Source organism: Natrix helvetica (assembly GCF_964273705.1).
Source record: "Natrix helvetica genome assembly, chromosome: 7".
Taxonomy (NCBI): domain Eukaryota; kingdom Metazoa; phylum Chordata; class Lepidosauria; order Squamata; family Natricidae; genus Natrix; species Natrix helvetica.
Window position 1 is genome coordinate 64,162,300 of NC_138558.1, and position 144,179 is coordinate 64,306,478.

At 42.8% G+C, this 144,179-nt stretch overlaps 1 protein-coding gene across 2 annotated transcripts; it reads left to right on the forward strand.

Moving 5' to 3' along the window:
• Positions 1–40,206: 40,206 nt before the first annotated feature.
• On the forward strand, positions 40,207–116,695 carry KDR (kinase insert domain receptor). 2 transcript variants are annotated; one of them, XR_014175871.1, is made up of 31 exons: positions 40,207–40,420; positions 54,823–54,913; positions 57,846–58,042; positions 60,530–60,651; positions 62,159–62,327; positions 64,796–64,935; positions 67,119–67,290; positions 68,511–68,622; positions 69,807–69,970; positions 73,536–73,692; positions 77,300–77,423; positions 78,953–79,061; positions 81,302–81,646; positions 85,045–85,191; positions 87,661–87,792; positions 92,240–92,346; positions 93,433–93,568; positions 96,452–96,556; positions 98,692–98,805; positions 99,144–99,232; positions 100,862–101,006; positions 102,194–102,294; positions 103,508–103,630; positions 104,600–104,711; positions 107,505–107,604; positions 107,881–107,986; positions 108,820–108,971; positions 110,014–110,110; positions 110,239–110,327; positions 112,985–113,618; positions 116,580–116,695. XR_014175871.1 is itself a non-coding variant. In XM_081959287.1 (30 exons), exons 1-30 carry the CDS (start codon positions 40,348–40,350, stop codon positions 113,193–113,195), a joined length of 4,041 nt encoding a protein of 1,346 aa, XP_081815413.1. In that variant the 5' UTR covers positions 40,207–40,347; the 3' UTR covers positions 113,196–114,651. The 2 variants fall into 2 exon arrangements, 1 of the variants encoding a protein (XP_081815413.1); XM_081959287.1 differs by lacking the exon at positions 116,580–116,695 and having other exon boundaries at positions 112,985–114,651.
• The last annotated feature ends 27,484 nt before the right edge of the window (positions 116,696–144,179 follow it).

Here is a 144,179-nt window from a genome sequence, read left to right on the forward strand (position 1 = left end):
TTCTAAAGAAATTATTAACAACATCATTCAGTGGACCAATGTAAAAATTAGAGAAGGAAGATTGAAGTTCAAGGACGGAGAAACAAAAAGTGACCTGAGCAAGGTAGCTTTGATAGAAAGCAATACATTTTTTGGTTCTAGACATCAATTTTTAGATCGAACCATGAAAACATCAAATGTCTTTTTGCTACTGAGGTCATTACGACCTCATATCTGCAATAGCATAGCCGAAATAGTACATCTGGTTAAGGGTTAAAGTAATTCATGGTATGGTTATACACCTCCTTTCACTGGATGGAATTCTTCTGGGTTTAGGTATTCAAATCATGCACTTTGCATGTACTAAAACACACGAAGAAAAGGTTTGGCATTTCCTCAGAAAGCTTTCCTTTCTCTCGCCACACCCCATCAAGATCCCTGAGATAACGGTCATCGAAAAGATGAGAGAGTATTGGGTTTGGTTACAAAATGTGGCATCTTCCAAATGTGTTGATCTCCTGTTGTCAATATAGATTTGCTTGAGAAAACTACACTCTATACCAGGGGTGTCCAAACTTGGGAACTTTAAGACTTGTGGACTTCAACTCCCAGAATTCTGGGAGTTGAAGTCCACAAGTCTTAAAGTTCCCAAGTTTGGACACCCCTGCTCTATACTGAGTCAATGTTAATTTCGGATTATTTATTACTGAAGTTTGTTTTAGGTATTTCCTATTTCCTGAATGATTTCTTGTCATCATTTTTTAAATGCTGACCCTAAACAGAGTTTGACCTAGTTGCGATTTCAAAGAAAAATAACTAGAACTATTAGAGGACTGAAAAACCTCCGGAAAAAAGGCAATATCTCCACTATTACCAAAAACTATTTGTCTTTGTACCAGGAATTGAGCCCAACTTGAGGGAATGCTACCTCTTTGTATGTTCAGATAATCTCTTAGCATGTTGGAAATCATACACTATTTTATGCCAGTCTATTTAGTCTGAGTTTTGGGGGCATATATAGATAGCCCTTGTATCACACCCAAGAAGAATCTGTCAATCGGAGGCAAATTTATATAAGATACCCACTTATTTGAATCCATTTTTAAGTCTTAGAAATTCAGAACAACGTCTTAATCTCATTGCTGACCAGTGCAAAACATGCTCCTGCCTCCTTTGAATTACGGCTTTGTTCTTTTATTTGTGCAACTCACATTTGCCTTTTTCTAATCTCAGACTTGAATGATCCTTCGGCTTCATTTTCTGAGATGGAAACATAAATATCTCATTAACGCATTATGGCTGGGGTTTTTTGGGGGGTGGGAAGGGAGGTGCTTGGTCTGTTCTAAAAGAGAAGAGGTCAAGGGTCAGTTGTAAGCAACAGTGTTGGGAAAGCATGTTTTCTTTTAGAAAGTGGAGTTTTGACTTCATCCTCCCTTGCTAATTTCACTCATTGGCCTCTGAAGTGGCTTTGGTTTCAGGGTCAAAGAAGGCCCCACTTAGAGACAGCTATTAAAATAAGATAGGGAAGCCAACAAGGACAGAACTGTTTTGAAAATAGAGGGGCAAATAAAGTCTTGTGCCCTATCAGAGCTAAAGACAACTGTAATCCATTCTCAGCCCATGAAGAAGCTGGGTAAAATATTTTTGACTGAGGAGAAACAACAAGAAGGGGAAAAAAACAACAAGCCATTTTCATTGGAAAAGTGGAGGGACTTCATTCTTAACCCTATCATCTTCCCCTGTTTATCTAGTTAACCACTTCCACATGGGCAAACAACTGCAGTAATTGTTCTCCTTTAGGGTATCTGCATTAGGTGTTATGTTTTCCCTTAAAGTACGCTGAGAAGATGCTAATGAATGCTTGAACCAAAGCAAAACTTTATCTGAACCTTTTCTATGGGAAAAGAAAGAGAAGATGATAATCACTAACCTGGTCTAGTTTTGCATCTCTCCATTTGACCAATCCGAAATCTAATCCCTGTAATGAGTACCAATGTAGATATTTACCTGCTTTGAAATCCATGCTTGTTAGGTTTGGATGCGTATCCTGGATGTCAACAAGGAACCAAAGCTTTGTAGATCTCTAATAGGATAAGTCTTATCCTAACTATGTAGAATAGGGTGCAAAATATTCAGTATTCTAAGTGGAGATGCCCTGTCTGAAGTAACTTGGAGAAAGACATGCATTTATTCTATCAAAGGCTCAACTGATCTGCATTGGGTCTAATAACCCGATTCTTGCCTATGTTAAACCTTTGAAAATCTAAGGTGATAGAACATACAGTTTCCTGATGGAACCATCCATTTAATAGTTAAAGTGGGAATTAATACTTTAAACCCCAAAAAATTGTTTTTTTTTTAATGTTGTGAGATAAAAAAGAGAAACCTACAACAAATAGCAAGCAATGATGTTTCTGAGGAAGAAAAACCCAATTGGGAATAGACTATATATATATAGGGGTGTGTGTGTGTATGTATGTATGTATGTATGTATGTATGTATGTATGTATGTATGTGTGTATGTGTGTATACATCTACATCTACATCTACATATCTACATATACATCTACCTCTACCTCTACCTCTACCTCTCTATCTCTATCTCTATCTCTATCTTTATCTCTATCTACATCTATATCTATATCTACATATTAGGCAGTTGTATTAACCTCTAAGTCACAAGTTCTTCTTCTTCCATTTAATTATGTTCCATACCTATCTGGAAAAGTCCCTGTGGTTTTCTTAGCAAGTTTTTCAGAAGCGGTTTACCATCCCAACCTTTCTAGGGCTGAGAGAGAGAGAGAGAGAGACTCAAGTCACCCAGCGGGTTTTATGTGACTAGAGCTCCCAGTTTCTAGCCTTCTGGAGGCATCTAACTAGTTACTATGCTATGTAACAAATTTCAATTAAGTTTTTGTTCCTGGGTACAAAATATGTTTTTCTTATGCCTAAAATAAATAGCAAATAGCCATTATTCCACAAAAACTTTGCTTCTGTGGTCAGGACAATGGTATTTTGAAATTTATCTGTTTGCGAGAACATTCTTGACTCACATTCAATGCTCAGTAGACTTCCAGAATATTCTAGAAATTGTGAGAACCATCCAGAAGTTTCTAAAATTGGTAGAATTGATAAAAATTCACCTGTTTTGTCTCTATAAATGTAAAACTTTTGCAGGTTGTGGTCACAAAATCTAAGTTTGTGATGAATATAGCCATGTTTGCATAGGCTTTAGACATAAGCAGGTGAAATTTAATACTTAGAAGCCAGGAACAAAAATTGTGTTACATAGTGTTATCAATTCTATGCTACAAACACTAAAACTACAATACAGGAAACTCTAGACTAGACTTAAGCTTATCAGTGTAGAGATTGTAGTTACTGTTCTGACCTAGGCTTCCTCAAATAGCATAAAGCAGATTCCTGGTCCCCACAAAACCCCTTTTATTAAACGAATGTGAATTCCTCTTATTCACATTCAGCAAAGGCCTGGCAAACAGTCTTTCAAAGGTGGAGTTATGACCACAGACCTTATCTAGTTTAGAAAGCTGCCATGTAAATATTTTTCAAATGAGGTGCTATGCAAGGAAAGACTTGGCACAGAGTCTCTGAGATTCATGGACAGATCTTCACACTCCTGAAATGACTGAATGAACAAACAAATTAATTGCTTCCTGCAAAAGCCCACTCCCCTTTCACTCCTCTTTTATTTCCTATGGGAGGGGCCATTCACCATCCATCTGTGGCTTTACTCCCAAGTCGACCCTGATTTCTGAGTTGTTCTTTTCTTCTGGCAGCTTTGTGCACGTGCACACTGGGAATAGGCTCCAGCTGTTCCTCTGCCTCACTGCTGTCTAGCTCAGAAGGCAGCTGAGAACTGCCAGATGGTGTTGGCCCCATCTCTGCCTCCAACGTAGAGCCCTCGTCTGAGCCTTCCCCAGCCTCCAAGACTGGCCCATGTTCCTCCCCAACCTTCTCACTGATGCTGGTGGGCCACAATAGTTACCATAAATAGGGAAATTATCACTCCTGTCTTCAAGATGATACAGGATGAAAATAGACATTGTAGACTGTTGGACTGGATATGCTTGTCAGATCTGATTGTTGAAAAGCATCCGTTGTAGCTGGATGTTCCTCGAATACCAACACATTTCCTGTGTTTCCCTTGAAATATTCAAAGCTATGTAGGGTTGGGAAGAGAGGATTAAAATTATTTTGTACATAAACGTCCAAAAGATCATGATTGTCTAATACAATGGGTCTCAACCTTCCTAATGCCATGACCCTTTAATACAGTTCCTCATATTGTGGTGACCCCCAATCATAAAATTCTTTTATGTTCCTGTTCCGACTAGCCGGCCTGGCCCAATTGTAATCACAAGTACAACCTACTACTGACCTTCCTGGATGGCTTTTAAATTGTAAATTTTGGGGTTTTAAATTGTAAATTTTGGGGTTTTAATTTGGTTTTAGATTGTTTTTAAATATAAATTAGTTTGGGTACTATACAGACGGTATGTTTACGTTGTTTGTCTAGTGTTTTCATGTCCTGCCTTGTTGTTTTTATATATGTACTGTTTGTACACCGCCCCGAGTCCCTGCGGGGAGAGAGGGCGGTATATAAATTTAATAAACTCAAACTCAACTCAAACTCGTATTTTATACACAAATACGTGTTTTCCTATGGTTTTAGGCGACCCCTGTGGAAGGGTCATTTGACCCCCAAAGGCATCGCAACCCACAGGTTGAGAACTGCTGGTCTAATACATTTAACCTAATAAATACTTTCTAATGACCCAATTCTCTCTTTCGGTACCAACCGGAAAAGATTCTCGAAGAAGTGACAAGATGTAGTTCTCAGTTGGCTGAATTATCTGAGGGATTGGAAGTCACATAGATAAATATTCTAAAGAGAGGATAAGGTTAATTACAAGCTTAGCAGTAAATAATATGATAACCTAGAGAATGCAAGCACATCTGTAGATTCATTGCTTCAGGCTGACATTCTTTGCAATGTGTGATTAAAAATATTCTGCTCTGAATATACTGAAATTGACTAAATTAGTTGAAATTATCATTTCAATTAGTTATTGAATTGGAGCTATTGGAGTGTTCCAATATTTGAGGGGCTGCCACAAAGAAGAGGGGGTCAGCCTATTTTCCAAAGCACCAGAAACAATAGATGGAAACTGATCAAGGAGAGAAGCAACCTACAACTAAGGAGTAATTTTCTGACAGTGAGAACAATCAACCAGTGGAATAACTTGCCTTCAGAAGTTCTAGGTCTGTGATGGCTAACCTTTTTGTCTTTGTGTGCTGGAGGAGCATGTACTTTTTGGGCCTAGCAGGCCTCCCTGAAGCCTCCTGCGACCAAAAATGGGCCACCCCCCCGCACCGCGATGTGGTCGGTTTTGGTCCTAACAGGCCTCCCTGAAGCCTCCTGGGACGAAAAACAGATGGCAATGGGGGGTGTGTGCACCCCCCCCCCTGCAGACCATTTTGGGTCTAGCAGGCCTCCCCCAGGCACTCTCCCTCCCCGCATGCATGCGTGCATGTCTCCTGCATGTGCAGCAGAGAATCGAAAATCAGCTGGCCGGCAGGAGGCATGCGTGCATGCGCAGTAGAGCTGAGCTGGGTGATGGCTCGCATGCCCGAAGAGAGGACTCTGTGTGCCACTTGTGCCATAGGTTCGCCATCACAGTTCTAGGTGCTTCATCACTGGATATTTTTAAGAAGACAACAAAGAGTCAACCTATTTTCCAAAGCACCTGAAGGCAGGACAAGAAGCAATGGATGGGAATTAATCAAGGAGAGAGGCAATTTTCTGACAGAACAATCAACCAGTGGAATAACTTGCCTTCAGATGTTGTGGGTGCTTAATCACGGCAGGTTTTAATGAAAACACAGGACAGCCACCTATCTGAAATGGTGTAAGGCCTCCTGCTTGACAGAGGGTTGGACTAGAAGACATCCAAGATCCGTACCAACTCTGTTATTCTATTTTCTGTCATTGCAATGCTTTGAACCTGCAATTCTCGGATGTCAATCTCCTGCAAGTTCAGTGAGATTCCCTCTCTAGTTAGTAGGTTCAAGCATGCCCGCATAATCTATATCAGGGGTATCAAACTCAAGGCCCCGGGGCCGGATCTGGTTCGGAGGGTACTTAGATCTGGTCCATGGGGCCGCCCTGGAAACAGCAAAGGACTGGCTCGTGGTGCTTCTGCCAGTGAAAACAAGTTCCCGAGCTCCGTTTTTGGCTGCCACAACGTCTTGCAACCCTCTGCCAGTGAAAATGGAGTCTGGGCCGCTCCCTCCCGAGCGCCATTTTCTCTGGCAGGGGGTGGCAGGAGGCTGTTGCAGCTTAAAACAGAGCCCGTTTTCGCAGGTAGAGCTCTCGGGCCACCACAGGGCCTCCAACATGAGTGACGTTGAGCTGGCCATGCCCACCCTGGCCACGCCCACTCCACCCCTCCGAGGTCAAACACAACCCTGATGCGGCCCTCAATGAAATCGAGTTTGACATCCCTGATCTATATGTATAATGTAGCCTTGAAATGCAATAGTCTTAAGTGCTAAAGCTGTCCATTTCGTGACATAAAGCCTCTTGGCATAATGAATCACTTCTTTCTGATTAGTTCATGAAGAGTCTATTATTTATCTCTTACCTATTTTATGAAAAGAAGAAATTGCATCTTGCTATACAATAGATATGAAATTTCTTGGGCCATTGCCCAACTACTCCAGCATGCTTTTTATTGAATAATGAGAAATGTGTAGTGTTTTAATGAAATGTATCCAAGCCGTATGGGAACTACACAGCTGTGGCTGGCTGGAATAAAATGCTCATCTGAAGAACAAATGTTCAGGAGTACTTCTCTGCTGTCAATGCTTCTTTTCAGCCACTGCTGTCAATCAGTTTTAGTTCAGTCACTAGGGTAAAGCACAGAGGCGCAGGTTTTTTTACTTCACATATTTCATGATTGTACTTATTTGTGCAGAAAACTTTCAGTTCCTGTCTTTGATTCTGCTCTCCAAATATTAGGTTTTTTAAAAATCAGTATGTTATCATTGACAAATGTCCTTCATCTTTGACTTTCACAGCTGTTCACGGACTATTGCCTGAAGCAAACAGTAATTTATTGACTCTTCTTGCAGTCCATGGTAGTCTTCATAACATCTTTTCCTTCCTTCCTTCCTTCCTTCCTTCCTTCCTTCCTTCCTTCCTTCCTTCCTTCCTTCCTTCCTTCCTGATTTGTAAAAAGCCATAATGAACCATTTTTTTAAAGCAACAACAACAACACATGCTCTCTTAACAGGTCACAATAACTTTTGAAAGACACGGCATCACAGGTCATGGATAAAATTCTGTCTTATTGAGTAATATTCTTCCTGATTATCTTAAAGCAGCATCTACATGTGCTGTAATCTAATCAGTAAGTAAACATGGAAAAAGTTAACAAGCATAATGTCAGATCAGAGAATGATCTTATATACAAAAAGAGCACAGCATGGTGATTTCTTTCAAGCAAGCATCTGAATAAAACAATTATAACAATAATTTTTGTGCCTAAACAATTATTCAACTTAGCAGATTTTACAAACCCCATTTCTTAAGTATTAGATCCATGCAAAATACTATGTAGGCATGTGCACTTTTCCTATTTTTCCTATTTTTCTTTTCTTTAAAAAGAAAGTGACATTAATTTTCAACAACAGCAAAAAATATGGATCCATTTTGGGAAACTCAGGGAAGTTATGTCATCAACAGGAAGACATTTCGGAAGGAAGAGCTGGAACAGTTGGCTTGACTAGCATCCAACTTTGCTCTGGCACACGGCATCATCTCTCACCAGGGCCAAGTAACTTCGCTGAAGCAGATGTTCAGTGGTAAGTTGCTAGCTGTTGTTTTGTTGAGTGTTGTGTCTATTTTCTGAATGTCTACTTTGAAACTTGTTCATAAATCACATATCCATGATTATGAACTATCTGATCTGAATTTATCTTCAGGAAGAAGTTAGAGATCAACTGAGAACCAGAAGCTGTGGAGCAAATGGAAAAATGCTCACGTAAGAACATCTCAACCCGGGGGTGAGATTGAAAAAAATTAGCAACTGGTTCTCTGCCTGGTTGCTGGTGAGCATGGCCATGGGGGGGGGGGCGTAGCCTAGTTGGCTTCCTTGAGCCTTTGGGAGGGCGAAAATGGCCTCCAACGGCTCAGGAGACCCTCCAGAGGCCAGAAAGGGCCCACTTCCAATACTTCCGGTAGGCCCGTTTTATACCCTCCCGGAGCCTTCGGGTAGGCCCTTCACTTACCTGGCATCCAAAATGGGCCATGTAGAGACTTCTGGGAGGGATGGGTGGGCGGGGTCAGTCAGTCCTTCTAACTACCGGTTCGGCGAAACAGATTAAAATTAACATCTGGTTCGCTCAAACCGGTCCAAACCGGATGAATTCCACCCTTGTCTTAACCTCTTTATTTCTTCCGAGAAGTTCCCTAAATGAGGCATTGAGGGGAGAAGACCATCAACTGGGATAGATGACTTTTCTGAAGAGTCACATCAGCCCCAGTGTGAACGGTTAATTCTCGCTAAGTGAACTATTCAACTTGAGATGTTCAATGGCTACAGGTCCCACATCTTGATTTGGAGAACCACATTATGATAGGATGACAACTGAGAACAATTATTTGGAAAAGAAAGAAGAGGAACACAAGGGCATACAAGGCACTGTCTTCTTCCAGTTCCATTTTAAGATGATAAAAAGTGTAAGTACAGTACTTGTTGCTATTTGCCCTTCTCCCTGTCTCTCACACGCAGGGATACATCTCAAAACAAACTAATATTGAACAGGAGAATTAGGCTTTCTACCCTGTCCTTGACTCTATTTTCTTCCCTTTAATGTCTTCATTCTTGATGCTAGTTTACTACAGGAAATTATAGCCTAATCAGACAATAAAACCAGCCAGGAGACGGTAATTCTAGCCATAGACTGGAGCAGATAAAGGCCTGGGTTTTAAGCCCAAGAGATAAAAAGTGTGTGCATTTTCTTCCTCATTATTCTGTGAAGAGTTTTCCACACTATTTCCTGCTTGAGGTTACACACAGTATAAGCATCCTATACAAAATTAAGTGAGACGAGAGATGCTGTCAGGACCAACCTAGGAACTTCTTCATAAGTTAATCTCTCAAAGAGCATGCAGTCTTTATATAATAGATCTGTCTTTGCAAATTAGAAGTCCGTTTCCTTGTCATTAAGGCCAGGTTTCAGATGCTAAACAGATATACCAAGTCCATCCATCACGCTTCATCTGCGTTTAGCCAGGAGCTGATGAAATAAAACAAACAACAGCAACCGTTTAAAGCTAGCCTTTTTAAAAATTAGTTAAAAAAACAGCTGCAGTTACAGTAGGAACAACCAAGGCAAACTGTAAACATTAGCCTGTTCTCTCAAATAGAATACAGCTCGCCTGTCTGGAATCCACACTGTATATCGGACATTAGTACAATTAAATGAGTCCAGAGATATTTCACCAGAAGAGTCCTCCACTCCTCTGCTCGCAATAGAATCTCTTATGCCACCAGGCTTGGCATTTTGGACCTGGACAACTTAGAACTACTCCGCCTGCGATCTGACCTAAGCTTAGTACACAAAATTGTCTGCTACAATGTCCTACCTGTCAATGACTACTTCAGCTTCAACTGCAATAATACACGGGCAAACAATAGATACAAACTCAAGGTAAACTGCTCCAAACTGGATTGCAGAAAATATGACTTCAGCAACAGAGTGGTCAATGCCTGGAATGCTCTACCCCAAACTCCCAAAACTTTAACCTCAAACTGTCCAGCATGGACCTTACCCCTTTACTAAGAGGTCTCTAGGGGGTGTGCCTACTGTCCTTGTCCTATTGTTCCCATCTATTTGTACTCATTTCTTATGTATACGTATGCCTGCTTATACTTACATGTTTATATGTTATATTCATACATACTTTTTTTCTTCATACATGTTTGACAAACCAAATAATTAAAATAAAATAATAAATAAAGAATTATTTATTGGCCAAGCGTGATTGGACACACAAGTAATTTGTTTCCGGTGCATAAGCTCTCAGTGTACATAAAAGATGTAAGTGATAAATCATGATCATCGTCATCATAAAAATACATTCATCATGAATCATAAGATACAACACTTAGCGATAGTCATAGGATACTAAATAAGCGATCAACAAAAATCATACTCAGAAACTATATAAAACAATATAAATCATAAGGATACTGGTAACAAAGTTATAATCATGAGTACAAAAGGAGGTAGGTAATAGGAAGGATGAGAATAATAATAATAGTAATACAGTCTTAGTAAATAGTTTGACAGTGTTGTGGGAATCAGCTCAGGGAGCAGCACTCCACCAACTTTGGCAAACCCAAACTAAGTAGGGTTGGATTTATTTTATATTTGGATGAAGCACCATTAGGAGTTCTATAGGTTGTAGACAGGAAGCTGAAGAAAGCTCTGGAAGAACAAACACAAGGCAATACTCTGCACAGGTCGTCCTTGACTTATGATCCTTACCATCCGACATTACAATGACAATGAAAAAGGTGAGTTACAACTGGTCCTCCCACTTAGGACCATCGCAGAATCCTCATAATCACAGGATCAACATTCAGACAGTATTGGGGCTGTGAGCTGTGTCTACAGCATATCAGCTGGTTAAGAAGCAGCTTGGATTCTTAACGTTTCTCCTGTTAGCACGGGAAATGCTCTTTCGTTTCGTCGAATGAAAGAAAATACTTAAGGATGTGAGTGCTTTTTCTAATTTTGGAACTGCACGTGGGAGAGGAAGGTAAACAATGTTTTATTTTGGGCTTCATGTATTGTTTTATTGTTTCACTGTTGTGAACCAGTAAATGTCCAAGCAGACTGCAGCAATGTGTAAATTAATTAATGAAAGATAAAAAACAGATATCTTTGGGAAGCCAAATTGAGGGGGCAAAACACAAAGAAAAGGGAAATAATGGTCAAGGGATTGAAGCAGACTGGAAGATCTGTCTTGGTGGGAGGTGGGGGTGGGTGGGTTGGTGTAGGACAGGGGTGTCCAAACTTGGGAACTTTAAGACTTGTGGACTTCAACTCCCAGAATTCCCCAGCCAGCATGGCTGGCTGGGGAATTCTTGGAGTTGAAGTCCACAAGTCTTAAAGTTCCCAAGTTTGGACACACCTGGTGTAGGATATGTTCAAAAAAGTGAAGAATGTGGTTATACTGGAAGCTGTGATTGTTTTCTATGTGTGTCCACATATAACCCATATACACACACATGTGTCTGTCTGTCTGTCTATCTATCTATCTATCTATCTATCTATCTATCTATCTATCTATCTATCTATCTATCTAACTATCTATCATCTATCTATAATTTATAAGCATTTTTTAATACAGTGTATGAATATGGAGTACAGTTACACAGACAAAGACCAGGAAAAAAAACCCATGGTAAATATTAACACATGAACTCATAACAGTGATGCTAATGTGATAACACTTACATTAACTATAATCGTAATAGTATAACCAAACAGTTTAAAACTGGGTTTTCTTATATCTTGGGCTACTTACATTTTGTAGATTATCATATATATATAGTTGAAAACCATCTCTATTTTAATACAGACATTCATTGTCTTTTTTCCTTTAATTCCTACCCAATGTCTCTAGCCATTCATAAAAACTGTTCCATATCCGGTTGTATTCTTCTTTATCTTTAATTTTAAAAGTTAGCCTATCCATCTCAGCACATGCTAAAATTTTCCGAATTACTTCCTCATCTGGCAGTGCGCCTCATTGAGTCCTTGGAGCGTGGACAAAAAAGACCAACGGAGGATGGGGAGTCACCATAACTCTGTTTAAATGATGCTCAATGTGGCTAAATAAGTCTGCTTCTTTATTTGAATGCTAGAATCCAGCATCCGGCATCATGGAATCATAGGGCTGGAAGGGACTTTGGAGGTAATCTAGTCCAACCTCCTGCCAAGGCAGGAATCTTTAAACCATCCCAGGCAAGTGGTTAAGGTGTATTACGCATTGCCTTCTGTGGTTTATAGAGTGCTCCTGGGGGCTGGGGGGGCACAACTGAGCAAAGAATAACCCGTTTTTCGCTCATTTCTGCCCTCCCCAGCCCCCAAGAGCACTCTGCAAGGCTCCTAAAGGCTATGCACTGCCATTTTGGTGAAGGGGGCAGGGTTTCGGGAGGCAAAACATGCTGTATTCAGTATATAAGACGCACCCAGATTTTCAGCCTCTTTTTTGAGGGAAAAAGGTGCGTCTTATACTCTGAAAATATGGTAATTCTATTTCTAGTGATAGGAACAGTGTCCTCCTTTGTGACGAAGGCAGAAGATTACTGTAGTGGTTGTAGATCAGACTTTATGGCACACACAGTGATGTCCTCCAGTGGAAATTCAAGAGAAACTTTTGGGGGCAAGTTATCTCAAGTGAAAAGCTGTACTCTAACTCAGGGGTGTCAAACTCAAGGCCCAGGGGCTGGATCTGGCCTGTGGGGTGCTTAGATCTGGCCCACAGGGCTGCCCTGGAAACAGTGAAGCACCAGCCCGCAGTGCCGCTGCCAGTGAAAATGGAGCTTGTGAGGGTTGCAGAAGGCCGTCGCAGTGAAAATGGAGCTTGGGAGTCTGTTTTTGCTGGCAGAGTGCTTAAGTCACCACAGGTATCCCTGACGTGAGTGACGTTAAAGCTGACCACCCCCACCCTGGCCACTCCCACCCCCTCAGTATCCTTCCCCCAGGAGTGGGGAGGCAATGGGAATTTTGCAGTATCCTTCCGCCTACCAAGCCACGCCCACAGAACCAGTAGTAAAAAAAATTGATTCCCACCACTGATTTGTATAGTCACCCAACTCAACTAATATGACTTTGAGCAGAGTACAACAACATAAGCATTAAACAATACAAAACACCCCAAAAATAATCAGAAAAAAAAATCCAACATAGCAAAGTCCTATATACATTTACTCAGAAAGAGGTCTTGCTATTTTCAATAGAATCTAGTCCCAGGAAAATAAGCAAAAATTTAACTTTGAAGCTGAAGTCCTAAGCAGACTTACTAGGGAACAAATACAATTGAACTCAATATGTCTGATTTCCAAAGTACAAGTTTGGAGTAGCTGTCGATAACTGTCTAAAGAGGACATTGATATCTCAGTTCAAGCATTTCTATAATGCATTTGTTCTTGCAATATTGGTGGAATGTCCATTGCTTAGTGGCAGGGCCTAAAATTTATATAGACAAGGTCTCAGTTTCCATCTCTGGCCTTTCAAGATAAAGGACTTCGTGGAACAATGCTGGGAAATGGGTGGGAAACTCCTCTTCCTGGAAAAGTAGAGGATTGCTGCCCACCCGCAAACTCAGTGGAGTAGAGCATGCTATGAACTGTTGACAGTTGGAGACCAGATTCTAGATGAGGAGGGAGGAACCATGGCCCTTTTTATGGGACCATCTCCCAGAATTCCAGAGCCAGCTGGCTGTGGAATTCTGGGAGTTGAAGTCCACAAGTCATAAAATGGGCCGTGGTTCCCCACCTCTGATCTTACATGGATTAGTGGTCAGACTTAGCAGTTCCTGCTATAGCTCCATGTAGCAGATTCTGAATGCATGATGGAAAGAGAAGGTGGTGGGCTCAAGAAAGCTGATTATTTTTCCAAATATATGGCACACTTCTGGTTCTCAAATTCATTCTACTCTGAGGGGATGAACGATGGGACAACAGAGAATGTCCAGGATGTTGGAAAAAGTGGGAGAGGGACAGAAGGGCCTACGCCTCTATGAAAAGACCTTGGGAAAGAGGAAATGAAAATTCAGAAGGCAGGCTATCCTAAAGAAGGATTCTGGAAAATGAAAGCACCTGAACGATCATAGCTGTTCTGACCTAGGCTTCCTGAGACAGTAAAAAGCACACACTTAGTCCCAAAAACCCTCTTTTTATTTCAATGGCTGTGAATTATATTCATTCACAGCCTGTAATGAGTCACAAATAGTTTGTAAAGAGTCTGACAGAAGTCTGCCAAAGTCTTTCGGGATAAGGCTGATAAGCACCCACCTTTATCTCCCTTGAAACACTGCCAAAGACCTAATTGCCAATTAGCTTTGCAAGGCGACATGGAGCACAGAGTCAAAACCGAGCTTCAGAATTTAAACCGACCAGAATGAGCAAAGTTGCTTCCTGCAAAGGCTCGTGTGCCTTTGCTTCTCCTTCCTGTCTTATAGGATGGGCGAATCATTTCCAAGCCTTACACCCAGGTCATCCATTTGGTCTTAACTGTTCTTGTCTTCTGACAGCTCTGCGCATGTGCGCACTGGGAACAGGCTCCCCCTGTTTCTCTGCCTCGCTAATATCCGACTCTGGAGGCTCCAAAGGCAGCACATAACTCCCAGATGGTTCTGGTCCCCTCTCTGCCTCCGATGCAGAGCCCTCGTCTGAGCCTTCCCAGACTCCAGGACTGGCCAATGTTCCTTCACAACCTCCTCACTGTCCGACTGCTGCCAGCTCCACAGGCTGGTGGCCGACCACAACAATGCTAAGAGTCACTTTTGAACAGGCAAATGTAGGTTCCAATTGAAAATGGGCTTTACATACTTACACACCTCAAAAACAAAGACACAAAACTGTAGAACCATTTGGCGTTTCAATGACTATCCACAATCCAGATAAGGATCACTTTGAACAACAAATGCTAAACTTCTAACTTTCCTTGGTGACCTCTCCCTTGGAACGGAATACACAGAGCTTCTCCAATGCTCTTCCTCCCCTGCCTCCCCCCCAAAAAAGAAGGAAGAAAAAAAGAATGGTCTGCATTTGATAAAACAAGTAATGAAAGGATCATATGCTGTGATTTTTTCTGGGAAAATGTTCTATCGTACTCTAATGAAGATAACAATGAATAACTGTAAACCTCTAGAAGGGGTAGAATTAACTAAATTCCATTTTAAACCTTTTTCCTAAGTTTATGGAAACTTGAAAACCTATCTGGTTGGGGAAGGGTATAGAGCAGGGGTGTCCAAACTTGGCAACTTTAAGACTTGTGGACTTCAACTCCCAGAATTCCCCAGCCAGCTGGCTGGGGAATTCTGGGAGTTGAAGTCCACAAGTCTTAAAGTTGCCAAGTTTGGACACCCCTGGTATAGAGCATGCCAAGCAGAATTTCCACAGGGCACCTCATTGCAAAGTAGAGCCTACTGTAATGCTTGGAAACCCCATAGAAACTTCAACTGTATCAATATCAATCAGAATATCAATCAGAGCTGGAAGGAACCTTGGAGGTCTTCTAGTCCAGCCTCCTGCTCAAGCAGGGGATACCATTTCAGACAATGTTTCCAGTTTCTTCTTAAAACCTCCAGTGATGAAGCACCCACAACTTCTGAAGACAAGCTGCTCCACTGGTAAATTGTCCTCCCTTTTAGTAAGTTTCTTGTCAATTCCAGGTTGCTTCTCTCCTTGATTACTTTCCATCCATTGGTTCTTGTCTTGCCTTCTAGCGTGTTGGAAAATAACTTGACCCCCTTTTCTTTGTGGCAGCCCCTCAAACACTCGAATACTATTATTATGATGCCCCTAGTCCTTCTTTACTCTAGAGCAGGGGTGTCCAAACTTGGGAACTTTAAGACTTGTGGACTTCAACTCCCAGAATTCTGGGAGTTGAAGTCCACAAGTCTTAAAGTTCCCAAGTTTGGACACCCCTGCTCTAGACTGACCATACCAAATTCCTTTAACTGTTCTTCATATGGTTTTGTCCCCAGGATCTTAATCTTAGTTGCTGATCCAGAATGCAGCAATGCAAGTAATGATGGGTTTGCCATAGAAAGCCCACACGACAGCGTTGAAATTCAAATTTTTTTTACAATCGGTTCTGTGGTTTTGGCTTGGTGGGTGTGGCAGGGGAAGGATACTGCAAAATCTCCATTCCCACCCCACTCTGGGGCCAGCCAGAGGTGGCATTTGCCGGTTCTCCAAACTACTCAAAATTTCTGCTACCGGTTCTCCAGAACCTGTCAGAACCTGCTGAATTTCACCCCTGCCACGTTTCTATTATAATTTTGCACCAGTGAGGTTAAAACCAATTTCACTGTATTTAAGTACAATGACAATAAAGATTATACTTATACTTGTGATGCCTCTTGTTTCTGAGCTTGAATAGTTGCCAGTGTACCTCTATGTAGGATTCATGGTGCTGGTTATTACCTCTAAAGCCCTACATAGCTTACTTATTTGTTTGCAGCATTTATTGAATTTGATGCTGCCCATCTCAGCAAATGCAAATCAGCCTTTGTTATGGTCCAACTTTCACAGCCATCCATTGCAACTGGGAAAACCATAGCCTTGACTATAAGCACTTTTGTTGGCAGGGTGATGTCTCTGCTTTTTAGTTAGCTGTCTAGATTTGTCATAGCTTTCCTCCCCAGGAGCAGAAGTCTTTTAATTTCTTGGCTGCAGTCCCCATCTGCAGTGATCTTGTGGTGTCAGCATAGACTAAACAAATAAATATTTAGAAGTTTTAAAGTTTCATGTAACAGTTTCCCAGAGCACGGTTTTCAACAGTTTACCCCTTAGATGCCTCTACTTAGGATGCCGACGTTGAAAACGACAGTGGTCAAAGTGCACCTCACAGTACAGGATAACGACCCGAAAAGCAGCATTGCAGCTGTACTATCCTGTTGAAAAAATACCTCCATCAGCTCTTATAAACTTGCTGAAGTCACCAGATTTTCACTTCATAGGATAGGGAAATCGCCACATAACCCTGTCCTCTTCCTTTGTTGAAAAACTCATTCAAGACTAGCTATTAAAGCAGAACATTTAAGCTCCATTTAGAGTAAATGTGTTCATTTCTATGGATATTATTACCTGGGTACATGCAGAATTTGTAGAGAGCTACTTCTTAACCAACAAATGCTCTGTCTTACACAACACATTGGCAACAAAAATCAGAACACCAAATACAAGCTGGGCTGATTCGTAGATGACCCTCACTCTGTCAAGGACCCAGGAGTACTCATCTCAAACGATCTAAGCCCCATAACTCACTGTAACAGCATTTCCAAAAAGGCATTAAGAGTTGTGAACCTAATCTTGTGAAGCTTCTGGTAACTTTGTATTGCAAAGTAGGGCATACAAAACTTTTGCCAGACCAATCCTTGAATACAGCTCATCTGTTTGGAATCCAGACTGTATTTCGGACATTAATACAATCAAGTGAGTCCAGAGGTATTTCACAAGAAGAGTACTACACTTCTCTGCTCACAACAGAATCCCTTAAGCTACCAGGTTTGAAATTTTGGGCTTGGACAACCTAGAACTAAGCTGATTAAGGTCTGACCTAAGCATAGTACACAAAATTGTCTGCTACAACATCCTACCTGTCAATGACTACTTCAGCTTTAACTGTAATAATATGCAAGCACACAATAGATACAAACTCAAGGTAAACCTCTCCAACTCAATTGCAGAAAATACGACTTCAGCAACAGTGGTCAATGCCTGGAATGCACTACCCGACTCTGTTGTTACATCCTCTAACCCCCATATCTTTAACCTAAAACTGTCTAGTGTTGACCTCACCCCTTTCCTAAGAGGTCCATAAGGGGTGTGTGCATAAGCGCACCAGGGTGCCTTCCATCCCTGTCCTACTGTCCCCATTTATTCGTACCTATTTCCTGTGTTCATGTCCATGTTTATACTTATACCTGTTATCTCGTACATGTTTGACAAACTAACTAAGTAAATAAAATAAATAGTTTAGGGTAACAGTTAAGGGCCCCAGAGTAGAAAGTGGGAGACTGTGAATTCTAATCCAGCCTTAGGTATGTAAATGGCTTTGGATGATTCCTTCTCTCTCAGTCCTAGGAAGAAGGTTCTGGAAAGTCACTTCTGAAAGATGTCACCAAGGAAAATGCAGGGAGTCCCATGTAGTGCCCAGGAGTCAAGACTGATTTAAAGGCCCAGTTCCCGCCAAAACATACTCAACTTTTGAGTTTATTTGGAGGAATGTATTAGTGCTCCATACTTACTATCCGTGAGATATTACACCACTAGACCTGGTGGCTCAGTGGCTAAGATGCTGAGCTTGTCAATCAGAAAGGTCGGCAGTTGGGTGGTTTAAATCCTTAGTGCTGTGTAACAGAGTGAGCTCCTGTTACTTGTCCCAGCTTCTGCCAACCTAGCAGTTCGAAAGCACATAAAAAATGCGAGTAGAAAAATAGGAACCACCTTTGGTGGGAAGGTAACAGTGTTCCGTGCACCTTCGGTGTTTAGTCATGCCGGCCACATGACCACGGAGACGTCTTCAGACAACACTGGCTGTTCGGCTTTGAAACAGAGATGAGCACAACTAGAGAGGGGAACAGCTAGCACATATGTGCGAGGGGAATCTTTGCCTTTTTACAGTACAACCTCACAAATACTCAACATGGAAGGACCTTGCTGACCTTGTACCAATCACTCTCTCCCAGGATTGCTATCTATAGGATAAAATAGATGCCAATCTCTTCTAAACTGCCTTGAACAATCGTAGGAAAGAAAGGATATACAATAAAGTCTTTTTATCTATCTAAATTAATCAATTCGGGTTTGCGCTGGTCTTAAGATTCACTTTAGAGTTTGAGTTGATTCAGGCCAGTTCAGAAACCATCACCTAATCCCATCAGAGATTGTTTGATTGAACTGAGATGAACCTAAAGCAAGCGTTAGGAATCCACAGTGCGTATTAGCTACCATGAATGTAAGAATTCCTCTTCTGCTTTCTCTATTGAAGCCATCCTAAATTAATAATGCCATTCGTATCTGTGTCTACAGTGATTTCGAGTGACTCCAGGCGGGTCATACATAAGGACTAAGAAATTTTAAGACATAGAGATGAAAGGCAGGAAATAAAATTTGGCAAAAACAGTAACGTTTATTGTACTTCTCCATTCCTAATACCCTGGCAAGCTATCTTTGTTTCCACTGTCTACACGATAGGGTGATATATATCACACCTTTTGTTGTTTAGACTCCACACCTCTTTCTTTTCAAAGATTTCATGACTTTTTCATTTCCTTTTTTCTTGACTCAGTCTTCCTTCCTTCATAGATTTGCTTTGTGACGTAAGACTCTTTCATTCTTTCTATGTGACTTAATCATCTTAATATACATCTTTTGTATTAATCATTCACTTTTGACTTCATTGCATATTTTAAATCTCTTCCTGTATAGGTTAATAGTTCAGTTCAGCCCAGCAGTTCTACCTGATTCCGGTACCTCTGTTGCAACCTATGGATGCAGTATGTTAGTATGTCGCACGTCCCTTGTAATCGGTAGAAGGAGAGTAACTGTATGTTGATTAACAAGGGAGTTACTAGATTCCCTTGATCCCAACAATTCGGAGGGACATGCATAGCGCACGCACCCACACAATTTGGCCATAAGAAAAAGGTTCCCCATCACTGAACAGTTTTTTCCTGAACGCCATCACTCTGCTAAACAAATAATTATCTCAACACTGTCAAACTATTCACTAAGTCTGCATCTCCTCCCACTAAGGACTGTATGACTGTAACTTCGTTGCTTGTATCCTTACCATTTATACTGATTGTTTCAATTGCTTATTTGTGCCCTATGACTATCATTAAGTGTTGTACCTTATGATCCGTGATGAATGTATCTTTTCTTTTATGTACACCGAGAGCCTATGCACCAAAGACAAATTCCTAGTGTGTCCAATCACACTTGGCCAATAAAGAAGAATTCTATTCTTCTCTCAGGAAGCAAAAATAGAATAGGAGTTTATTAAATGAGCCGAAAGGTGTACAATCACTTTGTTACAGGTTTATTTTATCCGTGTGATTTATTTTTTTCGGCTGCCTTATTAGGTTAGGGAGCACCTGAACTGGTGTGACAAGAAGGAAATCCCAAAGGGAAAAGTCTTGCTTATATTAACAATGGTGCCTGATTTGTAGGTATAACAGAAACAGGTTATGCCCACTGCAGACAATGCATCTTATCACACAGAGAAAAACATGACAAATGCAATACAATAAAAATGCATATTTGTCAATTGACAGCTAATTATGTCTCAGATTTCCCCTGACATCTCTAGGGGAAGAACCAGAATGATAAACATTTTCCAACGGCTGTTTAGTTTTCTCAACAAGCTCTTCCTGTGCGTGGGATATCCCATCAGATGCATTTCACCCTGCTTTTTGAACTGGTCTTTTAATTGGTCAAAAGAGGATCCCAAGTCCTGTTGCATTTTGGTTCTTGTCTCTGTCTCTGAGAATGTTCATCCAAATGTTCATTCATTGCACAGAAGACTCATCATAGTAGTTTTCCAAATGAACCATCTCCCTCATTGAATGACGCTTCAATTGTAGTGAGCAGCCCCCTTGAACGTCAGGCAGGCGTTATGAACAAACAAATATGTTGTCTCTGCTGTTATGGTGGAACACACAATCAGCCAGATGTTTAGAGCAGATTTGGCATTATTATTATTATTATTATGTGGTTAATCTTTGGTGAGATTCACAACCTCATCAGCTCGAGTCCTAACCAAGGACCTAGGAACTGTTAAGGTAACGTCGGAGGATATAAGTTGTTTCAAGATGATGACGATGATGATGATGATATTATATTATACTATATTATTATTATAATTATTATACTATACTATACTATACTATACTATACTATACTATACTATACTATACTATTACACTATACTATATTATTATTATTATTATTATTATTATTATTATTATTATCAACAGTTGATTTGGCATTAATTATTAGTCGGGCCCCACCCAGGGGCCTAGGACGTCGTAACGTATTTTCGTAATATGTGTGCGGATCCAAGCAGTGCGGCCTTTTGCATTTGACTGATGGTGATTTTGTCAATTTTTAACTGTTTTAAATGTAATTCCAGTGCTTTTGGAATAGCATCCAGTGTGCCGATTACCACTGGAATTACCACTGCTGGTTTGTGCCATAATCGTTAAATTTCGATGATGATGATGATGATGATGATGATGATGATTATTTGGTGAGATTCACAGTCTTTAGGGCTGGTTGATAGCTCAACAGCTCGAGTCCTAACCAAGGACCTAGAACTGTTAAGGTAACGTTGGAGCGGAGGATATAAGTTCTACCAAGAAGGGTGGTTTTTTGTAGAATCAGAATGTTCAAGTCAGGTAAGTTTAGAATTTTCAAATAGCGAGGTAGCCCTTTAGGTATTGGGACAACAGGACAACACATGATTTCTTTTTCCACAGTCACTCAACCTCAATTCGCAAGTCCCAGTACTTTGTGATGTTTTTCTTGCTGTTCATTTTCAATTTGTGCATCACCAGGTATTGCAATGTCAATGAACCATACTTTTTTCTTTTCAATTATTGTTATGTCAGGTGTGCTGTAAGCCAAGTGCCCGTCAGTCTGAATTCCGAAGTCCCACAAGATCTTGCCTTTCTCGTTCTCTAAAACCTTCTCAACCTGATGGTCCCAGTGGTTTTTGCTGTACTCAAATCCAAACTTTTGGCACAATTTCCAGTGAATAATCTTAGCAATGTGGTCATGGCGTTGTAGGTAGTCAGTTTGTGAGATTTTGCTGCACCCACTGATCAAGTGGTCGACTGTCTCATCTTTCTCATTACAGAGGCAACATTTGCTGCTGGTGGTAATGTGTTGAAGTTTTGCCTTCATGCAGTTTGTGTCTAAGGCTTGTTCTTGAGCTGCCAAAATAAAGCCTTCTGTTTCTTTTTTCAGTACTCCTGATCTTAACCAGTTCCAAGTTAGTCTTTGGTCAGCTTTGCATTCAATACTTTTCAAGTATTGGCCATGCATAGATTTGCTTTTCCAATTTTCAGCTTGCTTCTCAATTACTTCTATTATTGTTATTATTGCGTGGTTAATCTTTGGTGAGATTCACAGCCTTTGGGCTGGTTGGTAGCTCAACAGCTCGAGTCCTAACCAAGGACCTAGGAACTGTTAAGTGAATAATCTTTTTTATTATTATTATTATTATTATTATTATTATTATTATTATTATTATTATTATTATTATCATCATCATCATCATCATCATCATCATCATATGTCCATATTTGTCCATATTTATTTCATATGTTTCATTGTACGCCGCCCCGAGTCCTTCGGGAGAGGGTGCGGCTAAGAAATAAATATTTATTATTATTATTATATACTTTATTCATTAAACATGAAACTCAGCCAACTGAACATTCAAAAATGCATTAGAAATACCAGTGACTGGTGCTAATGGTTGATACGGGTCGCTGCTAATGTCCTAGGTATCAACCAAGTAACTTCTTAAAATATAAGATGTTCCAAGTAGCACAGTTTTTTGCAGTTCCGCTGGTGTTATTGTGGGAAACTGCAATTTCTTGATGTATCTTATAAAATTCTTGGACATGGTACCAAGTGCCCCGATGAAAATTTGTATCACTGTTACACTTTTCATCCATTATCGCATAGTTTCAATTTCGTGATTTTCCCCCCAGTTTTTTTTCTTCGACTCTAGCATCTCCTAGTACCATGATATCAATAAATTGTACGTTTTGGTTTTCAACAATCGTGATATCGTGTGTATTGTGTTCCAAATGACGATCCATCTGTATTCGAAAGTCCCACAAGATCTTCACCTTCTCATTTTCGATAACTTTTTCTAATTTATGTTCCCATGACTTTTCGGATACAGGTCAGTCGTATTTTTTTACATAATGACCAGTGGATTAATTTAGCAACTCAGTCATGTCTAGCTTTGTAATCAGTTTGTACAATTTTGCTGCATTCACATATTAAATGTGAAACAGTTTCGACTTTGTCATTGCAAAGTCAGCAGTTTAGGTTGTCAGTGGATTTTTGTATCTTTGCTTTCATGGCATTAGTTTGTAGAGCTAGTTCTTGAGCAACCATTATGATTATTATTGTTGTTGTTGTTTGTTGCATATGTATCCAGATGTTTAAACTGCATTTGGCATTTTTATGAATGGAATAGTCATATGTCATGGTTTGATGGTATTAAAGGTATCCTTGATAAAGCTGCCTTTTAGTGATTTTTGTCCATGCAGATGATGTTCAAGTGGTGCTCCAGATGTTTTAGGATTGAACTCAAAACACCCATTACTATTGGTACTACAGTATCTTTTGTGTTCTTTGTTCCACTTCTATTTATGGGTCTATGTATTTTGTGATTTTCTCCAGTTCTTTCTCTTCTATTCTGCAGTCTCAAAGCACTACCATGTCCACGAACCAGACTTTTTAAAGTCTACTATTATTATTTAGAATAACAGAACTGGAAAAAATAATAATCCAGACCCTTTTAAAGTCTTTGATTACCACTGGATTCCAATGAGACTATTACTCAGGATGCTGTTTGAGTACATAGAATACAAACCCAATGGTGCTTTTTTCAAAAGAAAACTGAACTTTCTTGGGGGTTTTTTGAAGACATTTCATTTCTCATCCAAGAAGCTTCTTCAGCTCTGACTGGATAGTGGGGAATGGAAGGATTTATATTCCTTGTAGACAGCTGTTCATTTGCATTCTTTCAGAGAGTCGTTGAGGCCACTTGGAGGTTTGTCTGTGTCCTCAGAGTTACCAGAGTGGTGCAAATGGGTGTGGAGCCTTCTTGGAATTGTTGAAAGGACTGTGTTGTAGACTGGAGATGAATAATGTTGTATCACTCTCCCTCTGATGAGAGAGGACTGTTCAATGAAAGGACACAGATAAACATCCAAGTAGCCTCAATGACTCTCTAAAAGGATGCAAATGACCAGCTGTCTGCAAGGAATATAAATCCTTCCATTCCCCACCATCCAGTCAGAGCTGAAGAAGCTTCTTGGATGAAAAGCAAAACGTCATCAAAGAAAAACAAGAAAGTCCAGTTGCCTCTTGAAAAAAAGCACCTTTGGGACAACCATGACCTGTATGACTGAGAATCTCCATAGACATTGTGTACAAATCTATATATAGTATGCCTACTCAAACGTTAACCCCACCAAATTCAAGGGGTTTAAAATTAACGAATTAAATATAGAATTGCAGTTCTGAAAACTTTGACCGACGGTTTGTGTACATCTATTTGTAATGGGAAGAAGAGCTTGGATGAGTTTGCAAGCTCTGCTTATTGCATTACAATAAACAGAGAATTCGGTATCCTCCGTTGATTAAGATGTTGTCTGAATGCTTTGGTTTGTTGGTTGATTTGATGGCGGTGGTGCAGAAAGATGCACAAAAGAGTGCAGGAGGGTGTTGGACATATGTGACCAAGGAAATAAAAGAGGAAGAAGGTTAGAGTAGGCAGAGCACCCAATTTAGTAAAATAGCATCGTGGCAACAAGTTGCCATTTTATTGCCATTCAGTCACACTGCTTCCATCCAGGCTACAGTTTGCTAAAGTTTGACTGCTTTCCATTTCTGGATATTCTTTGAAGAATAGCTGGGTTATGGCTCCATGTTTTCACTTCTTTTACATTAGCAAATCATGGGGTTGTTTTTAAAAAGAGCGAGCGAGCAATGAAAGAGCACTTTTAAAAAGGATTGCCAGATGTTGTGCTCTAAAGTCAAGTCTATGGTTTGTGATCTACAGCCTTCGCTAGGCCGGCTGATTAAAACTAATCCGCTATCTGGCCTGCTTATCTTAAACCTCAACTTTCTGCTCTTGCTTCTTCTCTTTGTAAACATAATTAAGGTTCTTGAGATTAAAAAAAGGGGGGGGAGATGGGGGCACTGGGAACTGGAGAGTTTTTAAAGTGTGAGGGCATCCCTTGAAATGCAGGATGTCTGGCTGAGCTAATCATAATGAGCTCCTACCTATCACACAGCCCACATTGTGCTCTGAAAGTAATCAATCAGCGTCAGGGTTCAAACAGGGGGTTTTATTATGATTTTTTAAAGAAAGCTTTATCTGTGCCCAACCAAAGAGCCATGAGCATTTTTGGTCTCCTGGAAAGCAAAGGATGAGTTTCCTGCCAGAAATGCCCACCTCAAGTTGCTGGTACTTGGCTACTGAACACTGGTGTAACTCCAAGGTTTACATTTCTTTTATTTTATTGATTTGATTTATCAATCATTTACAAGATAATAGGTATAAGAATAAACATGAGTATGAATGAAATGGGTACAAAGAAATGGGGACAGTGGGAAAGGGATGGTTAGGCACACTGGTGCGCTTATGCACGTCCCCTTTATGGACCACTTAGGAATGGGGTGAAGTCCTGGGTAGACAGTTTGAGGTTGAAGTTGTGAGGGTTAGAGGAAGTAACAACGGAGTTGGGTAGAGCATTCCAGGCATTGACCACTCTGTTGCTGAAGTCGTATTTTCTGCAATCAAGTTTGGAGCGGTTTACATTGAGTTTGTATCTGTTGTGTGCTCTTGTATTATTGCGATTGAAGCTGAAGTAGCCATTGACCGGTAGGACATTGTAGTGGATAATTTTGTGTACTAGCCTTAAGCCCAACCGTAGGTGCCGTAGTTCTAGGTTGTCCAAGGCCAAAATTTCAAGCCTGGTGGTTGTAGGGTATTCTGTTGTGAGCAGAGAAGTGTAGTACTTGTCTTGTGAAATACCTCTGGACTCGCTCGATTGTATTAATGTCTGATATACAGTGTGAATTCCAAACAGATGAGCTGTATTCGAGAATTGGCCTAGCAAAGGTTTTGTATGCCCTAGTTAGCAGTACAATATTGCCAGAGGAGAAGCTTCCTAAGAGCAGGTTAACAACTCTTAATGCCTTTTTGGTGGTGCTGTTACAGTAAGCTCTAGCGCTTAAATTTCATATCAAATCATAAGTTCCTTGACAGAGTGAGGGTCGTCTACGAGGCTGTACCTGCCTAGCTTGTATTTGGTGTTCTGATTTTTTTACATGCACCCAGTGATGTGATAATGGCACTAATAGCACTTAGCCCATAAAAGTGTACTACCAGATGTGGAATGAATGACTACATTCTTTCCTGTTTGTAAAGTTCAAGCAGAAAGGGTGCTTCATTAAGCAAAATATTACAGAAAACAGGGAACAGGGGTAAAATAAGGAAGTCTAAAAACTGTCAGTCAATGAAGGCAGGCGTTGTGCCATCCCATGGATTCTGTAAATGTTGGCATGACCATAATCCATTTCTCTGCAGGCAAAGGGAATGGTTATTTACTTATAACGTATCTTTGCATCCCTGTTTTGTGTAAAATAACATCTGCACAAAGTATGGGCTGGACTTTCCCAAGACCAGAGGGGACGATTCCATAGAAAGTCATGGAAAATAAGAGGGCTAAGATCCAGTGGGACTTCTAGATCCAGACGGACAGGCAGATACTGGCCTAACAAGCCTGACATCTTGGAAGTAGACAAGAACCAGAAGGCTGTATTGGTGACAGATCTAGTGGTGCCAAGGGACAGAAACATCAGGAAGGAGTTATGGGTCACTGGAGAAGTACCAGGGCCTGAAGCAGGAACGAGAGAAGACGTGGAAAGGAAAGGCCAAGGTAGTCCCAGTGCTGGCAGGAATGCTCAGGGCTGTGATTCCTAAACTGGGACAGTGGCCTAATAGATCCCAGGAGCAATATCAAAGCTTTCTGTCCAAAAGAGTCCAGTGCTAGGAATACTGTGCAGAATTCTCAATCTCCAGGACCTGAGATGGAGAAAGACTCAGACCACCTATAAGGGTAACAAGGAGGTTTTTTTTTTTTGTGTTAAAGATGGCATTAATCCCGGAGTGACATAAGTAATGAAATCAAAATAATATTCAACCGGCAGTCAGAGAGCTGAATTTTATTACTTGCCAGGCCAGCCCTTTCAAAGCTGATACCCACCCTATCGTTTGAACTTCACGTTGAGTCGAATTTACAGTTTGTGTAGTTGGCAAACATACAGAGATCCTTTCCCTGGATTTCCCTCCCCATTTTCTAATCTAATCTGACAGTTCCCTATTTAAGTACAAAGCAGGTTTGACCCTGCTTTGCAAGACCTATTAGCTTTGCAAGACGAATAAGATATTATCAACTAGCTCTCCATGCTGCTATAAAGAGATTCCCACAGCTACATATAAAAGGGAAATATCAAGAATCCTATGGGAGCTTCAAAATGTGCAGAACTAAAGTGGAGAACTCATGAGATACAATTTCCAAACACGCAAAGGAAGATTGATATGTCTAATGGGGAATGAAATGTTGGCTGAATGTTGGTGCAAAGCAAAATGGGTTAACCTGGAAGAGACCACTATTAGCTGGTACATACTTACCATATGCCGTATTTTTCAGAGTATAAGATGCACCTTTTCCCCCTCAAAAAAGAGGCTGAAAAACTGGGTGCATCTTATACATTGAATACAGCATTTTTTTGTCTCCCGAAACCACCCCCCTTCACCAAAATGGCTGTGCACAGAATCTTGGAAGCTTTTAGAGAGCTCCTGGGGGCTGGGGAGGGCAGAAATGAGCAAAAAACAGCCAGTTTTTTGCTCAATTTTACCCCCCCCCCAACCCCCAGGAGCACTCTATAAGCTTCCTAAAGGCTATCCTTGCCCTTTTTGTATGAAATGCGGGCCATTTTTTGCTTGTTTTTGCCCCCCCACCCCTCCCAGAGCACTTTGCAAGCTCCCTAAAGGCTATACCTGCCTTTTGGGTGGGTGGGGGGGAAACGGGCCGTTTTGGGGAGGTTTGCAGAGTGCAAACACATTTTTTAAAATTTTCCTCTTCAAAACATTGCTGCGTCTTATACTCTGGGGCGTCTTATACTCCGAAAAATACAGTATTCATCATATACTGGGAAGGCAGAGACCACATCAGGGGCGATCACATGGTATGGTTAAAAAAAATGGCAGTCATAATGGTCCAATAGTAGCATCACCTTTTTAATGTGCAATACACATGAACATGTGTGACGGCCACTATTCTGACCATTTAGACTAGGGGTGTCAAACTCAAGGTCCTGGGGGCCAGATCCGGCCCATGTGGGTGCTTAGATCTGGCCCATAGGGCCACCCGTGACGCCTCTGCCAGTGAAAACAGAGCTCCGGAGATTTGTGGGTGGCCCTCCGGAGTTCCATTTTCATTGGCAGAGGATTGCAGGAGGCCGTCGCAGCTGAAAATGGAGCTCGGGAGCCCATGTTCACTAGCAGAGCTCTCAGGCCACCAAAGGCGCCCCTGTGATGTTGAGCTGGCCACGCCTACCTTGGCCACATCCACCCTGACCCTCTGAGATCAAACACAACCCTGATGCAGCCGTCAATGAAATTGAGTTTAATACCCCTGGTTTAGACTATACCTGCAGGACATCCTTGGTCCACACTGAGTCATTTTATTTTGAGATCCATGCAAAGATCCTAGATTACTTGGCAGCATTTGGATCAGTGGTGGGTTCCTAACTGATTTACTACCATTTTGCTGAGAGAGGAAGCTTTGCACAGACGCTGCTCACTTCACTTGCGTGCATGCCCGCCACACATTGGTGCGCATAAACCAGATTTTGAAAACAATTCTGTGCGTGTGCATAAACATGCTGGCAATGGGGGAAGAGACCAGGGAACTGTTTGGGGGCGTGGCAGGTCTGGGTCGCTGCCGGTTCCAGTGACCCAGGCCGCCAAACCACTACCGGTTTGGTCGAACCGGTCTGAACCAGTAGACCGCTGATTTGGATTTGTGTAGCCGAGTAGCTGTTGCAGTACATGTGAAGGATTTTGTTGAAAAGAACAACTTCTGAACCTGTGAAAGGGATAGGATGCAATTCTGTTGATAGATTGAAGGTGTGGGGGGGGGGGATGCTCCATCCTGGAAAAGCCCACAAGTCAGGAAACATGTGGATGGACTGGGGAAGAAGCCAAAACAGCATTCTGCACACTACAACTCATCTTCTTGGTGACATCCTTCTTCAGAGGGAAACAAATGGCATTGGAGAATGACATTCCCTGATTGTGGACTCTGCAAAATAATGGAAGTTTCTCCTGTTTTTCTCTGAAATATCCAGAAGGAACTAAGTGGCTGAGATGGTTTTGAGCGGAATTGAGCTAATCCGCTCTCCCTCCCACCCCTTTCTAAAAATCTCAGAACCTTCTGACGTGTATTAAACATACAAAACAAAATTATACTTGATAATTATGGCAGAACTAATTACTCTGAGATCTTCTTGCATGAAAAGGGCTTGCAATCTTTTTCTGTAGAGGATTACCTTCTCTAACAGCCTATTGGTGGGCAGCGCTAAATAAATTATAGGCAGGGGTAGGCTGCTACGGGTTTGCACGGGTTCGGGAGAATCTGTAGCTAACATTATGGCCAGTTCGGAGAACCTCCAAATCCCACTCCTGGCTGGCCTCGCCCATCCCACCCCACCCCTCTCAGGAGTCTCCACATGGCCCATTTTGGATGCGAGGTAAGTGTAGGGCCCTCACGGATGGTCAGGGAGTGGGAAAAACGGGCCTCTCAGAAGTTCCGGAAGGCCAGAAACGAGCCTGTTTCCAGCCTCTGGAGGGCCTCCGGTGGGCCTCCGGTGGGCCTCCAGAGTGTGGGGGAAACAGTTTTTGACCACCCAGTGGCTTGAGGAAAGCCTCCGGAGCCTGGGGAAGGTGAAAACGCCCCCTGCTATGGTGCAGGAGGCTGACTAGACCACGCCCACCATGGCCACACCCAGCAACTGGGCAGAGAACCCGTTGTTGAAATTTTTGAAGCAGACCCCTGATTATAGGTGAAGAATTGAAAGAAGGTGCAGTTATCTTTGTTCTTTCTTTCAGAAAACTCCTTTTTCTTCTCTCTCTCTCTCCTTTTCTCGCCATGTATAATCCATAGAAGCAATCCTCCAGATAACATGTGCCACAGATAATCCTTGCGAAACAACTTGCAATGGACTGAAAACCAGACTAAGGCTCTCCTCAAATAAAGCCAACTTATTCTTATGAACTGAGCCTTACAGGTTGATACGTCCACATGTTTCCTGACTTGTAGGCTTTTCCAGGATGGAGCATCCCCCCCCCCCCGCCTTCAATCTATCAACAGAATTCCATCCTATCCCTTTCACAGGCTCAGAAATTGTTCTTTTCAACAAAATCCTTCACATGTACCGCAACAGCTACTCGGCTACACAAATCCAAATCAGTGGTGGGTTCCTACTGGTTCAGACCGGTTCGACCAAACCGGTAGTGGTTTGGCGGCCTGGGTCGCTGGAACCGGCAGTGACCCTGGCCTGCCACGCCCCCAAACCAGTTCCCTGGTCTCTTCTCCCATTGCCAGCATGTTTATGCACACGCACAGAATTGTTTTCAAAAACTGGTTTCTGCGCACCAATGTGTGGCGGGCATGCACGCAAGTGAAGTGAGCCGCATGTGTGCAAAGCTTCCTCTCTCCGCATCTTGTGTCCCAGAGTCACGTAATCCCCCTTTGCGACCTTTTGACAAGCAAAGTCAGTGGGGGAAGCCAGTTTCACTTAACAACCGGGTTACTAAGCTAACAACCGCAGCGGTTCCCTTCACAAGCATGGCAAGAAAACCCGTAACATGGGGCAAAACTCATTTAGCAAATTTCTCCCTTAGCCACATGGGTTCAATCAAAGGACTACCTGTAATTAATGTTTGCTCCAGTTGATTCCACTGACTCCCTCCCCCGTAATCGCTTAAGTGGAATCGAACGAGTCACCAGATAGAAAGCACTTCAAACTGTTCCAGATGGTGCGCTTTATTATAAGGCAATGATCGATGAGAAATCCATAGGATGCAGCAGCGAAAAAGAGAATTTGAAGTGGCAGTTATGTAAAAAGTTAATTCCTGTGGAGAGCTATTAGACATGGATGGTTACCACTTTTCTATCACTGCCAGAAATGATTTTAAACATTCTGCAGGAACTGCAGGGTGAAAATTCATCTTCTGAAATCTATTTGGTAACTAAACTCAGACCTAGGTAAAATGTCACCATTTAATCATCACTTATACATAGCACTAAACTGAACCAATGTTTGTTAAATCCACAGTTAACGCTATCCAAAATTCTGGCATGATCGCCAATGTCCGATCACAGATATGGCACAAGAAGACCTAGTTATTGTACTATATGGGCATTGATTCATAACTTCTTTTTTTAATGTTGTCGGCTATTAAAAGCCCATTCTCCTTTCTATCCAGTAGCTGTAATTATTTGGGTATATTGTGCTTTTCTTTAAATGAATAATACTCAAGGATATTATCTATGAAAATAAAGATAACCATTTAATGATCAATGCAATTTAACACCTGCCAGAAGGATGTAACCCAATGGAAGCTCTTGGGCATTGAATGTCGTAGTCTCTTAAAAGGAATATATTGCAATCATTGGGAACTCAAAGGTATTTTAGAAACACACACACAGAAGTGTGATTTGTAATCAGAATGATGCAGTGCTGGATGCAACATCCTTCAGAATACTCTATTGCACTATCATTACTCCTCCAACTCAGAGTGAGTCCTACCTTGGCTATTTTAAAAGGTGTGTGTGTGTGTGTGTGTGTGTGTGTGTGTGTGTGTGTAATCTTACTAATTTTCTTTTTCCTAACGATTGTGCTCCCTTAACTAACATGAGTATTTTCCACAATCTGCAGATATTTCCTGTTTTTTATTCTGAATATTCTACTACATAGCAGAACTAATCATGACTTTGCAGCTAAGATCACTTTCGATCTATCTGATATGATAAAGCACAGAAAAAACACCAAGTATCTTAAGAGACCAACTTTCCAGCCTTTCAAGTTACTCACAGGTACAAAATTGACTAGCATGCAGTCGAAGCTCAAGAATAAGGAAGCAATTTCATTTGGAAAAAAGCCATCAACATTTTAAGCCGCGATGGCGGAGCAGTTAGAGTGCAGTACTGCAGGCTATTTCTGCTGATTACCAGCTGCCAGCAATTTGGCAGATCGAATCTCACCAGGCTCAAGGTTGATTCAGCCTTCCATCCTTCCGAGGTCGGTAAAATGAGGACCCAGATTGTTGGGGGCAAGAGGCTGACTCTGTAAACCACTTAGAGAGGGCTGGAGAACACCATGAAGCAGTATATATCAGTAAGTGCTATTGCTATTGTTATTTCTCTCTTTCTCTTTTTCATCTTGGCTGCTCTTGAAAAAGCTACACAGGATATGGTTCATATCTGGAGGGAGATTATTAGGAAATCTGAGGGCTGTTGTAAGTAGAGGATATCTTTTTTGTGACTCCAGCCAATGCCAACCAAAGGGAGAATAACAGCTTGAATTTAAAAGACTGCAATATGTATAAGAACCAGATATTCATACACTCAACACTAATTGCTGAGGTGAGCAAATTCTTTTAAGCATAGACCTTCCAGGAAATTCTTCATTTAAGTTGCTGATAACTTTCTCTTTTAGGAGAGTCAAGGAAGACATAAGAGGATCCGCTATCTTTAACTTGACCTCAATCAATAGAGAAGACCTAATTTACACGGTGTTTTCCTATAGAGAATAAGGAAGTTGACCTTGACAGAAATATGGTGGAGCAATTGTCTAGACAAAAGGGATGAAGGATTTTTTTTTTTAGTCCTGGGAATCAAAATAACATTCTGAAATGACTCAGGTTGATACATATTTCATGTTTATACTGAATTCAATAAAAGAAGGAAGAGGAACAGCACAAGATTCTGTTATTATAGCCAATATCTATTTAAAAAAGGTAATTTTAGCCTTCCTATAGAGTTGATTGCTTGGTCTGTTCTACTCAGTGGGGTGATATACCATCCCAGTTTCTGGGATGATATGAATCCTGAGCTAAATTAGTTCTGTATATAATTTATATATAATATATAAATTCTATATATAATTTGTTTTGATTATTGGAAGTCAGACAGCATACTATTTTAATTATAAATAAGTGAGAAATAAATAGAAATAAATTAAAAAGCTTAATAGTTTTTTAAAGTGACATTTTATAATTAATAAGTAACTAATCCTCTATGCAAGAAGTATTTTTTTCCTATTTACCTTTGTATTTTATAATATTGTATAACTTAATAAAAATGGTTTTAAAAAAATATTTCCCAAAACATTCTAGGTCTCTTGTAAGCTTATTGGCATTTCACACTTGAACTGTTTTTACTTGCGTTTTCACTCTCTTTTTTAATACTCTTTTTGTAATATATTTAATTTTTTAAAAATAGAAGGTTAGAGAAGGATGCAGCAGGAACATTGTACGTGTGTGTATCAGGGGTGGGTTCTGGCGGTCACTACTGCCGATTCGCTCGTGGGCGCTTCTTGCGCATGCGCAATGCAATTAAAATTGTTGTATGCGTGCGCAGAAGCAAAAAACAAGATGGTGGCACCTATTTCGCCACCCGGAGAACTGATTCAGGGGCGTGGCAGACCTGGGTCACTGCCGGTCTCAGCAACCCAGGCCGCCAAACCACTACCAGTTCAGCCGAACCAGTCCAAACCAGTAGGAACGCACCACAGATGTGCATGTGTGTGGGGAATTCCAGACAATGCTGGGTTTTACACCCTCTCTGGGCTTTGAACTTCCTGGGGCACAGGAAGAGTATCCTGATTGGTTGCTGTCAGAGGTCATAGCTAGCTTTGTAGGTTGTTTGTGTGCTAAGTTTGGTTGAAACTTGGTGGGTGGTTTAATGAAGGGCAATGAAATGGTTCTGCCTGAAGGGGTTAGATCTTTGTTATGTAGAATTGACTGGCTCAGGCCTTAATGGCCCATTGACAAAGGTGGAGGGAGGCCATTAACAGTGAGTCTGTTTCCTGCCTAAAAACACCTTCCTCCATTTCTCGTGCAGGGAAATATAATATTCTGCCTTTTTAATATTTCTTAGGACATTTCATTCTTCTAGGAGAGGGGCGGGTGCTAAGTTCCTTCAGGGCTTAATATAGATCTAAAGACAAAAAAACGGCACATAGAAGAAGAGAGATGGGTTAGAAAAGAAGAGTCTTAGAACTCTATTTCTAATATCCCAAATACAAAATCTTAGAATGAACTGATATCAGTGATGGATGTTGAGAATAATATTTTTTTATTTACAATTTTTATATTTTTGGATGTATTTGCACATATCTAAAGAAGAAAAGGGAAAAATAGCATAAAAATCAGCAAAAGTGGCATAATGAAAATGCATTAATTAACAAAGTAAATATGACAGAGTTCCCACAGGTAGCCCTTGACTTACAGTTATAGTTGAGCCCAAAATTTATGTTGCTAAATGAGACAATTGTTAAATGAGTTTTGCACATTTTACAACATTTCTTGCTGACGTTGTTACGTAAAACACTGCAGTTCTTAAGTTAGTGACAACATTGTTAAGTGAATCTGGCTTCCCCGTTGACTTTGCTCATCAGAAAAGGGGATCCTGTGACTCCGGGACACTGCAACCGTCGTAAGTACATGCCAGTTGCCAAGCATCCAAATTCTGAACACGTCAACTGAAGCAGTCGTAAATGTGAAAATGGTCATAAGGTCCCAAAGGTGCTTTTTCAAGAGGCAACTGGACTTTCTGGGTCCCCCCCCCCTTTGAAGACGTTTCATTTCTCATCCAAGAAACTGAAGCTGAAGAAGCTTCTTGGATGAGAAGCAAAACGTCTTCAAAGAAAAAACAGAAAGTCCAGTTGCCTCTTGAAAAAAAGCAACTTCGGGACAACCATGACCTGGATGACTGAGAATCTCCAGACTTGTAATATTCTGCTGTCTGGGGCATTCTGGGAGTTGAAGTCCATACCTCTTCAAATAGCTGAGAAACACTTGACACCTTCCCACTCTGTGATTCTAGGACCCGGATGTTCCGTCTTGTACTTCTGGATTCTCATTTTAGACCAGGAAACTGAGCTCAACGCTCTTTAGGATCTTCCAGGCTTCCAAGTTGATGTTCTGATTAATCAACAAACCTCGTTAGAAAAAAGTAATAATGTTATGTTCCCACCCATACACCCTCCCTTTTTTTTTGGGGGGGGGGGGAAGTTCCAAAGTTGCAAGCTGTTTGTATTGCCCACTGGCTGCAGAAGTGATAAATCTGACTGTAGGACAGAGCCTTTTGGGTCAGGAATGTCTTCTTATTTTCAACAATTAAGGAAACAAAAGGCAGCTTGTTAACAGGCCTGCTTCTTCTGGCTGTCTGTGGTGTGTGTGTGTGTGTGTTCCCCCAGCAGACCAGGAAAGAGAAATCGTGACAGAATTGGGAGCAGCAGGAGGGGACGACATGTGGTGAGACTGACTGGGAAGGGGTCAGACTCTTGTACGTTTCCTGTAGATTCCTGAGAGCATTTCCCATTCGTTTCCCTCCTCTCTCTCCTGCCTTGCTCTGAATGAGATTTCGATCACCAAGAAAACACAGCAGGTTTACACAGACGAAAGATTCTCCCCACCTCCTTCTCAAAGCCATGGTTAGACCATCTCCCCATCCTGGACCACGTCCACAAGGTATGGTCAAAACAAGTCCAGATAGTGCAGCCACAATGGTGCAATGGAAGTTCTGTGCAATTCACATAAAAATCAGGCAGAGATTTGATTGCACCATTGTGGATGCTGTCTTGGTGTGTGTGTGTGTGTGTGTTTTTAGCACTGGCAGCTTTGGTTGAAAAATAACAATTATGTTGCTTTCAGATAAAAGTGCCTTAGCAGCTTGTGAAGCTGTGTCTTTTTTTCTCTCTTCCCAACCAATGATGATATTGGTTTTATTAGAGTAATGGGTCAATTAAAGACCCCTCCAAATGAAAGATCATGTTAACTAGATACCCATCAAATGCAGTTAATGTGTTGTGGCCCGCCAGTAAGCAGCAGATTCGGACAGTGAGGAGGTTGGGGAGTCTGGAGTCTGAGGAAGGCTCTGATGAGGGCTCTGTGTCGGAGGCAGAGAGGGGGCCAGAGCCGTATGCCAGTTATCAGCTGCCTTCAGAGTCAGACATCAGTGAGGCAGACGAATAGCTGGAGCCTGTTCCCAGTGTGTGCATGCACAGAGTTGGCCAGACAAAAGGGAACAGCTAAAGAACAGGGGTCGACTTGGGAGTAAGGCCACAGGGGAACGATGAATGGCCCCTCCCAGAGAAAATAAAAGAGGAGTGAAAGGGGAGTGGAGTTTGCAAGAGACAATTAGTTCACTTAATTGGTTTGTGACTCTCCAAGACTCCTTGCGAAGTTTTGCAGATATCGGCCTGTCAGCTCTCCAAGCCAGATAAGGTCTGTGACCGTAAATCCTCCCTTGAAAGACTTTGCTGGCTGTGAATAAGCAGAATTCACAGTCAATTAATAAAATGTTTTTTTGTCGGGACAAGGAGTTTGCTTCATGCTCTTGAGAAGCCTCGGTGAGAACACAAATGCGAGGCAGGGTCATGGAAAGACAAAATCACACCTAGAAACATCTGTAGATTTTTCTCTCTATGGAACAGCAGTTTCAGTTTTATGGACCAACAGCAGTCCATAACAGCAGATATGGACCAACCTTTCTGGTCCACATCTATTGATTTCAAGAAGCTGCCACTGCACTATCCTAAATTGTAGATCATAATATATGGTCGACATGGTTTCCCTTTTTTGGAATTGAAGAACACTTTCGTTGTTTGGGGAAATGAATAAAGAAAACTGTATTACCAAGGAATTCCAGATCGAGTGAAGCATCTCCCAAACCAAAAGTAAGGAAGGAATATGGTTGATACTGTTGTTGGACACTAAAACTGAGGAGAGGTATGTTCGGAAATGGAAATTATGGGACTGGCAAGATGGAATTCTAAATGAAACACTCAAGCCAGCAAGGTTTGAATGCAAAATTTGCTACAGTCATTACCTAGAGAAACCATCAGAACTTATTAGAATACAGCCAATAACCAGACATTGCCTGGGTATTTATTTATAGGGAAAAATATCTGTAATTTCTACTGTTGGATTTTCCCCCTTACCAGAGGGAGCCCCCTTGTGGAGTACTGTGAAGCCGTTACCATGACAGTTCTACTGAGTTGTACAGTAGAAGCCATTTTAAGGCACAACAGGCTGCATCTTAATAGAATACACATCTCGATGGGTGTTAGGGGTATCTTACCCCCACAGTATTTTCCTCCAGAGAGTAAGTCATCTGTGTACCAAGTTTAGTTGAAATTGCTCAAGGCATTCCAGAGTTATGCTGGAACATACACACACACAGGCATTTTATATATATAGATTGGAACTGCTAATTTCATACTATTGATCAACTTGAATGAGTGGAATGCATACTTAATTCCATATTATTCCTGTTTAGAAAAATATTGATTTTACATTTCTTTTGTAGGATAGGCTTATGAAGGCTGAGCTCGGTTGGTTGGTTAAAATTCTTTCAAATTAGTTTGGAAAAGTTGGATATTTAGCATAGATGGTGTCCAGTCTAAGACTGATTGGACATACACACAGATAGATATATACACACACAGTTAAATGTTTGTGTATGTTACTTTTATTTAGCTGAGCCTCTTAGAAATTTTCCAAAGCCAGACAAGGAATAACGGATGGAAACTGAACAAGGAGAGCTTCAACCTGGAAATAAGGAGAATTTTTCTGACAGTGAGAACAATGGAACAGAAGTTGCCTTCAGAAATTGTGGGAGCTTCATCACTGGAAGCTTTCAAGAAGAGATTGGACTGCCATCTGTCAGAAATGGTGTAGGGTCTGCTGGGTCGGGGGTTGGACTAGATGACCTATAAGGTCCCTTCCAACATTGTTAATCTGTATCTGTAACTGTACTAATGTTAACTAGCCTTAAACTGGTGTGCCAGAAAGTTGATAAATTACAACATTAAACTTTCTGAAGGAATTTGGTCAGGAATGATGAAAGCTTTGCCAAGCGTTGGCATCAGAAGCTCCTTCGTATTGCAAAGTTTATTATTACCTACTTTTTAATATCTAATCATTTTGTGGCTGCTTGACTCTGTGAACTCTGTTTTTGATATTAAGTATTTTCTTTTTTCCTCTCTTCCTCTTCAATTTGCTTCTGGATTTAGTGCAATGTTTATTTTTTATGATGGATTTTGTGGGGTTGCTGTTGTTATGTACACAAACAGGGTGCAAAGGGCAGATGAATAAACAGAGGGTGGGAATCTTGACAAAACACTCTGTTATTATCAAGAAAACTATGTGGAAATGTCCCATCGTTTCCCCTTCCAAATATGAACAAATAACTTTAACTACTAAGCCTGATGTTAAACTTCAAAACCATCTTAGGGCAAAATAAGAAAGTGCATAAAAATGAGAAACTCCAGAACCTCTGTCTTGTTTTCTAAAAAACTTATTTTAAAATGTTGGAAAGACCAGGTCAGTTGTGACGCTAAGTGCAATTAAGTGTTTTAAGTGCTCTGTGTCTGGGGAATTCTGGGAGCAGAAGTCCACACATCTTAAACTTGCTGAGTTTGGGGAAAAAAAACAGTGCTCTAAGGCAGAGCTCCCCAAAACCTTTGGACATCAGGGACCACTAAATTCATAATTTTAAATCCCACGGACACTAATATGATCTGCCTAATGACTGGCTGGGTGGACATGACTAGGTGGTCATGTGACTGGGTGGGCGTGGCCAACTTGATGTCACTCATGTTGAGGGGCACCTTGCTGGCCTCTACTTACCCCTCCCCTCCTCGCCACTCCTTGCCTGCCCACCCGGGCTCCTTAGGACGCCAACAGGAAGCAGTTGTTGGAGCTAAGCAGCCACCACAAGAAAGAGTTGGCAAAATATCTGGCTTAGTTCAGATTGGATCTGACCAAGAAGGAGGCTCAGCAGAAGCACCTCACTGAGGACTGCAAGCATAGGCTTTCCAAGCAGAGGGAAGACCTGCGGGAGTGCAAGGCCAGGCGCCAGCACCTGGAGACTCAGTGGGCTGTGTTGGTCAGCCAGTTCCAGGCCATGATGCAGTCCCACTGGAAAAAGGCCCCCCGGCTCTTGGCCACCAGCGACTCTTCCCTCCGGCCTTCGCTCAAAGCCCCACACCAGGAGGCTGAAGCAGACCCCAAGAAAGAATTTCTGCCTCACAACTCACACAAAAAGACCCCGAAGGGGGAGACTCTCTGCAGCAACACAAGCATTCATTGCATGTATCCTGCCCAGGGGCCATAGTTTGAGGACCTCTGATTTAGTGCAATATAAAAAATGCAAATAATTTTTCTGTGGACCACCAAAATTTTCTCGCGGACCGCCGGTGGTCCACAGACCCCCAGTTGGTCTCTAAGGAGATATTCCCTTAGCTAACTTTTTGAATTTCCTATAAGACAAACCACAAGTGAGCCCAGAATTTATGTTGCTAAGTGAGAAATGTACTGAGTTTTGCATCATTTTACGACTTTTCTCGCTATAGTTAATTAAGCGAATCACAGCAGTCATTAAATGAGTAACACAGTTATTAAGTGAATCTTGACTTTGACTTTGCTCATCAGAAAATGGCAAAAGATGATCCTATAATGCAACCGTCATAAAATATGAATCAGTGACTGAGATATCCAAATGTAAATCACCCAGACCATGGTGATTCTGGAATGGTCGTAAGTGTGAAAAAAATGGTCCCGAGTCACTTTCCCCCCCAGTACTGTTGTAACTTTGAATGGTCACTAAATAAATTGGGTTTTTAAAGAAGAGACTAGATAGTCGGGTATCCAAAATAATATAGGTTCTCCTGCTTAAGCAGGGGGCTTGACTAGAAGACCTCCAGGGTCCCTTCCAGCTCGTATTCTATTCTAAAAAATAGACTAACTGTCATTGAGTTCCCAGGCTTCAGACAAAACTCAATTGCCTCAATCTGTCTTCATTTCATCAACCTATATTTCCCCACCCCACTCCTTAAGCTTGATCACTGGAGGCTTTCAAGAAGAGACTGGACGGCCATCGGTCAGAAATGGTGTAGAGTCTTCTGTTTAAGGGGGGTGATGGACTAGATGACCTATAAAGGTGCCTTCCAACTCTGTTAATCTGTTAGAAGAAATTGGACTGCTGTCTGTCGGAAATGGTGTAGGGTCTCCTGCTTGGGCGCGGGGGTTGGACTAGATGACCTACAAGGTCCCTTCCAACTCTGTTAATGTCTGTGTCTGGAGAGGATCAGAACGCCCTCCGACCTCAAGAAAATGGTTGGGGCATCTGTTGGGAAAGATTTGAGATGTCGGGACTTCAGGTAGCCTCCTTCCCCCCCCTCCCCCGAGACGATTTGGAGAAGAGGGGCGGGGGCGGGGCTTCGCCGTCGAGCTCCTCCCCCTTTCGAAACAAGAAGCGCTCGGCCGAGGCTTCGCTCCATCAAACGCTCCCCGGCTGGCCGCTGGAAGAAGGGGCACGTCGCCCGGGCTCAGCGCTCCTTGGGATCCGATCCCCCGCCTCCCGCCGCGGGAGATTCGGCTGGAAGGCTCGTCCCGTCCCTTGAGAGCCGAAACGCCATGGAGTTGACGGCGGGAGCGGGGCTGTTTCTGGCGCTGTGCTTCGCTGCCGAGCGCTGCCTGGGGGATTCGGGTAAGGGGCGCCCGCGGGGACGGGCTGTCGGGGTCCGGGGAAGGTGCGGTGTCAAGCTAGGAAAACCACCGGGAAGGGTCGGTCCGTTCCGTCCCGCTGGACCCAGGTCGGATCGATCTGGCCGGGTTGGGTGGGAATAGGCTCTCCATAACTGGATCCAGGGATCGGATCTATCCGGCTGGGTTGGGTGGGAATAGGCTCTCCATAGCTGGATCGAGGGATCGGATCGATCTGGCTGGGCTGGATTGGAATAGACTCTACATAGCTGGATCCAGGGATCGGGTCTATCCAGCTGGGTTGGGTGGGAATAGGCTCTCCATAACTGGATCGAGGGATCGGATCGATCTGGCTGGGCTGGATTGGAATAGATTGTACACAGCTGGATCCAGGGATCGGATCTATCCGGCTAGGTTGGGTGGGAATGGGCTCTCCATAACTGGATCGAGGGATCGGATCGATCGGGTGGGCTGTGTGGTAATAGGCTCTCCATAGCTGGATCCAGGAATCGGATCTATCCGGCTAGGTTGGGTGGGAATAGGCTCTCCATAACTGGATCCAGAGAGCGAATCGATCTGGCTGGGCTGGATTGGAATAGACTGTACATAGCTGGATCCAGGGATCGGATCTATCCGGCTGGGTTGGGTGGGAATAGGCTCTCCATAACTGGATCCAGAGAGCGAATCGATCTGGCTGGGCTGGATTGGAATAGACTGTACATAGCTGGATCCAGGGATCGGATATATCCGGCTGGGTTGGGTGGGAATAGGCTCTCCATAACTGGATCCAGGGATCGGATATATCCGGCTGGGTTGGGTGGGAATAGGCTCTCCATAACTGGATCCAGAGAGCGAATCGATCTGGCTGGGCTGGATTGGAATAGACTGTACATAGCTGGATCCAGGGATCGGATCTATCCGGCTGGGTTGGGTGGGAATAGGTTCTCCATAACTGGATCGAGGGATCGGATCGATCGGGTGGGCTGGGTGGGAATAGGCTCTCCATAGCTGGATCCAGGGATCGGATCTATCCGGCTGGGTTGGGTGGGAATAGGCTCTCCATAGCTGGATCAAGGGATCGGGTGGATTGGGCTGGAATAGGCTGTCCAAGAGTGGGATTCCGGGAGTGGATCGCCTGACATCCACCGGGAGAGCGATTGGAGATCCTCCCGCACTCTTGGTCCTTCTCTGTTTTTTTTTTTTTAAAAAAACCTTTATTTTATTAATGGCGATGCTGTCTTCATTGTCCCTGTGCTTTTGCACCTCCAAGAGTTCACCCCTTGTGAAATGGCCTTCTATATGAATTTGCTAGCTAGGTAAATAAATTACAGGTAAGTCCTTGGCTTACAACAATTTGCTTAGTGACCGTCCCAAGTTATAACGGCACTGGGGGGGGGGAGGCTTCTGCTTGCTTTTCACGCTGATGACCATTGCAGCATCCCGCTGGTCACGCGGTTAACGTTCAGATGCCTGGGCGTTGACTCATACTTATGACGTTGGCAGTCTTCCCTGGTCCTGGGATCCCCCTTTGCGACCTTCTGACAAGCAAAGTGAATGGGGAAGCCGGATTCGCTTAACAACCACGTTGCTAACTTCACATCTGCAGTGATTGACGTAACAACCTCAGCGAGACAGTTTGTAAAATGGGGTTAAAACTTGCTTAGCCCATGTCTCACTTAGCAAGAGAAATTGGGGGCTCAGCTGCGGTCGTAAGTCAAGGACTACCTCACTCTAAAGCAGGGGTGTCCAAACTTGGGAACTTTAAGACTTGTGGACTTCAACTCCCAGAATTCCCCAGCCAGCCATGCTGTCAGAGGAATCCAGCGGTGCAATGACCATTGGTAGTTTTCCACTGTTTGCTCCGTTTCATTTTGAAGAAATATTCAACTTATAACGGTCACAGGAATAAAATGAGCGTTTATAAGTGCATCGTTTGTCATCATATAGAATTGCTTAAGAAGAGAAGAGGTGTGTTTAGGGGAAGGGATGGGCTTCAAAAATTTTAGCATTGGGTTCTCTGCCCGATTGCTGGATGGGTGTCGCCTATTGGCCTCCTGCACTATGATGGGGGGGGGGAGCTTTTTTGCCCTCCCTGGGCGTCAGAGACCCTCTGTAGGCCAAACTTCCGGTAGGCATGTTTTTCACCCACCCGAGCCTCTGAAACAGGGATGGGTAGCTCCTGGCATTGCTGCCGGTTTGGTGCGTGTGCAAATGTGTGCACATTTGCACATAAATAGGTCTGCGCATGTGCAAAACGTTAATAAATGAAAAAAGATTAAATTTGTGCAATGAAAACCGGTAGGAACCCACCATTGCTCTGCACGCACCCTGCACTTCCCTGCTTCCAAAAGGGGCTGTGTGGAGATTCCGGGGCGGGGTAGGCACGGTGGGTGGGGCCAGCCAGGAGTGGGATTTGGGGGATCTCGGAACTGCACAGAATCTTAGCTACAGGTTCTCCCAAACTCCCAGCAGCCCCCTACTGTTTGTGGGTTGGTTGGCCTAAAGATCCACCCTGACCCTCTTATGGGCCACTTTTTGATATTCTCCTTGGGTTGCAAAAAGCCTTTTACTTCTCTGCTGCGAAAAAAAATACAGCCTGAAATTTCAGTTGTTAAGTGAGACATTTCTTGTGGAGTTTTGCCCCGTTTTACAACCTTGCTGGCCACGGTTGTTAAGTGAGTCACTGCTGTTGTTAAGTTGGTCGCCCATTGTTAAGTGAGTCTGGCTTCACCTTTGACTTCGCTGGTCAGAAGGTCTCAAAAGAGGACCCCATGACTCGGCAACGGTCATAAGGATGAATTGGTTGCCGAGCGTCTGAATTGTGATCACAACAGTTGCAACTGTGAAAAATGGTCAGATTTTTCCATTGCTGTTGTGACTTTGAACGGTCACTAAATGAACTGTTGTAAGTCGAGGACTACCTGTACTAACATGTTGGCCCTGTCCTGTTCTAGTGGGAGAAATAAGTCACAAGGGATGGTCCTCTTTTTGGATTTTTGGACACACATTGGTGTGTAACACACACAGTCCTAGAATAATGCCGAAAGTCAGGTTTTGTAGATATCAGAAATACTACAGGGAGGGAAGTGCTGGGCAAGAGACCTGCCAGGCTGGCAAAGCTTTCTCTAGGTATGGCATTTCAAAAGTTTTTAGTTTATGGCCAGGATCTCTTTTGAGGCTGACCTCTTTCCTTGTTAAGCGAGGAAACAAGGAAAATATTTCTCACCTGCAGGAAACCAGACTAGCTGGTGCTGAAAAATCCCACATAGTTTCCTGAGCTACGTCCTCCACAGCCAGATGCACAGATGACAGATTAACAGAGTTGGAAGGGTCCTTGTAGGTCATCTAGTCCAACCCCCCACCCAAAAGCAGGACATCCTACACCATTTCTGACAAATGGCAGTCCAGTCTCTTCTTAAAAGCTTCCAGTGATGAAGCTCCCACAACTTCTGAGGGCAACTTCTGTTCCATGGGTTGATTGTTCTCACTGTCAAAAAGTTCCTCCTTGTTTCTAGGTTGAATCTCTCCTTGATCAGTTTCCATCCATTATTCCTTCTCTGGCCTTTGGGTGCCTTGGAAAATAGCTTGATCCCCTCCTCCTCTCTGTGGCAGCCCTTCAAAGACTGCTATCATGTCTCCCCTGCTCCTTCTCTTCACTAGACTAGCCATGCCCAGTTCCACGTTGGAGGGAATAGATGGAAGGAGTAAGGAAAAGAGGCGTTCACTTCGGAGTTAACAAAAGAAAAGTGTAAAAATTCTGGATTGTAATCCCCGGGGGGGGGGGGGGGATTTAATCTCTCCCTTGCACAAAAGTAAAAGGTTGACAATGCTCATTTGCAGATTTTATGAGGGTCTGTAGCACTGGGAGTGAGGTGGCACATTTCGAACCCTCTGCTAGTTATTTTGGAGGCAAATGGAAGCACAGCTAACAATCGTTTAGGCCAAATATTTTTGTCCCAAATCTCATATAGCAATAGCACTTAGATTTACCGCTTCACAGTGCTTTACAACCCTCTCTAAGCAGTTTTACAGAGTCAGCCTCTTGCCCCCAACAATTTGGCTCCTCATTTTATCCACCTCCAAAGGATGGAAGGCTGAGTCAACCTTGAACCTGGTGAGATTCGAACTGCCAAATTGCAGGCGGTCAGCAGAAGCAGCCTGCAGCACTGCACTCTAATCACTGCACCACTGTGGCTCATATATATAATGATCATCGTGCTGTGAAATATGGGTGTTGTAATCCAGGGCATTTAGAGTACACCAGATAAGGGGAGGTGTACTTTTGTTTCGTACTATTTGTGGTTTCAGACCAATAAAAGCAAACCCAACATTTAAAATGCGGAAAAACCAGCCAACCAATGAACTTCAAACAATGAATAAAGACATTGGATATTTGCGTGTAGAGGTTCCTATTACAATTACTATGTAGACCGAAATGTTAGAAGTTGAAAGTGCATTACCATGTATACCTGAATAGTATTACTATTGTTATTAGTATGGTGAATAAAGTAAATTGACCCAGACAATACACTGTTCACTAAGCTCTTATGTATGTCAAAGAAAAAAAACTATTAATAAAATTATATATATCTACAGTATATCACAGAAGTGGGTACACCCGCTCACATTTTGTAAATATTTAAGTATTTGTTGCCAGCAGTTTGGACATTAATGGCTGTGTGTTGCGTTGTTTTGAGGGGACAGCACATTTACACTGTTACACAAGCTGTATACTCACTACTTTACATTGTAGCCAAGTGTCATTTCTTCAGTGCTGTCACATGAAAAGATATACTTAAATATTTACAAAATGTGAGGGGATATACTCACTTCTGTGATATACGTGTGTGTGTGTGTGTGTGTGTGTGTGTGTGTAGATAGATAGATAGATAGATAGATAGATAGATGATAGATAGATAGATAGATAGATAGATAGATAGATGATAGATAGATTGATAGATGATAGATGATAGACAGACAGACAGACAGACAGATAGAGATAGTACTATTATCCAGTTTCTATAACTCATAGGTAACACTAGAAAGTTGTCAACTTTTGATCTTGCAGAAGCAAAATTATAATCTTTTGTTCGGAAAGACGGTGAACATTTCTGATAATTGGATTTATGAACACCACATGCCATGGGAGGTACAAGGGGCATGTAACAATGTTTGTACTACTCTCTCAACCTCTGTTTTTGAGGAGGCACACTTATGTTTGCAAAAGAAAAGATTAATATACTCCATAGTAGTTGGGGTGCCAAGTGAAGTCAAGGAAAGGATCCCTTAGGTCAGGGGTGTCCAAACTTGGGAACTTTAAGACTTGTGGACTTCAACTCCCAGAATTCCCCAGCCAGAACTCCCCAAAGTTCCCAAGTTTGGACACCCCTGCCTTAGGTGAAATAAATAGGAGATTAGAGATCTAGGCAGGAAGAATAGATGGGGGCAGGGTTAGTCAGAGGTGGTATTTACCGGTTCTCCAAACTACTTAAAATTTCCGCTACTGGTTCTCCAGAACTGGTCAGAACCTGCTGAATACCATTTCTGATAATAATCCTCATCATCATAATACTAACAATTATCATATTGTTTACATCTCTATCTCAACATATTTTCTACTCTTCTTCAATCTCCTTTTATTTCCAGCTTCCATTTTTATGCTCTAACCATTGATAAAATAATTCCCATATCATATAATATTCAGTTTGTTCTTTCTCCTTAATTGCCAGCGTTGATCTGTTCATTTCTGCACATTCTAATATTTTCAACATTCATAGTCTTCACTTCCAATTAAAGAAAGGCCAATATCATAAGCAACCAGTCATTAAAATCAAAGTGAAATTTGGATCATGCCACAGGCAAAAAGGAGCAAAGGTCTTAGCTGTATCTAGTTGTCAGTTGTCAGCACTATTTTCGTATTTGGGGAGATGTGTAGGTAAAGAGAATGAAAAAAATAGCATAGGAAAGGATGAATGATCCATCAGGCACTTTTTTTTTTTTGGACTACTTGATTCTTTCTATCACAGACAGGTTATTAATTTGCCAAGGTGGTATTCTGCCAGTTTGCACCAGTTCGGGTAAACTGGTAGTGGTGGTAGTGTGAGGCTCCGCCCAACCACACACCCTGACATCATCATGGACCTGCGCATGCACAGAAGGTTCTGTGCATGCCCAGGGGTGCACACTCCAGCTACCAAACCGGTAGCAAAGATACGAGGATTTCATGCCCACTAATTGGTCTTATATAAATAGCTACAATAAACTCAATCAACCAATCAACATTTATTGATATCAACATATTTTTGCGTGTGTATATATTTGTGTGGGTGTATGTGTGGGTATAGGTATGTTATTGTCAATTCAGGATAAAGAAAGAGTGGAATTGTATGGAAATAGCAAAACTTTGATGCTGCCAAGAATGTGAAGGACTAAACATTGTTTCAAGTGCTTTCTATGCATTGTGTAGCAAGCATTGTGTAGGAAAGATACGCTTTGTTAGCTTGGTAGGTAGAGACTCAAAATGTATTTGGAGTCATTCAGACCACGGTTGTTCCAACGGTGCATTTTTCAAGAGGCAACTGGACTTTCATTGTTCTTCCTTGAAGATGTTTCGCTTCTCATCCAAGAAGCTTCTTCACTTCTTGGATAAGAAGCGAAATATCTTCAAGGAAAAGCAAAGAAAATCCAGTTGCCTCTTGAAAAATGCACCGTTGGGGTAGAGACTCAATGAATGCTTGTGTAGGGTTTCCCTGCCTAAGCAGGGGGTTGGACTAGAAGACCTCCAAGGTCCCTTCCAACTCTGTTGTTCTGTTTCCTGTTTCCTAATTTTCTCGACATGAATAATGGAGAATGTAGGCTTCTTTGTTTATTACTAGACTAAAGCCCCACCAAAAATCCACTTGTAATGACAGACAATTCTGTTAAAATTCTACCGCCAGATAAATATATAGAGATGGCATCTGCACTTGAGCCCCATTAAAATCAATCAGATCAAATCGTTACTACGGTCATAAAACAGAGTAGTGAAATCAATAAGACATGCACAGGTTCATGTATAGCAGGGGTGTCCAAACTTGGGAACTTTAAGACTTGTGGACTTCAACTCCCAGAATTCCCCAGCCAGCACACCAGGAGTTGAAGTCCACAAGTCTTAAAGTTCCCAAGTTTGGACACCCCTGATGTATAGGAATGGCTGATAATTACTTATGATGGATTCTTAGTGGGATTTGGACTGATGCATAAATATGTTGAGTTCATTGGGGCTTGTTAGGGAACATGCGTGTCTTGGACGGTAGATTGACATAAAGAAAAGCCAAGAATATTCAGCACAGGATAGATTATTTTAAATTACTCTATGTGTTTCAAATAGCCCAGAAACTCTCGAAGAAGAAATATGTCTCTTGGGGCATTTAATAATAAATGATTGGATGTTTGCTTCCAAAGAACATTTGTGACAGGAATCCATTTAGCACGAGTGGAAATGATGCTTATGGTAATTCCAGAATTAAACCTTTGCCTGAAAAACAAATTGAAACCTTTTGTAACTCTTTTCAACTTAAGTAAAATGTTGGAAAGAAATTACACAATGGTGCTTAGGAATCTCTTTGAGTCAGCAAGATAACTTCTCAAAAAATGGATTGGAATGTGACCAACTTTTAAATTGGTCATAAGTGACCATTAGCCATGGGGGGGAAATATCCAGAACATTTTCTCCCAGAGCTTCCCTATAGAAAAGGAAATTGTACAGTAGCTCAGGGTGCTGCAAAATATTTTTTTATTGATAAATTTTATTAATATTCTGTTGTTTACATTTGTTAGTGCATAATAAACATCATGTTGTCTGGATATTTAATTTGCTTAACAACACAGATCGACTCCTTTTTTCCAACCACTGCTAAAATAAGTTCCATGTTTGATAATATTATGTGCCTTCTTTCTGTTTAGTCTTCAATGTAAGTCTATCCATTTCTGCACAATCTAATATTTTCCTAATTATCTCTTCGTCTCATGGTGTTTCTTCCTTTTTCCAATATTGCGCGAATATAATCCTCGCTGCTGTTAAGACATGCAATATTAAATATAGACTTTGCTTATCAAGTTTTTCTGGTATTATGCCTAATAAAAACAGTTCAGGTTTAAAATCTATATGTTTCCCTATCATCTTTTCTTTCCACCTGTGTATTTTTGCCCATTTTCTTTGCTCTTAACACAGGTCCATCGCATATGATAAAATGTGCCTGTTTTTGGTTACATTTCCAACGTTTGCTGCCAAATATTCTTAACCCCATGCCCTCCTTCTGCCAGGTCATTGACTTGAGTGGAGCTCATGTTTTTTTTTATAAAACGTTTTTTATTTTTATTTTTATTCTCTTACATACAGTTACAGGTATACATTCACATAGTTATTATTCTTGTTTATCTTTATCACTTTTACATATTTATTTTTCCATATAAAAGGTTAAAATATACATTCTGGGTTGCTTTGCTTACCATCCCATAAACCTATTTTATGTTATTACCCCCCTATTTTCCCTTCTTTTCGCCCTCCCTCCCTTCTCTACTTCCTTCCTTCCTCCTCTCCTTTCCCTTTTCCTCTTCCCTTTCCTCTCCCCTACTCCTCTCTTCCCCCTCCCACCCTCTCTCCTTCTCTTTCTATCCCTTCCATCCTTCCTCTCCTTTCCTCTTTCTTCCTTCTCTCCCCTTTCCTCTCTTCTCCTCTCTTCCTTTCCTTTTCTGTTGTGGTTATCTCTTTTCAACTCTCAACTGGTGTATTTTTGGGGTGATAGTCAGCCAAACCCGGTTACAATTTTATGCTTATCCTTTCTGATTCTCTTTTCTTCGCTATCATGTCCTAACTATTCCCCCCCCCTCTCTATGTCACATTTTTAAACATATACTTGTATCTTAATACTTTCTGGCACTCATGTTGAAGAGAAAAAATTCCTGAGCCATATTGGGCAAGCCTTTTTTATGGACTTGCCAACATGGTTTTCTTTAGAACAATACAAAACTGATTGGCCATTGCTTTTCTCTGATTTTTTTTTAATTCTCTAGTCAAGCCTTGGAAATTGAAATGTTTCAGTGATCTCCCATTCCATCCCAACTGGGTTTGGCTCTATATAGGTTTTCGAACAGATTTGTTTGCTTATATGCTATGAGTTACCTGGACTCCACTCAAAACTGAGTGATCAGTTGAACCAAACACTTACGATCTTTCTTTGCTGTTGAGCAGTCTGCAAACTCTTCACAGATCTGGGCAAGGCTGTTTTTGCACCACTTAAAATATCTTTATACCAACAAACTTCATTGTGAGCCTCATAATTCTAGACACTTGGGTGACAAAAAAGGAAATACAATAGGAACAACAGAACTAGGTCAAAACTCCTCTTATTGTCATCCGCAACAGCAACGGTAGCCAAGAAAGTTTCATGAAACTGCTAACGGACACATAACCAACCCAGGCAGTAGCATCTGTCTGTGTCTCTGAGAGAATAACTTGATAACAAAGTCTAAAAATGTCAGTTGATACGGTTTCCTTCATTATGAAATGTCTTCAAAATAAAGGAAATAAAAAAGCGATCACTCCGAATGAATTTATTTCAGAACACAATCATTACAGTGTTGTAATGGGATGTGGGAAAATTGTCTCTCTTTAAGTCTGAAGAGAAGAGTCTCTTCTTGAACGCTTCAGGTGATGAAGCTCCCACAACATCTGAAGTCAACTTCTGTTCAATTGTTTGATTGTTCTCACTATCAGAACATTTCTCCTTATATCCAGGTTGAATCTCTCCTTGATCAGTTTCCACTCATTATCTGGCCTTCGGGTGCTTTGGATAATTGCTTGACCCCCTCCTCTCTGTGGCAACCCCTCAACTATTGGAAGACTGCTATCATGTCTCCCCTGGTCCTTCTCATCACTAGATTAGCCATGCCCAGTTCCTGCAACTGTTCATCGTATGCTTTAGCCTCCAGTCCCCTCATCATCTTGGTTGCTCTTCTCTGCACTTTTTCTAGAGTCTCAACATCTTTTTTACAGTGTGATGACCAAAGCTGGATGCAATATTCTAGGTGTGGTCTTACTAAGGCTTTATGGATTGGTATTAGTACTATACATGATCTTGATTGTATGTTAATGCAATGTAGGATTGCATTGGCTTTTTTGGCTGCTGCTGCACACAGTTGGCTCATATTTAATTGGTTTTCCACTAAGACTCCAAGATCCCTCTTACTGCTATGTGATGGATAGGTGGTGGATGGAGGAGTATGATGCCAGGCTCTGCTCTTTTGCATGTGCATTGGCATCAAACCAACAAGGCAAATGGGGTGGGTCTTGCATTGTGATGCTCTCTTTTTAACTAACCCCCATGCACCCTCTGGGAAATGCTTCTGTAGAGCATATTCCCTTTTCTTAAGTTACTGTATTTTTCGAAGTATAAGTAGCACCTTTTTCCCTCAAAAAAGAGGCTGAAAATCTGGGTGCATCTTATACATTGAATACAGCATTTTTTGCCTCCCAAAACCCTGCCCCTTCACCAAAATGGCTGTGCATAGCTTTTAGGAGGCTTTCAGAGAGCTCCTGGGAGCTGGGGAGGGCAGAAATCTTTGCTCAATTTTGCCACCTTGCCCCCAAGAGCATTCTACAAGCCTCCTAAAGGCTATCCATGCACCCCTTTTTTTAAAAAAATGGGCCATTTTTGGGAGGTTTGCAGAGTGCAAAAACTTTAAAAAAAAACTTTGCCTCTTCAAAACTTTGGTGGGTCTTATACTCCGGTGCGTCCTATACTCCGAAAAATATGGTAAATAGAAAAGACAAAGACGAGACAAAGAAAAACCACATCAGACATTGTAAAAGAAGGAAAAACAACAACTAAAACTCAAAAGCACAACTATGCGTCTAAAGTTGCACAGTGAACATTTGAATGAAAAAAGAATAAATGTTTTGGTAGTAGAGTCTTTATTGTCATTGTACAAAATAAGTGCAATTAAATTGGTTATACCAGGGGTGTCCAAACTTGGGAACTTTAAGACTTGTGGACTTCAACTCCCAGAATTCCCCAGCCAGCATGGCTGGCTGGGGAATTCCCGGGAGTTGAAGTCCACAAGTCTTAAAGTTCCCAGGTTTGGACACCCCTGGGTTATACTGATCCATAGTGATCCAATTGTTTCATGCTTTCTTGCAAAGTTCTTTCATTCCAGACTAGCTGCTTTCATTTCAATAGCCCGACCTTAGACGGACACGTTATTTGGGAGCCTTTCCAAGCAAATTTAATTAATTTGATCAGGGAGCAATTATGCTTTTCTGTTTCAACGACGGGGACATTTAAGTCACGCCTGAGAAAAATGAGATCATTATTAAAACCGAGTTCACCACATTTCAATGCGCATATCCTTTCGCTGGACCTTGAAGTTAGGAGTGCAACCAAACAGGAACTCCACCCCAGCCGTATGAATTGTAGAGTTGAGTTGCTAGTGCCTGAACATCTGCCCATTCTTCCTGTTATGATAGCACTCATGAATTTCAGTCTGATGTTTCATGCTTCACAATTTAACCCTTTCAATGGACGAATCGGCTTTTTCCCTTGGATGCTATTAGTTGGAGGTTTGGCCTGGTTCGGCTGACTAGGTAGTAACTTGGCCTGTCACGCTCACGAACAGGTTCTATCAGGGGCACCAGGGGTGGGTTCCTGCCAGTTCTAACCTCTTCTATAGAAGAGGTTCCACAAATGTACAGTGCCGTTTAGAACCGGTTCCAGCTCCCTCCCCACCGCCCATCTGCCCATCATCAAGATGAAGAGCGAGAGGAGGAATTCTGGGAGTTGAAGTCCACAAGTCTTAAAGCTGTCAACTTTGAACACCCCTGGGTTTTTTTTTCTAAAGGGTTAGGGGTGCAAGGATCTTGTAACTTGACAGCTTTAAGACTTGCACACTTCAATGCCAGAGTTCCTGAGCCAAAATGACTGGAGGAGGAATTCTGGGAGTTGAAGTCCACAAGTCTTAAAGCTGTCAAGTTTAAACACCCCTGGGTTTTTTTTTCTAAAGGGTTAGGGATGCAAAGGTCTTGTAACTTGACAGCTTTAAGACTTGCGTGCTTCAAATGCCAGAGTTTCTGAGCCAACATTTTAGTTGCTAAGCAAGAGCGTTGTTAAGTTTCACCACATTTTACAAGTTGGCCACACCCACCCAGTCACATGACTGCCAAGCTACTCCAACCCGGTCACATGGCCAGCAAGCCACTGCCACAGAGCAGGGCACACCTACAGAAGAGGTTCTAAAAATTTTTGAAACCCACCACTGGGTGGCACCTATGGTGGTGCCATTTGTATTTTGTTTCTGCGCATGCTCAGAAGCATTTTTCAGTGCTGCGCATGCACGCATAGCACACATCAAGCGCACACGTGTGGGGCGCGTCCCTGAGCAAGCTGGTTGTGGCAGAAGTCAGAACCCATCCCTGGTTAGCATCCTCCTAAATCTATTTGCTGGCTTAAATTAGACAACAGGTTAGGTAGAGAAATTAGTTTATTAAGAATAATCCATAACAGTTTCCCGTGCCTTCAGATTTTTGATTGCAATCCATTGCTGCAGTAAAAAAGCAAGAAACCCACCCCCACCCCAGCTTTCTAGGGCACTTTCCCAAACCTATGAATGTTGTTTGCAGTTTTGTAATTTTGAAAGATGCATTCATTAAAAGCAGGGGTCGGCAAACTTAAACACTCAAGGAGCCATTTAGACCCGTTTCCCACAGAAAAGAAAACACCGGGAGCAACAAAATCGTAACCGGAAACCGTTCAATTCTGGAGCTGACCGGAAGTTCAGTTCCCCCACCAGAGTCTCCTCCTAGTACGTTGTACTTTTTCCTCTACCTGTCATAACCGAAAGCCCTATCAATTGTGGAGACAACTGGAAAACCCTCTCCTTGCCATAGAGTCTTCTCCTGGTGCACTGTGCTTCTCTCTCTCCCCCCCCCATCTGAAGCTCCTCTCAAAATTGTGGCGCCGACCGGTGACGGAGCCGCAGTAGAGGGAGGAAAGAGCCACATGTGGCTCCAGAGCCGCAGTTGGCTGACCCCTGATTAAAAGCATGCAGTCTAAGAGATATAAGTATGGGAGTATGTGTGTGTGTGTGTATAATCAATTTTTAAATACATAAAAAATAATAAAACAAAGAGAAAAAGAGAGAAAAGAAAAAAAAGCATGCAAAAATAAAAGATTAAAAAAGAAACAGAAAAAAGGTGTTTCCAATTTCCTTTGCAAAGTTATCTCTTACTCTATGGTTACAAAAAAGCTTCCTTTTTTTCTATTTTTTAAATCACGGGAATCACAAATCATAAGTGCATTGATTTCTGTTTCATTGAAAAAGAGATTTCTAGCCGTACATGTATATACAGGTTTTTTCTCTAAGTAAAGAAGTTAATTTAATCATCATTCCAAGTTATATCATCTTCATTTGCCATTTGCCCCAGGGTGGGTTGTATTAAATCTTTCCACTTTTGAGCATATAATAATCTCATGACTTTTTCTAGATGCCTCTCCATTAATCCCAAGGGGAAAAAAAACTCTGGTTTCAATTGTGCTTTAGGTTATAAACAAGGAATTGCTATAGTTTAATCCATATCTTAGTTGAGGGCATGTTTCTCAACCTTTGGTAATTTTAAGATGCACAGACTTAAACTCCCAGAATTACTCAAGCCAGCATGATGGGTTGGGGAATTCTGAGAGTTAAAACACTGGTCTAGATTGCCGGTTAAAACGCTAAAAATAAAACTCAAAATTAATTGTATCCTACTGTTACGTATTTTCCCATCATTTGGAGTCCATGGAATTTTATGTATTCAATTACTGATAAGTGTGTGTGTGTATGGCAAATCTAGACAGCAGACTAAAAAGCAGAGGCATCACCCTGCCAACAAAAGTGCGTATAGTCAAGGCTGTGGTTTTCCCAGTTGCAATGGATGGCTGTGAAAGTTGGACCATAAGAAAGGCTGAGCGCCAAAGAATGGAGACCTTTGAACTCTGGTGCTGGAGAAGATTCCTGTGAGTCCCTTGGACTGTAAGGCGATCAAACCGGTCAGTCCTAGAGGAGATCAACCCTGACTGCTCTTTAGAAGGCCAGATCCTGAAGATGAAACTCAAATACTTTGGCCACCTAATAAGAAGGAAGGACTCACTGGAGAAGAGCCTGATGCTAGGAAAGATTGAGGGCAAAAGAAGAAGGGGACGACAGAAAATAATGTGGCTGGATAGAGTCACTGAAGCAGTAGGCATAAGCTTAAATGGACTCCAGAGGATGGTAGAGGACAGGAAGGCCTGGAGGAATGTTGTCCATAGGGTTGTGATGGGTCGGACACGACTTCACAACTAACAACAACTAACTAACTAACAACAATTTATATATATTTGTATTTTACAGGTTCATCTAGTTCTTCGGATCCACCATCTCTTAGTATCCAAAAACATATGATTACAATAGCTGCAAATGATACGTTACAAATTACTTGCAGGTAAGGAAAGAGGGTGATTATTCTTGGTTTTTAATGTATTGTCTTAAATTCCTTCCATGATGCATGTCTATCTTGAGGATGTGAACACACATATAAAATAGTTACATAGAGAATAAAAAGAAAGAATTTTATTATGCCCCAGCCATTTTTTTCTGTAGAGAAGTACAATTAGGGTAAAGAAATTAGGCGCAGGATTTGGTGACTATTATTTGCTGAAGTTCTGGACCAGTGATGGCGAACCTTTTTCTCCTTGGGTGCCAAAAGCACAAGAGTGCTCGCTATCGGCGTGCCCACCCCATAACAATGCCCCCCCTGCAGCATGTCCCCTGCGCATGTGCATGTGACCTCCCCCCGCTGCCCTGCACATGCACGCATGGCTTTCTAGGAGCCTGGGGAGGGCAAAAACGGCCTCCCCAGTCCCCCGAGACGAGAAATTGCCCATTTTCCGACTTCCAGTTTCTATGTTGGTCCGTTTTTCGCCCTCAAGAGGATTCAGGGAAGCCTTCTGAAGCCTCCGGAGAGCGAAAAACGGCCAAAAATGAAGGCAGAAATCAGCTGGCCAGCAAGCACATGCATGCTGCAGCTGACAGGGCAACGCCTCCCGTGCCCTAAAAAATGGCTCCGTGTGCCACCTGTGGCACGAGTGCCATAGGTTTGCCATCATGGTTCTAGACGGTTCATCCAATTCTCCCTCCCTCTAGCATCCGATGGTTATGGCATGATCAGAGTGACAGCTGGTTGCCAATTTAGGAAATTTGGCCTCTTATTTGCCAGCCTCATCCACAATTTGTAACAATTTCCCATCCAATTAGGGACTGATCATTAGCTTGTGTTTAGCATAAGTGCTGCTAATATTGAATATATCCAAGCTGGCACCCTATAAGTTTAGATATCTGTGTTTACCATCTCTTGTTCGAGTGCTAGCCTTCTTTCCTGCTGTGCATATAAAGGGAGGAGTCACTCTTTTTATTTTTGGAATATTGTTTAGCACATCCTTTTATGTGGGCTTCCTGTGTAAATAGTGCAAACATCGGCGGCGGCATCCAAGGATACGAATGGTGCCTTCTACTTTTCATAAAAAACAACAACGACAATGAGCTCATGTGAGGGAAAGGCTGAAGAACCTCATTGGTAGACCTTTCTCCCTTATTGAAGAGAATCGTCAAGTGGCAGATGATCTGAATGTGTCCTTCTGTAGGTTTGAGAGGAGATCACCACCATCTGCCACTGCCTCCCCCATCTCAGATACACCAACAGTAGAGGGAGGGAGCTGTGGGGAGGCAAGGGAGAACCCAAAAGCGATCTTCATGCCGTCCTAAGCCACGAACCTGGGAATGGAATCAGGGATGGGCTCCTGAGGGTTCGCAGGGGTTCAGGAGAACCTCTAGCTAAGATTCAGTGCAGTTTGGAGAGCCCCCAATCCCACTCCTGGCTGGCCCTGCCCACCCCACCCTTCCCAGGCATCTCCACACACCCTGTCTTGGATGCAGGTAAGTGCAGGGCGCGCACAGAGGCTTGGGAAGAGCGAAAAACGGGGCTACGGTAAGTTCGGGAAGGGCGTCTGGAGCCCGGGGAGGCCATTTTCGCCCTCCCAGAGGCTCAACGAAAGCCTCTGGAACTCGGGGAGGACTAAAACGGCCCCGCCTGCTGTGGTGCAGGAGGCCGGCTAGGCCACGCCCACCATGGCCACACCCAGCCAGCAACCGGGCAGAGAACCCCTTGCTAAGAATGTCAAAGCCCACCCCTGAATGGAATGCAATGCCTATCCATCTATCCAACCGTTCCAGGGACAGTTAACAAAACATCTTCTTCAAATATAACTGGACAGTGGGGAGATAACAGAGCGGTGGGAGGGAAAAGGGAAAGTTAAGTAGGGACTCTCCACACACAAACTTTTAGATTTGGCTTTGCAGCTGTAACCGCTTGGCTTTTAGTAAAAGTAACCTTTTTGCTACCGAAAAGAGTTGAGAGTCTTTCTTTCCTAAAATACCAACCTGGGCAAGGTGTGACTATACAGATAAAATAATGTCCCAAAGGCAACTGGACTTCCTTTGTTTTTCTTTGAAGACGTTTCGCTTCTCATCCAAGAAGCATCTTTTGCTCTGAGTGGATGGTGGGGAATGGAAGGATTTGTACTCCTTGCGGACGGCTGGCCATTTGCATCCTTTCAGTGTCAGTTGAGGCCACTTGGGAGTTTTATCTGTGTCCTCAGGGTCACCTGAGTAGTGCAAATGGGTGTGGACACAGATGAACCTTCAAGTGGCCTCAACGGACTCTCTAAAAAGAATGAAAATGACCAGATGTCTGCAAGGAGCATAAAGAAGCTTCTTGGATGAGAAGTGTCTTCGTCTTCAAAAGGAAAAACCAGAAAGTCCAGTTGCCTCTTGAAAAAAGCGCCTGTGGGACAACCATGACCTGAATGACTGAGAATCTCCATGGGTGAATCTAGGGAAAATTACATCTAGTACCTGAGCAATTAACACAGGCACCCTTTGGGCAGTGGTGGGTTCTGGGCGGTATGGCCCGGTACGGCCGTAAAGGAAGTAACCAGGAGAACTGGTGCCACCCGCCCACCCGCGTTCCATGGCCGTTTAATAACGCGACCAGCCCATTGTACACATGTGCACAGCATGCAGCACCTCCGTGACCTCTGTCGGGCAGCTGGGTGTCGCAGGGCAGTGTTGTCCGCAAGCGCATGCAGCGTGCATACCCATCTAGGACACCTGGCTCCCTGCACTGGGGTCCGGAACCCACCACTGCCCTCGAGGCTGTGTGTTCTCTCCATTGCTCTTGAAATGAATGAAAACCACTGTATTTATCGCAATTGCCTTCTGGTGGCGTTGACAGTGTTGATACAGACTATTAATGGAGAATGCCATAGGGCCTTCAAATATTCTTAAGTAGCTTATGGATTTCACTTTTTACTCCCCAGTGGTGAGAGGGCTTTGGATTGGCTTCTGCCTAGCAACCAAACCAGCATTGAAAACCGAGTCGTGCTGAGTGAGTGCGCCAGCAGCGCCTATTGTAAGATGCTCACCCTGACGGAAGCAATAGGCAATGACACCGGGTCCTACAAGTGTTTTTACCAAGACAACCACACCTCATCAAGTGTTTATGTTTATGTACAAGGTAGGTGCATATTGGGATAGTGCAATTTTTTCTGTCTAATGGGAACATGGTTTACTGTTGCATAAGGTGAAGCACATTGGATTAGAACAGAAATTCCTCTGATCCATCCTCTTGATGCCACCATGCCGGCTTACTAGCAATCAGTGCCTCCTCATTTGCGTTCTCCAGCAACTCGTGCAAAGAGGCAAGTGTGCTTCAAGTTCTGAAAATACCTAATTTTTCTAACAAATTTCCACTGATGGTTTCTCCTGAACCAATTGATCTAATACACAATTGATCTAATACACTACACAAATCGGTGGATGTCACAATCACATTTACTAGCATTGACCACATTTACTTCTGGATGCCATGAAGGAGAGTGTTCTTTTATTTCCTTATTTGTTTTATAACAAGCTGGCAGAAATAGCCAACACACCAGAAGATAGACTCAAGGTCAAGATAGATCTTGACAGATTTAAACACTGGGCCCTATCTAACAAAATTAAATTCCATGGGGAGAAAAGTAAGATTCTACACTTAGGCAAGAAAAGCCAAATGTACAGGAACAGATTCGGTGAAACTTGGCTCAATAGCAGTAACTGTGAGAGGGATTGTGGAGTCCTAGTGGACAATCACGTAAATCTGAGCCAGAAGTGTGTGGCAGCAGCTAAAAAAGTCGATGCAGTCCTAGGCTGCATTAATAGAGGGATAGACTCAAGATCACCTGCAGTATTAGTACCGCTTTATAATGCCTTGGTAAGGCCACACCTGGAATACTGCATCCAGTTCTGGTCGCCACAATGTAAAAAAGATGTGGAGACTCTGGAAAGAGTGCAGAGAAGAGCAACAGAGATTACCAGGGGGCTGAAAGCTAAAACATATGAAGAACGATTGCGGGAATTAAGTATATTTAGTCTAATGAAAAGAAGGATCAGAGGTGACATGATAGCAGTGTTCCAATATTTGAGAGGCTACCACAAAGGAGGGGTGGGGTTTTCAATCTATGAACCTTTCAATCAAAGCACCATAAGGCAAGACAAGAAACAATGGATGGAAACTAACCAAGGAGAGAAGCAACCTAGAACTAAGGAGATATTTCCAATAGTGAGAACAATTAACCAGTGGAATGTTTTGTCTTCAGAAGTTGTGAGTGTCCATCACTGGAGGCTTTTAAGGAGCCCGGACAGCCACTTGTTGGGAATGGTATAGATTAGAATCTCCTGCTTGAGCAGGGGGTTGGACTAGAAGACCTCCAAGGTCCCTTCCAACTCTGATGATGTTCTATGTTCTATGTGTCTTGAATTCCCATCTATTGATTGGGTTCCACTAATATGAGAGAAAGCAAAAATAATCTGATGCATTTTTTTTCAGTGTTCTTCTTTATCCTTTTCCAAATTTAAAAAGCGCCCAAATGTTGCAATTATTCCGAAACAGGAAGTTTTGACAGCTTCCCCCCCCCCCCTGCACATTCTTCTGCTTTGGAATATATATCTTTTGGGGAAATGAAGCAATCAGAATAGGCACACTGTGTTCCAAATGAAGTGGCATTATGGATTATTCCAGGCAGCTCTACTTTCAGTTTCCCCCCCTAATCATGAAATTAATTGGGCTATAAGAAAGTGAATTAAAAGGCCCATGGGATTTTTTTTTACATCTGTTACCTTTTAAGAAAAAAGACACTTTGCTACGGTTGCTTTTATGTTTTTGCAATACTCAGCACCAGCAAGAATGCAGCATAGTCATAGTTCTGCAGAATATGATGGTGTAAAAACACGTATAATGCCTGGCATTCGATCTGTAGTCAATTACCAGGCTATTTGGAATTCTTGCTGGTTTGATGTTATATTACTAAAACAGGTGCTGAATGTTTCAACATGCTGTTGGACTAGAGAAGTTCTGGGTAGTAAAATAGAAATAGCAACAGCATTTTGACTTTTATACCGCTCCTTAGGGCTTCCTAGCACCCTCTGAGCGGTTTTCAACATCAGCCTAGGGAGCTGACAGCAGAGTCAGACAGTGAGGAGGTTAGGGAGGAACATGGGCCAGTCCTGGAGTCTGGGGAAGGCTTGGACGAGGGCTCTGCGTTGGAGGCAGAGAGGGGGCCAGGGCCATCTGGGAGTTATGTGCTGCCTCTGTAGCCTCCGGAGTCTGACATCAATGAGGCAGAGGAACAGGGGGAGCCTGTTCCCAGTGTGCGCATGCGCAGAGCTGCCAGAAGGCAAGAACAGCTAAGACAAAAGGGGCGACTCAGGAGTAAGGCTTGGAGATGATTGGCCCCTCCCATAAGGCATAAAAGAGGAGCAAGCGGACATGAGCTTTTGCAGGAAGCAACTTTGTTCGTTCTGGTCGGTTCAAATTCTAAGAAGCTCCGTTTGACTCTGTGCTCTATTTGGCCTTGCAAAACTATTTGGAATTAGATCTCTGGCAGCGTTGTTCGTTCTGGACGGTTTAAACTCAAGTTCTGTTTTGAGTTCAATGATATTTAGAATTTTCTATATTCTTCAGATTACAGATCTCCATTTGTGATGTCAGCCAGCGAGCCTGGAGCTGTGTATATAACAGGAAACAAAACCGTAGTGATTCCATGTCTCGGATCCTCATCAAACCTGAACGTGTCACTCCATTCAGTAAGGCAAACAATCATAATTCATTTTGCCAGTGATTCTAGCACTTTTTATACATACATACATACATACATACATACATACATACATACATACTAATTCCGTCTTCAATTAATTCTGGGTACAAATATCTTTGTAAAATGATAATCAAAATTTACAACAATATTCATTACATTATCATTAATTCTATAATATTAAAATAATAATATTAAACATAATAATCATAATATTTGCTTCTCTTTCTTAACATATCTTCTTTATCGCACTAATCTTTTTCTTTTGTTACCCTGTTTCTAACTTCCATTTTTGTTATCTAACCATTGATAAAAAATAAATCCCGTGTCATATAATATTCAGTTTGTTCTTTTTCCTTAATTGCTAGTGTTACTCTATTCATTTCTGCATGTTCTAATATTTTCCCAATCACATTCCATCTGTGGGCATCTTCACTTTTCCAATTTGGGCAGATAAAATTCTAGCTGCAGTTAATATATGAATAAGTAAATATGCATTCCCCTTACTATATTTTTTGGGTAAAATCTCCAACAAAAGAATATTCCTGGCTTTAAATCAATATGCTGATTTATCATTTTTTCCCGCCACGTGTGTATTTTTGTGCAATATTTTTGATTCTAGCTCTTTTTTGTGTTCATGTTGACAACGCACATTTTACATTTGAGGCACATGGCCTGATAAAACAGCACTGTGTAAAAAATTGTAAATAGACAGGAGGAATTAGGTTGTGAAAGATACTTCCATAATTTACTAGATTCAAGGTGCATAACCTACAGTCCAGTGGTGGGATACAATTTTTTTTACAACTAGTTCTGTGGGCGGAGTTTGTTGGGCGGGGTTTGGTGGGCGTGGCTTGATGGGCATGGCAGGGGAAGGATACTGCAAAATCCCCATTCCCTCCTGATCAGCTGGGACTCAGGAGGCAGAGAATAGATGGGGTTGGGGCCAGTCAGAGGTGATATTTACCGATTCTCTGAGCTACTCAAAATTTCCGCTACCGGTTCTCCAGAACTGGTCAGAACCTGTTGAATACCAGTATTAGATCACTGTTCCCCTAAGTCTTGATGTGCCTTCCAAAACTCTTCCCCCAAAACGAAGCATTTGTAAGTTTGAATTTGGCGGAATGGAAAGGTTATTTAATATATGGGGAATAAATAATTGCAATGCATTTTCATTTAATTACTTTTTATTTTTATTCCATTTCGGTTGAAATTCAATTTAGGCTTTACTGATGTCTTATTCCAGGGGTGTCCAAACTTGAGAACTTTAAGACTTGTGGACTTCAACTCCCAGAATTCCCCAGCCAGCATGGCTGGCTGGGGAATTCTGGGAGTTGAAGTCCACAAGTCTTAAAGTTCCCAAGTTTGGACACCCCTGTCTTATTCCCTTACATGCCATTCAAATGGGGGCCTCTTAGTTCTTTACCTACCGTAGCTCCTAGACTATTTTAGAAAACATCAGAATAAAAGTTGTTGTTGATTCACTCTTCATCTAGAAATATCCAGAAAAAACGTTTGTTCCTGATGGAAAGTCGGTTACGTGGGATAATCAGAAAGGTTTCACAATTCCCACTAATATGATCAGTGATGTAGGAATGGTCTTTTGCAAAACTAAGATAGATGGTGAAAGCTATCAATCAATGATGTACGTCGTGGTCGTTTTAGGTAAGTGATGGGCTTTGTTTATTTATTTGGGTGTTTATAAAGTAACTATTTGGAAAATGAGAATTTAGACCACCACAACAGCTTGATAATTGAAAGGGGAGATGGAACTTAATGACCTGATAGCTGACATCAAATTTTTTTTCTTGGAACCCTTTTTTTTATAGTACAGCTAGTCCTCGACTTACGACCGCAATTGTATCCAAAGTTTCCATTGCTAAGCAAGGCAGTTGTTAAGTGAGGTTTGCCCCATCTTATAACCTTTATTGCCACAGTTGTTAAGTGAACCGCTGAAGTTGTTAAGGTAGCAACATGGTTATTTATTTATTTATTTATTTTACCGTGCTTCTAGACCGCCCCCTCTCCCAAAAGGGACTCGGGGCGGTGTACAGTCCATGCAAAAATACATCAAAATACAATAAATAAAGTTGAATATGTACAGTTGGAATGAAGGAGGTTAAAAATGGAATTAAAAGAACTGTACAGAGCCAGTATACATAAATATAAATTTCAAACCCCTAAAACACACACAATAAATTAAAAACAATACCCCTAAAATAACCAGTTAATAGTACATTTGCCAGGAGGAACAGTTGTAGTTATGCCAGGCCTGCTAATCGGAACAGGTGAGTCTTCAATTTTTGCCGGAAGGAGCGGAGGTCAGTAGTGGTTCTAATGTCGGGGGGGGGAGGTCATTCCAGAGGGTTGGGCCCATCACAGAGAAGGCCCTACTCCTTGGTGTCACCCGTTGGCATTGCCTAGTGGACGGCACCAGGAGAAGTCCCTCCCTGTGTGAGCGAATTGGCCGCAGGGATGTATGTGGGAGGATGCGATCCCGCAAGTAACTAGGTCCCGTGCCATGGAGCGCTTTAAAGATGGTAATCAGCACCTTGAAACGCACCCGAAAAACCACAGGTAGCCAGTGCAGCTCGCGCAGGAGAGGTGTTACGTGGGAGTACCTTGTACTCCCCATCACAGCCCGCGCGGCTGCGTTCTGAACTAACTGCAGTCTCCGGGCGCGTCCCAAGGGCAGCCCCATGTAGAGAGCGTTGCAGTAATCCAGGCGGGACGTCACCAGCGCATGAGTGACCGTGCGTAGGGCATCCCGGTCCAGTAGGGGGCGCAATTGGTGCACCAGGCGAACCTGGTGGAACGTCCCCCTTGCCACGGCTGCCACATGGTCATCCATTGACAGCTGGGCATCAAGTGAGTTTGGCTTCTGCACTGACTTTGCTTGTCAGAAGGTCACAAGGGGATCCTGGGATCCCGGGATGCTGTAACCATCAGAAATGTGAATCAGTTGCCAAGCGTCCAAATTTTGATCATGTGACTAAGGGGGAATGCTGGAATGGTCATAAGTGTGAAAAACAGCCATAAGTCACTTTTTTCAGTACCGTTGTAACTTTGAACGGTCACTAAATGGACCGTTGTAAGTCGAGGACTACCTATATGTTTCAGAATGGGACAATTTGCCGCAGCCAACTCAACACGGGATAACCCACTGTGGGACAATTCTAAAATTCAATTTATTTTAAATATATATTTTTTAATGTTTGTCCTTCACATTTCATGTCGTCCCTCCTTCGGCATCCTTTCTTTAATGATTCTATCCCACTATTTCTTTGATATCAGTAGAATTCTCGTCCCTCGGCAAGTTGGCCATGGCGAGTTGTCTGGGGCAAATTATATGCGGCAAGTTGTCACAGATCCGTTCTCTTTCGCTCTTTTAATGTTCCTGTGCAATTTACAATTTCTGTGGGTTTCAGATCAGAGGTGGATTGCTACCGGTTCACGCCAACCGGTAGTAGAAATGGCGGCTGGGTCGTCAAACCGGTAGGGACGGCAGGCTCACCATGCCCACAAGCCGGTTCCCTGGTCACCACGGCATGTTTTTTTTTGACATTTTTAATATTTTGTGCATGCATAGACCTATTTAAAGGCAACTGCGCATGCACGCAGAGTGCGCGCAAATCGCGGCATGCACCGAAGCGGCAGAAACCTACCCCTGTTTCAGAGATCTGTATTTAGTTTTAGACTCGCTGTTTTGAACTTTATCAATTCTAGTTAAAACGTTTAGCTTATCAATTAAACATTCATTATCAAAGAAGAAGCACTATTTCTATAGTCCAGGGCTGTCAAACTCGTGGCCCTTGGGCCAAATGCATCACACACTGCTGACGTCCGATTTAGCGAAGGGAGGGGAAAAATCATGATATGTCACATGACGCTGCCATGATGATGTGAGTTTGACACCCCTGCTATAGTCCATTGACAGGACACGTAGTGGAAGCCTCAAGGTCTTTTTCTTTAGTAGCAGAACCAAATAGGATGCGTACTGTTTGTATTGGTGCAAAAAAACAAAAATCTGTTTTCTTAATGTTTCTGATAACCCATTTCCCCACATCATTTGTTTTGTTTCACAATTGTATATTCAGTGGAGTTTCTCTTCTGATTTGTTCCCCTCCGTTTAGGATATAGAATTCATGAGCTCAGTATGAGCCCCCTGCACCAAGTAGAACTGGCCGCAGGAGAGAAGCTATCCTTAAATTGCACAGCAAGGACCGAGCTGAATGTGAGAATTGAGTTTCAGTGGGATTTCCCTTCGAAACAGGTAACAGAAGCAGGGAGCTTCCAAATCCAAGAGGAAGTTCCTAAGGGACCGTGTCGTGTGTTATTCTTTAAAAAAATATTCCAAAGGCATTGATCAAAATGATCAATTTCAGTCATCAGTCTAGTCCTCAATCACTTGATGTCTGACTATTAGTAGCAACAGAGTTGGTTGAGCTGGTCCATTGAGAGTCAGTTAGGAGCTTCTCAAGTTCAAGTCCCCACCATCTTCATGCATGCACAGTACTCACCGTGCATACACAGAGCGTCAAAAATGGGACGTGATGACGTCTTGGCGGGTGGGCGGAGCCTCCCACTGCCAGCGCTATCGGTTCGCCTGAACTGGTTGGAAACGGCTGAATTTCACCACTGCTCTGGACCAAGATTTGATTCTTTTCCATCTCTGTTTCCTAGAGACAACTGGTTTACACAAAACTTACGTGAAGCCAGGGTCGTGGGAAAGAAGAGAGAGAAAACACAAAATGGAAGAGGTTTTGAGAGTGCTGAAATGGAAGGGCTAAGCAGGGAAAATAAATCTGGGGTGTGATTTTCTGTGGAACATCGGGGAGCATGTTCTTTTTATGTAGCTATTTCTTATTAATTTTTTTAAAAAAGAAGATAAAAACTAATGCAAAACCATCTTAAATAACAAAAAGAAAAGAAGAAGGTAAAAGTTCAAGAAAGTAAAAAAGTAAAAGAAAGGTGGGGAAAGAAAGCCAAAAGATACAATGAAGTAACTTCCAATCTTGATGGATGTTACAAGCCTAATTATAATTTTACCTCTTATTCTATGCTTACAAGTTAACTCTCTTCTTTTTATATTCTACCCTGACAAATAATCAAAACAAGGTTGATTCACCCTTCCATCCTTCCGAGGTCGGTAAAATGAGGACCCAGATTGTTGGGGGCAATAGGCTGAGTCTGTAAACCAGGGGTGTCCAAACTTGGGAACTTTAAGACTTGTGGACTTCAACTCCCAGAATTCCCCAGCCAGCCATGCTGGCTGGGGAATTCTGAGAGTTGAAGTCCACAAGTCTTAAAGTTCCCAAGTTTGGACACCCCTGCTGTAAACCGTTTAGAGAGGGCTGTAAAAAGCACTATGAAGCGGTATATAAGTTAAGTGCTAAAACTATAAATCATACATTTATTTATTTTTCTTCTGCTTTGCCCAAAAATGTCCATTAGAGGTTGGGGAGCTTGTTCAAAGGGCAAGTTGATTGGACCCCCCCTCTTAACCCCTGTAGCACCATTGAATTGCAGGCAGAGAAGCACCCCACCCTCCCTGTAGAGTTTCTTCTTGGTGCAACTTTGGTCCCATGACAAAGAAAGGAAATTCATGGGACAGGAATCTCATGAAGCAATTGTTGAATGGCTCATTCCCATCTGGTGCCATTTTTTAAACAGAGGAGTGATGTTTATCTTGAGCCGTGGTGGCGCAGTGGTTAGAATACAGTACCGCAGGCTACTTCTGCTGCCTGCTGGCTGCCTGCAATTTGGCAGTTCCAACCTCACCAAGGTTGACTCAGCCTTCCATCCTTCTGAGGTTGGTAAAATGAGGACCCAGATTGGGGGCAATATGCTGATTCTGTAAACCGCTTAGAAAGGGCTGTAAAAGCACCATGAAGCAGTTTATAAGTCTTCCCCCAAAAGAAAACAGGATCTTATTTCTTTTGACGCCCGAAATAAGCACTTGGCCTTATTTTTGGGGAGTTCTTATTAATTTTGAGGTGCAGGAGGCTGTGAGCGTGGATACCTCATGGCTGCCTCTGTGTTGCAGTATTTTCAGTGAGGGCTTACTTTAGTGCACACGCTCAAAAGCCCAATTGGGCTTGTTATCCGAGGAGGTCTTATTTTCAGGGCAACAGGATAACTGCTATTGCTATCTATGTCAATGGCTACATCTGCTGAGTAAGTCCCAGGAGTCAGAAACCTAATGCTCATAAATGAATACTCCCCGTTTTCTTCCTTCTGGTCCAATTACCTATTTTAAGCCATTGGGCAGGAACATCTGCAGAGCTGTGGGTCCAAAGCTGCAAGATTTCGGACGCAGCCTTGTGAGTGAGCCTTTCCCTTTTGTGCATACCTGTGCAAAGGGTTGGATCTTTGATTGTAATGCTTTCTCCTGAACCAGCCCAGTCTGCGCCTCAAAGGATAATGCTGAATAAATGACTTTGAACTCTATTGCAGAAAATGAACGCTGCATTCAAGGAAGGGATGACACCTTTGGGCAGTGAAATGAAGAAGTTTGTGAGCACTCTCACCATCGAACACGTGACTTTAAGTGACGGGGGTCTGTATAGCTGCACCGCCACCAGTAGCCAGATGACAAGGAAACACAAAATTAATGTCATTGTTCACGGTAAGGCTTGATTCAGGATGGACTTGGACTTTATGGTTCTAAAATGTGAGCTACTGGGAGAAACCATGAAATGAATTGTCCACAAAAATCAAGGCAAACAGCTTGAGTCAAACTTTTGTTCATCTTCGGAAGGAATCCTATCAGCCGGTGATTCTCAATCCGTGGTCTGTGGATACGCAATGTTGTCACAGAATATTCTGATCTAGGCTTCCCAAAATCACGAAGCCGACTCCTCGTCCTGATTAAACCCCTTTTATTTAGTTTAAAGTGAATTCCTCTGCAGCAAAGTCAGGGCCATTAGTTTTTCAAGAGATTTCACAACTACAGACCTTTATCAGGCTTGGAGAGCTGCCAGGCCGGTATCTTCCAAATGCCACTCTGTAGCAGACAATACTTGGCAAAGAAGTCAGGAACAGATCTTCACCCTAATGAATTGAACTAATTGTCTCCTGCAAACTCCCCTCCCCTTTTGCTCCTCTTTATTCCCTATGGGAGGGGCCATTCACTGTCCATCTGTGCTTTTACTCCTGAGTTGATCCTTGTTCCTTAGCTATTCCCTTCTCCTGGCAGTTCTGTCATGTGCACACTGGGAACAGGCTCCAGCTGTTCTTCTGGCCCACTGACTATGAAGGCATCTGATAACTGTCAGATTGCTCTGGCCCCATCTCTGTCTCTGACGCAGAGCCCTTGTCAGAGCCTTCCCCAGACTCCAGGACTGGCCCATGTTCCTCCCCAACCTCCTCACTGTCTGAGTCTGCTGCCAGTTCCGCTGGCCGCTGGTGGGCCACAACACAGGGAGTCCACAAAGTCTTGAAAAAATGTTATGATTAAAATCTTGAATTAGGTTTTGGGAGGGGACATGTCACTTACCCACCACTGGGGTGACTTGACTGACAGTCTTTGTTGTTTGATGGATGGGTTCAGACATATGCTAGCTAAACTGCTGCATCTTAGTTTAGCAAGAAACATGGCTTATTTCTTATTGCTACTGTGGCTTGTTCCACAAACCTGAGTCCCTCCATATTGATCAATTCAATGGTTTTTTTTTTTTACTATACGATGAGTGAAAATAAATATCATAAGTTGGTTGTTTTGAGTAGTTAAAGTCTGATTTTGGTTTCTAAATTTGAAAAATAGGGGTAAAAGTATCCATTATATTATTAATGTTGTCAAGTGTACTTTCCATTGTTTTAAATGATCATCTTTTAAATTTTTGATAGAAAAGCCTTTTCTCTTTTTGGGCAAAATGCCACTTCTGGTGGAGACAATTCTCAGAGAACCAGCTAAAGTGCCTGTATTATTCAAAGCATATCCACTCCCAGAAGCAAAATGGTAAGAACCTGAGCAAATCTTATTCTTCTCTAGCTTCTCTCTCTTTCGGTATACATTTTACAATGTCCAATCACATAGAAACACTGAAGTTGTAAAAGAAAACGTTGGCCTTCTGATTCCTTTGGGAGCAGCTGAAGAAAGCCTAACTCCAAATAAAGTTTTGTGCTTTTCTTATTATGGTGATGTGACTTACTATAAAATTATACCAGGGGTCGGCAACCCACACCTCTGGAGCCATATGTGGCTCTTTCATCCCGCTGCTGTGGCTCCCTGTTGCCGGTTGGCTCCACAATCGATGGGGCTTTTGGTTAGGACAGGTAGAGGAAAAAGGATGCTGCACTAGGAGGTGACTTTATGATGGGGGGGAATCAGACTTCTGGTTAGCAGAGGAAAAAGGATGCCGCTCTAGGAGGAGACTCTATGGTGGGGGAGAACAGGACTTATGGTCACCTGCAGAATTGAATGGGGGGGGGGGTGTCTTCCGGTTAGGACCTTTGTGGGTCTTTGAATTTTTAAGGTTGCCAACCTCTGAACTATACATTTAGCATTTAACTGCTTCCATTTTCTTTTACATTTTTCTTTTCAAACAAATGAAAATCCTTATTTAGCACTGAACTTCACTGAGGACTGCAGACCGATAACCTTTCCCCCCTCCCCAACTCTAACCTAATCTTAGGAATATTTTGCAGGCAAAATCAGATTCTTTCACTGCAATGTACTGAGAATGTAGAAAATTGAAGGCGGTTAGCAGTGGTGGGATTCAGCCAGTTCCCCCCTATTCGGGAGAACTGGTTGTTAACTTTCTAAGCAGTTTGGAGAGCCAGTTGTTGGAAGAAATCTCCTTTTGTTTTTTTCCACTTTACAGGGCTAATCCTGTAAGGAAGGCAGGAAGGAAACATTCTGGTGTTGTTTCTAGTCTAATTCTTATTGCCCTGCTTACAGAAACTGCCTCTCCGGTTAACACTTATTGCATTATAACAGTTAAGGCAAAGTGCCCATCAACCTGAGTGATGTTGAATTGGCAACGCCCACCCAGTCACATGACTACCGATCCTCGCCTACCCAGCTGGTCATTAGGGCAGAGGACCAGTTGTTAAATTATTTGAACCCCACCACAGGTGATTTTTTTCTCTGTTCTCTGTCCTTATTTTTCAATCAAGCCACATTATACCTGTGTTTTGCAGGTATAAAAACGGAGAAGCCATTGTTGCAAATCGTACGGTGAAACTTGGTTACTCTTTAATCATTACTGAAATGAGCGAAAAGGATGCTGGGAATTACACCGTTGTGCTGACCAATCCCATTAACCAGCAGCGTGAGAAGCACATATTTCATCTGGTGGTAAACGGTAAGATCTTGCTCCACTTAAAAAAAAAAAAGCTACATTTTTTGCAGTTGCTAATTAACTGGGTGAAAACTGGCATCACATTCTCTATTAAGTTTAGAGAGATTGTTCCTAAACCAAGGAATGCACCAAGAACAGGACATTTGTAGAAGCTTACTTATCAAAAGGGTAAAGCAGACTTAAGAAATATACAGGGCCAAATGTACATAATGAAATTGCAAAAACAATATACCGTATTTTTCAGAGTATAAGACGCACCAGAGTATATAAGTCGCACGAAGATTTTGAAGAGGCAAATTTAAAAAAAAGTTTTTTCACTCTGCAGACCTCCTAAATACGGCCCACTTTTTGTGAAAACAGGCCCGTTTTTTTGTCAAAAAAAGGGCATGTATAGCCTTTAGGAGGCTTGTAGAGTGTTCCTGGGGCTGGGGGGGGGGACAAGCAAAAAATGACCAGTTTTTCTCTCATTTCTGTCCTCCCGAGCCCCCAGGAGCACTCTGGAAGCCTCCTAAAGGCCATTTTTGCAAAGGGGGCGGCGTTTCAGGAGGCCAAAAATGCTGTATTCAGTGTATAAGACACACCCAGATTTTCACCCTCTTTTGGGGGGGGAAGTGCATCTTATACTCCGAAAAATACGGTAGGTTGATGTATGGAGGGTACAAAGTATTTATGTTGTTTGACTTCAGTAACCTTCTCTGTTTATTTATTTTTCAAGAAGGAGGGGAAAGAGGCAGGCTTTTGAAAATCCAGTTTTGTTACTGAAGGAATGTTGTTTTTGTATTTGTATATTTTGGTTTGGCTTTGTGTCCTGGTCTTTTCCTGTCTTCATGCTTCTTCTTACTCCTGCACCACATTGTTTACTTCCCATTACCTCGCCCATCCTGTCGTCTAGAGCTTCACCCTTTGCATGCCCCCTGCCTTTGCATCCTCAAAAAACTTCCTTGCTTTTGCTTTAAAAAGAAAACAGCCAGGTTAGTGCAGAGGTGGTGGGATTCAAATAATTTAACAAGCGGTTCTCTGTCCTAATGATTTCTTCCAACAACCAGTTGACCAAACTGCTCAGAAAGATATCAACTGGCTCTCCCGAAGTGGTGCAAACTGGCTGAATCCCACCATTGGGTTAGTAGTTCAGGAGGAAGAGGATCCCACTACTAGCAATCACTATATCCAAATACTGCTATGGAGTGATGTTGGTCACTAAGTAAGAAAGAGGTGATGCTGGCTGAGCCAGTGTTCATTGTCCAAAATACAGATACAGATTAACAGAGTTGGAAGGGACCATGTAGGTCATCTAGTCCAACCCCCCCCGCCCAAGCAGACCCTACACCATTTCTGCCAGATGGCAGTCCAGTCTCTTCTTGAAAGCTTCCAGTGATGAAGCTCCCATAACTTCTGAAGGTAACTTCTGTTCCATCGGTTGATTGCTCTCACTGTCAGAAAATTTCTCCTCGTTTCCAAGTTGAATCCCTCCTTCATCAGTTTCCACCCATTATTCCTTCTCTGGCCTTCGGGTGCTTTGGAAAATAGCTTGACCCCCTCCTCCTCTCTGTGGCAGCCTTTCAAATATTGAGGCATTGCAATCATGTCTCCCCTGGTACTTCTCTTCACTAGACTAGGCATGGTATAAGGCAGCGATGGGGAACCTTTTTTGGCTCGAGTGCCATAAGGTGGGGGAGCGCTGGGGGGGGGCATGTGTAGGCATGCTGCACCCATAATGCAATGCATTACCCATAGTGCACGCATGAGAGGTGCTCCCCCCATTTTTGCATGCTCTATTCGCCATCCCCAGGCTCCAGAGGCTTTATAGGAGCCTGGGGAGGGTGAAAACATCCTCCCACGCCTCCCTGGAGGCCCTCCGGAGGGCAAAAAACAACCCTACGAGCAAACCAGAATGGCTCTTTTTGCTCTCCCCAGACTCCTATAAAGCCTTTGAAGCCTGGGGAGGGCGAAAAATGGCTTTAAAAAAGGCTTAACTCAGCTCGTCAGCTTGCGTATGCGCACTGGCCAGCTGACAGTAACGACTGTGGCATGTGTGTCATAGGTTCGCCATCCCGGGTATAAGATCTCCTGCTTCTGCAGGGGGTTGGACTAGAAGACCTCCAAGGTCCCTTTCAACCCTTTCTGTTATTCTGTTAAATGCTTCAGGATGGTAACAAGGAGCAAAGTTTTTCACTTTCAGAATCTGACTGCCCCTAAAGAAGAACCAAATATTTGAAAGGCATGAATTCTTTTGTGATCACTTAACTGTGTGCCAAATGAGTAAGAAGCAGATTTTGTTCTGTCTGCCACAGGGCATTCTGGTGCAACATTCTGTCTTTTCTCCTAGAAATGAATTTGCCAAGGTGGCGCAGTATTTAGAGTGAAGTACTGCAGCTGACTGCTAGTTGCAGATTGGCAGTTCAGATCTCACCAGGCTCAAAGTTGACTCAGTCTTCCATCCTCCCGAGGTGGGTAAAATGAGAACCCGGATTGTTGGGGGCAATAGGCTGACTCTGTAAACCGCTTAGAGAGGGCTGTAAAAACACTATGAAGCAATATATAAGTCTAAGTGCTGCTGGTATTGCTGTGCTTTACATCCGTCTCTAAGCAGTTTACAGAGTCAGCATTTTGCCCCCAACAATCTGGGCCCTCATTTTACCCACCTCGGAAGGATGGAAGGCTGAGTCAACCTTGAGCCTGGTGAGATTCGAACTACCAAGTTACAGGGAGCTGACAGTCAGCAGAGGTAGCCTGCAGTACTGCACTCTAACCACTGCACCACTGTGACTCAATTAACTGTTAAATCAGACTAAGGAAAGAAAGAAACTAATGGTTGATCAGGAAAAAAATGCCATTGGGCTGGTTGCAGTGGTGGGTGTCCTTTTTTTTTTTACTACCAGTTTGTTCGTGCATGTGCATGCATGTGCATGCTCGCACAATGCTTCTGTGCATGCGCAGAAGTGTCTGGGCAGGTAGGTGGAGCCTCCCTCTGCCTCCACTACCTGTTCGCCCGATCCAGGCCGATCCGGGTGCAACCCACTTCTGGCTGGTTGGCATGGAGCCCTAAGTCATAATATGGTTGCTTATTTTTCATTTAGTATGAGACCAAACTTCGTTTGGCATTCTAGTTGAAGACTGAATCCATTGTCCTGTTATTATTCCCTACAATTGGTGGTGAGGAAGTAGTTAGATGCCTTCCAAACCTAGAGAATGCTTGAAGGCCCCATGATTGCCTGCCATTGATGAGTTCTCCTACCATCAATTAGTCAAATCTCACAGTCTTCATTCAGATCTTCTGGTAGCAATTTCATTAATGCGTCAGTTGCAGAAAGCTTCCTTTTTCACATCCTAAATTTCCTGACTCATCCAGAGTTGGCAGACATTAAAGTTTACTCCAATGAAAGGACTTCAGTAACCGAAAGGTAATGCTAGATGTTGCTTCTTATTAGCCAGTGAAAGAGGAAGAAGGGGAAATGCCGGTGACCTACATTGATTAAGTAGATTTCTGTTTGAAATTGCAGCAATGAATGTTCTTCAAAAGTTACTTCCTGCTGATTGCTACTCATTTGCTTATCTTTTCCTTTGGCAGTTCCACCTCAAATCGGGGAGAATGCGCTCCTCTCTTCTGTGGATTCCTACAAGTATGGCTCCACCCAAACTCTTACGTGTACGGTGTATGCGGTTCCAATGGTGAGACACATTCAGTGGTACTGGCAACTGGAGGAAGAATGCACTTTCAATCCACAGTAAGCAGAACGCGATTTCCCAGTGATTGCTTCCCCCCACCCCCCGCATTTGATTTTGTACAAATACATTGTGTTGGTGACTTGTTTGGAGACCTCTTGACAAATCTCTTCTGATCCTTTGGAAAATTATTCCCCCAGAGATAAGGCAGGTCCCCCCTCTCCTATCCTTTTGAAAAAGGGTTAAAACATGGCTCCATGGCCATGCTTGAGAAGGCCAAAAGAGCACAGAGCTGTGAGGTTGGTTAGTGCCACGAGAGCCTGTCCTTTGCCTTTCCTCACCAATTTTTAACAGGGTTATTCTTGCCTCCTTAAAAAAAAAATACTATATTTTTTTAAATCTTGAACTCAGAATTTTAATGCCAGCATTTTAATTTTTTGTATTTCAATGTTTTATGGTGCACCACCCAAAAACTCTCTTGGAGGGAGACAGGTTCAGAAATGTGAACAATAAATAAATAATGCCCATCTACATCCGGTTATGCCACAATTCAAAACTAGACAGATTCCCTCCGCTTTCATTGGTACCTTGCTCAATAGTAGTAACTGTGAGAGGGATCTTGGAGTCCTAGTGGACAACCATTTAAATAGGAGCCAGCCCTGTGCAGCAGCTGCCAAAAAAGCCAACATAGTTCTAGGCTACATAAATAGAGGGATAGAATCAAAATCACGTGAAGTGTTAATACCACTTTATAATGCCTTGGTAAGGCCCCACTTGGAATACTGCATTCAGTTCTGGTCACCATGATGTAAAAAATATGTGGAGACTGTAGAAAGAGTGCAGAGAAGAGCAACAAAGATGATTAGGGGACTGGAGACTAAAACATATGAAGAACGATTGCAGGAACTGGGTATGTCTAGTTGAATGAAAACAAGGACTAGGGGAGACATGACAGCAGTGTTCCGATATCTCAGGGGCTGCCAGAAAGAAGAGGGAGTCAAGCTATTATCCAAAGCATCTGAGGGCAGGACAAGAAGCAATGGGTGGAAACTAATCAAAGAGAGAAGCAACTTAAAACTAAAGAGAAATTTCCTGACAGTTAGAACAATTAATCAGTGGAACAACTTGTCTCCAGAATTTGTGAATGCTCCAACAGTGGACATTTTTAAGAAGATGTTGGTTATCCATTTGTCTGAAGTGGTGTATGGTTTCATGCTAAACAAGTGGCTGGACTAGAAGACCTCCAAGGTCCCTTCCAACTCTGTTATTCTATTCTATTCTACTCTATTCTACTCTATTCTACTCTATTCTACTCTATTCTACTCTATTCTACTCTATTCTACTCTATTCTACTCTATTCTACTCTATTCTACTCTATTCTACTCTACTCATTGTATGCCCGATTTTGGCTAGAGGTGACTGCTGGTTCTCTGTTTTGGAAGTTTTTCTTGTTGTTGTTGATACATATAACAGATCTGTAGTGTTTTCCATCAGTTTTCTCTCTCCTGGGACAAACCAGGCCTTCATTTGGCTGGGTGTCTTATCTCTATGAAAGTGAATGTCAGCGGAAACCCCTTGATTGATGGCAGGAGTGATAGAGTGAGCTTCTGACCAAGGGCCACTTTGCTTCCCTTATCTGAATTTTGCACAAGAACAGACTTCCTTTTAGAATAAAAAAAGAAAAAGAAAAGGGAATCTATTTTCCTGTTGTTGTTTTGAAAACAACTTCCTTTCTGTCTTCTTCCTTTGGTGCCTAACTATTTCCTATGCAAGTCTGGGTACTCCAAAGAAATATTGATTTGCACATTAACCTTTGCCTTTATTTTAACAAAATTCACTCCGATTTGTTAGTTTTATGAATGGAGGTTTATTTGCAAAACACTATTTCCTACCTTTAATATCTAACTGGGCTGAGCTGGCCAAAATAAGGACAATTTACCTTGAGATTTACCCTCTTCTTTGTGGCAGCCCTTTAGATATTGGAACTCTATTATCATGTCACCCTTAGTCCTTTCCTTCATCAAACTAGCCATACCCAATTTCTGCAACCGTTCTTTGGTACATTTTAGCCTCGAGTCACTAATCATCTTTGTTGCTTTTCTTTGCACTCTTTCTAGAGTCTCAACACCTTTTTTACATTGTGGTGACCAAGGTTATTTACACAATCAGATATCCACATTGAGTCACTATATTCATAAAGCCCATATAAGCAACTTCTACATCCCTAAATCCATCTTCCGCTGTAGAACTCCCATGGAGGTCAGCTGATCACTTAGCTACAACATGTTGGAAGTAAGACCTTAATTAGACTTAGACATGAGATGATTTCATTCCCCTACTCCAAGGGATTCATGCAAAGTGAGATCACTGGTACATGGTTTTAAATCTCACTTTCCAATTCATTCATTAATTAATTCATTCATTCATTCATTCATTCATTCATTCATTCATTCATTCATTCATTCATTCATTTATTCAATTTCTATAGCCACCAATTTTAGTCAATGAATTTGGGTGGCTTACAATTAAAAAAAAAATATTACAGTTAAAATGCTAAAAACTTTTTAAAACAATAAAACAAAATCACTCAAAAAGTCTAGATCTCTCTCTCTCTCTCTCTCTCTCTCTCTCTCTCTCTCTCTCTCTCTCTCTCTCCCTCCCTCCCTCCCTCTCTCTCTCTCTCTCTCTCACACACACACACACACACACTCACACACAAGCTACATGACCAGTTAAAAATCCTAGCGTATTGGAGAGATAATGTTGCACAATGCTTCACAAGAAATATTGCAATATTTGAAGATGTTTCGCTTCTCATCCAATAAGCTTCTTCGCTTCTTATCCAAGAAGCGAAATGTCTGCAAAATAAAAACAGACACTCCAGTTGCCTTTTGAAAAAAAAAGCACCTTTGGGACAGCAGGTGGCAAACTACAATTTTTCCTGCAATGTTTCTTGTGAAGTATTAAAAAAAAAAGCACCTGTTCTGACCCAGGCTTCCCCAAACCATGAAGCAAACTCCTGGTCCCAACAAAAAACCCTTTTTATTAAGTTGCTATGATTCCTCTCATTCGCATCCAGCAAAGTCTTTCAAGGGAGGATTTACAGTCACAGACCTTATCTGGCTTGGAAAGCTGCCAGGACGATATCTTCAAAACCTGGCAAGGAGTCACGAACCAATTAAGCGAACGAATTGTCTCCTGCAAACTCCGCTCCTCTTTTATTCCCTATGGGAGGGGCCGTTTACCATCCACCTGTGGCTTTACTCCCAAGTCAACCCCTGTTCTTTAGCTGTTCCCTTTGTCTGGCAACTCACATGCGCACACTGGGAACAGGCTCCAGTTGTTCATCTGCCTCACTGATGTCTGACTCTGAAGGCAGATGATAACTGTCATACGGCTCTGGCCCCCTCTCTGCCTCCGACACAGAGCCCCCATCAGAGCCTTCCCCAGACTCCAGGACTGGCCCATCTTCCTCCCCAACCTCCTCACTGTCCGAATTTGCTGCCAGCTCCCCTGGCCACTGGCAGGCCACAACAGCATTTTTGGGACAACAATGAGAATCTCCATAGACATTTGCCATCTGATATTAATAATTGTGATACTTTTTTTGTGATAATTTTGTTAGCAAAGCACCCAAGTGTAAGAGGAAATTTCTTTGATTTTTCTCAGCCAAGCTGGAATGGGGAACAATCCCTATGCATGTAAGAAATGGAAAACCATAGCAGACCGACGAGGGGGAAGTCAGATTGAGATCTTAAAAGAACAATTTGTTGCTATTGCTGGGAAAATGAAGGTGAGGCATGGATTTCTTATTTGCTGTTTGCAAAGCTGGTAGAAAGTTGGACGGTAGAATTTAAGTTGCTACATTGCAATTCTCGCTGGGCTTAAACAAAATTCCATATAAATAAAGAACTGTGCATAAAAAAGAAAACGGCATAATCCCATGACCGAAAACTGGGAATCCCTTGCCTCCAGAATATTACCTGCTGGTCTTAGTTATCATTTAGCCCCAGTAACTTAGTGGTAAAAAGGGTGACTCAGTGGCTAAGACGCTGAGCTTGTCGATCAGAAAGGTTGGCAGTTTGACAGTTCAAATCCCTAGTGCTGTGTAATGGAATGAGCTCCCGTTACTTGTCCCAGCTTCTGCCAACCAAGCAGTTCAAAAGCATGTAAAAAATGCAAGAAGAAAAAATAAGAACCACCTTTGGTGGGAAGGTAACAGAATTCCATGCACCTTCAGCATTTAGTCATGTCAGCCACATGACCACGGAGACGTCTTTGGATAGCACGGGCTCTTCGGCTTTGAAACAGAGATGAGCACCGCCACCTAGAGTCAGGAACAACTAGCACACATGTGCAAGGGGAACCTTTACTTTTAACTTAGTGGCAAAATAGATTTCATAGTATAATGGATCAAACTAAACAAAACTTAGCAGGTATTTTTTTGTTACCATTATTAATCATCCCTAACATTTATTATCATAAATAAATGCATTGAAATGCTAATGTTAAAAGGTCTACAAAAGGTTTACAAAAGATAAATTTTAAAAGATTTGAAACTAAGCAGTGGGGTTTAGTTAGAAATGGCATTTTAATTGTTCTTGGAAATTTTTAATATGATATGAGAAGCCATATAGAAATGATGCTAATGATAACTGTTGCATGTGTGTTTACTTGGGCCCATAAGATAATGGCTTTTCTCCAGCAAGCATGCAGTTTTGTTTATAGGTTAAGGCTGAAATTTTAAGCAACATTATTTAATATTTACTGCCTCTATTTGTATTACGGTTTTTAGGTCAATGAATCAATTCTTAGCAGAAAATTCATTCTGAACTCAAGAGGTCTAAGTTTCACCTGAGTCACGGATCAGCCTGATCAGTGTGATATCAAAAGATATTTCGGGAGAATATGCTGTTTTTTCAGCTTCACTCCATCTCTGGATTTTTATGGACAACAATAAGCTCTCTATTGGGAGAGTTGAGGAATGATCAACAGTTTACTTCTATTCATCTCAGAGGGTAGTCAACTGACCATCTAAATTTCAGATGCCAATCCATCGAACAAAGGTGGATTGTGTTGCAGTAGAACAGGGGTGTCCAAACTTGGGAACTTTAAGACTTGTGGACTTCAACTCCCAGAATTCCCCAGCTGGGGAATTCTGGGAGTTGAAGTCCACAAGTCTTAAAGTTCCCACGTTTGGATACCCCTGCAGTAGAAGGAATAGCTTGGCTAAACTAACAAGATAGCATGTTCCGTTGACCCATTTTGCAAACGACCAGCTCAAGACTTTAGCCTTAAATCACTTGACTTGTTCTCTTGTAGACGGTTAGCAGCCTCACCATTCAAGCAGCAAATGTGTCTGCCTTCTACAGATGTGTGGCAAAGAATAAAGCTGGAGAAGGCGAACGAATCATCTCCTTTCATGTAACTAGTAAGTCTTGCTTTCCGAACTTATCTGTCACATTCTTCTAAGGTTATTTGTGTATGCTTCCAAAACTAACGTAAAAGATCACGGCAAGAAGGCCAAGTTTGCTGGGATCAAGGAACACCCCAGTCTGTTTTGTTGGGTTCAAAACGGGGAAAAATATTTCAGATTTTGGGGTGAATGTTTCAGAATTTGAAACTGTTGTGGCCCGCCAGCACCCAGTGGAGCTGGCAGCAGATTCGGACAGTGAGGAGGTTGGTGAGGAACATGGGGCAGTCCTAGAGTCTAGAACCTAGAGGAAGGTTCTGATGAGGGCTCTGTGTTGGAGGCAGAGAGGGGGCCATGGCCATCTGACGATTATCAGCTGCCTTCGGAGTCAGACATCAGTGAGGCAGACGAACAGTTGGAGCCTGTTCCCAGTGTGCGCATGCGCAGAGTTGCCAGACAAAGGGAACAGCTAAAGAACAGGGGTCGACTTGGAAGTGAGACCACAGGTGGATGATGAATGGCCCCTCCCAGAGGAAATAAAAGAGGAGCAAAAGGGGAGTGGAGTTTGCAGGAGATAATTAGTTCTCTTAATTGGTTTGTGACTCTCCGAGACTCATTACCAAGGTTTGCAGGTATCGACTTGGCAACTCTCCAAGCCAGATAAGGTCTGTGATTGTAAATTCATGCTTGAAAGACTTTATACCTCCTGGCAAACATTTTATCCCGGGATAGTTTTTAGGGGTAGTTTTTTAATGAATTTTTAAATTCTTAAATTTTAAATTTGAACTTTAACTATTATTGTACAGTAAATTATATGTTACCTCCTCTAGCCACACCTATATCTATTTTTATATTTATATTTATGTATATCTATTGTGTTTTTATATAACTGTACACCGCCCCGAGTCCCTTCTGGGAGAGGGTGCGGTTTAGAAATCAAATAAAAGTTAAAGTTAAAAGTTAAAGCTGGATGTGAATGAGCAGAATTCACAGTAAATTAATAAAAGGGGTTTTTGTCGGGACAAGGAGTTTGCTTCATGTTCTTGGAAAGCCTAGGTCAGAAGAGAAATGGACGACTGATGTCAAATGCTAGGCTTATAGTGTCCCTCCTTAAAAACTTTCCTCAGGGAAGAGGTTTTCTCAGAAGTTTCAGCTTCACCCACTCTGGGTTGACAGAATTTTCTTTTCAGTCTATGGCCCATCCTTGAAGTAGCAGGTAGAAACAGAGTACACTCATCTCCAGCATTTTCCAGGAAATGTTAAGATGATAGTTACAATTGCTTGATCAAAACCTTCTCCCTTTTTTCATACATGTGAAAAGGGCTGAGGTTTTGCCTGAGTGATTTGCCTGAGCTGTGGTGGTGCAGTGGGTAGAGTGCAGTATCTCAGGCTACTTCTGCTGATTGCTGGCTGCCTGCAGTTTGGCAGTTCGATTCTCACAGGGTCAAGGTTGACTCAGCCTTCCATCCTTCCAAGGTCAGTAAAATGAGGAGCCAAATTGTTGGGGGCAATAGGCGGACTCTGTAAACTGCTTAGAGAAAGCTACAAAGCACTGTAAAGTGGTTTATACCATATTTTTCAGAGTATAAGATGCACCTTTTCCCTCAAAAAAGAGGGTGAAAATCTGGGTGCATCTTATACACTGAATAGAGCACTTTTGGCCTACTGAAACTCCATCCCCTTTGCAAAAATGGATGTGCAAAGGGTTTAGGAAGCTTGCAAAGTGCTCCTCAGGGGTGGGGAGGGCAAAACAGATAACAAAATGGGGTGTTTTTGTCCCCCCTAGCCCTCTGGAGCACTCTACAAGCCTCCCAAAGCCTCTGCATGTCCCCTCTTTTTTTTTGCAAAAAATGGCCCATTTTTGTGAAAAGCAGACTGTTTTTTTCTCATTTTGCCCCCCCCCCAACCCCCAGGAGCACTCTACAAGCCTCTCAAAGGTCTGCATGTCCCCCCCCCTTTTGTTTGGAAAAACTGAGGCATGCAGAGGGTTTGGGAGGGATGCAAGAGTGCAAAAACGTTTTTTTAACATTGACCTCTTCATGGTGCGTCTTATACTCCGGTGGGTTTTATAGTCAAAAAATACGGTAAGTCTTAGTGCTATTACTATTGTAGATGTTTTCCTGTGTTGAATGTCCCTGAAGAGATCTCGGAATATTTCAAAGGCTCATGAAACATTATTATCTCTTAGACGATGACAGGCAGTGGCTCTCTGATATTTTCCTTTAGATCCTTTCTGATCCTTTTCCTTTTATTCCCAGGAGGCCTTGAGATCAGCCTTCTGCCTCAAGGCCAGCCTACTAAGAAGCACAACGTCACCTTGCAATGCACCGCAGGCAAGCACACCTTTGAAAGTCTCACCTGGTTTAAATTCACCCCTCGTGTTTCAAGGACTCACCTGGATAGACTGCCTATGCCTGTTTGCAAGAATTTGGAGGCCCTCCAGAAACTGAACGGCACTACCATAAAGGTCAATAGGGAGACTGTTACCCTGAGTCTCTTTCTCCACAATCTCACCCTCCAAGATAGCGGGGAGTACGTGTGCATCGCTCTGGACAGAAAGAGCAAAACTCGACACTGCCTTGTCAAACATCTCGTCATTCATGGTAAGTCCAATCAGTGGTGGGATTCATTTTTTTTTACTATCGGTTCTGTGGGTGTGCCTTAGTGGGCGTGGCATGGATTGGTGGCAAGGGAGCAATAATGAAAAATCCCCACTCCTGGGGGAAGGATACTGTAAAATTTCCATTTCCACCCCACTCCAGGAGAAGGATACTATAAAATGTCCCTTCACTCCCCACTCCTGGGGGAAGGATACTGTAAAATCTCCATTTCCACCCAACTCCAGGGGAAGGATACTGTAAAATCTCCCTTCACTCCCCACTCCTGGGGGAAGGATACTGTAAAATCTCCATTTCCACCCCACTCCTGGGGGAAGGATACTGTAAAATCTCCATTTCCCCTTCACTCCTGGGGGAAGGTTAGTGTAAAATCTCCCTTCACTCCCCACTCCTGGAAGAAGGATACTGTAAAATCTCCATTTCCATCTCACTCCTGGGGGAAGGATACTATAAAATCTCCATTTCCACCCCACTCCTGGGGGAAGGATACTGTAAACTCTCCCTTCACTCCCCACTCCTGGGGGAAGGATACTGTAAAATCTCCACCCGACTCCAGGGGAAGGATACTGTAAAATCCCCATTTCCACCCCACTCCTGGGGGAAGGATACTGTAAAATCCCCATTCCCAACCTGCTTTCCAGCTCCGTTCTCCTGTGCAGGGCAACAAAAGAAGACCCAGCCAATCAGCTGGGACTCGGGAGACAGCAAATAGGTGGGGACGGGGCCAGTCAGAGGTGGTATTTGCTGGTTCTCCGAACTACTCAAAATTCCCACTACCAGTTCACCAGAACTGGTCAGAACCTGCTGAATACCACCTCTGCGTCCAATGCTGCATGGGGAAATGTTGTATTCAATTTTTATTCAATCTATTTCTCACCCTAATTGAATCAGTCCAACGATAAGGAAAAAAAATCAGGTTCGCCCGTGTTTCTATATATGCCCCTCGCTTTAACTATAGTGTTCCTCTTAAATGCTTTATGGCAAGGACAGTTAATTTTATTGGTAAACAAAGACTCTGTGGTGGACACGGAGAGAAATCAAATTTTGTCCAATGGCAAGCTTGGAAGTCACTGCATATTTCCATGTGTTTCCCAGCCTCCAAATGACAGGAAGTTGTGTTGTCAGTTTCAGCCATCATTGTCTAAGGAGGTCACCTTAGATCAGGGGTGTCCAAACTTGGGAACTTTAAGACTTGTGGACTTCAACTCCCAGAATTCCCCAGCCAGCAGAGCTGGCTGGGGAATTCTGGGAGTTGAAGTCCACAAGTCTTAAAGTTCCCAAGTTTGGACACCCCTGCCTTAGATCAATTTAACACTTAAGGAGTGGTCATCGTGCAATGCAAGAAAATCCAGAGGAAAAGGCAGCATACCAAAATAGATATACTGCATTTAAGATATTCTCAAAGTGTGTCTTTTCTTGTAGTGTAAAGCATTGGTTGGGTCATATAAAAACATTGGCTTACTATGCAAAATATTGGTTGGATTATGCAACTTTGTGGGGGCCAAAGATTCCATTGGAACCTGCATGATGTGCAAGAAACTGCACTCCAAAAGTAGTGGATGGACCTGGAGCAAAAAGTGTATTTGATGTCATTTAAAGCAGGGGTGTCAAACTCAAGGCCCGTGGCCTAGATTCGGCCCACTGAGTGCTTAGATGTGGCCCATGGGACCACTTTGGAAACAGCAAAGGGCCAGTCCACAGTGTCCCTGCCAGCAAAAATTGAGTTCAGGAGGGCCACATGCAGCCCTCCCAGACTCCATTTTTGATGGCAGAGGACTGCAGGGGGCTGTCACAGCCCAAAACAGAGCCTTGATGAATGATGTCGAGCTGATCTCACCAACTGGCCACACACACTGCCCCCCCCCAACCCTAATGTGGCCCTCAATGAAATTGAGTTTGACACCCCTGATTTAAAGTGAACGGGAATCAAGTTGAGTTATTGTGACTACATTCCGGATTTGTTCCTTTTTCTTTTCCTCTTAACCATTAAATATGATCAGATTTATCTAGGGGCTGCTGTCAGGCCTGTAGTTATGTTCTTTTTAGGATCTTTGGCCTGCCACACTTTCTTATAATTTCCTATGTGTTTTAGTAGTGTAGTAGTTGAGAGGGGGGAATAGAAAGGAGTAGGATTGTAGAATGTATTGTTATCATTCTTTTATAGAAGCCAAGGTCATCTTTTGTCTCCGCACCTCGACACCTGATCGGAACCAGAGGGGTGTAGATGCCAGCGTGGAAGATGATGATTGGAACATGTGATGGATTTGTGGGTGTAGGGAGAGATCATGAACTTTCAACTGGGTGGAATTCCAGGATGTAATTCAGAGTTGGAATTTTTCCATAGAGGTGCTAAATTGCCTGTAGAATAAATTGGACCTTTAAGAATGTTTTGCCTTGGACAATGATTTATTTCTGCATGGTATTTAGAACCCTAACAGCTGCATTGAGAGGTCAGCTGCTGCTGGTTTGGACAGATCCAGGCAAACCAGTAGTTCTGACCAGTGGCTGGGTCCGCCTACCTGCCCCGGTGTTATCTTGTCCTATATACCATATTTTTTGGACTATAAGATGCACTGAGTATAAGACGCACTATGATTTTGAAGAGGTAAATTTTTTAAAAAAGTTTTTGCACTCTGCAGGCCTCCCAAACCCTTATTTTTTGCAAAAAAAGGAGGGGGGCATTCAGAGCTTTGGGAGGCTTTTAGAGTGCTCCTATGTGCTGCCCCCCCAAAAACGAGCCAAAAAAGGCCAGTTTTTGAAAAAAAACATGCCTTTTTTTGGGGGGGGGGAGAACATGCAGAGGGTTTGGGAGGCTTGTAAAGTGCTCCTGGGGGGCTAGAGGACAAAAACGAGCAAAAACAGTCCGTTTTTTGCTCATTTTTGCCCTCCCCAGCCCCCAGGAGCACTTTGCAAGCCTCCCAAACCCTCTGCACATCCATTTTTTCAAAGGGAGCAGGGTTTCAGTAGGCCAAAAATGCTGTATTCAGAGTATAAGACGCACCCAGATTTTCAGCCTCTTTTTGGGGGGGAAATAGGTGCGTCTTATACTCCAAAAAATATGATCATAGTTATGTGTTTGAAGTGGCACACATGCTCAGATTTTTGGTTCTGGGCGAACCGGTTGTTACATTATGTAATGCCCACCTCTGGATGTTTTCATGTCTCCCGGGGATGTAGGTTGTGCTTCTGAAATAAATTAACGGACACAAACAAATTCCATGTATTTATGCTGGAACATTTTGTGTTCATTCTGCAATTTTAAGAAAGAACTTCTACAAGGCTACTAACCATTCTGTTCCTCCCATTGATTATAGTGAAGCATCGGTTGCTTTCAGGTTTGCCTTTCGGGGCCTGCTGTTAACATCTGTCTTTCTTGCAAACAGAACCAGTGGCACCTGCAATTACTGGACACCCTCAGAATCAGACAACCAACATTGGCGAAACAATAGAAGTTGTCTGCACAGCAAGTGGAATTCCTTTCCCACACATCGCTTGGTTTAAAAACAATAATTCTCTTATTGAAGATTCAGGTGAGAAAGTGCTGTGGTCCACCAGCAGCCTGCAGAGCTGGCAGTGAGGAGGTTGGGGAGATTGGGGAGGAACATGGGCCAGTTCTGGAGTCTGAGGAAGGCTCGGACAAGGGCTCTACGTCAGAGGCAGAGAGGGGGCCCAGGCCATCTGGTAGTGATGTGCTGCCTCTGGAGCCTCCGGAGTCTGACATCAGCGAGGCAGAGGAACAGGGGGAGCCTGTTCCCAATGTGCACATGCGCAGAGCTGCCAGAAGCAAGAACAGTTAAGAAAAAAGGGGCGACTCAGGAGTAAGGCTTGGAGATGATTGGCCCCTCCCATAAGACATAAAAGAGGAGCAAATGGACGAGAGCTTTTGAAGGAAGCAATTAGTTTGTTCTGGTCAGTTCAAATTCTGAGAAGCTCCGTTTGACTCTGTGCTCTATTTGGCCTTGCAAAACTATTTGGAATTAGATCTCTGGCAATATTTCAAGGGAGATAAAGGTGGGTGCTTATCAGCATTACCCTGAAAGACTGTGGCAGACATCTGTTGGACTCTTCACAAACTGTTTGTGAATCATTACGGGCTGTGAATGACCATAATTCACAGCTGTTTAAATAAAAGGGATTTTGGGGACTAAGCCTGTGATTTATGCTTTATCAGGAAACCTAGGTCAGAACAGAAAGTTCTGCTCTATCCAATTGCTCATGTTAAATTGCCTGTTGATGTCGCAATGCTCAATGTATTGCTTATTCAAGAATTATGTTGTCTATTATGTCTCTTAAATGCTCCTATCACTCATTGATAATTCAATGAACAAAACTATGGTTCCATTGGACAATATGCTCTGTCCTTTTGTCTGACATCTGCTACCTCTCCCACTGATGCCTGTCAGTTACATCTTTTAATAAGAGCTATATAAACTGCATCTTCATGGAGGGAAGTATGCAGAGGAGTACCCCAAGGCTCTGCTTTGGGCCCAGTACTCTTCAACATCTTCATCAATGATTTGGATGAGGGAATAAATGGGGAACTCATCAAATTTGCAGATGACATCAAGCTGGCAGGAATAGCCAACACTCCAGAAGACAGGCTTAAGATACAGAAGGATCTTGACAAACTTGAACATTGGGCATTATCTAATAAAATGAAATTCAATGATGAAAAAAGTAAGGTTCTATATTTAGGCAACAAAAACAAAATGCACAGGTACAGTATAGGTGATACCTTGCTCAATAGTAGTAACTGTGAAAGGGATCTTGGAGTCCTAGTGGGCAACCATTTAAATATGAGCCAGCCGTGTGCAGCAGCTGCCAAAAAAGCCAACACAGTTCTAGGCTACATAAACAGAGGGATAGAATCAAGATCACGTGAAGAGTTAATACCACTTTATAATGCCTTGGTAAGGCCACACTTGGAATACTGCATTCAGTTTTGGTCGCCACGATGTAGAAAAGATGTGGAGACTCTAGAAAGAGTGCAGAGAAGAGCAACAAAGATGATTAGGGGACTGGAGACTAAAACATATGAAGAACAGTTGCAGGAACTGGGCATGTCAAGTTTAATAGAAAGAAGGACTAGGGGAGACATGATAGCAGTGTTCCAATATCTCAGGGGTTGCCACAAAGTAGAATGAGTCGAACTATTCTCCAAGGCACCTGAGGGTAGAGCAAGAAGCAATGGGTGGAAACTAATCAAGGAGAGAAGCAACTTAGAACTGAGGAGACATTTCCTGATAGTTAGAACAATTAATCAGTGGAACAATTTGCCACCAGAAGTTGTGAATGCCCCAACACTGGAAGTCTTTAAGAAGATGTTGGATAGCCATTTGTCTGGAACGGTATAGGGTTTCCTGCCTAGGCAGGGGGTTGGACTAGAAGACCTCCAAGGTCCCTTCCAACTCTGCTATTGTATTATTGTATAATTCCTTGCCCAATTTTAATCCCAGTAATCATTGATTTTATTCACAAAAAGGCATTATGCAATTCATTTATCATGTTGAAGGGTTGCAGCATGAAAACCATTGCTAGCTGATTTATTTTTTGTTGATTAAATAAAATAACCCACCCTCCCCCCCAAAAATCATTAAAAAAAACTTTGATTAAATGAAAAATGATAAAGATATAGTTCCATCTGGTAAAACAGATGTCCAAAGCCCAACCAACTATTGGTTAATTATATTGACAGTTGTCAGATTGGTACAGAGGCCATGAACTTTGATTGGGAGCCACTCCTAAGGCTAGAACTGTGTTGGGCTGGTTTCACTCATATTGTATCTCCATTATCGTGGCTATATGTGTCTTAGGGTTGCACCTCATCACAAAACCCGATCCAGATTTTAATGCAGACAAGCTCAGGTTCAGATAAACGCTGTATCTAGCTCCATAGCTCAGTTGTCCAAAGAGAAATCGTAATGTGGAATTTTAGAATGCTCCCATTTGGAGTCAAAGCAAAAGAAGTTATTTGTACTTCTTGTTGTCTCTGCTACAAGGTATTGTCCTGAAAGATGGGAACCAACGGCTCACCATCCGAAGAGTGAGAAAGGAGGATGAAGGTCTTTATATGTGCCACGCCTGCAATGTCCTAGGTTGTACCAAAGCAGCTGCATTTTTTGAAGTGGAAGGTTGGTAGCATTATGCATTTCCAGGGTTGATATTGGAAAGCCGCTCTTTCGGTGTCCTTCCTCCTTAGAATTGTGTTATCTCTGTTGGTTAACTCCTTAGAATTGAGTTAATGCTGTTAACGCAATTCCAGATGCTAATTGATAGTGAAATAAAAACAGAGCTCAAGAGAAGCTTGCCAAGTCTGGGGCCATACAGAAAATCCAGAAGCTGGATGGCAGCCATAGGAGAAGTGCCAAAATCTAAATGGAAGAGAAAACCTTGGAACCTAAGAGGGATGTGGATTCTACTGTCAGGCATGAAAGACCAAATTTGCACGTGAACATTCAATGAAACTGATTGCTAAAAGTTTATGCACAGGAATCTTCTCAACTAATGGTTGGCAACCTGCTTAGAGTTAGAAGAAGGGGAAGTTAGACTTAGTTCTGTCGTGGCAGTGTAGGGATTTCTACTCTTCACAGATTCTGCCAGATTCTGCCAGATATAGATATAGATGACCAGGACCGGTGGCTCAGTGGCTAAGATGCTGAGCGTGTTGATCAGAAAGTTTGGCAGTTTGACGGTTCGAATCCCTAGCACTGCATAATAGAGTGAGCTCCCATTACTTGTCCCAGCTTCTGCCAACCTAGCATTCGAAAGCATGTAAAAAATGCAAGTAAAAAAATAGGAACGACCTTTAGTGGGAAGGTAACAGCGCTTCGTGCACCTTCGGCATTGAGTTATGCCGACCACATGACCACTGAGACGTCTTTGGGCAGCGCTGGCTCTTCGGCTTTGAAACAGAGATGAGCACCGCCTCCTAGAGTCGTGAACGACTAGCACATATGTGCGAGGGGAACCTTTACCTTTATCTTATAGATATGGTTATAGATCAGGGGTGGGTTGTTGCCAGCATTACTGCTGGTTTGCCAGATGCGCACTTCATGTGCCAGATGCATGCTCCACATGCATTCGCAGCTACCCATAAATAGAATATTAAAAAATGGAAAAAAAAAACCATGCCACACAGACCAGGGAACTGGTTTGGAGGTGTGGCAGGCCTGGGTCACGTCGGTTCGAACCAGTCCAAACTGGTAGGAACCCACTTCTGATATAGATAGATAGAGATAGAGATGAGAGAGAGAGAGAGACAGAGAGAGAGAGACTGAGTCAGAGACAGACAGACACACACAGAGAGAGAGACAGAGAGACTTGGAAATTATCTAAATGTAGTATATACAAGAGTTGGAAGGGACCTTGGAGTTCTTCTAGTCCAACCCCCTGCTCAGGCAGGAGACCCTATACCATTTCAGACAAATGGTTGTCCAATCTCTTCTTAAAAACTTCCAGTGTTGGAGCATTCTTGGAGCACATGGCAATGCAAATATTATATGGTACCTGTCTTCAACTTTTTAAAGCAGCTGCATCTTTCTTGAGATTGCAAAAGGTTCTGCAACTAATATGTAGTCCTAGGAAAAGATACAGCTGCTTGAAAGAGTTTCAGATGAGAAAACTATTCATGCCTCTGCATGCTGCAAAACTCTGTTCTGGTACGTAACGCACAGCCCTGTGATTTCATGTTAATATGTTTAAATATCAATATACTATTTCCCTATACCGTTTTTCAAAAGTACTGCTTCAGTGTCAGGAGTTTTTTTTTTTTAAAAAAAACAAGCACGTCAGAGTTACATCCTGTTATTCTTACAATCTCCAGCCGTAGATGGATGTGTTGTGCTAAGCAACTTCTATTGTTGGATGAAAAATGTCTGTAAATAAACCTTTGTGCAAATATATAACAACAGTTATTTAACAAATAAGATTTGTTTTGTCAGAATCTAGCATGTTTTCTTTCCTTTTTTTAGTGGAAACAACTAAAGCTTTACTCTATGCCTCTCTGATCTCTCTCTCTCTCTCTCTCTCTCATTCACTGTCTGTCTCTCTCTGTTTCTCTGTCTGACTCGCTCTCTTGTTCTCTCTCTCTCTCTGTGTCTCTGTCTCTCTCTCACTCTGTAATATGCATATTGTACATAACAGTGAACTTAGTTCTTGAAATGATTGTTTACTCTGGAAAATATAATAATGTTTTTTCATTAAACTGTCATTATTGTATGGCAGGAGCAAGCACATGGAAAACTTTCTTTAAATAACCCAGAGTCCTTGTTTGTCTTTTAGAGCATTGTCTATCAATTAGAGCAAAACACCCAAGCATAGGTTGGAATAATGCTGTAGTGATGCTTTACTCACTTGGAATTGAGTATCCATGTGCTTGTTCATATTTAGAAAGGCAGCTCACGCTCTACCCTGTTTCCACAAAAATAAGACCTCCCTGGATAATAAGCCCAATCGGGCTTTTGAGCGCATGCGCTAAAATAAGCCCTCTCTGAAAAAATTGCAACACAGCGGCAGCCATGAGGTGACCACACTCCCCACCTCCTGCACCTCAAAAAATAGTAAGACCTCCCTGAAAATAAGGCCAAGTGCTTGTTTTGGGGGTCAAAAGAAAATAAGAACCCTGTCTTATTTTTGGGGAAAACACGGTACATAGCCATTTAGATTAAGAACCCTTCTTTAAATAGCACCAATTCTTAAGTTCAGGGGCTAACCTCATCTGGTTGCACCAATGACCACGCCCATCAAGCATGGACAGTCTTTCTGGATGGGCCAGATTGGATGATGGGTCAGAAGGTCAACCTCTCTGTCCTTCCTCGGGCTGATGGGTCATTGGGTGACATTTGCACTAGACTATCCCATAGCTTGTTGAGACCCAAACTCTAAAAGGAAGTGAATCCAGGACTTAGTTTGCATGATTTGGGTGAATTTTAAGGGGTAAAAGGCTTAGGCACCAATTGACTCCTCAATCCCATCAAAATATTAACAATAACAATTAAAAAATAGAAGCATCAGTAGGAGGATGGCGTTTGATATTTAGTTCTACCCACTCTAAGAGGTTCAGCTTAGTAAGATGGAAGCTAATCAAGGAGAGAAGCAACCTGGAATTAAGGAGAAAGTTCCTAACAGTGAGGACAATTAACCAGTGGAACAGCTTGCCTCCAGATGTCGTGGGTGCTCTATCACGGGAGATTTTAAGGAACAGATTAGACAGTCACTTATCTGAAATGGCATAGATTCTCTTGCTTCAGCAGGGGGCTAGACTAGAAGACCTCCAAGATCCCTTCCAGTTCTATTCTATTCTATTTTATTCTATTCTATTATCAATTTTTGGTTCTTAGATATTCTAAAAATATACTAGAAGAGAATTTGCATATACTGTTGAGTCCATGTGTCTATCCTAATCTCTAACTTCATATGGATTGAACTACAGAATTTCCTTCGTTTATCCCTATCTGCCTTCTCAAGTGGTTTTTGAAACATAAATCCCAGAAGATCTATTGACTAAGATGAGGGACTTGAAATCCCACAAATTTGGAGAACATTTGGAGAAGGCCGATCGTGTTGGTTAGACCCAATAATCCCCTTCTACTGTATCTGACTTTCTCCATTCCCTTTCATAAGATTAGTCTTTCTCATGGACTTGACTTATCATCCATCCTATCCTTTCTATTTACTCTTTCGTTTCACTGATGAAACGATCCATTTCTAGTTCCTTGGCATTTTCCATCTTTTCATGCAGCCTGGATCTCTCCTTGATCTGTATTCATTACTAAACTGTCACATTTTTTCCCCTGGAGTTGCACCTATCATAACCGAGCTGAAAGATTCAGGCCAACTGTAAGACCTACAATTGTTTTAAATGTCACAATATCCGACATTGGCCTTCATTTGTTTGGCCTTATCAGTAGGTCACTGTTGATGCCATAGGTATGTGAATCCCTGGCTGTCTAAATCTCTGACTTATACTAGAATAGTGAAGAAGAACTTGATCCTATGTTTACTGGGACAGTTTTGTAATCAATATTTGTGCTCAGTATTTGTGTGGTAGAGGAAGCGATGATGGTGATGTGATGGTTTCATTTTGTTCTGAGGCAAAAATATGGTGTTTTCTTGATGGTTTTTTTTTTGTGCCTTAGACTTGTTACCCTGTTTCCCCGAAAATAAGACCTCCCTGGATAATAAGCCCAATCAGGCTTTGAATTCTGGGAGTTGAAGTCCACAAGTCTTAAAGTTCCCAAGTTTGGACACCCCTGCGCTAAAATAAGCCCTTCCCTGAAAATAAGTCCTCCCTGAAAATATTGCAACACAGCAGCATCCATGAGGTGATCCCACTTGCCGCCTCCTGCACCTCAAAAATAATAAGACCTCCCCAAAAATTAGGCCAAGTGTTTATTTCGGGGGGGGGGGGGTCAAAAGAAAATAAGACGCTGTCTTATTTTCGGGGAAACACACGGGTAGGTGTTGAGCATCTAAAGTTTTTCTTCCTTGGACAAGGGTGCCTTTGAAGTATTTCAGCTGATGGCCTATCCCGAAAGGCTTTGCAACCTATGCATGAATCATTTCATTGTTTCTTCCCAGGGACGGATGAGAAAACAAACCTTGAGCTCATTATTCTTGTTGGGACAGCAATCATTGCCATGTTCTTCTGGCTGCTCCTCGTAATCATTCTCCGGACTGTGAAACGGGTAATGAAAGCAACTCTCCCCCCACTGTCCTGTTGGCATTAGTCTTGCATAACAAATGAAACCTGATGGGTTTTCTTTTGTCCTGCTTCTTGGCTTTGTCTTGAAATCAAGAGAGGCTTCTCCCCGCCACCCCCCTTCCTTGGGGCATCACATTCCTGCAGAACATTGAAGGCATCCAAATATTTTGCTTTTAATTGGTGGGATGAGAGAAGAAAAATTTAGGCCTTTTCCCCCCCAGATAGTAATAAAGCAGGTTTCTAAGGTCGGTTGATGAGTATGTGCCTTATGGAGCAGTTATGGGAAACAATGTTCTTGCATTTCGGAAAAAAGGAAAAGAAAACTTCAAGTCTTAACCATGCTAGTGAACGTGAGAGAGGGCAGATCACCCAATAGGGGTAGTCCTCGACTTACAACAGCTCACTTTGTGACCCTTTGAAGCAGTGGTGGGTTCCGGATCCCATTGCAATCGGTACGGTTGCATCCTTACCTCCTGCGATGCCTCCACGATGCCTCCGTGATGCTCCAGCTGCTTGGCGGAGTGTCGCACAGGCGCCGTACGCTCTATATGTGTGTGCGGAAGTGCTGAACCACTCAAATACATGTAAAGAGGGCAAACGGGCAGGTGGGCCGCCTGGAGCACCGTACCAGAACGGTACCCGTTGCTCCCGGCAGGCACCAGTACACCAGTACCGGGGCATACCAGTCGTAACCCACCACTGGTTTGAAGTTACAATGGCACTGGAAAAAAGGGACCTATGACCATTTTTCATACTTATGACCGTTGCAGCATCCCCACGGGCACGTGATTTACATTTTGGATGCTTGACAACCGACTCGCATCTATGACGTGGTCATGCGATCCCCTTTTGCCAGCAAAGTCAAAGGAGAAGCCAGATTCACTTAAATTAATAACCGTGTTATTAATGTAAGAACTGCAGTGATTCATTGAACAACGGTGGTGAGAAAAGTCGTAAAATGGGGCAAGGCTCACTTAGCAACCTAAATTCTAGGCTCGACTGTGGTCGTAAGTTGAGGACAACCTATAATAAGGGTAAGCTACTATTGTTGATGTTGTGTTTCTTTCAGGCCAATGGAGGAGAACTAAAAACTGGCTACCTGTCTATCATCATGGATCCTGATGAAGTCCCAATGGATGAGCAGTGTGAACGTCTCCCTTACGATGCCAATAAATGGGAATTCCCTCGGGATAGGCTGAAGCTAGGTGGGCTCTCTTCCTTCGGACCAAGATGTCCTGCTAGCCATTAGATGTTCTGACCCAGCCTTAGCAAAAGCAAGAAGCACCCACCTTGTTTATTTACCTCTTGTGAATTAATGGACTTCCCCCACCGAAAAGTCCAAGCAAGAGTGCTGCAAGGAGTTAAATGCAGCAACAGACCTTATCAGTTCCTTGTGATAATTGCAAGGCCGTGAGCTCCCAGCCAAAAGGCTGCAAATTAAGTTCTGGCAAGCAGTCTTTGATGCACGAAACCCAATGAGAAAAATCTTCAGAAATACGAACTGTTTTCTCCTACGATCACAGTTCGTAGAAGAAAGGACATCCCTTTCCTTATATTTATTTCCCAGCCATGGAGTGGCCATTCAGCATCCACGTGTGCTTTGCTTCCCAAGTCAACTCCTTGTTCTCCGTTGTTCACCTCTCCTAACAGCTCTGCACACACATGCATCTGGAACAGGGCCCAGCTTTTCTTCCTCCTCATTCATCTAAGCCTCCAAAGGCAGCTGCCTCTCCGGTGGATGGGAAATGTTGGACGGCCCTGGCTCTAACTCTGCGTCCCAACACAGAGCACCCATCAGAGCCTTCCCCAGACTCCAGAACTGGCCCACGATCCTCCCCAACCTCCTCATTGTCCGAGTCTGCTGCCAGTTCTGTTGTCAGTTGGAGGGCCATAACATTAAATTAGAACTTTTTTTGGGGGTGGGTGTAGGGATATAGGGAGAAATCACAGGACACTTCGAAAGTTATCATGTTTGTGCTTGGACTCTCCACTGGGATACTTCTTAAATCCAGCAAAGACTACAGAGTAAATGTGCAGACATTGTAGATTGTTTACAGGGCTTTGTTTCAGGGTATTATTTGTCATTGGGTTCGTGTTTGAGTTTCCCAGGGGGTTCATGGATTTTAATTAGCACTGGAAGCCAGCCAGGTCCCATCCTTCAACTGGAGGGAGGTCATCAGACAGTCAAAGAGACATGTGGCAGAATACAGAAAAAGACAGCACAATCATCCCCAATTTCCACCATTTCTGAGTGGTGAAGTCACTGGTAGTGTATGTATAGCAGTGAAATCTCAGCTAGGCCACACACCGGGGAACAGGCCAAAGCTGTGCCTGTTGGAATCCCTCTCTTAATAGTGTCATTAGCCATAGCAATGCTATTTAATAATAAAAGGAACTCTCAGGAAAACCAGAATACATGCCTTTGTCCCAGAGTGGCCCAAACACACAGTCAGATTTATGCAATTGGCAGCCAGGACTTTGTCACCAGAGGAGAGCAAGCCCTTCCTGGCACTTGTCCTTTCTTAAAGGGATGCTAGGTGGGCAACTCCAGACCATCAAGTTTCTGATTTTGAACCATTGGGGCTGAACAAGGCCATATCATCAACATTGTTGCTTCCTCAGCGTTTTCAGAAGAAGGATTTGTATAGGTCTCAAAGGTGCCTTCTCCCCCCAAAAAGGCAAGTGGACTGTTTTCTTCCTTGAGGAGGAAGAAGAAGAAGGCTGGACTAGTCACAACAGATGAAGCTTCTTGGATGAGAAGCGAATAATTCTTCTTCTTCTTCTTCTTCTTCTTCTTCTTCTTCTTCTTCTTCTTCTTCTTCTTCTTCTTCTTCTTCTTCTTCTTCTTCCTCTTCTTCTTCTTCTCCTCCTCCTCTTCCCCTTCCCCTTCCCCTTCCCCTCCTCCCCCTCTTCTCTTATCCTCCTCCTCCTCCTCTTTCCCCTCCTCCTCCTCTTCTTCTTCTCCTCTCCTCTTCCTCTTCTTCTTCTTTTTCTCCTCCTCCTCCTCCTCCTCTCCTCCTTCCCCTCCTCCTCTTCTTCTCCTCCTCCTTCCCCCCTCCTCCTCTTCTTCTTTTTTTTCTCCTCTCCTCCTCCTCTCCTCCTCCTCCTCCTCCTCCTCCTCCTCCTCCTCCTCCTCCTCCTCCTCCTCCTCCTCCTCCTGGGAGAAAACATTGTTGCCTTTTGAAAAAAACCACCTTTCAGACAACTATGATCTGGAGACTGAGAATGTCCATAGACAGGATATTTGTAGCTCCCATTTCTCTTTAGCTTCAAATGCACTCAGTGGTCAAGTAAGCCCAGTGTCAGGTCCCTGGTGCCTATTGGCTAACCTCACAGGAATGTTAAAATGTTCAAATCAAAATCATATGAAATATTAATACTGCTTTATAAATCATCAGTGCCATGGCTGGAAGTTTTGGTTACGACATTACAAAAAAGATGTTGAGACTTTGGAAAAAGTGCAAAGAGGAGCAACTAAGATGATTAAAGGCCTGGAGACCAGAACATACAAAGAACGATTGCTAGTCTAGATAAAAGAAGGATTAAGGGTGACATGATAGCCGTGTTCCAGTATTGCCACAAAGAAAAGGGGGATCAATTTATTTTTCAAAGCACCAGGAGGCAAGACAAGAAACAATGGATGGAAACTAATCAAGGAGAGAAGCAACCTGGAATTAAGGACAAACGTACTAACAGTGGGAACTGCAGGGGGTTGGATTAGAAGACCTCCAAGGTCCCTTCCAGCTCTATTCTGATTCGTTGATTGATTGTAGCTTAATAATCGTGATCTAGTTAAGGCAAAGTGTTGAGCTTTTATTCTTGCTTGCCTGAGTCTCCTGCATTGAGCTGCCTTCCCTAGACCAGTAGATCATATAAAATAACCTCATATGTTCAAAAATAATACAATCTTATATTTGATTTGATGACAAAATTTCCGCAGCCAGTACTGAAACATATTTGCAAGGTTCACCAACTAGGATAGCATTCTCAGACTCTTTTCTTCCACATTTTTTAAAAATGGAATGAGTAAATTTCTTTCCTGCCATTTGGGGATAAATATCCCTCTTTTCTTTTTCCTATGTATCCAGGAAAGCCACTTGGGAGAGGCGCGTTTGGTCAAGTAATTGAAGCTGACGCGTTTGGAATTGACAAAACAACTACTTGTAGCACTGTAGCAGTCAAAATGCTTAAAGGTAAGAATCACGAATCTACACTCTAGGTGTAGGAAGAAAGGAAGTAGAGAAGGGAGGGAGGGAGAAAAGAAAGGGAAAATAAGGTGGTGTTACAACAGGTGGGAGGGATGGTAAATAAAGCAACCCAAACTGTATATTATAGCCTTTAAAATGGAATAACAAACGTATAAGAATGATAAACGGAAAGAAGAATTACAATTATGTGAATGTATACTTAAAATGGTATGGAAGAGAATAAAAAAATTTAAAAAATTGGGGGGGGGGGAAGAATCTACACGCACCTAGCAAGGAAGTGATGATAAGCAAATGTAGAAACTACATAGATCAGGGGTGTCCAAACTTGGGAACTTTAAGACTTGTGGACTTCAACTCCCAGAATTCCCCAGCCAGCATGGCTGGCTGGGGAATTCTGGGAGTTGAAGTCCACAAGTCTTAAAGTTCCCAAGTTTGGACACCCCTGACATAGATTATAACTCTTGGGCAAGGAGAATTGTTCAACTATATTTAGTTGGTTTTAGCAGTTTTAGGGATGAAAGATGTCCTCCTGCTTTATTCTTTGGTTGAGACAATTGTCTGTGTTTCCCAAAGGACAGGTAATGTGCACATTTACAGTATTAATGCATTAAGAGATGCATTTCTGCATTTCCTATCTAGTCCGGGTAATCATTAACTGTGGCTGGACAGTGTTTTACACATTACAAACCTCTTAATATTAGCAAGCATGTATCATCTAAATCAGGGGTGTCAAACTGGATTTCTTTGAAGGCCAGATAAGCATTGTAGTTCTCCGTGGGCCGGCAGGGGTGGGGTGGCGTGGGGTCGGAAGCAGGGGGAAAATGGGACAGGTGCTTCCTGCAGCACCCTGCTGGCCAAAATGGGGCACAGGGGGGGTGAGCATGCGGCCCCCTCTGCCCCATTTTTTGGCCTCCCTGGCCTCTAGCAACACTCTGCCAGACAAAAACAGGATGCATGTGGGCCTTGCAAGGCCTCCGTGCAGCCCGTTTTTCCCCGGCAGAGTGTTGCTCGAGGCTGGGGCTGCCGGTTCCAGGGACTCAGGCTGCCAAACCACTACCGGTTCAGCCGAACCGGGCCGAACCGGTAGGAACCCACCAGTGTTGTATATGTGTGTTATGTATGTGTTTGGGTAGGTATACACTTTCTCTTGAGAGCAGGCAACAGAATTTCATTTTATAACGTGGGCCAATGTGCTCACAGTAAAAAAAAAAGACAATAAAAAGTTATCTAAATTTTCTGACCAATGGATAAATTGCAGAACTGAAGAATCGCCTCATCTTAGATTGGCCAAATTTTACTGGGGACTTATGCATGATAGCTGTCCTATCATATTCCTTACATGTGGTATTTGTATATATAAATTCTGCAGGCTTCTTACACATAAACTAATGCCTAGTTCCTTTGCACATTATGCACATTCTCTATGCAGTTTCTAATAATAACAAATCTCTATTAAGTTTGCTCACAAATCTTGATAAAATGCTATTTTGATCTCTATTGTGGTTTGCCTAAAAAAAAACACCCTCCCATCATTTAGACTTGTCTACAGTAGAAAGAAACGCAACCTACTGAAACTCAAGAGAACAGGCATAAAATAGAGATGTCAATTGCTCGAAGGAAAATCCAGAAGAACTTCTGGTACAGTGGCCATTCCTATAAGATGCTTCAATAAATATGATTCAAGGTTTAGAGCAGACTTTTAAGCATGCCTGTTTAATCTTACATTGCTGCAACGAAGTTTGATAGACCTGATGAATTTTTAATTTTTCCCCATCTTTGGAATGGAAGTTGGCAGCTCAGCTAACTGAGGCCCTTTGAATAAATTCTGACTACAATTTATAGAATTCAGTTTATTAAAAAGAACCATGGTGGAGCAATGGTTAGAATACAGCACTGCAGGCTAACTCACTGCTCACTCCAGGAGTTCGATCCTCACGGGCTCAAGGTTGACTCAGCTTTCCATCCTTCCGAGGTGGGTAAAATGAGGACCCAGATTGTTGGGGGTGTTATGCTGACTCTGTAAACGGCTTAGAGAGGGGCTATAAAGCACTGTGAAGCGGTATATAAGTCTAAGTGCCATTGCTATTACTGCTACCGTTTGTGGGCCTTTTGTTTTGCAGAGGGTGCAACTCACAGCGAACATCGGGCCCTGATGTCTGAACTCAAAATTCTTATTCATATTGGCCATCATCTCAATGTAGTGAACCTACTTGGGGCTTGCACAAAACCAGGAGGTCAGTGTTACTTGCTACTTAAGAACATCTCTCATGTAACTTAGAAACTGCATTAACTAATTTTGCTCTGAATGGATGAATGGATGGATTGATGTGACAGCTCATTTTGTAGATCTTGGAGTTCAGCCATCAAGAAAAAGATACAAAACTAAGCAGAAATATTTAACAGAAAACATATAGAGAATTAGTCAATAGGGCAGGTTGATGATTGCTTAATACTCTTGAGTCTTCCTATCTGAAGGCTTGTAAGATTCTGTCTGATGATGGTTGATTCTGTCTGATGAAGCTTTGGTCTATTTTCATGATCTGCCCTTTTTTTCTCACTGTACTTTCTTCAGGTCCACTCATGGTGATTGTGGAATACTGCAAGTTTGGAAATTTGTCTGTATACTTAAGAAGCAAACGAAATGATTTTGTTCCGTACAAGGTGAGGCTTCAGAACTTGGAGACCCATTCACTGTATTCATGATGAGATTTGTTGAACATTGTGTGATACAGAGGTTAAGATAGTGGGACAAGACTAGAAGATTCAGATTCTAGTCAGCCATCAGCCACAGACCTTCCATGGATGACTTTTATGGCCGCCATTCTCTTCCTCTACATTTTCCTTTTCATACTTCACACTATTAAGAGTACAGATCAGTGGTGGGTTCCGGATCCCGGTGCAACTGGTATGGTGCAACGGGGCCTGGCGTCCACCACATGAAGGCACGCAGCACGCAGGCACATGCACGCAGTGTGCACAGCCTTACCTCTTGCAACACCTCCACGAGCCTCCGCGACGTTCCAGCTGCTCAGCGGAGTGTTGCTCAGGCGCTGTGTGCTCCATGCATGTGCGCAGAAGCGCCAAAGAGCTCAAATACAGGTAAGGAGCTCAGGGGGCAGGTGAGCCCTCCGGAGCACCATACCGGAACGGTACCCTGTACGGTACGCCTGTACCGCCTGCAACCCACCACTGGTATAGATGTGGTGAGCAATTGGACACCTTTTCTCAGTACACATTTAACATTTCAACATAAAGCCATTGACTATTCAGGATACAGTTTCTTTGCTAATGTTATTCCGGTACAATAGCATTTGCTTCCTTGAGGCTCTTTCTCTCTCATATTACTCAATGGTCCCGAGTCAGCTATGATGATTATCACTAAGAGTATAATCCTTGTAAAGCTCAGACATAAATGCCTGAGCAGATCCACCCACAAGCATTTTGCTACCTGAGGTAAAAAAACAAAAAACAAAATGGCAGCCTTCCAGGTAAACAAGAAATCTAGCTAAGCATCTAATCTTACTTAAATGTTGATAGTGGAAGAGTGTCATCTTGGCTTAAAATAGCGGAAGGCAAGGGCACCCAACTTTGGTCAAGCTAAGGGTTATACCAATAGCATTTCTGAGGCTGAACTGCTTAAAAAAAAGGCAGACCACATTACAATGTGGGGTGACAACGACTTTCATTAAAGGAAGTATGAAGATGACATAGATTAACCCAGGGGTGTCCAAACTTGGGAACTTTAAGACTTGTGGACTTCAACTTCCAGAATTCCCCAGCCAGCATGGCTGGCTGGGGAATTCTGGGAGTTGAAGTCCACAAGTCTTAAAGTTCCCAAGTTTGGACACCCCTGGATTAACCACTGATGTGGAATCTTTGCTTGTGTGAAGCAAATACTCTATGTAATTCAGTAGTGGGTTCCGGATCCCATTGCAACCAGTACGCCATCCAGCAACACTCGCAATTGGCCCGTTTGCCTCAAAAAGCAGTAAGGAACGCGGGTGGGTAGGCCAAATGGTCCACTGTTCCGGTACGGTGACCGCTGCTCCCAGCTACCACTGGTACGCCAGTACCGGGCCGTACCGCCAGGAACCCACCACTGATATAACTCCAGCAAAATAGGTGCTATCTTTTTCGCTGTATTTTCTTGCAATCTCTTATTATATAGCTTCCATTATTTACCAACAACTAAGAACTGTGGGGCTGCATTCCCCCTTTTTTTTTGCTGTCACAGAAAATGATACAAATTTGATTGCTTCTTTTGTAATTTATTTGTTTGAACGGCCATAGACCAATAATACCAGATGTGGGCGAGGACACGGTGACTTCTCTGCAGACGTAAAGAAACGTTTGGATAGCATTGCAAGCAGCCAGAGCTCAACAAGTTCAGGCTTTGTCGAGGAGCGATCCCTCAGTGATGTGGAAGAAGGAGAAAGTAAGATTTGTCACAATATTTTAAGCAAATGTTACGACCAAAGTTGAAATGTATAATAAAATGTCCATATCTATATCCATATCCGTATCCGTGTGTGTATGTATGTGCCAGAATAACTCAAGCAATTTCAACCAAACCTGGTACACAGATGACTTACTCTCTGGAAACAAATACTGTGGGGGGTAAGACACCCCTAACACCCCTCGGTGTGTGTGAGTGTCTGTCTGTGTGTGTTCCAGATAACTCTGGAAAGCCTTGGCTGCTGAAATGAAAAGGAAGTCAAATCACAGTACTTTTGACAATGATAGTGTGCATTCTGGATACAAGTTCATGTGTGTCTGTGTGTGTGTTCCAGCATAACTCTGGAACGCCTGGGCCGCTGAAATGAAAAGGAATCAATTATATCTATAGTGAATTACTTTGACTTGACACTATAGATATAATTCATTCCTTTTCCTGTATAATACAGGATTAGGATAAATAAATACCCGGCCAATGTCAGGTTATCACTTTTATGAAATAAAAACCCTCTTTACACTCAAATAATCTGAAGAAATTAAGGATTAATTTCTGTGAGAAAAAAACCTTCAAGGGCTAATTAGTAAGGTTGTTAATATTAATTGGTATTTCTTTAGCGTCACCGTCCATGGTCAGGGTTTTCATTCACTGCTAATATCTCATTAATCCACGATGAGTTTTTTCTTAAAATCCTGTAATACAACAAAGAAAGGTATCGGTCAACTAAACAAGGGTATTTTCCATGGAAGATATTCCATTCTGTTAATTCAACTGATGAAGGATAGATACCACCCTCAGCAGTTCCCATGGAAAATATCTCATCATCACCATGCACGCTACAATTTTAACTACCCTGTTTCCCCAAAAATCTCCCTGGATAATAAGCCCAATTAGGCTTTTGAGCACATGCGCTAAAATAAGCCCTCCCCCCCCAAATAAGCCCTCCCCAAAAATATTGCAACAGAGCAGTAGCCACGAAGTGACCATGCTCGCTGCCTCCTGCACCCCAAAAATAATAAGATCACCCCAAAAATAAGTGCTTATTTGGGGAGGGAGGGGTCAAAAGAAAATAAGACCTTGTCTTATTTTCTGGGAAACATGGGGTATATTGCTCAGGACGTGCTGTAGAGTATGTGCTGTATATAAATTCATTTTTCATTTCTTTGCAGCCACATCAGAAGATCCTTGCAAAGTTTCTCTGAGCCTAGAGGACCTCATCTGCTACAGCTTCCAGGTGGCTCGGGGGATGGAATTCCTGGCGTCTCGGAAAGTAAGGAATTTCTTGTAGGGAAATGACACTGGTGGAGTGACAACATCCTTCAGGAAATAATTGTAATAAGGATGAGGCTTGGGGGAAGGAAACCATAATGTTTGTGTCTGGGGTCCATTCAAGACTTCAGAGCATTCTGGAATTTAAGCTATTGATACTTCTAAGTGCTTTGGTAAAGGTATCGGCACTTGTGAACTCACCAACAACGTTGAAATACAAGCTGGAAGCTCTCTGTCCATTTCCTCTGATCAGATTTTATTATTTATTTCATGAATGTACCTGAACATGTCAGCACATTGCTATCCACATCTGCTCTTCTGTAATTTGTAAGAGAGCTTCTCTGGTGTGGAGCAGAATATTTTTCTGTAGAGCAGGAATTATCTATGAGTGGCGGGGGAAAAAAGATGGTGGCCATGATAGAACAATAGAAGCCCCACCTTTTAAAAAAGCATTTATCACATTTGTGATGCATATAAGAAAGAGATAGTGTTGTGGCCCACCAGCAGCCATCGAAGCTGACAGCAGATTCAGAAAGTGAGGAGGTTGGGGAGGAAGATGGGCCAGTCCTGGAGTCTGGGGAAGGCTGTGATGAGGACTCTGTGTTGGAGGCAGAGAGGGGCCCAGAACCATATGTCAGTTATCAGCTGCCTTCAAAATCAGACATCAGTGAGGCAGATGAACAGCTGGAGCCTGTTCCCAGTGAGCGCATGCACAGAGTTGCCAGACGAAGGGAATAGCTAAAGAACAGGAGTCGACTTGGGAGTAAGGCCACAGGTGGATGATGAATGGCCCCTCCCAGAGGACATAAAAGAGGAGCGAAAGGGGAGTGGAGTTTGCAGGAGACAATTAGTTCACACTTGGTTTAATGACTCTCTGAGACTCCTTGCCAAGTTCTGCAGATATCAGCCTGGCAGCTCTCCAAGCCAGATAAGGTCTGTGACTGTAAATCCTCCCTTGAAAGACTTTGCTGGATGTGAATGAGCAGAATTCACAGTAAATTAATAAAAGGGTTTTTTGTTGGGACAAGGAGTTTGCTTCATGCTCTTGGGAAGCCTAGGTCAGAACAGATAGCTCAAAGACTGGGGGACAATATTTTACTATTAAGTATAAAATCATGCAACCAAGCCTTGCAGAGATGATAGCTTTTACGATAAGGTTAGCCCTATTTTCTGGAAGAATTCAGACAAGTGACTGATTGTTTATCTTGCTTCAGTGTATACACCGAGATTTGGCTGCTCGCAATATCCTTTTATCGGAGAACAACGTGGTCAAAATCTGTGATTTTGGACTGGCTCGAGATATCTACAAAGATCCAGATTACGTCAGGAAAGGAGATGTAAGTTCAGTGCCTGAAATTTTCAGACGTTTATTCGAGATGTTAATAGAATAGAATTCTTTATAGGCCAAGCGTGATTGGACACACAAGGAATTTGTCTTTGGCGCATAGGCTCTCAGTATACATAAAGAAAAATAAAACAGAATACAATAATCAAGAATCATAAGATACAACACTTAGTGATAGTCATAGGTTACTAATAAGTAATCAAATTATACTAGGAAACAAATAAAACAATATAAATTTTAAAGCTACAAGCAACATGATTATAGTCATCAGTGGAAAGAGATAGGTACTAGGAAAGAGATAGGTACTAGCAGTGGTGGGATTCAAATAATTTAACAACCGGTTCTCTGTCCTAATGATTTTTTCCAACAACCAGTTCACCAAACTGCTGAGAACGTTAACAACCGGTTCTCCCAAAGGGATGCAAACTGGCTGAATCCCACCACTGGGTACTAGGAAGGAAGAGAAGAATAATAGTAATACAGTCTTAGTAGATAATTTGACAATGTTGTGGAGATTAGTTGTTTAGCAGAGAGATGGCATTTGGGGGGAAAAGCTGTCCTTGTGTCTAGTTCTTCTGGGGTACAGTGCCCTATTTTGAGGGTAGGAGTTGAAACAATTTATGACCAGGATGCGAGGAGTCCTCAATGGAAGGCAGGTCGGTAGCCTTTTTGTTTTTTCTGAACAGAAAAAGTTAACCATGACATGCTAAATCCCTAATCCCACCTCCACTTCATTGATTTGCAAACATGTTGCAATCAGTTTACTACAAGCTTTCAAGTTTTACTATGCTATACCTTTAACTTTTATGGAAGTTACTATGACAACCATGTTCTTGTTATCGATTGGTGGCATTTTAAGTATAATCTTTATTGTCATTGTACTTAAACACAACGAAATTGGCTAAATGTAGATATTTAGATATGAAATTTAGATATGTAATATTGTTTCTTAACTATTTAGGCAAGACTACCTCTTAAATGGATGGCTCCAGAAACCATTTTTGATCGCATTTACACAATTCAAAGTGATGTGTGGTCTTTTGGTGTGTTGCTGTGGGAGATATTTTCATTAGGTAAGTCAAATGTCTTTGCTGGCTACATCTTCTCGAAGTTTAACGTTAAGACTACTGAAATGTAACCGTATTTGTTTATTTTTAATGCAGGGTCATTGTAGAGACCTATTTCTCCAATGTAGAACAACGTAGATGTAGAACAAAAATGTGAATATTCAGTAGGAATTTACGTATTTGGAATATGTTTATTTGTTTCTCCTTAATAAAACCCAAGGGACGTGATAGCTCAGTGACTAAGACCCTGAACTTGTCGATCAGAAAGGTCGGCAGTTCGGTGGTTCGAATCCCTAGTGCCGCGTAACGGAGTGAGCTCCCATTACCTGTCCCAGCTTCTGCCAACCTAGCAGTTGGAAAGCATGTAAAAATGCAAGTAGAAAAATAGGGACCACCTTTGGTGGGAAGGTAACAGCATTCCGTGCGCCTTTGGCATTTAGTCATGCCGGCCACATGACCACGGTGACGTCTTCGGACTGTGCTGGCTCTTCGGCTTTGAAATGGAGATGAACACCGCCCCCTAGAGTCGGGAACGACTAGCACAGATGTGCAAGGGAAACCTTTACCTTTACCTAATACAATCCAAGACCTTCAATAAGGCCCAATTATGTCTGTGAGTTTGATTGTGGTGCGGTGGCCTAGAGGTGGAGCTCTCGCCTCACAATCAGGAGAAGGTGAGATCGATCCTAGGTAGAGGCAAATATTTCTCTCTTTGGGCACATGGAGAATATATCTACTGAACATAGCTCACCATTGGTGGCAGGAAGGGTATCTGGCCAATAAACACTCAGCTCCATGCAGTTGCCCAGACACCACCCCGCAAGGGATTATGGCAGGGGTGTCCAAACTTGGGAACTTTAAGACTTGTGGACTTCAACTCCCAGAATTCCCCAGCCAGCATGGCTGGCTGGGGAATTCTGGGAATTGAAGTCCACAAGTCTTAAAGTTCCCAAGTTTGGACACCCCTGGATTATGGCGATGGTGGTGTCCATGAGTTTGTTTCCTGTTCATATTATTATGGCGATGAAATGTTCCATGGATTGTAATGGGTCTGGAACCCCTTGCCATTTAATTTTGGAGGATTCCTCTTAAAACATTACACCCCATTTTTTGGGGGTGCTCTGACACCCAGGAAACTGTTTCAAAAGATGAGGGAGCGAAGGTGTCTGTTTTGTTACGTCAAGAAATCTTTCCCTCCTGAAATAAATATATTGGACCATGATGATAAACAAATTATTGCACTTTTTATATGCTATTACAGGACTCCCATGTTTTGGTTGGAAAATGTAGAGCAAAGCAATATCCAGATATTTGTTTAGAAAATTAATGTTGTCCCATTAGATTCATTAGGGATTCTTTCTATGCTAGAGATACCTATATGGTACTTATGAACTCTACCAGAGAACTATTAGAGTTATCTAACGAAAAACATGCATTTCCAAGTTGAAAAACTCCTAAGAGTTTGTTTGAATCCGAGAATGGCCTTGATCTCCAAGTCCTTCCAAATGTTTGTGGTGGAATCAGGCTGCAATTTGGATTGGTTGTGAGTTTTGACACTCTTAAGTCAAGAAGCCCATGCGATCCGATCTGATGTTTCAACATTTTTATGGTGGTTGCTAAGCAAATCGCACATTTATAAGTCCAATTCGTGCAAGTCGTATATAAGAGTGGTGGGTTCCTACTGGTTTGGACAGGTTCAGCTGAACTGGTAGTGGTCTGGCGGCCTGGGTCACTGGAACCTGCAGAGACCCAGGCCTGCCATGCTCCCAAACTGGTTTTCCGGGTGGCACCATAGCGCCGCCATCTTGTTTTTTGCTTCTGCGCATGCTCAGAACAATTTTTATTGCACTGCACGTGTGCACGCAGCACACGTAAAGTGTGTGTGTGAACGTGAAGTGCGCGCGTGCACTTAGCATGCACATGAGAGAACCAACAGTAGCGCCTGCCGGAACCCATCCCTGGTATGTAAGAACCCATTCTCCTGAATGGGCGTATTTTTCTGGCAAGTGGCAGCAAATATTCAACTTTTGGAAGGACTTGGAGATCAAGTCCACTCGGGGATTCAAACCAGCTCTTGCCTTGCAAATTTTGCAATTCTTAAATGCACAGTTTTGCCAGATACTGGCAAAAAATGACAGAAATCGTAGTTATGTAACCGTGGGGAATTGCAATCAGTCATAAACATAAGCCAAGGGTTGTGACTGCAGAGGGTGGCACAACATTTTAAAATGACCACAAATGATTTAGGGGCTATAAAGCATATTTTGCAAGGCCGTCATAACTCAAAACAGTTTTAAGTGACCGGTGTTAAATCAGCTGTTTTAGAAGCCTTGGCATTTTTCTGATCTTCTCCAAAATACCCAACACCTGCAGAGCAGAGGTGATATTCAGCGGGTTCTCACCAGTTCTGGAGAACCGGTAGCGGAAATTTTGAGTAGTTTGGAGAACCGGTAAATACCACCTCAGGCTGGCCCTGCCCCCATCTATTCTCTGCCTCCCGAGTCCCAGCTGATCAGGGGGGAATGGGGAGTTTGCTGTATCCTTCCCCTGGAATGTGGAGGGAATGGAGATTTTACAGTATCCTTCCCCTGCCACGCCCACCAAGCCATTCCCACAGAACTGGTAGTAAAAAATTTTGAATCCCACCACTGCTGCAGTGGTGGGATTCACCACCTTTGGTTGAAGTGATCTACCTGTTAAACTTGTAGCTATTTTTCATATTGGTGAAGTTTAGGCAAGCAAAACAATGAGCCCCGAATTTTAAGGCATTTTTTAAAAAAAGGAATTCTACTATTTTAGGGGCCTCGCCATACCCAGGTGTAAAAATTGATGAAGATTTCTGTAGAAGATTGAAAGAAGGAACGAGGATGAGGCCACCAGATTATACAACGCCTGAAATGTAAGAACTTTTGATGTTGGAAACATGTTTTGTTGCAGAGGTTGACCATACATTCATTTTGTTCCCTTCTATTTAGGAATGCTCCAATAAAAATAAAACACAGTCATTAGTTGGCCAACACGGCTTTGCTGTTAATGGGGTAGAAAGTGCAAAGCTTAACCAAGCAAATTTATTTTTCCCGTTCTTCCTTTATTCCTTGTAACAAAAACCATCAATAAGTAGTTGAATGGGTTTTATTCTGGGACATATTTATTTATAGTAGGTTTAATTCTCCAGGTATCAGACAATGTTGGACTGCTGGCATGGTGAGCCCAAACAAAGACCAACCTTCTCAGATTTGGTGGAGAGCTTAGGGAATTTACTGCAAGCAAACGTTCACAAGGTATGGAAATGTTTTACAGAAGGGGTGGGGAATGATGGCTTTTTATAACTTGTGGACTTCAGTTGCCAGGATGTTCTGACGTAGGCCTCCCAAGATCATGCAGCAGACTCCTCGTCCCCATAAAACCTCTTTTATTTAGGTTAAAGGGAATTCCTCTCCAGCAAAATCCCATCAAACAGTCTTTCATGAGATTTCACAACTGCAGACCTTTATCAGGCTTGGAGAGTTGCCAGGCCGATATCTTCCAAACGCCATGCTGTAGCAGGAATTGCTTGGCAAGTCAGGGACAGATCTTCATCTTAATGAATGGAATGAATTGTCTCCTGCAAACTCCCCTCCCCTTTCACTGTTCCCTATGGGAGGGGCCATTCACCGTCCACCTGTGCTTTTACTCCTGAGTCAGCCCTTGTTCATTAGCTGTTCCCTTCTCCTGGCAGCTCTGTGCATGCACACATCAGGAACAAACTCCAGCTCTTCTTCTGCCCCACTGATATCCAACTCCAAAGGCAGCTGATAACTGTCGGACAGACCTGGGCCCATCTCTGCCTCCAATGCAGAGCACTAATCAGAGCCTTCCCCAGACTCCAGGACTGGCCCATGTTCCTCCCCAACCTCTTCACTGTCTGAGTCTGCCACCAGCTCCGCTGGCGGGCCACAACACAGGATTCCTAAGCCAGCCATGCTGGGCTCAGGAATTCTGGGAGTTGAAGTCCAGAAGTCATCCCATCTCTGTTCTTCAAGCTGCCACCAACTCCCTGAGGTTTTTTCCCCCTCGTCTGCTCCACTCATTAATAATAAAAAGTAAACCTATTTTTGTCTGTCTCTCACACCAGGATGGTAAAGACTATGTTGTCCTTCCCCAAGTTATGTTGCTCCATACGGAAGAAGACTCCGGACTCTCCTTGCCAACGTCACCTGTTTCCTGCAAGGAAGAAGAGGAAGTACGCGATTCTCTGTTCCCTTGTGACAGCACGTCGCAAACAAGGTTTGTAATAGTCGGAGCATTCCATTGGGAGCATTTAACAACTCCTTCCCAAGGTTGACACATGATGTGGGGATCCCAGCAAAGAGGAGGAAGGCATTTGAGTTGCTCATTATTTCAATGCAATCTATCACACTAAATGATAACAGTTTGTGTCCTACACAAGAGAGGAGGTGACTAACGAGTCAGTAAACAATAGATGAATGAATTGTGTATGTTTTTTTTAACTTCCCAGAAATGCCTCTAGCGTCCATGTAACAGAGATGCTATTGCTGGAAGAGCCATGTAGTTTTCACATACTGAGGGTGTGGGAAGTTGATGAACTTCCAACAAGGGTTACACCATCCTCACATTATCACAAGGATCCATTGCATTACACATAGGCCTCGATGCTCATATAGTGACCGTTAAAAGTTACAAAGGCAATGAAAGATGTGACTTATGACTGTGCAAGAAGCAACCTTTCGGGACAGAATAGGGTGACACTAAATATGCACATATTCGCACATGCACATAAACGCACCCCTGTACAAACCATTCATGTAATCTAATACAGGTTGCAGACTCCGTATAGCATTTAGATGCAACAAGGGGTTGACTGAATCCATGGGAAGTACCTCTGTCTACCGGATAAAATTGTAATAATTCAAATCATATGAGATTCTGGCAATTTTTGAGTGATGCCTGGGGTCAAAATTGCTGACGATCACAGCTTGGTGGGATGCTAGTTGTACAATAGCAATAGCGCTTAGACTTATATACCACTTCACAGTGCTTTAGAGTCCTCTCTAAGCGGTTTACAGAATCAGCATTTTGCCCTCCCCCAACAATCTGGGTCCTTATTTTACCGACCTCGGAAGGGTGGAAGGCTGAGTCAACCTTGAGCCAGTCAGGAGTGAACTGCCAAATTGCAGGCAACCAGCAGGCAGCAGAAATAGCCTGCAAGTTTCCTTTGGATAATAATTGCAGAAGGCAAGTGAAACTTGGACCATGCAGTTTTACTGAGCTTTGGTACGCTAACAAGAGATCTATTTCTTTTTTTTAGTCAGCATCGCACAGGAAGTAAAAGGAAGAGTCGCCCTGTGAGTGTCAAGACCTTTGAATCTGTGCCTGTAGAACCGACCATAAAAGTGGTTCAAGATGTAAGTTCATTTTATAGCTTCTTCTTTTTTGGGGGTGCTTCTGGTCCGTCCCATCTGTCTGTCTGTCTGTGTTTCCATTGATTGTCCAAACAGCCTTTCCCCCCCCCCCCTCTGGTTTTTTCCCCCAGGAAAATCAGACAGACAGTGGGATGATTCTCGCATCCGAAGAACTAAAGGCATTAGAAGAGAAAGCAAAAGAATTGGCATTGCCCTTCAGGTAAATCTGCAGAAACAATCATTACACCCATTTTGTTAAAATCAATCAATCAATCAAGGTAGTACCCAATAAAAAATTAAAGAGGCCCCAGTGGGGGAACAGTACAGTAGGGGTGGTTGATCGAGAAACAATGGATTCCACCTCCCTCAACTCCACCCCGCCCTCCCCGTGTGTCCTTAGATTTCAATGCTTGGTGTTAATTATTTATGTTTTAATTATGTATGTATAGACATGTTTTTTGTCTGTAAGCCATCCAGAATTATCCTATGGTAAAATGGGAGGAAACTAAATTTAGTAAATCAATCAATCAATCAATAAATACATACATACATACATACACACACATACATACACAAATAAATAAATAGATAAATACATATATACATAAATGTATGCATACATACATACATGCATATATACATACATACCATGTATCCCCCCAAATAAGACCGAAAATAAGAAAAAAAATTAAAAATAATTTTTGCTCCAAAAGATTTTCTGGTTAGGTTTTATGTTTCAGGGAAATACGGTAGTAAATGCATCCATCTGGCTGACGAGCTTAACTGGGGCTTATTTTGGGGGGTAGGGCTTATATTATGAGCATCTGAAAAAATCATGCTAGGGCTTATTTTCCAGTTAAGTCTTTTTTTGGGGGGGGGGAATACTGTACATACATACATAAATATACAAATAAACACTGGAAGTTTTAAAGAAGATGTTGGGTAGCCATCTGTCTGAAACGGTATAGGGTTTCCTGCCTAGGCAGGGGGTTGGACTAGAAGACCTCCAAAGTCCCTTCCAACTCTACTATTGTATTGTATTGTATTGCAAATACATAAATAAATTAAATTCTGTACTTGAGAGGAAATATCTAGTGTTATCCACTTCTCTTTTGGACAGATTTATTCTTCTTACCCAGTAATGTTCCATCAATGATGCCACACTCTAGGGTTTTGCTGTAAGACGGTGGGAGGTGGAAGAAAAGCACATGTCAGCACACAATACCATAAACTTAAACTGTCCACCCGCATTTTGACTTCCTGGGGTTCCAATGTCACTTTGGGAATCACATGTCCAACTATATCCTGTGTTTATTTATTCCAGCATCCTTTCCCTCTCTTCCTCCATAGCAATTTGATAGACCATTTGCTGCTAATGGCAGTTAGGGAGATACATCACAGATAGATGGAGATGCTTCTCCATCTGTCCCTGTGTTTCATCCATATGGAATAGGATAGAATGTAGAATAGAATACTTTGTTGGCCAAGTGTGATTGGACACACAAGAAGTTTGTCTCCGGTGCAGAAGCTCTCAAGTGTAGATGCAAAACAACGAAGTAATAATAATGAAGATAATACCAATATGAAGATGTAGTAAAGAAGATGGGAATGATAATAATAATACTTCAACCATACAACTTGTGTAAATATACTTAGACATAAGACAGTGCTGTGAGAATCAAGTGTTGAGCAGCCTGATTGCTTGAGAGATAAAACAATCTGTGTGTCTAGTTGTTTTGGCATGCAATACCTTGTAGCGCCATGCTGAGGGGAGGAGTTGAAACAGTTTATGTCCAGGATGTGAGGGGTCTGTAGATATTCTCTCAGCTCTCTTTCCGACTCTTGCAGTAAACAAGTCCTCAATGGAAGGCAGGCTGGTTGCAACTGTTTTTTCCTACAATCCTGTCTATCTGCTGGTGTCTGTACCTGTCCCGTTAGGCTCCTGTACCAAACCAGACAGAATGCCCTCCATATTTGTCAGTCCAGGCAAACATCCCCATATTGATAGCCCTGTGAGCTAGTTCCAAATATCATCCAAAATTAAATCAGAGTCCAAGGCAAAGTATTCCTCAAAGTTCCAATTTATTAAGAGAGCCATGTTGGCACATCTGGGAAAACCCGAATCTGAAAGCTTCCTGGTTTTCCCCACCCAGTTGAAAGTTCAAGATCTTGCCCCCCCACCCACAAGTCCATCACATGGTCCAATCTCCCACTGCCACACTGGCAGTTCCGCCTATGCAGTTCCGGTCAGGCTGAGAAGTGTAGAGAACAAAAGATGACCTTGGTTTCTAGAAAGGATTTTTTTTATTTTAATAACAACACATTCTACTCCTTACTATTCCTCCTACCAATTCCCCACTAATGAAACAGCATAGTAAAATAAGAGAGAGTGTGGCAGGCCAAAGATCCTAAAAGGAACTGGCTGCAGGCCTGACAGGTAGTCCAGAAAAGCAACATACTTTGGTGTGCTAATTCCTCTCCTTCAGTGGACTAGAACAGGGGTGGGATCCTATTGGTTTAACAACCGGTTTGCTGAGCGCACGCTGCAGGCAGATTACAGAGAAATCACCTTCCGCATTACTGCTGGGGAGGAAAACAGCTGGCTTCAGAAAAGGGAATATAGAATTAGTATAGCGCAGAGACAGGCGGGCAGACACAGCTGAAAGTCGGAGTAAGCTAGTTAGCTCCCAGCTGATAGTCGGAGCTACCAGTTCAGCCGAACTGGTAGAATCCCACCTCTGGGCTAGAACATCTTTTATATGCTAGTTGTCCATTCTGGATCCCTTTAGTTCTGTCCCCCAAGGTCATTCCCACACACCATTACAGATACTCTGAACTCTGGTGCAAAATGAACCACTTTCATTTTTTGTTTTTCAGTGGGCTGGTTTCCAGTAAAAGCAACGAATCTGTTATGTCTGAAGCTTCAAATCCCACCAGCGGCTACCAGTCAGGCTACCATTCTGATGACATGGACATTGCCATTTATCCTAGTGAGGAAACAGAATTCTTGATGCTCAGGGACGATGCTTCTCAGACCTGCTTCGTTGCCTATGGCCCTGCTATCTCTCTGAGTTCACAATCTGTATAAGGACTTCTCAAAAAACGGCGACAACTGGAATTTTTACCAAACATTGCCTTGTCCTGAAACCCACTGTATTCATACCCAGAATACAGGAGGGGAGAAAAATATGAATTTTCCTATTATTATTATTATTTTTTATGATAAAAAGAAGAAAATTGCAATAAGGAATCCCGTGGAGGCAATGCAAGACTTTGAGAGAGCCTGAAGATATATTAGGCGTTGTGGACAGTCATAGACAATCGTTTCACCCTCAGTTTGAATGCAAAAACATTGTAAAATCTGATAAGGAGGCCATCTTTCTATGCAGTTACATAAAGATGGAAATAGGCCGTCTATAGGCTGCTTTGAACTTTGGGTTCGTCAGCAATGAGATTTCAGAAGTGTGGTCTAAGACCCTGCAGTGGTGGGATCCAATTTTTTTTACTACCAGTTCTGTGGGCGTGGCTTGGTGGGCGTGGCAGGGGAAAGATACTGTAAAATCCCCATTCCCTCCCAATCAGCTGGGACTCAGGAGGCAGAGAATAGATGGGGGCGAGGCCAGTCAGAGGTGGTATTTACCGGTTCTCCGAACTACTCAAAATTTCCGCTACCGGTTCTCCAGAACGGGTCAGAAGCTGCTAAATACCACCTCTGAGCCCCTGCCTTTGCTAAATAAATCCTCTTTCATGTTTATCTCTTCCATTGAAGGACCCTTCCTGTTTAAATCTTGCTGTTAAAAGTAAGCCTCTAAAAGCTACTGAAGAGCAGGGCAAACTGGCTTTGTGAAAAGCTCTGTTGTTAGTGCCTAGTGCCTTGATGTATTTTTGATTCTTTCAAAGAAGGCTTCCTTCTGAAATGAACTCCCGTAGGCTTGAGAAAGGCTTAAAAATTAGCAAATCATTCCAGAGTTTAACCATTATTCACCAAAGAATGTTGGCGAACATTTCTTTACTTGATCAGTGTTGTATGATTCTTAAGATGTAGACACGTATTACTTTTTTTGGAAAATAATACGTGTCTTGATAAAATAGCCTCTTGTAGCGCAGCCAAGAAAATTGTCCATAAAACCAGTTTTATCACTGAGATAACAGAGTTGGAAGGGACCTGGAAAGTCTTCTAGTCTGACCCCCTTTCAAGCAGGAGACCCTCTACCATTACAAGCTGCTCAGAATGTTCTGATGGAACTTTCAAGTGGAAAGATTCCACAATTTGGTCACCTTGAGCTCTAACAACATGTGATATAAATTGAAAGACTTTTCTTTACAGAAAGTATCACGAAGCTATTTTGACTAGTGTTGTTTTTGGTTACTTTTATATTTTTCATTCATGGTTTTGTATTTTGTTTAATATGTCAAGCAGAACAAATCCATGGATTAACAAAAATGTAGAAGGCACAATTGCGGTATTTATAGTCTGGATATGTAGAAAGAATTGTAATATATTATGAAAATAAATAAATAAATAAATATATTGTATAATGAAAGCTGAGTGGAACTTATTCTTGGGTTCGCTGGATATTTGGCTCCTAATTTTAAAAACGGGGCTGATTCAAATGTTCACATTTTTGAATGTGAATGATTTTATACGGTAAGTGACTATGGAGATTCTCAGTCATCCAGGTCATGGTTGTCCCAAAGATGCTTTTTCAAGAGGCAACTGGACTTTCTGGGTTTTTTCTATCTTTTCTAAGAAGCAAAACAAAACCAAAATAAAAAATCCAGAAAGTCCAGTTGCCTCTTGAAAAAGCACCTTTGGGAAATTTTATACAGTAGTTGATGTGTAAGTTCATCACTTCACAATAATCTTAAAGCAATTTCTTGTAGTCTTTCATATCTTACATTCCCACTCTCCAGCATCTATGTCAGTGATGGCAAACCCATGGCACAGCCAACCTATGGATGCTGTAGGGAAGCCTATTAGGCACAAAATGGGGGGCAGGACTGTTTGCTCCCAGGAGGCTTCAGGGAGGCCTACTAGGCCCAAAACAGGGCACTGGGGGGGGGTGCATGCGCAGGGGCAGGAAGAGCATGGGGTGTGTGTGTGTCATGTGCGCATGTGCAGAGGGGCAGGGTGCTCGGGGGCGTCATGTGCGCATTGCATTATAGGAGTGGGTGTGCTTTTGGCACGTGGCAATAAAAAGGTTAGCCATCATTGATCTACATGCTCACAATATCTCCCCTGCCAGTTAAGAATTCCCACATTTATATCCAATGGACCAAGTAAATCAATTCTGTGTCATTTTGAACGGTTGATATGATTATGAGTTTTTTTCCCCGTGCAAAAAATATTAGATCAGCAAAAGAACAATCCCACACCTGGGCTTTTTTGAGAGGGGGGAAATCCCCTGACCTTGTTTGTTCCAAGTTTTTTTTTTAACATCCAGGAATGTCTCAGGAACCTGTTGCTCTATTAGTCCTATTTTTGGAAGAAAAAAAACATCTGGTCCATCAAAACATCTGCCTTTCAAAATATATCTATATTTAGTCTCAGCGTTCCTGGTGAAATGCCAGTTGGGGGTGTCACATCCGTTTGAGCAGATGTCAAGACTGCACAATATTTTAATGATGACACTGTAAATGAAGATGCTTTTTTGCACCTGCACACATATACACCTGGTGCTTAATGTATGTCTTCACCTTTGGATGTCAAAGTTTATTCCAGGTAGTGTATGTTGTCATTCACAGCCCTGATAAAGTCTGCTTGGAAACAAGGTCTATTAAGTGGGTTTGTAACACAACTCCTGTACAGGTAGTCCTCGACTTACAACTCAGTGACCACTCATAGCTGCAACGGCATGGAAAAAAGTGACTTATGTTCATTTTTCACATCCATGACCAGTGCAAGTATCCCCATGGTCACGTGGGGATTTACATTTGGATGCTTGACAATCGACTCACATTTTTGACGGTTGCAATGTTCCTGGCTGGTCATGTGCATCCTTCTAACGAGCAAAGTCACTGGGGAAGCCAGATTGACTTCACAACCGGGGTACTAATTTAACAATGGAAGTGGTTCGATTAACAAATGTGGCAAGAAAAGTCGTAAAATGGAAGAAAACTCACTTATTATCACAGTTATGTTGCTGAGTGACAATGAATTTCTCATTCAGCAACATAATTTTGGGGCTTAATTGTGGTCATACATTGAGGGCTACTTGTATAACTTAATGCAGGCCACGGCAATTTTAGTCATTAGCAGACTTACTGAACATGTGATCAACGCATATGTTGTTTGCAAAGAAATAAAACAGTGAAAAGAACTTAAAAGTGACTGCTTTTCCTAGATTAGGGGTGTTATACTCAAGGCCTGGGGGCTGGATCTGGCTGTGGGGTGCTTAGATCTTGCCCGCGGGGCTGCCCTAGAAACAGCAAAGAACCGTGCAGTGGTGGGATTCAAAATTTTTTACTACAGGTTCTATGGGTGTAGCTTGGTGGGCGTGGCATGGCTTGGTGGGTGTGGCTTGGTGGGCATGGCAGGGGAAGGATACTGTAAAATCCCCATTCCCTCCCAATCAGCTGGGACTCAGGAGGCAGAGAATAGATGGGGGCGGGGCAAGTCAAAAGTGATATTTACCGGTTCTCTGAACTGCTCAAAATTTCCGCTTCTGGTTCTCCAGAATTCATCGGAACCTGCTGAATACCACCTCTGGACCCGTGGTGCCTCTGCCAGTGAAAATGGGCTCCAGAGCTCCATTTTCTGCTGTGACAGCCTCCTACTGCCCGCTGCCAGTGAAAATGGAGCTCGCTGGAGAGCACAAAATGGAACTCTGGAATCCGTTCTCTGGCAGAGCACTTGGGCCACCACAGACGCCACTGACATGAGTGACGTCAGGCTGCCCATGCCTACCCTGCCCACGAGGTCAAACACAACCCTGATGTGGCCCTCAATGAGATCGAGTTTGACACCCCTGTCCTAGATCATTGAATCCGTAGGGGAAAATATATATATATATATATATATATATTTAATGGACACTGAGTCCAACTCAGAACTTTGCTGATTTCTTTTCCTCCTGCACCACAAGCACCTGATCATCCACAATTCAGTATTTCAAATATTAGGTATTGTAGAAGACTCTCTATTAGATTCACACTTTAGCTTCCAACTCTCCAACTTTTCACAACTGAGCAAATAAGGGAATGCACTGGACTTGGGCACGAAAATGAGTGAAAACTTGCTACGTTTTTCTCAGGATGGATTTTATGGCTCTTGGAGATAAAGCAGAATCCTCCCCATCCCCACCCCCCCAAAGCCACCAAAATAATGTCTGGAGCTTCCTGAAGCTTGTGACTGTTTTGGTCCTCTTTTGGATTACAGAAAGGCTGGTTGGTTTTCTCTCTCTTTATACAACCCTAAACACAGTGGCTCAGTGGCTAAGATGCTGAGCTTGTTGATCAGAAAGATTGGCAGTTCGGCAATTCGAATCCCTAGCACTGTGTAATGGAGTGAGCTCCCGTTACTTGTCCCAGCTTCTGCCAACCTAGCAGTTCAAAAGCACGTTAAAAATGCAGGTAGAAAAATAGGGACCACTTTTAGTAGGAAGGTAACAGCGTTCTGTGTGCCTTTGGCATTGAGTCATGCTGGCCACATGACCACGGAGACGTCTTCGGACAGCGATGGCTTTTCGGTTTTGAAATGGCAATGAGCACCGCCCCCTAGAGTTGGGAACAACTAGCACATATGTGCAAGGGGAACCTTTACCTTTAAACATTAAGATACTGCAGACAGCAAGGAATGAGGAGGAAATTCAAAAAGTGAACTTCTTCACTTTTTGTAGGTTGACTTACGTGTCCAATTGGTTAAAGATAACATTATTTAAGTCCTCAAGAATGCTGAACTTCAGGCTAAGTGTTTCTGCTAAATGTGATTTAAATCCCATACTCTCCAGCTTTTCAGACTGATTAGGTCCTGGAAAACATCATTTAGGCCTCATGTGGGAGAAGAGTAAGAGCTCTTTAAGTTATGCTGCTGATAAGTATCTAAGAGAAGTTGTTTAATGGGATTTGGGAAACTTGTCCTTTGTTACCCCTAAGTGGGGCTGTGTAAAGCATAACCCACAGATGTAGTTAGCTATTAATCTTCTTAGGTTCATGAGGCTCGAAATCATAATCTGGAGACTATGCACAGTAAGACTACACACAGAGTATATAAACCGACAGCTTTTTTTTTTTTTTTTTTGGCTGCCATCCTGTATACAACACCCGGAAACTTCCACAAATGCCAGGATCGAAAGATATTTAATCAACTATTGAAACAGAAAGCCTATTTAGCACCCTAGCTCCTATGAGTAAATATTCTAAAGGCGCAAGCCTACAGTAATTTTGCTTTTGGAACTATTGATGGATTGGGACTGTATATCTGGGAAAGTTTCTTGGAGGGATATAAATGGCATCATTGGTAGGTAGGTAGCTAGATGGGAAGGGAAGGGAAGGAAGGAAGGGGAGAGGGGAAAGAAGGAAGGAATAATAATAATAATAAATATTTATTTCTTAGCCGCACCCTCTCCCGAAGGACTCGGGGCGGCGTACAATAAAACATATGAAATACATATATAGACAAGACATACATATAACAAAGACGTATACCAAGACATGTACAAGGAGGAGGTCGGCTAATGAATAAAAACAATTAAAATCACAATGTTTAAAAAACCCCTAAATAATTGAATACAATTAAAAAATACCCAAATAAAAAACCCATCAGGAGCGATATAGTTAGATCAAAGTTGAGCCAGGCCAGCTACTTGGAATAGGTGGGTCTTGAGCTTTATACGAAAGGAGCGGAGGTCAGAGGTATTCCTAATATCCGGAGGGAGGTCATTCCACAGGGCTGGGCCCGCCACACTCTACTCCTAGGCGCCGCCCCCCGACACTGTCTGGTGGACGGCACCTGGAGGAGGCCCTCTCTGTGCGAGCGGATTGGTCGCAGGGATGTATGGGGCAGAATACGATCCCGCAAGTAACTAGGTCCTGAGCCATGGAGCGCTTTAAAGATTGTTATCAAAACCTTGAAACGCACCCGATAGACCACAGGAAGCCAGTGCAGCTCGCGCAGGAACGGTGTCACATGGGAGTACCTAGTATTCCCCATAATTACCCGCGCGGCTGCGTTCTGGACCAACTGTAGCCTCCGGGTGCATTTCAAGGGAAGCCCCATGTAGAGAGCGTTACAGTAGTCCAAGCGAGACGTCACCAGCGAAGGGAGAGGGAAAAGAAGGAAGGAAGGAAGAAAGGAAGGGGAGAGGGGAAAGAAGGAAGGAAGGAAAAGGAGAAAGGAAAGAAGGAAGAAAGGGGAAAGGGGAAAGAAGAAAGGAAGAGGAGAGGGGAAAGAAGGAAGGATGGAAAAAAAGAGGAAAAGAAGGAGGGAAGAAAGGTTGTTTCCTGATTGAGGTATTGTTGGAGTGTCAAGAAACGATCAAAAAGCCAACAACAAACCACCCAACCAACTCTAACACCACCCTCACCAACACCGACAGTCAAGCCACTAGAATATAAACTGAGATCAAACTCCACTCCTTGCTAGCACTGATGACTTTATCTAGATTGCGTAATAATATGTCTGCAAGAAAACAAGCAGAGAGCCCCAAGGATCCCTCATGTCCACCTGGTGGGGGGGAGCTTTTTGCCTACCCCAGGCTTTGGAGGCTTTCCTTGAGCCTCTGGGAGGGCAAAAACTGCCTTCCTCGGACTCCGGAGGCCTTCCGGGAGGCCCATTTTCCCCCCTCCCTGAGCCTCCACTTGGGCCTTGTGCTTACCTCACATCCAAAACGGGCCGCGTGGAGACTCCTGGGAGGAGTCTACATATCTTGTGGGCTGGACCATTAAGGGGTGGGATTTTGAGGTTCTCTGACCATAATGTTAGCTACAGGTTCTCCTGAACCTGGGCAAACCCCTAGCAGCCCACTCCTGAGGACGAGCATTTAAACTGGAAGGAGAGCAAGAATTATCTCTTCCTGGTTGAGTCTACTGGAAAAATGGGAGAAGGTGTTCCCCACTCCCTGCAAAGCAGCGGTGGGTTGCAGGCGGTATGCCCCAGTACGGGGATACTGGTGCCTGCCTGGAGCACCGGGTACCATTCCGGTACGGTGCTCCGGAGGGCCCAGCTGCCCGCCTGCCATCCTTATCTGTATTTGAGCCTGCATGACACTCCGCTGAGCAGCTGGAGCATCGCGGAGGTGTCACGGAGCATCACAGTAAGTAAGGACGCATGCATGCATTCATGTGGTGGACGCCGGGCCCTGTTGCACTGTACCGGTTGCAACGGGATCCGGAACCCACCACTGATGCAAAGTCGGGACGATTCTTACAAAAATCTACCTTAATGCTTGTTCTTTAATAAATTCCCACTTATACGACTACTCGGAGTAGGAGGCAAAACCAGAATGGCGCAAGACACCTTTCATTTGTAGAAGATTATTTAATGAACTTTTGTTTCATAGAGTAAAATGCAAGGTTATGTGGGTGGCAATTCTACGACAACAGCTCTTGGGATGCATTTAAATGTTTTGTTTTAAATTGCAGCCCCCAAGACTTCTTTACATTTTCTGATAAAACTATTAAAGTGCCAGGAGCTGTTAAGTGTCACAGCTTGGTTAAGTACTAAACCAGCATGCCATAAGCAGATAAAGCAAAGGCAATTATCAACACAAAGACCAGCCATATTATTAAATCAGTGGCCTTTTCAACCATGTTCTCCCAATGATTTGACTGTTTCCTTGATGAAGATAATTAGGTTTTATTAGCAATTTGCAATTCTCATTAAGTTTATGGCTGCTGCAGATAGCAGTAGAGTATAATAATGTTAATTTTCCCACAATAAATATAACCTGCTTTTAATATATAATAAGATCAACTTTCTCCATCTAGTGCAGTCAAGTGTGTTAGATCCTGGCTCCCTTCATTTACCCTGACTGGCTGGGAGTGATGAGAATTGTAGTCCTCCATGCCTGAAAACTCCCAGCATGGGGAAGGGGGCTCTGGATTAATGAAATAGCATTTATGTTGTGGAAGGCAAAAATTGGGGTTTGTTACCCTCTGAATGTTGAAGAAGCCTTCAAAAATGGGAACATGTCTACATATCTTGTGATGCTTTTTTCCTGTTCAATATTATACTGATGAACATGAGCTACAATATAGGAAAAGTTCTCTAGCTGCTTTAACCTATTCCAGTACAATAGATGCTACACCGAGATGACAGAGGAAAGAAATGTACTTGGAACATTATGACTTACAATTTTAGAAATAAATAAATATATAAAATATATATACTGTATATATGCAAAAGACACCATATAAATTAAACAAATTGTGGATAGGAAACTAGGAGAGAGTGAGTCTCTCCCTTTCTCTCTCTCTCTCTCTCTCTCTCTCTGTCTCTCTCTCTCACACACACATCTTTCTCATCATCTCTCATCATCTCTCACCCATCCATCATCTATCTATCTATCTGTCTATCTATCTATCTATCTATCTATCTATCTATCTATCTATCTATCTATCTATCTATCTATCTATCATCTATCTATCTATCTATCTATCTATCTATCTATCTTCTATCTATCTATCTATCTTATCTATCTATCTATCTATCTATCTATCTATCTATCTATCTTATCTAATCTATCCATCCATCCATCCATCCATCCATCCATCTATCTCTTTCTCTCTCACTCTCTCTCCCTCTCCCTACCTATCATCTATCTACCTATTATCTATCCCATATCCCATATCCCATTATCCATAATTCACCCCAATTTCATATCCCTTCCACCCTCCCTCCCTCCCTCTCCCCCTCTCCCTCATCTCTCTCTCTCTCTCTCTCACACACACACACACACATCTATCTGTCTGTCTGGCCATCGGGCCGTCTGTCTATCAGTCTGTCTGTCTGTCTGTCTGTCTGTCTGTCTGTCTGTCTATCTATCTATCTATCTATCTATCTATCTATCTATCTATCTATTTTATCTAATCCATCCATCATCTATCTATCTATCTATCTATCTATCTATCTATCTATCTATCTATCTATCTATCTATCTATCTATCTATCTATCATCTCTCTCTCTCTCTCATCTATCTACCTATCATCTACCATGTTTTCCCGAAAATATGACATGTCCTGAAAACGAGGCCATGCCAGAATTTTGGGATGGGCAAAAATATATGCCCTCCCCAAAAATAAGCCCATTAGACAACCCTCTCCCTCCGGCCAGGCAGAATGCCACTCATCGAACCAGCAGTATCCCGAAGGCGCCAAGCTGTAGGAGCCGGGGGGGGGGGGGGAACAGGGGGTAATGCTGGGTTATCAGCTAGTTTTAAATAGGTAGCCCTCAACCTATGACCACCTGAGTGCAGAATTGATGTTGCTAAGTGAGAAATTTGTTAAAGGAGTCTTGTCCCATTTTGCAACTTTTCTTGCTGCATTTGTTAAGTGAATCTGGCTTCCCCATTGACTTTGCTTATCGGAAGGTCGCAAAAGAAGATCCCATGATCCCAGGACGCTGCAACGGTCGTAATGATGAGTCAGTTCCCAAGCGTTTGAATTTTGTTCACCTGATTGTGAGGATGCTGCAACGGTCATAAGTGTGAAAACTGGTCATGAGACGCTTTTTTCAGTACTGTTGTCACTTTGAACGGTCACTAAATGAGTTGTTGTAAGTCAAGGGCTACCAGTACATAGCAATAGCACTTAGACTTATATAGCGCTTCACAATGCTTTTTGCAGCCCTCTCTAAGCAGTTTACAGAGTCAGCCTGTTGCCCCCAACAATTTGGGTCCTCATTTTACCCACCTCGGAAGGATGGAAGGCTGAATCAACCTTGAGCCAGGTGAGATTTGAACTGCCAAACGGCAGCTAGCAGTCAGCTGAAGTAGCCTGCAGTACTGCACTCTAACCACTGCACCACCTTGGCTCAATATATATCGCTTGCCAATTGCCCAAATTTTAATCCTGTGACTATGTGGATACTGCAACAAGTGTGTGGACCCCTACTCACCTTTTCTTAGTGCTGTTATAATTTCAAACGGTCACTAAATGAACGGTTGTAAACTGAGGACCACCTGGACTGCATTTGAATAAATAATGCAGTCTTGATATTTCAAAGAGGCAAGAAAGGAATCGGGACACCAGCAACCTTCCACAATTGATGTAAAATGAAATCTACTACAGATTTAGGCACCAACTAAATAAGCTTCCCACGCTTTCTCAACAAAGTGAGAGAGAGAGAGAGAGAGAGAGAAAAGCCATCATTCTAATTATAGATATCCTGTCCATATCTATTGTAATAGTAATGTTATCTATTCTTAAGGGGGAAAGGAAGAGGGGAAAAAACCCCTCAAAAATTATTGAATGAAGCCTGCAGAGAAATCGCACTGCTATTTATCCTGTTTATTTGTAAATTTTACAGAGAAGAAACATTAGCACATCCCTTTGTGCTTTGTGGCATGGGATAGGAAGTGTACACTTCTTTTGTAAAAACAAACTTGTATTCCCAAATGAAGCAATTGCTCTGATATTTGTGCACGGGACCAATAAAGGAGAATATTTGTAGCTCAGGGTTGGCAAGGGAGCTCTTTGGTGTTCTCTGACTGAGCTCGCTTGTTTTCTTGCAGGCGTTTCATTACCCAAAGTAGGTAACATCATCAGTGCTAGTAAGTTGACAGCAAACAGCACTCCTTACTAACACTGATGATGTTACCTAGTTTAGGTAATGAAACGTCTGCAAGAAAACAAGCAAGCTCAGAGAGACCAAGGATCACTTGTGTATGGACCAGGGGTGGGTTCCTGCCAGTTCTAACCTCTCCTATAGAAGAGCTTCCACAAATCTACAGTGCCGTTTAGAACCGGTTCCAGCTCCCTCCTTCCGCCTGTCTATGCATCATCAAGATGAAGAGCGAGAAGAGGAATTCTGGGAGTTGAAGTCCACAAGTCTTAAAGCTGTCAAGATTGAATACCCTTGGGTTTTTTTTCTAAAGGGTTAGGAGTTGCAAGGGTCTTGTAACTTGACAGCTTTAAGACTTGCACACTTCCTGAGTGTGCCACACTGCTAGAGTTCCTGGGCCAACATGACTAGAGGAGGAATTCTGGGAGTTGAAGTCCACAAGTCTTAAACTGTCAAGTTTGAACAGCCCTGGAGTTTTTTTTTCTAAAGGGTTAGGGGTGCAAGGGTCTTGTAACTTGACAGCTTTAAGACTTGTGTGCTTCAATGCCAGTGTTCCTGAGCCAACATTTTGGTTGCTAAGCAAGAGCGTTGTTAAGTGAGTTTCACCACATTATATGTTGGCCACGCCCACCCAGTCACATGGCTGGCAAGCCACTCCCACAAAGCATGCCACACCTACAGAAGAGATTCTAAAAAATTTTGAAACCCACCACTGGTATAGACATAAACCTTTTTTTAAAAAAGTCTTCACTTGATTGATTTATATTAGGGTTGATATTTATATGAAGGTTTTTATAGGGCTATAAAATGGCCCACAGATCTACCTACCTAAGGTAAGGTAAGATAAGGTTCTACATTTAGGCAAGAAAAACAAAATGCACAGGTACAGTATATGTGGTACCTTGCTCAATAGTAGTAACTGTGAGAGGGATCTTGGAGTCCGAGTGGACAACCATTTAAACATGAGCCAGCAGTGTGCAGTGTGCAGCAGCTACCAAAAAAGCCAACACAGTTCTAGGCTACATAAACAGAGGGATAGAATCAAGATCATGTGAAGTGTTAATACCACTTTATAATGCCTTGGTAAGGCCACACTTGGAATACTGCATCCAATTTTGGTTGACATGATCTAAAGAAGATGTGGAGACTCTAGAAAGAGTGCAGAGAAGAGCAAAAAAGATGATTAGGGTACTGGTGGCTAAAACATATGAAGAACGGTTGCAGGAACTGGTTATGTCTAGTTTTATGAAAAGAAGGACTAGGGGAGACATGATAATAGTGTTCTGATATCTCAGGGGCTTCCACAAAGAAGAGAGAGTCAAACTATTTTCCAAGGCACCTGAGTGTAGAACAAGAAGCAATGGGTGGAAACTAATCAAGGAGAGAAGCAACCTAGAACTGAGGAGGTATTTCTCGTTGGTTAGAGCAATTAATCAGTGGAACAACTTGCCCTCAGAAATTGTGAATGCTCCAACACTGGAAGTTTTAAAGAAGATGTTGGATAACCATTTGTCTGAAGTGGTGTAGGGTTTTCTGCTTAAGCAGGGGGTTGGACTAGAAGACCTCCAAGAACCCTTCCAACTTATTCAATTCTATTTTAAATGAAGAGAAAGGGAGAATGCCAATAGTCAAGTACATCCATTGAGTCCTCTTATTACTGTTTGCCGGTTATCTCCATTTGACCACCTTGTCATGTTTTAGATTTCAACAGTTATAGGAAACAGAATCAGGTTTTGCTTCAAAATAGCACATAAATTCCCCCCCACCTCCACCCCCACTTAATATTCTTAAGTATGACATAGATTGGTGTAGGGTTTAAAGTACCAGACTAGAAACTAGGAGATTGTAACTATGAGGTGATGGCAAACCACTTCTTAAAAACCTAAACTATTCTATGTAGAAGGTTGGATTAGATCAGGGGTGTCAAATGCAAGGTGCAAGGGCCGAATCCGGCCTCCGAGGTGCTTAGATCTGGCCCATGGGGCCACCCTGGAAACAGCAAAGGACCGGCCTGCGGTGCTTCTGCCAGTGAAAACAGAGCTTGTGAGGGCTCTGTTTTCACTGGCAAAGGGTTGCAGGAGGCCGTTGCAGCTGAAAACGGAGCTTGGGAGGCCATTTTTGCTGGCAGAGCGCTTGGGCCTCCAGAGGCGCCCCCGACATGAGTGACATCGAGCTGGCCATACCCACCCTGGCCATGCCCACCACATCCCCCCAAGGTCAAACACAACCTTGATGCGGCCCTCAATGAAATTGAGTTTAACACCCCTGGATTAGATGACCCTTCTAATATCATCTATCTCTACAATTTATTTTTTAATTGCAGGACATTACAGTTATTGGCTTTCTTTATGTTGAAATTCAGTGGAACAGTTTTTGGTGCTCCTAGTCAACAGCACTAAAAAAAAAAGTCATGTCCACAATCAACAATTTGATTCTTTCGAACCATGCACAACTCTTGGTGATTTCCTGAACACAACTCCGCAATTTTATTGGCAACAATGTGGGAACAATAGGCCACTGTCTTCTGCAATATTGTTAAGCTAGATATACCTCTGATCATAGAATGTCAAACTGTTTGCCTCTTCAGCTCTAAGGGGGGCAGAGGACAGAAATATTAATGTTTCATAGAACAGGGGCTCTCAGCGTGGCCCGGTAATGGGCTGTGGCTCGTTTGGAAGTGGATCATGGAAGTGGCAGACGAGCATGACTGTACTTGTGTGCCATTTGCACAGAACCATCCCCTCTAGCTTCCCCCGCCATTAACACCAGTCTAAGAAGCCTGAAAAGTTGGGGAACGCTGTCATAGAGCATCAACACCAAAACGTCAACATTTGGTTTATAAAACATCAACATTCCGGTCATTAAAATCACTGGCAAATCTAGACTGCCTTCTAAAAAGCAGAGACATCACCCTGCCAACAAAAATGCACAAAGTTAAGGCTATGGTTTTCCCAGTTGCAATAGATGGCTGTGAAAGTTGGACCATAAGAAAGGCTGAGCGCCAAAGAATGGAGGCCCTTGAACTCTGGTGCTGGAGAAGACTCCTGCGAGTCCCTTGGACTGCAAGGTGATCCAACCGGTCAGTCCTAGAGGAGATCAACCCTGACTGCTCTTTAGAAGGCCAGATCCTGAAGAGGAAACTCAAATACTTTGGCCACCTAATGAGAAGGAAGGTCTCACTGGAGAAGAGCCTCATGCTGGGAACGATGGAGGGCAAAAGAAGAAAGGGACACGAGAGAATGAGGGGGGCTGGGTGGAGTCACTGAAGCAGTTGGCATGAGCTTAAATGGACTCCGGGGGATGGTAAAGGACAGGAAGGCCTGGAGGAACGTTGTCCATGGATCGTGATGGGTTGGACACAATTTCGCAACTAACAAACAACAATAATAAAATCACTTATAAAATATCTTGCTGCAAACAGTCCTAGCCTTTGTTGTGTCAATGGAATTAGTTTATAATTAGTTAGAATAGCAGAATTGGAAGGGGGCCTTGGAGGTCTTCTAGTCTAGCTCAGGCAGGGAACCCTATATCTTTTCAGACAAATGGTTGTCCAATCTCTTCTTTAAAATGTCCAGTGTTAGAGCTTCTAACTGTCCACAACTTCTGGAGGCAAGTCATTCCACCGATTAATTATTCTAACTGTCAGGAAACTTCTCCTTACTTCTAGATTGCTTCTCTCCTTGATTAAGGAAATGAACAATAGACTTAAGTTCTAGGCGTCAGACCTGGTAAAACCACCTTTTACATTAGTGCCTTCGGGCTTGCCACATTTTCTACTGCGGGAAAATGGGAGGGGGGATTATATGGAGTGTGGGTGATATATAGTCAAAATAACATTCTTTTCTCAAAGAGTCAAGGCCACCTTGCCCTGCAGCTGCGATGAGGTGACTGGCAGGTATCCCAGTTTTGGATGGTGTCTGATTGGACCATGTGACGGACATGTGGGTGCTGGGCAGGGACTTGAACTTTCAGTAGGGTGGGGAAAAACCTGGAAGCTTTCAGATTCGGGTTTTCCCAGATGCGCCAATATGACATCTCTAATAAAATGGAACTTTGAGGAAACTCAAGCCTCGGAGTCTTCTTTCGTTGGGGGTGTTACTTGGAACCCTGACATTAGGAAGTATGGGAAAAAAAGCAGCTTGAGTTTATGAACAGAGGTTTACATGGAAACAAAAATGCTGAAGCATTTAATGATGTCATTAAATCGGTTACTTTGTTCTTACAATGCCTCTTTCAGGTAGACCGCACTGAGTGATCATGGCCAGCCTTTATAAAATATACTGTATGGGCTGTGAGGCAGGGATACAAAGTTATCTTTAAAAAAAAGTCTGGTGAAAGGATTCTTTAAAAAAGATCTGTGTATCCTCCATTCTCCTTGATGCAGGATTTGGTGCCTGCCTGAAATAGTATTTTGATCTTGCCGACATTTGCTCTCTTCTGAAATAAGACGATCCAGGCAGATCTTTTTTCCAGTAACTCTTTGGTTTATTTGTAGGATTTCAGCCTCGGTCCTGCAAAACTCTCAAGAGACCTATTTTTGGGGGGTGGAGGGTGGGTGGGGCTGGAATCTTGAATCGTGCCCTCCGACTGTTTATTTTGAAAACAAAGCGGCCAGCCCAGCTAAGAGGAGATCCGTGGATTACACAGTCACTTGATATCACAGCCCAAATGAACGAGTTACCTTGTGTTAATTGAGGTCATCTTTAAATGCATTTGATGGCTTTCTCCAGATGCTGGTGCCCTGAACCACTTCCACACTGCTGGGGAAGGCATGGGCTACCAACTGTGTCCCTATAATTTCGCCTTGTGCAGGTAAAATGGCTGGGTTGGTAATGAAGGTGCTAGTCAGAAATAAAAGGGATGCAGCTGAATTTGGTGTTTAAGCTTCATCTTTCCAAAGATATCCAGCCTGTCAGGACCCTAATTTTCCTCCTCCTGGAAAAATCTAGAGTAATCTATATACAAAGCACTTCTGACCATCGGTCTCCAAGACCTAGAGCCGTGATGGCGAACCTATGGCTCGCATGCTGCAGGTGGCACAGCTGGTTTTGGGGTCTGTGCCATGCATGCGTGGGGGGCACATGTGAGAGACATGTGTGCATGCAGGAGGGTGTCATGTGTGATGCAGGGAGTCATGTGTGAATGCGGGGGCCGTGTGTGCATACAGGGGGGTCACATGCATGTGGGGGTCACATGCATGTGGCGGGGGTAGAGGTGGGTTGGCTGTGGGTACGTCCCAGTACAGCCGTACCGGTAGTGGCCGGGAGCAGCTGAGAGCGTACCAGTATGGTGGCTTGTTTGGCCCGCCCGCACACGCTCTAGAGCTGCTTTTATGGCAAACGGCAAAGTGCACATACCCGCACAGCATGCGGTGCCTGCGTGAGCCCCAATGAACAGCTGGTTGTCGCAGGGGTGGTGGATTGTGCATGTGCGCATAGCACAAATCAGGTGCGTGGACAAACAGAATGCGCGAGCGCCTGATCAGCATACTGGTAGTGACAGTAAGAGCAACCCACCACTAGTGGGGGGCAGGGACACACTTGTGATGTTGTGCACACACACTCTTTTGGCAGGCAACGACAAAAAGGTTAGCCATCCCTAGAGGGACAATTGTACCTAGAAGCTCTGCAAGTAGATCAGAACAATGGAGAGCAGGATATAAACGGGAAATTCCTCCTGCCAAGCGTTCCTGTCACAAGCATCCACTTAGTGACATTGCGATGGACGTAGCTGGAGGATACTTACAACCCAGATCCACAGTTCCGATGGGTGCCCCCCTCACTGGAATCACTTTGGGTGGTCAGTTACTGAACCACATTTATGACCTTTTGTGGTGTCCCACAGTCACATGACCCTATTTTATGACGGTTTTGCTGAAAATCCGTATTTACTTCCAATTTTCAGCAAAACGGCTTCCATATGAATTGTTGGGTCACCTGGCTACCCTGGTGTTGTCCCAGTTTGGGTCTGAGAGTGGCGCCGAAGCCGATGAAGAACACCAAACCCGAGGAGTGGGTTTTGTTCCTTTTGATTGAAGCGCTTCAGCAAAAAGGGCCCCAGCCAGCAAAATGCCAGGACCCAAAACAAAAGATTCAGCAAGCTTTGATACAGTTTTTCAAGGCGGGATAAAGAAACATTATCTAATAGGCAACCTGAAAGTGATCCAAAGGGTCCTCTATTGGCTCCATGCCATCCCTATTTCTAAGTCTTAACTAATAAACACTTCAAAAGTTATATAACAAGTATTCTGTTGGTCCTATTTCAACCCTATTCCTTAAAGTTAACTAATAGGCATCCTAGAACAGGGGTCCCTAACCTGTGGGCCGCCTGAGGGGCTGGCTGTAGTGGTGAGTTGCAGGCGGTGCGCCCCGGTACGGGCGTACCGGAGCCTGCCCGGAGCACCGGATACCGTTCCGGTACGGTGCTCCGGAGGGCCCACCCGCCATCCCAAGCTCCTTACTGTGTTTCAAAGCTTTTGCTGCTTCCGCGCAGGCGCATGGCGCATACATCAGCTGCGCAATGCTCCACTGAGCAGCTGGAGTGTCACGGAGGCTTACGGAAGGGTCGTTTGCAGCTACAACGCATGCGCATGCCTGTTCCAACCAACAGGAATCCACCCCTGCCTGCACGTGAACAGCCCCATTTGCACCAGCATTGTGGGAGCTCACGGCCCTAGTTGCGCAAGCCTCACATGTGCTCTGGGCTTGACCATCGTGGGCTCTCTCAGGCCCATTTATATGAATGTTATAAGTGCTCAGTATTGTGGCCCACCAGTGGCCGGTGGAGCTGGCAGCAGATTCGGACAGGGAGGAGGTTGGGGAGGAAGATGGGCCAGTCCTGAATCTGGGGAAGGCTCTGATGAGGGCTCTGTGTCGGAGGCAGAGAGGAGGCCAGAGCCGTATGCCAGTTATCAGCTGCTTTCTGAGTCAGACATCAGTGAGGCAGACAAACAGCTGGAGCCTGTTCCCAGTGTGTGCATGCGCAGAGTTGCCAGATGAAGGGAATAGCTAAAGAACAGGAGTTAACTTGGGAGTAAGGCCACAAGTGGATAGTGAATGGGCCCTCCCGTAGGAAATAAAAGAGGAGCGAAGCAGGAGTGGAGTTTGCAGTAGACAATTAGTTCACTTAATTGGTTCACCACTCGTACGAGTGTGTCATAGGTGCTTGGGGCCTCAGTTGCCCAAGTGTAGTGGACAATCCTGGCCCCAGTCGTGTGAGTAACAGTTGCTTGCGTGCATGCAGACATGCATGCATGCTCCCACAAAACCATCCCCTCCTCCTGGAAAGGTTGTGGAAGTCTTTTTTTTTTAAAAAAAAGAGCAATGGATCTGAAACGGCAATATACTTTTTATTCAAATAAACATTTATTGTACTCCAGAATCGATATGATGTGGGCCACAACAGAACTGGTTTGTAAGGTACAGGAACTTGAAATTGAAACAAGTACTTGGGCAGATCATAATCCAGTTATAATTAAATGGAAAGGACAAAGAAAGAGATCCAGATGGACATTAAATAATATGATATTAAAAGAGAAGGATTTTGTACAGAAAATGGAAAAATAATTGGCTTTTTTCTTTAAAGAAAATAGAAATCATCGATGCAGAATCTTTGGGATACAATGAAGGCTTATACTAGAGCAGTGGTTCTCAACCTTCCTAATGCCGTGACCCTTTAATACAGTTCCTCGTGTTGTGGTGACCCCCAACCATAAAAAAAAATGTTGCTATTCTATAACTGTACTTTTGCTACTGCTATGAATCGTATTGTAGATACTGATATTGGAAGACTGCTATCATATCACCGTTAAGTCCTTCTTTTCATTCAACCAGACATACCCAGTTCCTGCAACTGTTCTTCATATGTTTGAGCTACCAGTCCCCTAATCCTCTTGGTTGCTCTTCTTTGCACTTTTTCTAGTCTAGAGTCTCCACATCTTTTTTTATAGAGGCAGCCAACATCTTGTCTGCTCCTAAATTTTGGGTCTGAAAAGAATCTCATCCTGGAGGCTGGACAACTTCGGCTGCTATACAATCTTACACACACATACACAGAGACACACAGTGGCTTTAGTCCCACGGCCTCCTTTTTGGGAGAGGGGGCGGTTTAGAAATCCAAGAAATAAACTAAGTTGCCTGCAGCTGCATTCACAAACTTGCTTACTCTGCCTGGATGGATCTTCAGCCTGGTTTGGGGTTGTTTGCAGGAGTGCTCTTAATCTTGGTGATGGTGGTAAGCTTTATCTTAATTTATTGGACAAACATCATGCATTGTTTATTTTTAATTTTTTTTTAAAAAAAGTTTTTTAGTTTCTCTTTCAAGTTCATTCACAAATATACACTCTTATAATTACCATTAATTATATCATTCTCATTAATCATTTATTGTTATTTTCTTACAAATATATAGAATACAGTTTGGGTCACTTTCTTGCCACCCCATTTTATTTTGCAAAAACCTTGCTTCTTCTATCTTTTCTACCTCTCTTCTCTGCCTTCTTCTTTCCTTCTCTCCTTCCTCCCTTCTTCTTCCCCTCTCTTTCCTCCTCTTCTTCTTCTTCCCCTCTCTCCTACTCTTACTTCCCCTCCTTTGCTTCCTCTGCTTTACCCTTCCTTCTTTTCCCTCCTCCTCCTTCCTCCCTTCTTCTTCCCCTCTCTTTCCTCCCCTCCTCTTCTCTTCTCCTCCCTCTTTCCCTCTCTCCTACTCTTGATTCCCCTCCTTTACTCCCTCTGCTTTACCCTTTCTTCCTTTCCCTCCTCATCTTTCCTCCTTTCCGTTGTTGCCCTTGCTTATTTACTTTCTCTGATGGGTTCTCGGGGTGGCATTTCAGGAAACCCAACTTTATATTTTCATACATATCATTTTCTCTGTTACATTTTATTTCTAATAATTTATTTATTTATTTATTTATTATTCGTATTTATAGACCGCCCCTTCTCCCGAAAGGGACTCGGGGCGGTGTACAGTCACTAAAATGCGTTATAAAATACATACATAAAACAGTTAAATAATTAAATACGTAGGTGGAGGAGGTTGCAAGACTGTATATAGAATAATAAATATAGTACATTAAAAGCTTATTAAAACCCCAAACCCAATTAAAATGAATAAATCCCCGGGAGGTAAAACTAAGAAAGTGCCAGGCCAGCTGATTGAAATAGGTGAGTCTTTAACTTTTGCCGGAAGGAACGGAGGTCGGTGGTAGTTCGAATGTCTGTGGGGAGGTCATTCCAGAGGGTTGGGCCCATCACAGAGAAGGATCTACTCCTAGGTGTCGCCCGCTGGCATTGCCTAGCAGACGGCACCAGGAGGAGCCCCTCTCTGTGTGAGCGGATAGGTCGCAGGGACGTGTGTGGTAGGATGCGATCCTGCAGATACCTAGGTCCTATGCCATGGAGCGCTTTAAAGATGGTAATCAATACCTTGAAACGCACCTGAAAGGCCACAGGTAGCCAGTGCAGCTCGCGCAGGAGAGGTGTTACGTGGGAGTAACGAGTACTTCCCATAATAACCCGCGCGGCTGCGTTCTGAACTAGCTGCAGTCTCCGGATGCGTCCCAAGGGAAGCCCCATGTAGAGGGCATTGCAGTAGTCCAGGCGAGACGTCACCAGCGCATGAGTGACCGTGCGCAGGGCACTCCGGTCCAGTAGGGGGCGCAATTGGCGCACCAGGCGAACCTGGTGGAACGCCCCCCTTGCCACGGCTGCCACATGGTCCTCCATTGACAGCCGGGCATCGAGGAGGACGCCCAAATTGCGCGCCCGCTCCACAGGGGACAGCTGTTCGCCCCCTATGGCCAGCGATGGGGTCAGCTGGCTGAACCGAGGCGCCGGTACCCACAGCCACTCAGTCTTGGAGGGGTTGAGTTTGAGTCTGTTGTCCCACATCCAGACCCCGACGGCTTCCAAACACCGGGACATCACTTCGACAGCCTCGTTGGGGTGGTTTGGGGTTGAAATATACAGCTGAGTATCATCAGCGTAAAGGTGGTACTCAACCCCAAAACCACGGATGATCTCGCCCAGCGGCTTCACATATGCGTTGAACAGGAGAGGCGAGAGGACCGACCCCTGTGGCACCCCACAAGTGAGTGGCCTCAGGGACGACCTCTGCCCCCCTGTCAACACACATTGCTTCCGGTCGGAGAGGTAGGAGCCGAACCACCGCAAAACGGTGCCTCCGACTCCCATCCCCTCCAACCGGCGCAATAGGATACCATGGTCGATGGTATCAAAAGCCGCCGAGAGATCTAATAGGACCAGGATAGAGGAACAACCCCTATCTCTGGCCCTCCAGAGATCATCAACCAACGCGACCAAGGCTGTCTCAGTGCTGTGCCCGGGTCGGAAGCCGGACTGGCGTGGGTCTAGATAGTCGGATTCGTCTAGGTGTCGTGGAAATTGCTGCGCCACCACATTCTCAACAACCTTCGCCACGAAGGGGAGGTTGGAGACTGGACGATAATTAGCTAGCTCCATTGGGTCGAGCGAAGGTCTCTTGAGCAAGGGTCTCACCACCGCCTCTTTCAAGGCGGTAGGTAAGTATCCTATTATCATCTATGCTAGAACAATGTTACCACAGACAGATGATATGGGTGGAATGCTTTTCTACTCCCTGCCAACTTTCATTTCACACTCAGCTAGTCATTAATTCAGCTTTCTCTAATTCAAAGGTTTCCATGTTGGGAAATAATCTGCATAATTATATCACTTTGCTTTCTAGCCATTTCAGATCCATTGCTTTTTTAAAAAATAAACTTTTCCCCCTGTTTTTCCTCCAGCAAACCATCTTTTTAAGTGGGATGGAATGTGACTTAAGTTTAGCCATTCATGTTCAGAGCTTTAAAAGCAAACAGTATAACGCACACATTATGCCCACGGTGTACACCTTTAAGACAAACAACATATTGTATTCTTCTGACATCAGCTTGTGTTTCTAATAATATTTTTTAAGAAAATATTTTGACTCGGAAAAAGCTGAATTCGTGGCAATGACAAATGATTGTCCTCCAAAATTCAGCTACAAACTCTTCAAGATCAGGTCCTTTACCCTTAACTTGTTGACAGATTCTTCTAAAAGGAGATTGTTGTTTGCCTTTAGAGTTGCTCGGCTTTTACTAAAGTTACTTGAAAGATTATCTTTCTGTAGGTAAACAAAGCTAACTTATAAATCCCTTTAGCCTGTGTTTGTCTAAACTAGATGGGCAGGGCCATGGCAATTGATTTCATGGAGTATTATCCTAACCTTGTAATCTTATAAACCAAGAAAGCTTTAAGTGTTGAGAGCTTCAAGGCACCCTAGAAACTGGTATAATATTTTTAAATATTGTTTAAGTTTTAGTGTTCTAAATAAAAGTGTATTAAGATAATCAACTGCCTGTGAATGAAGAAAAGTAGAAGCATAATAATGAAATATATCCCTGTATAGTTGAAGAATAAACAAAAGGGATTTTTTTTCCTGATGGGTCACACATATCAGATACATACATATTCATATCCATATCCCGACATACATACATACATACACACCCTTCATTCCCTCCTTTCTTCATGTTCCTTCTCTCTCTCTCTCTGTGTGTGTGTGTGTCAGAGAGACACACTTTCTGCCACACACAGACACACAAACATACACAGAGACAGACAGACAGACAGACAAGCAGACAGATAGCAATATATAGAGATAGGGATGTTAGTGATAGAAAGATAGATTATGATAGATAGATAGATAGATAGATAGATAGATAGATAGATAGATAGATAGATATCAGACTAGAAGATCTCCAAGGTCCCTTTGAACTCTCTTATTCTGTATTCTGTACATATGTAGGACTCCAGATGTTATGAAGTCATCACAGCAATGTCACAAGTGGGTGTAATAATGTTCTGACTCTTGTAACCTCCTTCATCCCTATTGCTTCTGTCTCAAGGGTGCTCATATAAAAGAACAGAGCTGTAGATTGTGCTTTGGGTCTAACAGATGGCTCTTTCTTGCCCTTGAAACAGAGGTGGTATTCAGCAGGTTCTGACCAGTTCTGGAGAATCAGTAGAGGAAATTTTGAGTAGTTTGGAGATCCGGTAAATACCACCTCTGGCTGGCCCCGCCCCCCATCTATTCTCTGCCCCCTGAGTCCCAGCTGATCGGGAGGAAATGGGGATTTTACAGCATCCTTCCCCTGCCACGCCCACCAAGTCATGCCACACACCCCAAGCCATGCCCACAGAATCCCCCCACTGCCTTGAAAACCAGGGATTACCCAGGTATTAACCTAACCCTAACCTATTTTCCCCAATTTTCTTTCTTTCTTTCTTTTTTGGTCTTCACTGTGAGTTGTATTGTGTTGGGAGGGGGTGCCCTGAGGGAGCTCAACAAATCTCATTGTACATATGTAGTGCACTGACAATAAAGAATTGTTATTATAACTGCTGGAGCAAATAGTATCCACATGGGCTTTCCGTGCATCTGAGAGCCTCCTAGACACTCTGAGTCTTAATACATTGCATTGGGACACAACTAAGGATCCAGGCAGCCAAGTGTGTCAGAAACATTGAGAGAAGGAAAAGAGCTATGATAGCTGCTAATTCTCCCACCCACTGGATGTTGCTGGGGGACAAGGAATTATATATCCCTGGAGGCACCGCCACATGGAGCTCCCATTATTTCAACTCTGCTACAGGGATAGTGAGGGTGGTAGGTGGGACCCAAGAAGCATGCCCACCATTTTTAGAGATCATTGTTTTTCGGATGATGGTTCTTTAAGTCCGTCAGTCCCTCTGGGCTTCACAGCAGAGAAGGAGAGCAAGACATTGTCCATGATGAAATGGGTCACTCACGGCATTTCACCTCTCCATATGGGAAGGGGTCTCTGCTCATAATACAAGCTCCCCTCCCCAGTAGTATATTCCCAAATATAGCATTTGCTTAACTGAGTGCAAAATCTCAGGGGAGAATCTAGACATATGGTGAATTGGTGCTGTGAAAGCAGTAGCTGCCTGCAAGTTTGCCACCCTCCATAAATCAATTCTTTAGGTATTTGGGATGCATACCCTCCCCTAATCCCCCCTCTCTTTATACAATAAACCATAAAGACCCCCACCTGCCTTTCTCTTTTGTCCTAAGCGCCTGCTGTAATTGCATTCTTCTACCCCATCTCACTCTGATGCACAGCATCAAAGCCTTTTTAAAAAAATTAAATTTCTCCTACTTAACTGTAAGAGGTAGTTGAACTAAAGCAGAAAAGCAGTTCTGCCTGGGCAGAGCTTCTGACAATAATTAATTACATGTATCATAACTGGAATATTTCCCCATTCAGTCATGAGAGGCAAGTAACCATGACTGATGAGAAATAGCAGCCGAGATCAATGCAGGTTAAAGCTATTTGCGGCTCCTGCTGAAAATATTTACATGTTAAGATTTCCAGCAAGGCTTTTCAAGAAAGGGACCATTCTATGGGTGGACCATAAGCCAGCCTGCCTTCATTCCTTCCCACACTCCCTATCTCCATCTCTCCTTTACCTTCCTTCCTTCCCCCTCTCCCTCCATCTCCATCTCTCCCTCCCCTTTTCATTTCTTCCTCCCTCCCTCCTTTCCTTCCTTCCTTCCCCCTCCGCTACCTCTCCCTTCCCCTCTCCATTTCTTTCCTTCCTTCCTTCCCTCCCTCCCTCCTCCTCCCTTCACCTCTCCTTTATCTTCCTTCCTTCCCTTCCTCTCCCTTCACCTCTCCTTTACCTTCCTTCCCCCTCCGCTATCTCTCCCTTCCCCTCTCCATTTCTTTCCTTTCTTCCCTCCCTCCCCCCTCCCCCCTTCACCTCTCCTTTACCTTCCTTCCTTCCTTCCTTTCTTTCCCCCTCTCCCTCCATCTCCATCTCCCCCTCCCCTTTTCATTCCTCCCTCCCTCCCTCCTTTCCTTCCTTCCTTCCATCCACTTCCACTACCCCTCCCTTCCCCTCTCCATTTCCTTCCTTCCTTCCCGCCCTTCCCTCTCTTTTCCTTCCTTCAAACTCAGGAATTTGCCTTTTTGAATTGATGATTAAATGTCACTAAATATGGGTTGGAATCAGTGGTGAGATTCACCTGGTTTGCACCAGTTGGGTGAACTGATAGTTGGAAGGACCCTTTGCCCCCCCCCCCCACCCTGCCCTGCTCCTTCCAGGAGTCTCCACACGGCCCATTTTGGATGCCATGTAAGTGCAGGGGCTGCGCGGAGGGCCTGGGAGGGCAAAAACTGGGCCTTCCGGAAGTCTGAAAATGGGCCTGTTTCCAGAGGATCTCCGGAGCCCGGGGGAGGCCATTTGTGCCCTCCCAGAGGTTTGGGGAAAGCCTCCAGAGCCCGGGGAGGGTGAAAACGTCCCTCCCACCATGTTGCAGGAGGTCGAGTAGGCCATGCCCGCCCAGCAACGAGGCAGAGAACCGGTTGCTAACATTTTAGAATCCCACCACTGGTTGGAATGCTGTTTTGTACCAACTCTAGCAAGGAGGTAAGTAGTCCCTTTTTGGGAGAGGGGGCGGTTTAGAAATCCAAGAAATAAATAAATAAATAAATAAATCATAAGCAAAGACAATTAGGCTCTAACCTAAACTATTAATCCATATATATTCATAGGTGTTGGAAGAAATGTCCTTCTGGATTCGGCTCCAAGTGGGGGAAAAGACACTGGAGACATGGAGGCTGCTTGGAAAGATGGTTTTAATGGTGGACAGGACCACATGGCTTGAGTTCCTGAACATGCTTCAATGTTGGTGGAGAAGAAGAGAAGGGAAGCTGAGATGCTGAAAGTCCTTGGTTTTATGCCCTCTCTGGCCTTTGATCTTGAGCTTGTATTCTGATTGGTTGTCAGAATACAACCCATGGGGTTGTATCCCATGGGGCCATGCAGAGGCAACTCTCTAGGCTGTGTTTTGAATCCAGGTTTGGTTGAGTTCTCAGATGCCATGTGGTGAGTTGGGGAAAGGCTAATCATGCCTTAATCCCATCCCCCTGGAGCTGAAGGGGGAGAACTCTTTATTATGTAAAGGGACTGGCTTGGCCTTCTTAATGACCCATTGACAAAGTGGGTGGAGGCAGGAAGCTGCAGGGAACTATTCTGTCTTTTTAAAAACATGTTTCTTCTTTTTCACATCCAGGGAAATATAATATTCTGCCTTTTCAATATTTCCTAGGATATTTCATTTTTCTGGGAGAGGGCTGGGTGATAACTTCCTACATAGAGACAATGCGCTATTTGGATACTAATCTTAAACCTCTCCAGCGATGGCCTGGGATCTCCCAATTTTGCTGTCCTGCATCTTGGGGGGAGGGGGAAAAGGCTCCAGGGTTGTTGTTTTTTTTTGGTATGGCTCTATTGCGATCCAGATACTCTTGGACATCTGGAAAACAGCCAACCAAAAAAACCTTAATTGCCTTTTCATCTTTATTTCCACTTGAACAGATGCCAAGAGAATGAGAAGGTATTATAAAATAAAGACCACGTGGTATCTGCCACACATTTTCCTTTTACTTTTACAGGGGTGGGGGCATGGTTGAGAGCTCAGTGGGCTAGGGTGTCATATCCTTGTTGAGCAGCATAGAACATAGAATAACAGCATTGGAAGGGAACTGAGAAAATAGGTTAAATCCTCCTCTTCTTTATGGCAGCCCCTCAAATATTAGAACACCGCTATCATGTCTCCCTCAGAGGTGAGATTCATAATTTTTTACTACTGGTTCTGTGGGCATGTCTTAGTGGGAATGGCAGGGGAAGGATACTGTAAAATCTCCATTCCCTCCTGATCAGCTGGGACTGGGGAGGCAGAGAATAGATGGGGGCGGGGCCAGCCAGAGGTGATATTTACCGGTTCTACTCAAAATTACTGCTACTGGTTCTCCAGAATTGGTCAGAACCTGCTGAATACCACCTCTGGTATCCTTCTTTTCACTGGACTAGACATACCTAATTCCAGAAAACGTTCTTCAATTCAATTAGCCACCGAATTGGCTAATCCCAGGAAGCTCACAGGAAGCTGTGAAAATTTGAATGGTATTGAATTTGCCAAAATTCTTCAACCCCGTAGATTGTCCATCAGGTAAAGATGGATAATACACTAAAAGAGGAAAGGATGGGACAGAATGGATGAACCCTGGAAAGAGGCAAGCTGAGGAAGCAACAGGAGACGGCATTTTTTTAAAAAAATCCCAGACTTGGCTAGAGAGCTAGAAAACTAACAACATAACATATTCAGAAGTAATTTTAGGAAGCCAGTTTACTTATTTATTCATTTTTAAAATTTTAGATAATTTACATAAATGTCTACTTGCTCACAGCCACTCTAGGCAGCTTACAGATTTTTTTAAAAATTGGATGGAATGCACGAGTTGATAAGAAGAAGAAAAGCAAGATGTTTCATAATTGAATGTAGGAGTGTTATTCCTCTTTCCCAAAGAAAAGTTCAAGAAAAGTAGTAGTAAATAGCAGTAGTACACATTTTACTAGTATAAGAACTGAAGCTGTGAGGGCCAATACTGTGATGATAGAGACATCTAGTGTTTGGGCAAATGCAGTGAACTTTTTGTGTGTGAAATTTTTTCATTGCTAATAACATTGGTACCTTGGTTCACATCTGATTTGAAATATCAAATTTGGTACTCAATGCATTTTGGACATGAAAATGTTGGCCTGGTACTCATTGTTTGTTTGATACTCCACATATAAGGTAGAACTTCTTATTGTCGGCTGCCTTGTGACTCGCTACGTAATTCCCATAATGGGGGGAAATTGTCATCATTTTTGGTACTCATCATTCCTCCCGGAAACAATAAACGATGAGTACTGAGGTAGTACTGCACAGATAGTCCTCAACTTGCAACCACAATTGAGCTCATTTTTTTTTCCAGAAAAAGTTTAAATAATTTGTTAAATTAACTAAGCAGACATTATAGAATTTTGGATGTATAATAAAAACTAGACATGTTGAAAAATGCACGTGAAACGCTAAATGGGAAAAAAACAGTGGAAACACAGAGGGAACACCTAGAACAAGGAGAAGAAGAAAAGGAGAAAGAAAAGGGATTAAATGAAGAACAAGAAGATACTACAGAAGAAAAAGAGATTGAAAAAGAAAAATACTTAGATGATTGTATTGGGATTTACAGTTACACACCAAAAAAAGATAAGGGGAAAATGGCCCCCCAAAAGTGAAAATTAAATAGCAAAGGTGGGATTAATGGGGAAAGATGGGGAGGGGGGGAAACGGGAAAGATACTAAAAGAATAGAATTAAAAAGGAGAAAAAAGATGGGAAAGAAAAAATATAGAAACTACAAGAACAGGGGGGAAAATGCTAGGCGAATGGATGGAGAAAATAGAATATAAGTCAAGTTCCTGAGAAACTAAGAAAAAATGGTTAAAAGGAGGAAAGAAGGAAAAGGATTTATTAGTAGAATAGAATGAAATTCGGTAACTATAGCCAATAGTATATAGCCAATATGATGTGGGGGAAATAGATTAATACTATTAATTGTGGATAATTAACTAAGTGAAATGTTTACTATATAAAATTAGATTTGAGGATATATGTAATTGAGAGTAAATCAGAATAATAGATGGAAATGATTTGTGAAATTTGAATAACTTGGAGAGGCAAATAATGATATTGTTTATGTATTAAGAAGAAATTAAAGCTAAGCTGGAAAATGTGGAATGAAAATAAGATGACTGAAATGTGAATGAAAATAAGATGTAAAATGAACTATGCATAACAGAATATGTAATGGGAGAAAACCCGCATAACACTTTGTTTATAAAGCCAAATATCTAATAAAATGAAATTCAATGGTGAAAAGAGTAAGGTTCTACATTTAGGCAACAAAAACAAAATGCACAGGTACAGTATGGGTGGTACCTTGCTCAATTGTAATAACTGTGAGAGGGATCTTGGAGTCCTAGTGGAAAACCATTTAAATATGAGCCAGCAGTGTGCAGCAGCTGCCAAAAAAGCCAACACAGTTCTAGGCTGCATCAACAGAGGGATAGAATCAAGATCACGTGAAGTGTTAATACCACTTTATAATGCCTTGGTAAGGCCACACTTGGAATACTGCATTCAGTTCTGGTCGCCACGATGTAAAAAAGATGTGGAAACACTAGAAAGAGTGCAGAGAAGAGCAACAAAGATGATTAGGGGACTGGAAGCTAAAACATATGAAGAAAGGTTGCAGGAACTGGGTATGTCCAGTTTAATGAAAAGAAGGACTAGGGGAGACATGATAGCAGTGTTCCAATATCCCAGGGGTCACCACAAAGAAGAGGGAGTCAAACTATTCTCCAAAGCACCTGAGGGCAGAACAAGAAGCAATGGATGGAAACTAATCAAGGAGAGAAGCAATTTAGAACTGAGGAGAAATTTCCTAACAGAACAATTTATCAGTGGAACAACTTGCCTCCAGAAGTTGTGAATAATCCAACACTGGAAGTTTTAAAGAAGATGCTGGATATCCATTTGTCTGAAGTGGTGTAGGGTTTCCTGCCTAAGCAGGGGGTTGGACTAGAAGACCTCCAAGGTCCCTTCCAACTCTGTTATTTTATTCTATTCTAACTGCTACACATAACAATCAGGACAAACATCCAGTTGTCCATTTCCTATCCCTCAATTATAACAGCCATAGTGCAAGGTTGGAAATGTTTTTGTTGCTAAGTCGATTATGATGGATCTTCTGTGGAATGGAAGCTTCTAAATCAGGGGTGTCCAAACTTGGGAACTTTAAGACTTGTGGACTTCAACTCCCAGAATTCCCCAGCCACCTCATTTATTTGACTCTCACTATTATTCCTTCATTTTAAACAAGATATTCTAGGTATTGGATTCATTTATGTTATAACAATTCATTACATCATCTTAAATCTATCCAATAATAATATCTCTTTATGTTATATCCTGTATCATTCTATTCTTCTTCTATTTATAACATTCTCTAACATCTTTCATTTCCATGTTTTTTATCTAACCACTGATAAAATAGATCTCATATCTTATAAAATTGTTTATCTTCCTGTTCTCTAATTTCAAATGTCAATTTATTCATTTCAGCACATTCCATTATTTTCTGAATGACTTCCTCCTGCATTGGTATTTTCTCATTTTTCCAATTTTTAGCAAATACAATTCTAGCTGCTGTTAGCACATTTACAATCAAATATTTCAATTCTGTATTGTATGTTTTCAGTATAATTCCCAATAAAAACATTTCTGGTTTAAAGTCTATATGTTTTTGTGTCATTTTTTCCAACCAGGTGTGGATTTTAGTCCAATATCTTTTAGCTTCTATGCACATCCACCACATATGGTAATATGAGCAACTGGTTCATATTAATGACAGTTGAAGTGTCCCGGGGTCATGTGACCCCCTTTTGCAACCGTTTGATAAGCAAAGTCAAGGGGAAAACCAGATTCACATTAACAAAAATATTATTAAGTTAAGAACTGCAGGGATTCACTTAACAACCGTGGCAACAAAAGTCACAAGGTAAAGGTAAAGGTTCCCCTTGCACATATGTGAGAGGCGTTCCTGACTCCAGGGGGCAGTGCTTATCTTCGTTTCAAAGCCGAAGAGCCAGCACAGTCCGAAGACTTCACTGTGGTCATGTGACTGGCATGACTAAACGCCGAAGTCACACAGAATGCTGTTACCTTCCCACCAAAGGTGGTTCCTCTTTTTCTACTTGCATTTTTACGTGCTTTCAAACTGCTAGGTTGGCAGAAGCTGGGACAAGTAACGTTACGCGGCGCTAGGGATTCGAACCGCCAAACTGCCGATCTTTCTGATCGACAAGCTCAGGGTCTTAGCCCCCGAGTCCCCGCGTCCCTCAAGAAAAGTCATAAAATGGGTTAAAACGGACTTAACCAATGTTTCACTGAGCAACATAAATTTTGGGCTCAGTTGTGGTTGTAAGTCAAGGACTATCTGTAGCCATGAACACTATACCTGTGTCAAAGTCACGTATGCAGAGTGAGAAAATGGTGCTTGATGATATTAGGTTGTAAGCTTTATTAAGCTTACCAAATCACTAATTAGCAATTTACAACAAGCTGCAGCGGCCACTGGAGGGCTCCATTTGCCACACATACACAAAAAAAACCCAAACACCAGTTGGTCAAACTGTCACATCCCGGTTAACTTGCTCGTATTCCACCAGAAAGCTGAGTTTAAATATAAATAATAGAAAGGGAAGATTAAATGACTTAGGAATGGTTAGTAACATAGATGAGCTGCAGCTTGGCCACTGATTACAGAATTTCAAGCCTCTTCCTGCCTTTATTTACTATGTTATTTTCCAGTCTCCCTGCCAACAAGTCAACCATAGCCTTTCCCTGTCTAGACTT

Bases quoted from the DNA above. Each gene is read 5' to 3' on its own strand.
- KDR (XM_081959287.1), top strand. From the start codon at position 40,348: ATGGAGTTGACGGCGGGAGCGGGGCTGTTTCTGGCGCTGTGCTTCGCT. The intron at 60,652-62,158 runs GTAAGGCAAACA...CTCTTCATCTAG, and splicing joins TGAACGTGTCACTCCATTCA to AAATATCCAGAAAAAACGTT. The intron at 99,233-100,861 runs GTGAGGCTTCAG...GAACGGCCATAG, and splicing joins ATGATTTTGTTCCGTACAAG to ACCAATAATACCAGATGTGG.